The following is a 144,179-nucleotide window of genomic DNA, read 5'->3' on the forward strand; positions in this document are numbered from 1 at the left end:
AAAATAATATTTATAAAGCTCTTTGCAAATTTTACAGCATTATATAAATGCTAATATATTGTTGTTTTTATAATAGATAGTTATTTCTCTGCCTTTTGACCCATTCCTGAATCTTAATCTCTCTCCTTTTCTCCTTTTGTATCCCTTCATATGAATGCTTTCCCAAAGAGTTTAACTTCTGATTATTCAAATTTCAATTATAGATCAAAGGGGCAGAGATAAGAGAAAACTTCCAGGTTAATGAAGTAATTTCTTAGCATTACAATAGTGAATCCACTGCTAGACTAATTAAAGCCACTTATATGAAAAGTAATAGCATTTCTTAATCAACTAATGCCTAATTTTAAGGACCTCAAAGCAATTGGCTGTCATCATCTCATTACCTTAAAGGAAATCACTAAGAATAAGAAAGGTGATGATTTTTAGTCATAGTAGAATTCCCTTCTGACAAATGGATTCAGTGGGGCATATAGAATAGGTGACATAATGATATTTCTATCTTTGTGGCACCCTATGGAACCAAAGGCAACAACTATTAATTCACTCTGTAATCTTTTTTTTTTTTTTTTAAAGTTTTCTTTTTTTTATTTATAATTTTTTTCACAGTGTATATGCATGAGTATTTTTTTTTTATAATATTATCTCTTGTATTCATTTTTCCAAATTATCCCCTCCCTTCCTCTATTCCCTCCTCTGGATGACAGGCAATCCCATATATTTTACATATGTTACAATATAACTTAGATACAATATGTGTAAATATCATTTTCTTGTTGTACATTAAGTATTAGATTCCGAAGGTATAAGTAACCTGGGTAGATAGACAGTAGTGCTAACAATTTACATTCACTTCCCAGTGTTCCTTCTCTGGGTGTAGTTGTTTCTGTCCATCATTGATCAACTGGAAGTGAGTTGGACCTTCTTTATATATATTGAAGATATCCACTTCCATCAGAATACATCTTCATACAACATTGAAGTGTATAGCGATCTTCTGGTTCTATTCATTTCACTCAGCATCAGTTGATGTAAGTCTTTCCAAGCCTCTCTGTATTCATCCTGCTGGTCATTTCTTACAGAGCAATAATATTCCATAACCTTCATATACCATAATTTACCCAACCATTCTCCATTGATGGACATCCATTTATCTTCCAGTTTCTAGCCACTACGAAAAGAGCTGCCACAAACATTTTGGCACATACAGGTCCCTTTCCCCTCCTCAGTATTTCTTGGGGTTATAAGCCCAATAGCAGCAATGCTGGATCAAAGGGTATGCACAGTTTGATAACTTTTTGGGCATAGTTCCAAATTGCTCTCCAGAATGATTGGATTCCTTCGCACCTCCACCAACAATGTATTTCACTCTGTAATCTTGGACAAATTGCAATCTCCAAATTCCTATGCTGTGGTGTAAATTCCACTTTCTAAAGTGTCATGTTCATTTCAAAGATCATTTGTGAATCTTTCTTGGCAGCTAATTTAATTAGAAAACAAGTAAGATGATTGATGTTAATGATATTCTTATAAAAACTTCTTAGCCCCTTCTCATCAAAAGGAGTGGCAGGAAAACCTATGGAAAGTCCTTTAGATAATGGGGCTCTGAGAAGATGAGACACTATTTGTTATTTTTGTCATTTCCCTTTCTTCTAGGAGACAATTATAATAGGTCAAGTGACATTTTCAACCTGTTGAGATCAAAGAGTTTAAAAATAAATAATATGGCCTATTACCCTTATTTTTAACATGAGTCAGAAGGAACTTTGAAGAAGGTATGCCTTTTCATTAGATCATTGTATCATTTAAATCTAGGAGAAAACACACACACACACACACACACACACACACACACACACACACACACACGCTTACAACTTTGGAGAACTCAGAATCCAGGCATCAAAATTTTAACTCTGTAAGTTTTATTTCATATGATTCTTCTTCATGGATTAGCTATACTCGAGGCTGGTACTTTGGGGAAATGGATCTGGGGAGAATTTTAGGGGAATTTGAATGTGGTAGGATTGGAAAATAGAGAAGCACAGCTCAATCCAATTCTAGATATGTAAAGAAAATGGATGAATGGTTTTAGACCCATTACCACATAATCAGTGACAAACTAAATTATAAGCATGAGGAAAAATATGTTCCCAAGGGCTCTCCTTTCTATAAAGAAGACCTGCATGCTTATGTTCCTATAGGCTCTCAAGGCTTTTGAGAGAGTTACTAAAGAGAAATCCAAATTAGAAAAATTTAATCCTAGTCTAGGCAGCATAGTAAGTATTCTTACTTTTGGCCTATAGATCTCCAAGGGATCTGGGGAGACATTTAAGGATTCCATGAATTTGGAATGGAAAAACTACACAACTGTTTCAACTTAATTAGTTTGATTAAGAATCCTCGATAGTTTATCTGATACATTTGAAAACACTATTTTAAGAAACATTCCAGAGGCTTCACTGGGCAGTCCTAGATGATTATGACAAAAGACAAAGAATTCTAGTTTGTAAAGGAGAGAGCCAAAATTAACTTGAGCTTGGCAAGCTGCTTCATCTCTGTTTGTGTTAATTCATTGGAGAAAGAAATGGTAATTTACAGCAGTATCTTTGCCAAGAAAACTTCATGGACAATAGAGTCCATGGGTTCATGAAGAGTCAGACACAACTGAATTACTAAAAAACAACAAAAAAATTAACTTGCATTCATTTTATATATGTTTCTGTGAATACATCTTGTCTTTCCTAATAGAATGTTAGCAACTTGAGGAGAGTTTTCCTTCTTTGTTCCTCCCTCCCTTCTCCCTTAACTCCCTTTCCTCTCTGAAATCATCCTGCTGGTCATTTCTTAGAGAACAATAATATTCCATAATATTCATGTACCACAACTTATTCAGCCATTCATCAATTGATGGACATCCACTCAGTTTCCAGTTTCTGGCCACTACAAAGAGGGCTGTCACAAACATTCTTGCACACATACAGGTCCCTTTCCCTTCTTTAGTATTTCTTTGGATAAGCTCAGTAATAGCACTCCTGGATCAAAGGGTATGCACAGTTTGATAACTTTTTGAGCAGAGTTTCAAATTGCTCTCCAAAACGGCTGGATGTAACAAAGGTTTAATTTAGAGAACAATTCTGAAGATTCATAAGAAGGTCCATGTAGGAGAGAAATTCTATATACATGGTAAATGTGGACTAGATCATTGGGTGACATTGGGAGGGAAGAGAAAAGAGAAGGGAATGCATATTTATTAGACTCCTACCTATTATGTACCAAGCAGTGTGCTAAATCTGATATTATCTCTTACAAGCACCTCATGAGGTGGGTATTATTATTATTCTCATTTTACATTTGAGGAAATTGAGGCAAACAGAGGTTAAGTAACTTGCCTAGTCACACAGCTAAGTGACTGCAGTCAGATTTGAAAGCAGGGTTTCCTGACTTCAGACCCAATGTTCCATCTACTTATTACCTGGTTGATTTAGGCAAGTATCTTTTCTTCTCTGTGGTTCTCTCTCCTTTATGAAACGAAGAGGCTTGCCTCAATGATTTCTCATGTCCATTCCAGCCATAAATTGATGACTCAATCTGTCCTCCTGAATTATGATCCAGTACTTTCTTCCATGATGCCATACTGTCCATGACGCACAAAAACACCTGTAGAGAGGAATGCTTCTCTGTGTACAGATTTAAAGGGAATGGGAATGACAAGATTTCTTAGAAACTGCCAAAATTCTGCCACTCAAAATTCTGCTCTGAAACTTAGTTTTACAAAGGTCAATCAATCTTGATTCTCTTCTGTCTGAATTTAAATCTGAAAGATTGAGGAGTTGAATTTCATAGTTTTCAAATTTACTTATTAGTCAATCAACTTAGCAGTTCAGATGACAGTCACCTGCTATGGGTGGCCTTGTGCCAGAGATACAGGATCAGGAGACTTTGAGATAGGAGGATTTTAGTTCAAGTGTCTCATGTTACGGAAGAAAAGCAGGCTGAGCGGAGTGACTTGTCTGTCTAAGGTCACATAGGTATCACCTCTGACAGAACAAACTTACTTTTTAATGAGATAATTTGATAACTGTATTTCTTTGCAATTTTATGTATTTTATTTTATGCAATGAAGAATATTATTCTGAGAAGGGGTCCATAGGCTTCACTAAACTTCCAGAGAGTTCTGGACACAAAAAGTTAAGAACCTCTACTCTGTACCAGGGTGATTCTCCCAATAAGCATATAGTTTGTAAAAACCCCTGCCTTCAGGGAGACCCCAAAGTAGCTGATAAGAAAACAGTAGTAAACCAAGGCAGAGAAGAGGTAAAAATGATATGGTGGAAAATCATAATATATAAGGAGTTCAAAGAATACTACAGTCAGTGAGGAAGGGGTCTTGGGAAAATAGACAGCTAGGGAGCACAGTGGTTAGATTCGAGATCCTACAGTTAGGAAGAGTCATCTTCTTGCATTCAAATTAGACACTTCCTAGCTGGGTGACTCTGGACAAGTAACTCCACCCTGTTTGCCTTAGTTTCCTCATCTGTAAAATGAACTGGAGAAGCAAATGGCAAATCCCTCCAGGGTCAGGGCAAGTTGGACACAACCGAAATGATTGAATAACATTTGGAGAATGTCTCATTTAAGAGTTCTGTGCTCTCTTTGTCTGGTATATATGGCTTCTCATGGTGGCATGGTATAACAGATAAACCGTTGGATTTGGAGCGATCTGAACTCAAATTCTTCCACTGATACACTTCTCTGGCCAAATCACTTAATCTCTCCGTGTTTCAGTTCTGTCTTCTGTGTAAATGAAGATAATAATATTGTCTATCTCCTCAGATCTCTGTAAAGTTCAAATGAGATGTCATATGTAAGATGCTGGGGAGTCTCTGGGCCTTAGTTTCTTCATCTTTAGAATAGGAATTATAATAATATTGCCCATAGTATGTATCTCATGGGCTTCTGTGAGACTCCATGGAAAGAATATACACAAGGAGTTCTGCACCTTGTTTATTTTTTCTTTGCTATAAGTGTGTAGATGAATGAATCGTTTCAAGCTCAGAGCAGAGTCATGACTTAATTGATGCAGGCATCAGACTGCCATCCTGAATACAGAAGCCAATAATCAATTTCTGAACCAGGAGAACAATTGTACACAATAACACAATATTGTATGATGAAGAACTGTGAATGACCTAGCTATTCTCAGCAATGAAATGACAACTCTGAAGAATTTATGATAAAACATATCTGCCACCAGAAAAAAGAATTGATAAATTCTTTTATCTAGACTGAAGCTTGCTATTTTTTACTTTCATTTTTTAAAATTTTGAATCTTCTTGTATCAAATAACTATGTGGAAATGTTTTTACCTGATTACTTACCATCTCAGAGAAAGGGAAGGGGAGAGACAGAGGAAGGCATAGAATTTTTAAAAAGTTAAAAATTGATTTAATACTTAATTGGAGGAAATAAAATATATATTTTAAAAATCAATTTCTGGCACACAAACTCAACACTTTCAAAAATTGCTTTATTGAATAAAGATTGCTTTGTAAGACCTCTGGATGCATTGTCACAGTCTTTTATGCAATGAAGTATTAAGTATTAAGATTTCGGGTGTATGACTTAATAGCTAAATAGCTAAATTTTACCATGAATCACTAAATAGAGAGTTGGATATGAGGAAGTAGCAAAGAAGCAAGCTGATAGAAGATGTTGTTATCAGGAACCTGCAAGTCCAGGAAGTGTCATCATTGGAATGCATGGCCTAGTAGGGAGGTATGCTTAGAAAACACAGACTTTCTTTATAGAAGACACAGAAGATGTGAAATAATCCCTTCAAGAGAACCCATCTGGTTGAATCCTCTTTAAGATGTCATTAACTTTACCTCAAGCATCTGTGTTTTTTTCCCCTGATAAGGAAAATCCCTCCAATTAAGAAAACTGAAGCCTCGGTCATGGGTGGAATCTTGGCCTGAGTGCTGAATTTGGAACCTGGAAAAGTGGTATGCAATTCCTGACCAGACACTTATTAGCTGTGTGACTATGAGCAAGTCACTTAACTGCATTCTTCAGATTACTTTTCTGTAAAATGTGGATCTTAGCAGCACCAATCTCCTAGGGTTATGGTGAGGATTGAAAAAAATGGATGACATATGCAATATGCTTCTCAAACCTTAGAATATATGAATACTAGTTATTATTGTAACATAGTTAGAAAGGTTTTAAGTAATAGGACATAGTAAGTGGTCCCAGGTCCTTGTTAGTGGGTTAATGCTAATTAGTGGGTGTCAGAAAGGTTATAATGACTTGTCCCTAGTCAAATAGTTAGTGGGTGCCAGAGAGGTCTTAAGCCTATCATTACCCAGGAAGATAGCAGAAACATTTTAAATAACCTGTGTATAGTCACACATTGTCAGAGAGGTCTTACATGACTTGCTCATGTTCACACAGTGTCAGAGAAGTTCTCTGTGACTTGCCTATGATTGTGAAATGATTGTCCAAGGAATGATTTGACCCTTCATCCTGAGGAGTCCAAACTAGCTACCAAGTCATACACATGGCTTAAGATGTGTATTTGCCAGAGATTAGACTAATAACTAAGAAGCACCACCTCCAGATGCCCTTGGGCCCCAAAGAACAGAAAGAAGCCTAGCAGATATTTTTAATCTCTCTTCAGAAAGCTCTTGTTGTTCTAGTTCAGTTTTTGACTTGTCTAGACTTTGGGATCTAGAGAAGACATTTAATCTCTCAATGTTTTAAGTAATTCTCTAAAACTAGAAGATAATGACCAGCACTCATCTAGGAGTTCCCAATAAAAATAAAATCACACACCCAATCTTTATTAAAAGAGCTACTTGGGAGGTTGAGTGTGGAATATCTAATTTTATATTTTCATCTTCCTGTGTCATGGCCAAAAACAATTCTTGTGAAAGAACTTGTCTGACCAGCTTTGGTGTGGAGATAAATAAACAAGACCTGGATATGCAAAAGGGGAGTGGGTTGCTTGGTATCTGTGAAGTCCAATAGCTTAGTCTATCATTCTGGGCATTTATTAACTATTAGGACTCATGTGTATACAAAATGTTTGGCCAGAGAAATGTGATTTATTGAGACAACAACAAAGATGCTTCAGGTCATCTGGCAGATTTGGAGTCCAATGGATGAGCTGTCTTTGTTTCTGAGCTTTGACTCTTATGATGGATGCAATACCCTCCTTCTCCACTCCACCCCCTTTCCCTCAACTGGCTTTGCACATAGTTTGTGTTTATTGCCATTGCAGATGTGTTTTATAATCCAGAGACAGGAAATGACTTGTTTGAGAGCATACAGGTGGCAATTAACTGAGTTGGATGCACGACCACATCCTCTGACTCTAAATTCCATATTCTTTTATAACTACTACAGGTTTCTTCAAAGCAAAGACTTTAGGGCAGTTAGGCAATACAGTGGATAGACAGTAGTACTTGGAGTCAGTTCAAATCCTGCCTTAGACATGTAATATCTGTGTAATTCTGAGCATGTAGCTTACCCTCTATGTCTATCAGTTTCCTTATCTATAAAAAGGGCTTTAATAACAGCATCCACATCAGTTATTCAGTAAATACTAAGCATCTACTCTGTTGCAGGCATGCCATGCTAACATCATAGAACTGTGACTATTCAGTGAATAAATAAGTAAAACACCTTGTAAGCCTTAAAGTGCTTTATAAATAAGCTAGAGATATTATCATCATTATTATTGTTTTATTTTTGTCTTTGTACTTTCACACCTAGTACAATGTTTAGCATACAGTAGATGCTTAATAAATGCTCATTTAATTGAATCAAATTAAATTTATTGACTTTGGGCAGATAACAAGCTTTCTGGATCCCAGCCCCCTCTGAAAAATAACAATGTAGGACTAGATAACTTCTAAACTCTGATCTATGGATTTTATCTAAATCTAGGATATTATGAGTTTATATTGAAAAGTAGGAAAATCGGAAGTTTATAATGGAAGTACACTAAAGGAGTTAGATACTGAAAACCTTCAAGAGGACAGAGAAGTCAGTGTTTTTTAAATATTGTAAATGGGATATGTAGTATCATCTCATTCATTCAGCTGATGCCTTCTTTGTCTCCATTGACAAACTGGGCTCGGAAGCGAGGGATGAAACAAGGTTGTACATACTCTCGAGAAGAAATGACCTTCCCATCCTGGAATTCCTGGGTGAGGGTATAGATTCTGGCCAGGATCCCAGGGAGGGTTGAGTAGAAATTGCAAGGCTTAGCTCTTGCATTGCAAACTGAAGGTACACAAGGATTGCATGGCTTGCATGATATATCAACTGGGGTCATACATTCCAAGGTCTGGGATTTGCAGGGCATACAAAGTGAAGGTTTACATTCCATGGCACATGGATTGCAGGGAAGCCTAGAAAACAAAACAAAACAAAACAAAACAAAACAAAAAAACAATTTAAGGTAGGATTTATTGGGAAAGAATTGGTGATATTAAAAAAAATGTTAAAAGGAGGAGAATTATAACAACAACAGATTGTTTAGCATAATTTGGGCAAAATAATCACCTCCACAAGGTGATTAATCTTTTGTTCTCAACTTACCTGGAGAAAACAATTAAACAATTAAAATAAAGTTTCAGATAAACAGATTGAAGTTTTTGAAAAATAGTTTTCAGAGAGTTTTAAGAAGCATTATCTTATGAACTTGGCTCTATTAGATAAATTTCTCAAGAGCAGGAAATGTGTTTTATTTCATTGTTGTATCCCCAGTGCCTGCCATAATGTTTTGTATGCTTCTAGTAGACAATTAATAAATATTTCTGGAATTAAAATGAAATTAATTGAATTCTGGTCAATTCCTATTATTTGGCCTAGCTGGAAAATGGGGTCTTCAGGTTACTAAAAGATTCTGGTTAGTTGAGAGCCATTTTAACAACACAAAGCTATATTCTACAAATACTCCACCATTCTTTTTGATGTGGGGTCTAAGACTTGGGAAAGACCTTAAAAAGACCAGGGTCTCCTACTACACTCAGGGCCATCATTACTCATTTTAACTATGTCTTGTCATAGACTCCAGTGATTCTGGAGGAGAAAATGAGGCTGATAACTTTGCACAGCTCAGTTTCACTTAAATCCAGTTCACTTGTAAGCCAAGTGATGTGGATAGACCCTTCTGATGTCACTGGTCCTCTTTGAGAATAAGAGAAGAACCATAATGATGAGGGATTCTTTATCTTTGGACTCCAGAGTCCCTCTAAACTTTCTGCCTCAAAAGACTCAAAAGACTCATTCACATATCTATGAATTTGGAAAGGAAAAAAAATACATCTTTATTTTCACTAACCCCAAACTGAAATACTTAGCTTTTTCTTTAATTGTAGATTTTATAAGACTAATATAAAAACATTATTCTAAAAAAAGATCCACAGGTTTGATTAGACATCCAGTAGGATCCCTGATACATGGATCTATCATCTTGTTGTAGAACCTAGTAATATCTCAAATTTTAGCAGGTGGGCATAGATGGAATAATAATATTCAAAGAATTAATCTATCTTAAAGAATATGTCAAGAAAATATATCATTGACATATATTTAAAGAATATGGCAACAACAACAATAAGTATAAGGTTAATATAACACTTTAAAGTTTGCAAAGCTCCTTACAAATACCATCTTATCTCATCCTTACAACAGTCCTAGGAGGTAAGCATTATTTCTTCTCCCATTTTACAAGATAAGGAAACTGAGGCAGATAAAAGGTTAAATGACTTGTCCAGTACAACATGTCTAGTAAATGTCTGAAGCTTAGTTTGAACCCAGGTTTTCCTGACACCAAGTGTAGTGCTTTCTTTACTGAGGATGTCATTGGTATAGAACAAGGCTTCTTTTTTTCCACCTGTGACCCCTTTTTGCCCAAGAAATTTTTATGACACTGAGTACATAGCTATACAAAATATGTACAATATTTCTATTTATACACAATATATAAGTATACAAAATAAATATAAAATAGGTATACAAATTACACATTTTCTGATAATAAATTATAATTTTGTGACTCCCACATTTACTTCTGAGACTCCACATAGGGTTGCAACCAACAATTTAAGAAGTTTGTGTATAGAGAACTCCAAATGTAGAAACTTCTTTTATAGATTTATTATTATTTTTTATTATATATTTAGGTTGACAACTTATCAATAGTCTTAGAGAATTTCTTGGGGCAAGGAGGTGGCTGGCACAGGAGAGAGAGCACTGGGCTGGAAATCAGGAAGACATCTTTCTGAATTCAAATCTGATCTCAGATACTTACTAGCTATGTGATCCTGGGCAAGTCACTTAACTCTATTTGCCTCAGTTTTCTCATCTGTAAAATGATTTGGAGAAGGAAATAGCAAACTACTCTAGTATCTTTGCCAAGAAAAACCTCAAATGATTTTTACAGAGAGTTGGACATGGCTGAATAACTCAATGATAACAATTGTTTCTGCTGTATTTTGGAGGGTTCTTTTTATAGGGTTTATATGTGTTAATAGACTGTGTGAATTGTTAGGACATGATGGTTTATTTTTCATATGGGTCATTCAGTTCCTAATAGATCTGCCTTTGTTGAATAGCATTAATTTTCTCCCTGACTTCAGACTTTGTGACTATGTTCATTATGCCCAAATTATTCTTATTATATTTTTATGAATATCGGCCATTGGTTATCAGAGTAATTCTTTAAGATCTTATAGTTCACTTTGTTCAAACCTTTCTCCAGGACTAGAAAAGCCACCAAAGATATAGTTAGTTCAGAGCACCTACTCTATAATCCATTGGTTGAAGAAGTTATTCTAGTTTCACAAACCTGCACTCGGTATTCTCCAGAAGATGTCGATATCTGGCAATCTCACACTCCAACTTGGACTTCACATCCAGTAGGACCTGGTACTCTTGATTCTGCCTGTCCAGTGTACATCGGATTTCAGCCAGCTGGGATTCTACATTCTCAATCAAACACTGAAACTGGGCTAGCTGAATGGAATAGCGGCCCTCTGTTTCTGTCAGGATGCCTTCTTGAGAAGCTCTCTAAAGACAAAAAAAAAAAATGAAGTTAACAGTTGATTATGAAGAGTTGATCTTTAGAGTTCTTTTTGCCACTTAGTGATGTTATGTGGAATGCAGGCTAAACTCTATTCAAAATGACGAGTTATAGAAATATTTCTTTTAAGATCATAGAATTAGAGCTGGAATAAACCATACAGGACATCTTCTTTAATCTCATTTTACACATGGGTAAACTAAGGCTGATAGAGATTAAGGTTTTCTGCAATGTGATGTAAAAATTTTATGCAGCTTTTTCAATTTAAATCTTATGGTATGAATTGACTATTTAACAGAGGTTACTCTGAGGTTGGTATATTTACCTCACCCATGATACCGATGGCTTTAAATCTTATTTCCTATAGTAAAAGGTATCCAATACTCCTTTCATCTTTAAATACTTTTATTATCCATTTGTTTCTTATTTGGTAATTTTCACTTGTGTTCCACTGATTGATTCCTTTTAGTTTTTTTTTTTTTTGTTGTTGTTGTTTGTTTTGTTTTGTTTTTTAAAGATATTGGAGTTATTATCATTTCCTTCTCAGCTCATTTGACAGATGAGGAAACAATCTGACAAGGTCAAGTGACTTATTCGGAGTTATACAGCTAATAAGTGTCTGAAACAGGATTTGAACTCAGGTCATCCTCACTCCAAGCCTGACACTCTATCCACAGAGACCCAGTAGCCTTTCATTATTTACCAAATAGGCTGAAATCTGGGACACCATTGTGAATTGGGAAAGTTTATCTTCCTTTGACTTCTCTCTCTCCACTTTATATATCTTCTTTCCTTAGAATCATAAATTTGGAACTAAAATGTCCCATCAAAGTCATATAGTTGAACCCTTTTATTTGACACAAAAGGAAATTGAGGTCTAGGGAGCTTAAATCACTTGTCAAAAATGATAAAGATTTGAACCTGAGTGTTTTCAATCTAGGTCTAAAACTCTACTGCTTCTTCTTTCAGGGTCTCTTTACTTCCTTCTCCCTTCCTAGGTAGCCAGTGCTACCACATTGCAACACATTCAATTTAAAATATAAAGGCTTACTAACCTGGAATATTTGTATTTTAAAAGATGATGTAGAGAGAAAAGAAAACCCTAAAGGATTGCTAATGACAGTAATAATAAGACTAATAATAGCTAGCATTTATATAGGCTTTAAGTTTTGCAAGGTACTTAATAAAAATGAGCTCATTTGGTAGAATCCCAGGCCTTATTGGGTTAGATATTTGGGAAGAAAATGAGTTTGAAAAGGAAAGATAGATTCTCTGGAAAATGTATTGGAAATAAAACTGAATTTGGAGTTACAAGGCATGAGTTTGAATGCAATGGGACCATGGTCCAGTCACTTAATCAATGTCAACTTTTTCATTTGCCAAAAGAAGAAGATGAGCTTTTAGGTTCCTTCTAACTCTAAATTTACAGTACTATGAAATCATAGCTTCCAGATGACCACAGACTCTAACCTACATTAAGGGCCAGCCCTATGCTAAAGCTTTTGATCTTTTGCCATTTTGGCTTCAAGAGAATGCCAAGAGCTAGATATGGCAAAGGAAGCTCCTAAGTTAATTGAACTCACCTCCTACACTGAATCATGCCATATCTACAGAAGTCAATGCATAATAGTCTTTGCCAACTCCTATGGGCTACACACCAGGCTGTGCTGGGCCTGCAGCTCGATCTCCAGAGCACTGATGGTGCGTCTCAGATCACAAATCTCCTTCTGGAAACATTGCTGCTGTTCTGAGCTGGATATCACCTGCTGGCTCAGTTCCTGTAACTGGAAAACAGATAACATATTTTTAACTTTAAAAGTGACATTAAAAAGTGATGGAGGCTTTTCTAAGATCAAATGAGTGTGGATATATGTGCAAATATATATGTGGATATGTAAGTATACTTGTCTATTTCTAGGTGCCCACCTGAATATTGAACCATTCTTCAACATCTCTGCGGTTAGTCTCAACCAAAGACTCATATTTGCATCTCATTTTTTGCAGTGCCTCATTCAGATCCACAGAAGGGGCAGCATTCACTTCTATGTTGAGTCTGTCACCAAGTTGGCATTGTAATGAATTCACTTCCTAGAAAAAGAAGACTCGTTCAATGAATAGATTAATACCACATTTCACAGCACAATAAATAACCTGGAAATGGTCAGTTTCTTTCCAGCTTCTATTTAATATCAACATTTAGAGTTTTCCAATTTTTAAACTGTAATTCTGAATAAAGGCTTGGTTAGAAAAACTGAAACTAAGGTAAGGTGATGAGGGTTTTGCACTAGGGCATCGAATTACATGGAAAACATAGTAGAGTAACTACTCAGCAAGAATAATTAAAATAGAAAGGCACCATATAGTGGATTAGGATTAAGACCTCTCCCCTTATTCACTCTTCTCCACATCCCCCATAGATTGAATTTTAAGGATTTTAAAATATTTCTAAGCACAACCAATGGATAAAAACAGTATAGAGAACTAGAGTGAAAAGAAATATCTTATCTCAGTTTGCTAATTGAAAGTCAGGATTGCATAAACTCATAGATAGAAACTCTGTCTTTATGTCAGGTTAGAAAATTGTCACTTTCCCCGTATCATGGTAGAAGACAGAGGAATTGTCCATTTTCCAACCTAGGATCCTTTATACAACTTTAAATATTGTATCGCATTATACCTATATTGCTGAAATGAGAACAGATTGAGTAATATTGAAGTAGTCAAAATAATTCTTAAGGATGTAGAAATGAGAAAAAAAAAACATTTGATAGGGAAGGCTACTCTCTGAAGACTAGCTCAACAAAGTGGACAATTTCTGAGGCCTGGGGCACTTATAACTTTATTGAGATTTTGCTAACCTTTTCATGGTTGTGTTTGAGATCAAGGAGTTCCTCCTTCAGAGACTCAACTTGCCCCTCCAAGTCAGCCTTGCACAGGGTCAGCTTATTCAGAATTTGATGGAGGCTGTTGATGTCAGTTTCTACCAGTTGCCTCTGGGACACTTCAATTTCATATCTTTAAACCCAAGAAAGAGTAAGAGAGGAGTAAGGAAAGACTGGTTCAATAACAGAAGGTAACAAATGCAAGTAGCAGAAATCCTCTTTAAGTTTGTCTCTAGATCTCCAGCTTACTAACTTCCTATTATGAAGTGTTTTAGATGTGAACTCTAGTCTTTCAACCTACTCTTTAACACTCATTCTTAATTGACCCTGGACCATGAGTAGAGACAGTCGAGCACATTTCCCAGTATGACATCAAACTATAATTTCCCTGAAAGGAAGACTAATCATTTCCTAACTATGTTGAGAAGAAAGATTCCCTTTGAACCTTAATGAAGAGTCCAGGGGAATGACTAAAAAATGTGATAATTATTTAAGCATGGGAATTAATTTATTTGGATATCTATAGCTAATAATTAAATTTAGTTGGTTGTATTATATTCAATATTAAGATTTTAACAAAACATTTTTCAAAAAAAAAAAGAAAAAGAAAGGTCCTTGCTGGACCCCTGCAAGTATCCACATTGGGACATAGTTGGTCGCCAAGTGAATGTTAAATCTTGGACTGGCCTTGAACAAAACAACATATGAAAGGGGCCAAGTGAGCTTACTTTGCTCTGTAGTCATCAGCAGTCACTTTTGTGTTGTCTATTTGGGAGACCAGCCTGGAATTTTCAGCTTTGGTGCACAAGATCTAGGATTTAAGAGATTGTGCAAATGAATGAGACTTGAAAGCCAGAAACTTTTCCTAAGATGTTTTCCTTTTAAAGATAAAACCACTGTCTGTGGTTTAATCCATGTGGGGAACTTCCTATCAGTAAGTTATCATCTTAGAAACTTCCCTGAGAGATTAGGCAACTGTCCAGAATCATATTGCTGGCTTCCCAAGTTTTTCTGACTCAAAAGCTAGCTATCTCTAATGAAAAGTTAATGCTTTCAATAATCTCCATATTTTGGTTTATAATTTCAGCTTATTTTTATAATTTAGAAATTAAAAGCAAATTTTTCAAGGTTAATAGCTATATAATTCTAATAGCTAGAACTATATAGTGCTTTATACATATCTCATTTGATTTTTACACTTGATCTTGAAAAACTCTGGGAGGAGGTGATATTATTTTCTCATTTTTATAAAGAAAAATGAGAAAACTGAGGCAAATAGAGGTGAAGTGATTTAGCAGGAATTACTGTCTAGTAAGTGTCTGAGGTTATATTTGAACTCAGTTGTTACTGACTCTAAGTCATTTCTTAAAAAAATCATAGAATTTTATCTACTATATTACTTAATTATCCATAAAATTGTCAGCTATTACTACTTAGCACTGGGTCATCTAATTCAATAGTGGATGGCACCTCTGCAAAGATAAGGAAATATAAAAGTTTGGACATGACCTTTAAATAGCATTTTTTCATTCCTACTTCAAGAATTCCCTTTAGATATATCCATAAAATAACCTGAAAAGTTCTTTGCAAACCTTATACACGAATGCTAGTTCGTATTATTTCCAGAAATGTGAACTTCTAGCAAATACCATTATCTCAAAAATCCTTTACCTACAACTAGATTGAACAAAGACTTGAGAATCATTACCTTTTGCTGAAGCTCTTCTATGATCTTGAAATAAGAGAGGTAATCAGGACACACAATGGGAGTCTGTTTTTCATGCAGCTCCCGGATCTTGCACTCTAGGTTGACATTCTCCTGCTCCAGGTCTCTCACTTTTTCCAGGTAGTTAGCCAGGCGCTGATTTAACATCTGCAAAGTCTCTTTCTCATTGCTATTAAAGTTGCCCTCACCACAGCTGGATCGACAGGAAAATACCCTGAAGTTGTTCAGAAGATAGATAGGAGAGCGATAGGGAACTGGATGGCAGGCATTAGGTAGACAGACCTTAGCTTGGCACTGGCTGATTTGACGTCTACTTGATTGGCAACTGCTACAGGCAGAGAAGGCCCTGGAAATTGGAAGCCTAGAATGGCTTCTGAAAGGAACTAAGGAAGAGCATTTGGGAGGACCACAGTTGGATGCCATAATGTCAATGGCAGCTTCAGGTTCTTTTTGATGCCTTCCTTACCCTACCTCCATACTCCTCACTATCCAACCCCAAGCCAAAAGCCAGACTTCTTCCTTTTTCACACAATTATATAGCCTTCTATGAGGGGGCGTTACAACATGTAGGATGTTTTCCTTTCTAATGTTTCCATCAATTTCCATAGAAACATCTAATTAGTCTGCTTATTTACTTGCCTAAGAACTCCTCATCCCATAAAAAAAGGTGTAGTTTGAGTTGTTATTAAATTATTACCCATCTCATAACTATTATTTGCTACTGGGCCCAAGGCTTCACAGGATGGCTTCAAAAGGGACGCTCATACCAGCATCATTCAAATTATTAACCATCTGTCAGTGGATTAAAAAAGCAAGTCACTTAACTGCCTCCTCCATCTATCACTGATATTTGCCCAATAATGGGAAGTAGGGAGATGTAGTAGATAGAGAACTGGTACAGGAGTCAGGAAGATTTAAGTTCAATTTTTTTTGTCTGACACATACTGACTGTGTGACCATGGGCAAATGATATAACCTCTCAGTGACCCAGACAGTGTTCTGAGACTATAATTTGTAGAACAGGTACAGCTCTCCATCAGTAGAAGCAGTTTTCTCATGGAAAGTTCTCTATACCAAAGCTTCTTAAAATGTGACCCCATATGAGGTAATATAAATAAGTGTGAAAATTGTGAAAAATTTGACAATAGTAAAACATATCAAATATTCTTTCAAGATTTAATACTTTATATAAAAATAAAATAAATAAGCATACCTACATTAGCATACAAATTTGTTTTCATCTTTAATAAATGGTAAAATTATATTTATACCAAAGAATTATTTTAAAATAAGTTTATGATTTATTATCAACAAAGGTTTAATCTAAATATCTATTTTATATACCTGGGTCATATAATAATTTTCTTGGGTGAAAAGGGGTCATGAGTGGAAAAAGTTTAAGGAACTCTGCTCTGGATTTTGAAAGATTTCTTTGAGAAATTTTCCAAGAGACATTTAGATTGGTTGACAGACAGCCAAAGAGACGATGATCTACTCTTTTTAAGCTTTAGATTTGAGGCAAATGATATTTAATATTATCTATGAATATTATTCATGATATATTTTGTTCCATTTTCAATTTTAATTTGGTGTTTAGATATATTCTATTGGAAAGGATACCATGCTGCATCTACTCAATTGATCACCTGTACCTCCTTCCCAGGTATAATCTGGATTCTGCCCCTTGAGCCCCCAGTTCTGTTAGGTGAATTCTTGCTCAGTCCAACTCTCTAAGATACTTATAAGCTGTTCAGCCTAATATTTTTGTGTGTGTGTGTGTGTGTGTGTGAGAGAGAGAGAGAGAGAGAGAGAGAGAGACAAAGAGAGACAAAGACAGCGACAGAGACAGCGAGAGACATAGAAAGAGAAACAGACAGACAGAGACAAGAGTATGTGTGTACAAGACATTCATTAAACTCTTCTCACATTTCCATTAGTAAATGATGAGATCCATGGTCACTAGGTAGAAGTTGTCAGAGAAAGCCTGAAGTACTGTTAAGATTACTTCCTGAGCAAAGAAGGACACTGATGGGGATCAGTTCCACCCAACAGTTCCACTACCTGGGGAGGTCTTGGGTAACCCTATCTTCTTGGGTCCAGTTAGAAATCTAAGTTATGTCAAGCCCCTGAGGTTAAATTTCCCTTGTAATCTGTCTATGGCCCATGCCATCTTTGTTGAATTCTTTTTAAGGTTAGCTACCATGGACTCTGCCTCTTTCTCCTTTTCATAGCTAAATCCCTCTATGGATTTAGCTTGACAGTCATAGAATACTCCCACCTTATCGTATATTCTTTTAATGGATTCTTCCAACTCCTCATCAGTGAGGAGAGAATTTAACGAATAATTTGTACATGTAAATATCAAATAGTTTTAAACTGCGGACTTGAAAAGTAATGGGTTTGAAATTTTGTCCTTTTTTTTAAATGGAGTGAAAAAAGTAGCATCTTATGATTAGAAAATAAATTACAGGATTTTCCTCACATTCAGTGATGTTTTATTACTACACATCAATTTTCTCTCCATTTCTGGGGATGTAAAATCCTTTCTCTTTTCTGTGCATAGTTACTAGTATGGTAGGAGAGAGAGAGAGATTGTGAAAAAGGAACTGTTGGCCATGAAGACACTTGGCACAAAGTTATTTTCATGCTAAACAGTATTAAAGACAAACCTCTTTTGAAGCTAAATCACTTTATAGTGTGTATTATGAACTAGTGCAATTTGATTATAAGAGTTTGAATAAATTAAAACATGTGTGTTGATAAATATTTAACTTAAATCTCTCTCTCTAAATTTATATATATTATATATGGACAATATATATATATTATATGTGGACAATACATTTTAAAGTTTAATCTGCATTATTAATATTTTTCTTCATCACTTTTTCAAGTAAAAAAACCTAACAAAAATAAATTTTGATTTGTATGGCATCTGTTGATTTCTAAGATGTAAGTGCTCACATTGAAAATTTAACTATCAGATCTCAGAGTTTGTTTAAATTGGTTCCACCATACTGATAGGGTAAACAAGACCTCAGCAAAAGTCCATGTCCCTACTAGGTATCATGTGTCTAGGTGGCTCATAGGAAAGCTATTGACAGAAGAAGATTTCGTTGAATGTAAGTGAGCCTTTGTTGCAATGAGCAATTCCCACAGCTGCTTCCTGAGACAAGCAGGGCGAGACTGTTGAATTCTTTGTCAAATTCCTTACTTTGACAAAATTATCATGACTCCACAGTTACTGTATCCAAACAAAAGGTCAAGTTAAAATGTCAACCCCTAAGGCTATTTTTTCCTTATAAAAGAATCTATTGGGTAATTCCTCCATATCTTCTTTAGGAATTTAGTCTGTTTTATGGCATCATGTATTCATTAGGAACCAGGTGCCTTATGGCAATAAGTTCTTTAGGAATTTACTATACATAATGGTATCTCCTCCCTTATTATGGTATGGTTAATTGTAAGTTACACTATGGAACTGAGTACCCATCTTTCCCCTTGCTAATTGCTAAAAATCCCATATAGAAAATAGTTCCCTATTAACAGAATAATAAAACTTTGCCTTTTGATTTGGAGATAGTATAAGCCCACCAACCCCAAATCCCAATATATTTTTTGGGATTCAGAATTTCTGCACTGTCATACCCTATCTATACCCCTGATTGTAAGTAATCTACTCAGGAGTAGGAATAAGGTCTGGATTATGTGATTGAATTTAGTTAATTAGTGGGGAAAATTCTGAATTATACATTAGGATTTACTTTAAAATTTTCATCTACATTAGATTTTTGTAATGTTTTAGGAATTATGGACCCCTTTGGTAGTCTAGAGAAGTCTATATATCTCTTTTACCAGAATAATATTTTAACTCAAATAAAATTAAAATATATAAATTTTTGCATAAATATAAAATATTTGTAAATTTTTTAAAAAAAATTTCTACATAAAATAAATAAGAATAAAAAGGAAACCAAAGATTAATGAAATTAAAGATGTATTTTTACTTACCCATGCTTACTAGCTTGGTGAAATATAAGAGTATTGGGGACCCCAAACTATGCATTCTTGCTTTATATATTTTATATGCATAACTTCTTTTAAGTTGGCCTTAATATTTTGAGAAAAGAAAACAAGAATTAAAATTTACTTAGTGCTACTATTGAAACATCAATTCACATGTTGCTGTTCATTCTTCATTTTTGAAGAGGACTAGTGACATCACAGGAAGTTATCTTGACTTGCCTGTGAATTGGATTTAAGTGAGGCAGAGCTGTGCAGTCATCTGCTTCACTGTGTCTTCCAGAGTTATTGGAGTCTAGGGGTTAAGACTAAAGTCAAGATGACTGGTGATGGCCTGGATATTGTAGATTATTTTAGCATCTTGGATGTTTGCTTAAGCATTTTATAGCACCTGCTTCTGTTGCCTTAATGGCTGTTGGAACAAATTGCTCTCAGCCATCTATTCCACTATGGGACCTCTCTACATGCTTGGGATGGACATCCTCCTTACTCACTGATGGCTCTGTGACTTCTTGGTTATCCTTGACCTGGTTTAGCTTGTATTCTGGGACATTTACTGGAGTGTGGTTGCTGCATATGCTACATAGCTTCTTAGAACCACAGGGAGGAATTGGGTCCTTGCCTTTTGGACACAAAAAGTGGATGGGCAGCCCCAAAATGGATGAACAGCAGGTCTTGGCAAGCCCTGACACCAGAGGAGCTAGTTTTCCTTGAATACTTATACACTCTTAATTCATATGCATACTATATATATGTATTCTTTCATCCAATAAGAACTTATTAATCACATACTTTGGACCCAGCACTATGGTAGGGGTTGGAATATAAATATAAAGTAATGGTCCTCTCTTATTTGAATTTTTTTTTTCTGAAATAATTGGAGTTAAATGGCTTGCCTAGGGTCACACAGGTTGGAAGTATGAAATGTCTGAGACCAGATTTGGATATTGTTTTATTTAACAAAAGGGGCAGAGAAAGCTTACTTATGTGAAAAAAGAGAAAAAGCCACTGAGGGGAAACAGATGTTTCTGAGATGAACTGGAGGCAAAGGTATTGATTGATGGTATTGTTTCCCAACCTCTAATTTACATGCAATTGTTTTTAGAAATATGTTGCTTACATCTGGGAAATTTTGAATCAAAAATTTTTTCAAATATTTTGGGGAAATGTATATTGACTTTTCCTATTTTATGGAAATATGGATTTTGGATTTCTCATTCTAAGATTTATCTAAGCAAGGAAATCTTGCTTTCATCCAGGAAAGACACATGAAACTAGGAAATTAGAAGGAAGAAGTTGACATTATAATCTACCTACAGAAGTTAACTGAGCTTAAAAAGTTGACACTGGCAGAGCAGAGGGTGTAGTAGCAGCTCCTTTGATTTGAGACCAGCTGAGACCAGATTTTAATTGATACATGGAGTTGACCTTAAAGAAGTGGGATGGAGAAGCTTTAACATTAGATTGCTCTTTGTCCTTCATTCTTGAAGAAGACCATGACATCAGGAAAGTGATATGATGACAAGCAAGTGAATGGGATATAAATGAAGGAGAGCTGTGCAAAATTTCAACCCTCCTTTCTCCTACAGAGCCATCTGGGTCCAGTGGCAAGATGTAGCTCAGGAAGATTGGAGATGGCTTTGGATGCAGTGGAAGACCTTGCCCTTTTTAAGCTAAGGTCTTTAGCAAGTCTTAGTTTAACAGAGATAATCCCCAATCAGTGATTAAGACCAAGTAATAAAGAAGGAAGAAAAAGGTCTAGAATTAATTGGCAAAAATAGAAGTCTTTTCTGACTCTATAAAGGCTATTTTGCTCTCTAGCATCACCTACAGCTTGAGAAATGGAAAACACTTCAGAGATTTGTTTATGATGTCCTTTGTCCTCCCATTGAGGAGAATCTTTTCTACCCAAGATTATCAATTACTTTCTAATTTAAAGCCTTAGAGAATTCTTTGGGGAATAGAGAAATGGGAGTGGGAGGGATGTAATTTTGAAATTAAATTTCTGCCCAAAGCCAAACAATTAATATGTGTCAGGTATGAGATGTGAACCTAGCCATATATACACTATAATATTTCCACTCATGACTCCTTTTTTGTCTGAGAAAGGTTTACATGATCTTGAGTATATTGATATATAAATTAAATATACAAAAGCCTGGAGTATAGGCCCGGTAAATGAATGTATTTTTTTTCCCACAGAAAATTATCTTAAATTTGGTGAGATTTATTATGAGATTAGCTCTATGTTAATAATTTTATTGGCTATAGTGATTCTCAAAGACCATCTATAATTTAGAAAAATATACAATTTACTTTGATGGAAGGGATAACTAAAACTGTGGAATTACAGATCTCTGACTTATTTAAACTATTATAGAAAACTTAAAGGATTACAGAGTATTTTTGTTACAATTGTGAGAAATGGATGGGCATTTGGCTTCTACAGAGTTTTGAAAATTAAATTAGAAAAATGAAACTTAAATTAGAAAATTAAGAAAAAAAGGACATCAAAAAATAATCAGGAGTAGAGGTTTTAGCTTTGAACAGGAACTCTCTGAACTTTGCCTCCAAAATAATGCAAGCTCTTTGGGGGAGGGACTGGCTTTTGTAATCAGGGGTGGTGGCCTGAGATTTGGGGGAAAAAAAGCCTTTGTACTTTGCCTCCAGCACTCCTCAGTGATTTTCCCCCTTAAGAATGTAAGTTCCTAATTTGGAACTATAACCAAAGAATTATCAAACTGTATATACACTTTGATTCCCCAGTGTCTCTACTAGGTCTAATGGGTCTACTGGATATCCCAAAGAGATCACAAAAAGGAAAAAGGATCCACATGTACAAAAAATGCTTATAGCAGCCCTTTTTTCAGTGGCAAGATACTGAAAACTGAGTGGGTGCCCATCAGTTGGGGAATGGCTGAATAAATTATGGTATATGAATATTATGGAATATTATTGTTCTATAAGAAACGATCAGCAGGATGATTTCAGAAAGGCCTGGAGAGACTTGCATGAATTGATGCTAAATGAAGTGAACAGAATCAAGAGAATATTGTATACAGCAACAAGAAGATTATATGATGATCAGTTCTGATAGATGTAGCTCTTTTCATCCATGAGATGGTTCAGTTCAGTTTCAATAGATTTGTGAGGGAAAGAGCCATCTGTATTCAGAGAGGATTATAGTCATTGAATGTGGATCAAAATACAGTATTTTCACCTTTTGTTGTTGTAGTAGTTTGCTTGCCTTTAAAAAAATTTCTCATTTCTTTCCTTTTTGATCTCATTTTTCTTGTGCAGCATGATAAGTGTGGAGATATGTTTAGAAGAATTGCACATGTTTAATCTATATTGGATTACTTGCTGTTTAGGGGAGGCAGTGGGAGAAAAAATTAAGAACACAACATTTTGCAAGGATGAATGTTGAAAATTATCTTTGCATGTATTTTGAAAATATAAAGCTACTCTTAAAAGAATGTAAGCTCCTTGGGAAAATAGACTCTGGCTATGTAATGAAAGGTGGAGAGTCACATTCTTGTAATTTTTGTAATAACCAATAAATGGAAAATCAGGGGAGGGACTTCCTCTTCAGGACAGGAAATAAAATATTGCCTTTGCAGTTCCAAAAGTGTGTCTACTGACCTTGGCAGCCATTCTTGCAAGAATGTAAAATAAAACTTTCCTGCATTCATAAGTGAGTCACTTGAATTCTTGGTAAGACACTTTTGTTTCTTACACAATCCTATGAGATTATTTGTGGCACAAACCTTATTACTTTTCAGATCATGTGTCTATGACTGAGATCCCACTGCTAATTCAAGTCATCATACTGTAATTGAAAGTCCAGCTTTTAGAAAATGTAAGTCAATTCTTAGAAACATTAATATGAAATTTAAATAGCTGCTATGCTACTAAACATCGTGTGATTGTAATTTTCATAATATATCATATTATTCTCCCTACTTATTTCTCAATCCTACTCCCTCTCAGGAAATGGATTTATTTACCAAGAAGACTAAAGCCATCCAGAATAATTGTACTCAATTTCTTTGTTTTCTGCTTCAAAACATGTTTCATTGGTACTTTTTCAGGTAATCCAATAACTTTTAAATTCTCTTTCCTGCATCTATTTTCCAGGTCAGTTTTTTTTTTTTCCCAATGAGATATTTTATATTGACTTCTTCCCCCCCCCATTTTTTTGATTTAGTTTTATTGTTTAGTAATTTTTTCATAGAGTCATTAGCTTTTATTTGCTCAATTCTTTCTTTTAAAGAATTATTTTCTTCAGTGAGCTTTTGTACCTCCTTTTCAATTAGGTCAATTTTCCTTTTTTTTTTTTAGTTTTTCCTTAATAAATTTTTGTGTTCAATTTTCCTTTTGGCCAATGCTGCTTTTCAATGCATTCTTTTCACTTTTTGTACCTATTTTACCATTGAGTCTAGTCTGTTTTTTAAGATATTATTTTCTTCAGCATTTTGTGTGTGTGTGTTTCCTTTACAAATCTGTTGACTCTTTTTCTGATTTCCTAGCATCATTCATTTTTCTTCCCAAATTTTCCTCTACCTCTCTTCCTGATTTTCAAAATCCTTTTTTGATTCAGTAGTCTTCCATGGCCTGAGATCAATTCATAGTTTTGTTGGAGGCTTTGAATTTAGAATCTTCAACTTTGTTATCTTTTTCTGCATGTGTGCTTTGATCTTGTTAGCATAGAAACTTTTTAATAGTCAGGATTTTTTCCAGTGTTTTTGCTCATTTTTTCCAGTCTATTGCTTGACTTTTAATTCATTATTAAAGTGAGGCTCTTTTTCCAGAGTGGAGGGTACATTGTCCCAAGCTTCAGGGATTTTGTGCAGTTGTTTTCAGAGAAACTTCTAGGATCCTGTAAATTTTCAGTTCATTTAATCCAATGAGAGGTGTATTTATTACTCTTCTGGCCTGTGCTCTGGTCCTTAAGTGACTACAAGCACTTTTTTCTATCTTGCAACTATAGCAGGGGTCCCTGATTTCATGGTGGCTACAAGTTCTGGTGTGCTAGTATTTTTCTTTGCCTTTAAACTGCCCCGTAGGACTGTGATCCAGATCTGAGAATGGGCAAAGCAACAGAGTCCTCTTTCCTAACCCCCCACCCCAGCAAAACCCCTGTAATCTCCTGATCAATTGTTTGACCCCCTTCCTGTCTGAGGTTGAGAGTTCTGGAATCAGCTGTTACTGCTGCTAATTCAGTGACTCCCAAGACCTGTTCTAGGTTTGCTGGGTTAGGTTATATTTCCAAAAGTTGCACTGGACTGTGCTCCCCTCTCATAATGTGTGACAGACCTTTCCTACTGTCCTTCTATTTTGTCTTTGGGTGGAAAGTTATTTCACCCCATACTTTCGTGGGTTCTGCTGCTCCAAGAGTTGTTTTACGACCTTATTTAATGTGTCCAGAAAGGTTTGGGGGAAAGTTCAAGTGAATTACTGTCTTTTCTCCACCATCTTCACTCTGTCTTCTTTAAAGTTTTCTCTTAAGGGCCCTGGGCTCAGAGAGCTTGGTCTTTCTGTTTCTGTGGGAATGGTGATCTCCAGGAAAAGTCTGTTCCCTTGTCTATAACAGAAGCAAACTAGAGACATGATCTGGTCTGAGCAGGTCAAAACAGGATCCACCTTTCATGATATCTGACTCTCAGTGCTAGTGAAAAGGTGCATGTTAGCATTCCTTCATTCATAATTAAAGAGTGGGAGCTCACTCTCTGGAAGCTTGACTCACAGATTAAGAACTACCTGTGTGAACAGAGGGAAGTCACTTTATCCCTCTGAACCTCAGTTTTACTTCATCTGTAAAAGGAAGAGGTTGGACTAGAGGACCTTTAAAGTATCTTTTACCTCAAATTAAAGGTTCTACATGGTAACATGGAAAGGAGACTGCATTTGTAGTCAGAGCACTTGAGAATCTTCAGTCAGAGACTTTTCTTTCAGTTTGAGAGTCTTCAGGCAGAAACCTTTTCAGTTTGTGTGTGCTTCAGCTGATTCAGTGGCCCTTGCCAATTCAATTGTTCCTGGGAGGTAGGTGCTATTATTAGTGACATTTTATGGGTGGGTATAGGAGCCTTGGTCACAGTTTCAAGGCAGGGAAGAGTGCTTGTGATCACTCACAGACCAGACCACATAACACAAGAGATGTGATCATACTTTGGATCACGCCGTGATGGAAGAACTAAGGGCTTGCAGATCCCTAGAACTAGCTCTAGGAAAAAAAAATCAAAAAACTACCTAGAAAGAATGAAAGATAAGGCTGGAGATTTCTGTTCTGCTTCCATTGCAGCCACATTCAACTACAGCATCTTGCTTCATGTGGCCCCTCTCTCCACATGAGGTGTCATTTCTTGAGGTAGTTGCTCTGTCTGTAGGATATAAATTTTAGTTGCTTATATTTTGTAAGATATTTTGTGTTTGGAAGGATAGATTTGTTTTTAAAAGTTGGGAGGATTTGCCTTTTGTTTCATGCAGTTTTCATTTATGAGTCTTTAAAATATAGCTCTGAAAAAAGAGTTTTAAAAAATAATGGTTTTAAAGGATTCCATTGGTTCTCTGTACCAGCCCATTGTGTTTCATATGGAGTTAATTGACTAAGCCTTTAAACTCAAATTATTCTGGCTTTCATGGAATGATTATTAATTGCCCCAGCCAATGATGGGTTAGTATGACTGTAAGTAGTAAATATTTTCTGTTCTGGTCAGAAACTTTGAGAGCCTTCCTCTCCTATATTGACATTTTTGTGATGGCAAATTAGGCCATTTTTTGGTATTAATTCTTACCTAGTTTAGTCATTGAATATTCATTGCCTCAGACTAACTGATTCCTAAGAAAGACCTTAATTTAGGAAGGTTGAGATCATTCACTTCATTCCTAGCCATGGATAGTCTTCTTTACTTTTATTTTGTCACTGGACTTCAATGATTCTGGAGGAGAGAATAAGGTGGCTGATTTTGGGAAGATCTGTCTCACTTAAATTCAGTTCATGTACAAATCAAACATCACCCCGTAATATTGAAGGGGTATTCACCCCCCAAAAAAATCTAGTCTTTGGTAGGTAGGTGGGCCATAGAAAGTGCATTAATAGGAGAAGGCTTTTGTTGAATTTAAGTGAAGTTTAAGTGGATCTTTGTTGCACTAGGACATGGTTAAATTCCCCAAACTACTTTCTGAGACAACAAGGAGGAGCTTAGACAGAATTGGTTGCTGTCCTTTTTTGAATAGATCAATATGACATCATTTTGTTAGAGATAAGTTAGTTCATCTGATTGTGTCTGATCAGATCAATATGATCTTAGAATATTCTGCCATAGATTGGACACAGATAGTCCCTATGAACATTTGTGGTGGGTTCTCTAACTTTGCATATTTGGCATCTCTGCTTGCTCATAGAGGACGGCACCTTATCTCATAAAAACATGCCATGTTGCATGGTCCAGTGTCTCCCATGCCATACAATCAATTTTTAAATTATTAAGAGCAAACTTGGGAGGATGCTTCTTCTGACCACCTTGTGGGTGGTTGCTTTTTGTGAGTTCTCCATAAAATAGACCTTTTGGCAAGTGTACATTTGGCATTCAAACAATGTGGCCAGCCCAATGGAATTGGGCTCTTTGCAATAGAGTTTGAATGCTTAATAGTTTAGTTCAAGAAAGGATCACAGTGTCTGGTATCTTACCCTGACAAGTGATCTTCGGAATCTTCCAAAGACAATTCAAATGGAAGTGACTCCATTTCTTGGCATAGTACTGCTATACTCATCAGGTTTCACAGACATACAACAATGAGATCAGCACAATGGCTCTGTAGACCTTTAGTTTGGTAATCAGTCTAATACATCTCTTTTCCTATATTTTCCAAGCTTCCCAAACTCTGAGCTTCCTCTGGCAATGTGTATGTCACTTTCATTATCAGTGTGGACATCCCTGGAAAGTATATTGCCAAGGTAAGTGATCTTATTTATAGCATTCAAAAACTCTCCATTTGCCATAATCAGTGGTTGGTGTGGTGCTGGCTAATGAATTATCTGTGTTTTCTTGATGTTAATTGTTAAGCCAAAATTAGCACAAACTGCAGAGAATTGTTCCATATTTTGTTCATCTCAGTACTGGAGGCTAAACTGAGTGCATAGTCGCCTGCAAAGAAAAATTCATGCACCAATACTCCCTCCACTTTAGTTTTGGCTTGTAGGCTTTTAAAGCTCAATTTATCATTGATGTGGTAGCTAACTTTGATGCCATGTTTGTTCTCACTGAAGGCATTTGGCAAAATGACTGAAAAAATCATGCTAAAAAGAATGAGAGCAAGCACATAACCTTGTTTCAATCCATTGGTGACTGGGTTAGCCTAAAAGCTTTGTTCTTTGTCCAGAACCTGGGTAAGCATGCCATCATGAAATTAATGTGCTATACTGATGAACTTCTCTGAGCAAATTTTGACCTAATTTTCCATAATATCTTGTAATTAATAGTATCAAAAGTCTTCATCAGATCTACAGATGGTGTATACAGACCTCTATTCTGCTCCTGACATTATTCCTAGAATTGTTGGGAATCAAATACTATATCAATTGTTTTTTGGTCCTTTCTGAAGCCACAGTGGCTCTTAGGTAGATGATCATCTTCCAGGTATAGGATCAGCCTATTAAGGAGGACTTTGGCAAGAATTCTGTCAGGAGTGTATAAGAGAGAGATCTTCCTGTGATTGTCATAGGACAATCTATTCTTTTTACCTTTATAGAGATGGACAATGGAGACATCCTTGAACTTCGGGGACATAACCTCCTTTTGCCATATATTTGTTTGAGTAATAGACCCCTTACCTTTTAAATCTTAGCTGAAATAGAATCAGCACTAGGTGCTTTGCCACATGAAAGTAGTCTAATGGCATTCAAAACCTCTTCTTTACTTGCAACTTCAGCTAAGGAATGATTGATTTCAATCTGAAGTAAATGGTTAGTGGCTAAAGCTTTGATTGATGATAATCGTCTGTGGAGAAACTATAGATCATTTCCTTATCACTAGTCAAAGTAGCTCCATCAATACTGAGTAGTTGAGGTATATCATAGGTCTTTGGTCCATAAATAGCTTTCAGGGCATCATAAAAGTGCTTTGGATTGTTATCAGCATAAAATTGAATTTCATGTACCTTTTTACTGAGACAAGAATCCTGCATCTATCTAAGTTTTGATTATTTTTGATGGAATTGAATGCTACTTTCTTAGAGATGGATGAACTGTCTTTGTTGGTACACCCTGGAGTTCTCATTTTTTGTTTAGCAGCTTCTGAATTTTCCCATCATTTTCATCAAGCCAGTCTTAATGTTTGTAAGTATTCTGATCCAGGTGAGCAAATAAGGGCAACCAAGGGGTTCAGATTCTATGGTGACTGAAAGAATTATCTTGCCTTAGTGGGCCCCTTTGTTGTTTTGAAGTGGGCCTTTGTTGTGATGGAACTGTGTTGAATTCCTGGTAGAATTCCTTGCTTTGACAAAATTATTAGCCTACAATTACTGTATCTAATCAGAAAGCCAAGTTATAGATGTCAAACTCTGGTACCCCATTTCTTCACTAACTTCTTTTAAAATTAGCCATCATAATAGTTAACTCCTTTTTGTGAAGTTAGAGCACCAGTCAATGGTGTAATCCCCCACTTATTTCTTTCAGTAATTAGCCAGTTTATGAAGCAGTTACAAGAGCTAGTTCATTAGGAATTTAGTCTGCCTTAATGATGTTTCTCTTTTGTTAATGGTGAGTTCTTCTAGAAAATTCAGCTCAAGTCTTTCCCCTTGTTAATTGTTAAACTCCCTTTTGGAGTTTACCCTCCAGACAACGGTATAATAAAATCTTTGTCTCTTGAATTGGAGATGGTCTAAGTTTAGAAATTCTTTTGAGATACCTTGTGACAATGACTTAAAACCCCAATATATTTTTAGAATTTAACCATGTACCCCACCATTTGGTGGGCCCCAATGGGGAGAGTCCTGGAATCCAAACATATTTTGGGGGGTTCAGTGCTTCTGCACCCCTATACCACATCAAAATCATTAGTTCTCTTCAAAAACAAAGGAAGAGAAACAATAGCAGAATTTCTTAGTGGCATCAAGGAAAGAAGACAGTTCCCTGCAAATCAGTTATCTCATTCCCTTCTTATATCTTCAATCTTTCTCTCCCTCATCTCCTTTTTCTGTGCTATTATTTCTATTCTATTATTTAACAATAATGCCCAATAATGTTTCTGAAAGAAAACAAAAATATTTTCTCAAACTCAATATCCCTTCAAGCTTCTATCTTCCACTGCCAAATGTTTTAAAAGTTTATTCTTCCTTTCTAGACCTCATCACTACCACTCAGCCCTTGGATTTGGGTTTCTCCTCTGCTCCATTCCATTCTACTGAAACTGTTCTCTGGATGGTAACCAAAGAACTTTCAATCAATATTTTCCTTCATACTTTCTATGAATTTGACATTTGGCCAAGTCTTCCCTTTTAAAACTTATTCCTTGCTTGCCCTTTATATGTTTTCACCTGGTAATTATCTTTTTTCCCCTTTTAGTTTCTATGGGTTCTCTTCTTGCATTTGTCACAACAAACACTACCCTTCATCCCCACCTATGAGTTTCCAAGAATTTTGTCTTTAGCTGTCTTTTTTTCTCTTTTCTACACATTTTTCATTATCACAGATTTAAAACCTATAGAATCATAGATTTAAAGCTAGAAGAGACTTTCCAAGTTCCTAAATCCAATTGCCTCATTTTATGCAATCAAAAAGATTAAGTATCATCTCTATACAAGTAAGAATCTCTGCATTCAGCCATAATCTCTTTCAACTTCAGTCTTGAATTTGTATACTATCTGATTACTGGAAAATTCCATTTGGATACCCTATCTCTGTATTTAGCCATAATCTCTTTCCTAAGCTTTGGTCTTGAATTTGTATACTATCTGCTTACTAGAAAATTCCATTTGGATACCTCATCAATATTTTTGGATATCCTAACAACATGGGTCTACAGGAAAACTCATCTTCATTAGCTTCAGAAAGTTTGGATATGAGATTGGAGGTGTCCCAAATGTGACAGCTACAAAAATAGTTTCTTAGTCAGTTTCCCTTTTTAAAGGAAAAGCCCTATTTCTGGACCCTCTATTCTGGATATATTATCTCTAACATTGTTAAAGATGTTTTTACTTCTCAGATATTTCAACTCAGTGATTAGTAGGGAAATATCTTATATATTAAACTTTTCTTCTGGCTCTATGCTCTGGAATCTTCAGCCCAAACATTTGGTTGAAGGCAATGAGAAAATGGGCTTAAAATGGTTCCCAGTTTGCTCAAAATTATATAACAAAGGGAATATGGAGGGTCTTATCTATGATCCTAAGAAGATATAATAGAGCAACTGGGACCCAGCTGGATACATGAATTTAAGAAATTATACTTTGACAGAAAGAAGACTTTTTTGGTTGATTTTAAGGCAAAAATGAAACAAGAAGGAACTATATTTACATAGGTAGTAGAATAATGGCTAATTAATATGAGCATAAGGTTTCTTAAGCAGTTCTATCTTTATATTGACAGGCTGCTGATAGAAACTTGCCTAGAGTTGTTTACAGAGAGCAAAATTAATTAGAAACTATAATTCAACAATGTGCTGTTTATAGGAGACACACACAATTAAATAGTTAGAACAGAATCTAATGTGTTTGAACTGAAATAAAGAGGTAGCAATCATAAAGCCAGATAAAGTAAAAGCCAAAAACAGACCTAATTAAAAGGGATAATCAAGAGAAAGGTACCAGAGAAAATAAAGTAGAAAAGAAAATCAAAAAATTTTATAACAAGTTTCTCTGAGAAAGATTTCATTTTTCAAATATATAATGAATACAGAGCTGAGTAAAACTTATAAAAGTAAGAAGTATTTCCTAATTAACAAGTGGTCAAATAATATAAATAGGCAGTTTTCAGAAGAGGAAATCCAAGGTATCTATAGTTATATGAAAAAAAAAATGTTCTAAATTACTACTGATGAACTGCAAATCAAAATAACTTTGAGATACCTCTTTATACCTATCAGAAAAAAAAATGTTGGAGGGAATAAGGACTCAAGAGGTGCACTACTAAGCAATTGATGGAGTTGTGAATTGATCCAACCATTGTTGAAAACAATTTGGAACCATGTCCCTAGGATTATAGCACTACGCATACCACTAATAGATCCATTTGCCAAATATATCAAAGATATATATGCATACATTTTTTTAATAGAAGCTCTTTATGGATTGGCAAAGAATTTGAAATTGGGAGTTTATCATTTGAATGACTAAACAAGTTGTTGCATATAATTAATTGTAAGGGGGCAATATTGTGCTATAAAAAATGATGAGAATGGTTTCAGAAAAAACATGGCAAGACCTATATAAACTGCTGCAAAGGGAAGGAAATCATTATTCACAATAACAACATCAATGATGATCAGCTACGAAGGACTTGGCTACTCTGAACAAACCTCCAGAGAGAGGCCTGATGAACTTTGAGTGCAAATTGAAGGATAATTTTCTCACTTTATTTTTCTTCCTTATTTTTTGAAACATGATGAATATATAGACATATATTTTGCATGATGGTACATGTATAATTGATATAACATTGCTTGTCTTCTCAGTGAGTAGAGAAGAGCTAGGAAAGAAGAAAAGAATTTGAAATATTTTTCAAGAAAAGAATGTTTTTAAATAAATAAAAATACATTTTTAAAAAGAATATGTATTTTTATTATTAAAATTTATTTTATTCTGAATTTAAGAAATAAAGCAATAATTTCCATATAGTAGAATAGAAAAAAAAGATTACACATTAATGCAAATCTAATATATACAATTTGCTATTCTTAAAAAAAAATAATAAAGTTATCATGTAATTTTCTTTTTTTCCTTTTTATTCCCCCTAAGATAGCTACAATTAGACACAAGATGTGTTTGTGTGTGCACCTGTGTATGTAAAATCATTCTATATATACTTGTATTCATTAGTTCTTTCTCTGGATGCAGATAGCATCTTCCTTTATAGGTCCTTTGTATATGTAAATTTGGGTATTTTTTTTTTTTCTTTTTTTGCCTAGGCAATTGGGATTAAGTGACTTGCCCAGGGTCACACAGTAAGGAAATGTTAATTGTCTGATACTAGATTTGAACTCAGGTCCTTCTGACTTCAGGACTGGTCATATATCCACTGTGCCACCTAGTTGCCCAAATTTGGATATTTGTAATAGTTAAAGTGACTTAGTTGCTCAACATTATTTTTAAAACAATATTGCTCTTACTGTATACAATATTTTCTTGCTTCCACTCATTTCACTCTTTATAATTTTATTCAAGTTTATGTCTTCCTAAAATCATGGAGCTCATAATTTTTTATAGCATAATAGTGTTCCATCCTGATTACATACCATAATTTCTTCAGCCATTCTGCAATTGACTAGCATCCCTACAATTTTTAATTCGTCACCATGAAGAAAGCTTTTTTTAAATTTTAGAATATTTTAGAACATATGGATTCTTATATATTTGAGATATGTTATCTTTATCTGAGAAACTGTATAAATTTCCCCTTCTTAATAACTTTGGCTGCCTTTGTTTAATTTGTACAAAATCTTTGTAATTTAAGGTAATAGAAATTATTCATTTTACAGCTTACCTTGCTTTCTATATTTTATTTATTAATAAATTATTTTCTCATACATAAAAGAATATCAAAATAAATTCTTGCCATTGATTATAAACAAAAAATATAGCACACGTAGTTTAATGAATTCTTTATCTTGTGAACTCTGTTATCTCTTCTTTTCTCTACTTCAAAATATTTTTGTTTTTTCCTTGTCTCCAAAATCTTCAGAAGTAGCCCATTTCCTATCTAATAAAGTATAAATATTTCAGCCTAGCATTCAAGAGTTTTAGCAGTATGACCCATAACTAACTTTTTAGGATCATCTTCCATTATACCTATAGTTGTAGTCTACAATCACATATAACCTGGCTTAATAGGATTGTGATTTAGAGTTGGAAGGGACCTTTGATATAATCCACTCTAACTCTTTCATTTTATTTGGGGGGGAGGGTGGAGAGAGACAGAGAGAGAATGAGAGAGACAGAGAGACAGAGAGACAGAGAGACAGAGAGAGAATGAGAGAGAGAGAGAGAGAGAGAGAATGAGAGAGAGAGAGAGAGAAAGAGAGAGAGAGAGAGACAGAGAGAGAGAGAGAGAGAGAGAGAGAGAGAGAGAGAGAGAGAGAGAGAGAGAGAGAGAGAGAGAGAGAGAGAGAGAGAGAGAGAGAGAGAGAGAGAAAGAGAGAGAAAGAGGGCTGCAGGGAGGGAGGGAGGGAGAGTTAGACACTTATTATGTTCCAAGCACTGTGCTAAAACAAAAAAAATATTAGATGGTTCCTGTTCTCAAGGAGCTAACATTCTACTGGAGGAAGATTCATAAAGGGGAGGTAGAAAGAGGAATATGTGGGGTAAGGAAGGAAGTGGGTCACAGTAGGGACTTCTGATGACATGGCAGTTCTGGGTAAGGACTCATCAATCAATGAGTAGTGTTTATGATAAAGTCATTCTGGGTTGGGAAAGGGGAGGAAGCAAGGCTGCCTGTGATGAAGATAGAGACTGAGCTAGCCAGAGAGTGATCAGGGAGTAAAGGTGAGTAAATTGCAGCTTAGAAAAGAGAAGTGGTTTGATAGTGACTCAATGAATGTATCTTTACTTTTTCTATTTCTGGGTCTTTGCTCATGTCATTCATTACTCTTCAGTCTGTCTTTGTGGGAACGTTGTCCATCCTTCAAGGCCTATCTTGAGCTTGCATCCTCCATGAAGACTTCTTTCCAACATTCCTTCAGAAATATCTCCAAGTAACTCTGTCATTTTCTGAACTTTTATAGCACTTTTATCACCTAGAGACAGGGACTATATCAAGGATTTCATTGATTCAGGGAATTTCCAGGTGAGGAAACTCTATCAATGTGAATCAGTAGTACATTTTAGCAGTCTTAGACAGCTACTTCTAGCATTGAGAGACTGAGTGGCCCACCCAGAGTCACACAGCCAGTATGGTCCCAGGCAGACTCTTTATCCATTGTGCCACACATTCATATTTTTGTCATTTATTGCCATAACATATAATTATTAATGTACACATCTAATCTTCCTTACTAGACTGTAATTTCCTTGAGGGCAGTATTAATCTTATTTGTCTTTTTGAAAATTAATTTTGAATGTCTTAGTTATCTTTGTCTCTTCCATGTTTAGTGTTGTATCTCCAAAGCTTCTTTTCACTTCACGTATAGATACTTAATAAATGTATGCCAATTAAATAAATACATATTGAGAACATAAGTGAAAGAATTAACATTAGAATAGAACTAAAAGTATATCTGGAGCTGAGTCGTTCAGATTTTCTTTGCCTTTCTGGCAGAGCTCTATTTTTACCCTCCCCTCCCCCATCACTTGGGAGAGGAGAGGACCTGTGCAGCTTCTATGGAGCATCTTTTTTTTCTTGTTGTTATAAAAAAGTTATTTCTCCGTAAATACAAATCTAAATATAAACAAATAATATTCCAGTGGAAAAATAGTAGTCATTAACATTGAAAACTATATTTAATAAATAGAACTTTGGCATTCAGATTTCTAACTGCAAACCCTATTTAAAAAAAATATAATCCCCCCTCCCCAAAACACACACACACAATACCAAATACAATTCCTTTCCACAGGGATGATAGGCCTGAAGGAATAAGCTATCCAGGGGTTTCACTTGCTTTTTTTTTTTTTTTTTACATTGACTGCATTTCAATGGTCATGACAACTATATATACACATGAGGTATTCTGAATGGTTCAAATGGTTCAAAAATTGAACTAAAATCACCAGTCGTAGAGACTGATCTAATAATACACATTGCTGTGCTTTTATTGTAAATGTCTAGCATGTGGACAATTTTTCCAAGAATCCAAGGTGAGCATGTGGATCCTCTTTGTTTCTCCAGGCCTGACTGCAAGAAGCTTCATGTTCCAGAGAAACACACGAGAATTTGAAATCTTTCAAGGCCAGGACCTTTTTGCTTTTCTTTTAATCCTCAGCTCATACTTCAGTATCCTACTTAGTAATTGCTTGATAAATGCTTGTTGATTAAGACAGCATGGAGAGCATATGTGTGTCCTATAACCATGGCCGTTTAATTCTTAATTCTTTACCTTTCTCCCTGGTCGTCAGTAGTCACATCTGTTGTATCAATTCCCTAACCTTTCTGGTTGCCTGAATCTCCTTGGCTCCCTACCAACGGTCCCGTAGTTAGAGTCTAACCTTTGTTGCTCCATGTCCGATCTCTGTACCCAGGTTCTTTCTCATAAATAGACTACTTCCGAGTGCAGCTGCTGGTTCCCTTTCCTTTCCTGACCCTTGTTCCTGGAGCTCCCCCATCTGGGGCTTATTAGTATTTCATTGTCCCAGTTATGAATGACCAGTATTTAGTGTAACACCTTCTTCCAGGGACAAGAATTGGAACAAACACAGCAGTTCAATTTAATCAGGCAGTACTAGAATAGACCCAGAGTCATAGCGTCACAATTTGTTGCTTTTCAAAATACTATATGCTGGTGTATATTGGGACAGATCCCATGGGTACAATGAAGACACAAAGGAACTGACACTGTGGGTACTCAGGCATGTTCTGATTTCTCCCCTGCATTTTTTTTTTAAACCAATTTAGATGAGATCATCTTTCCACAAATAGCAATACTTCTTTCCCTCTCTCCTTTCCCCTTCCCTTCCTTCCTTCCTTCCTTCCTTCCTTCCTTCCTTCCTTCCTTCCTTCCTTCCTTCCTTCCTTCCTTCTTTCCTTCCTTCCTTCCTTCCTTCCTTCCTTCCTTCCTTCCTTCCTTCCTTCCTTCCTTCCTTCCTTCCTTCCTTCCTTCCTTCCTTCCTTCCTTCCTTCCTTCCTTCCTTCCTTCCTCTCTTCCTCCCTCCCTTCCTCTCTTCCTCCTTCCCAAAAACTAGAAGGAAAGAAGGGCACTGGGAAAATTATTTTGCAGTCAATTTCTTTGGGAAAGTCCTCTTTTCTTTTTTTTTAAAAAAAATTAAAATATTTTTATTTTTAAGTTATATATAAGGTAATATTTTACATTTGTTTTTAAAATGATAAATTTCAGATTTTCTCCCTTCCTTCCCATCCCCACACCCTTTAAGAAGGCACATGTGAAGTTACGCAAAATATTTCCATAAAAGTCATGTTGTGAAAGAAAACATGGATCCCTCCTCTTACCCCCCCCCCAAAAAAAAAGTTTAAAAAAAAATATGCTTTGATCTGTATTTAGACCAATCAGTTTTTTTCTCTGGGTATGGATAGTATTTTTCATCATGAGCCTTTCGTGGATCATTGCATTGCTGAGAAGAACAAAGTAATTCACAGCTGATTATTCTAGGACATTACTATTACTTTGTACATAGTATGTTTCACTTTGCTTGAGTTTATGGAAGACTTTTTAGATTTTTCTGAGAGTATCCTGCTCATCATGTCCTATGAAACAATAATATTCTATCATAATCACATACCACAATTTTTTTCAGTCATTTTCCAATTGATGGCATCTCCTGGGTTTCTAATTTTTTGCCCTGATAACACAGCTGTTATAAATATTTTTCTTCATATAGATCCTTTTCCTTTTTAAAAATCTCTTTGGGGATTCAGAAATGGTATTGTTAAATCAAAGAATATGCTTGATTTTATAGCCCTTTGGGTATAGTTCATATATTTTGATCATTTATCAATTGAGGAATGACTCAAAGTCCTCTTTTCTTGAACATATAGAAATCTGAGCAAATCTATATCTATTTATCTATGTCTATCTTTGTATAAAATAAGAACCATTCCCCAATTAAAAATTGATGAAAGGATATTAATCTACAATTTCTAGAAGAATAAATAAAAGAATAAAATAAATAAAGCTATCAATAGTCACATGTAAAAGTGGTCTAAATCACTATTAATTAAATAAATGAAAATTTGAAACAACAAATTAAAACACATCTATAAGACTGGCTAACATGACAGAAAAGGAAAATCACAAGCATGGAGTAGGGAATATGGTAAAATGGGGACACTAAAGCATATTGGTAGAGTTGTGAACTGGTCCAACTATTACAGGAAATACCCAAAGGTCAATAAAACTGTGTGTACCCTTGCATCCAACAATATCACTAAGAGGTCTGTGTCCTTTGGAAATCAAAGAGAAGAGAATCCAAGAAAAAAGTATCAAGTTCAACCTCTTTTCAGTGTTTATCTATTCACATAATATAATGTGTTGTTTCACTATCCAAACATTTCCTATAAATTTAATTTTGTTTCAACCATAAAGAGTACAGAGTTTAATTACAGTTATATATAAATGTAAAGTTTAGCAGAGAATTCGATTTTTATCTAAACATTATGAATTTTCCTAACTAATGACATGATGTGATTGTGGCTGAACCCATAACCTTGAAGTTAAAATAAACTTCCTAAAGCTGAAGGGCTTAAATGAACTAATCATTCTAATCTAATGTTATGCTATTTTGCCTTTTACAATAAAGATAGCAGGCAAAGTGGCTTAGTGGACTTTGAGTTAAGAAGAACTGTGTTTGAATAAGGCATTTACAAGCAGTTGCTTTGGAGTCTTTCAAATTTTAAAAATTTAATACATTTTTATAAAATAATTTTAAAGTTGCTGGTCATCTTTATACCTTGCCTACTTGCCTTTGACCAAGCATTAGCTCCTGCCGTGGGATCTTTTGCTCCTGATTAGTAGTTCTTCATAACTAGGCTGGCCCAGCCCCATCTCTTGCTCTCTAGCCATCTTTATTCCATGAAGCTTTCCCCTACCCCTCTCTAATCTCTTGGAACAGAAATCAATTCAATGCTACCATTCTTTGCTGTAACTTTACTTATCATTCCTGTGACATCATAGTCAAAACCAGCACTTAGAATGTGAGCTAATGTGAGCTCATTGAATACAAGACAACACCATTCCCCCAAATCTTCCCCTAATAAAATACAAATTTTTAAAGGATAGAGGCTTTTTTTTGTTTTTGTTTTTTTTGCCTTTTATATCTGTGAACCCAGTGCTTAGCATAGTGCCTGGTACTTAACAAATGTTTAGTAATTACTTTTTGTTCATGCATGCAAACATTCATCAATTCATTCATTCTACATTGTGACATTTTCAAGTTTTTCAAATAGCATAGTATTATTTCAAATCATAAAATCAGTATGATTGATAATGGTAATTGCCCCTCACCCCCAATTCATTTTAGCTTTAAGTACTAGAATCATTGATGGAGCACTTATTTTTTTAAAGGTTTTATTTCATTACTTAGCTCTCTAGGTGTGAAAAAAAGAATCCCAAATTCAAGGTTTAGTAATATTGTGCTAATAGAAAATTTACTTCTGGCAGTCAGGGAACGAGATGTTCAGACAGAGCACAAATTACTGGCAATGTAACACCAAACCCTTCCCCTGCAGTCTGGGATGGCTTCTAAGAGGGGAAGAATCATATTTTTTACTGTACCAAATTTCCAATATAGCCAATATCAGCAACTACAAGTTGCTTCTATCACTGAAATTTGTTCAGAAGATCAAAGGGAACAGGTTACTTTGAAGTCCATGGATCAAATCCAGTTTCTTATATCTGGATTGAACCAAACTATTTGCTTCCTTGATGAGACATGTTGGTACTGGATACTCAGACTTGGCATCCTTCAACTGTACAGATCAAGCAGGCTGTGCAGGGTTCACAGGTATTGTCAGAAGTAGACAATGAGGAACATGGATTGCAGGAAAGTCTGTAGACAAATGATTTTAAATTATATTTAAAGGGAAGGAGGTTAGTGGAAATTAGCATAAATGGAGGAAAAACATAAATGAAAAAGATAGTATTGAATTTTACATTAGAAATTTTAAACATAAAAAATACATTTAGAAAAAGAGATGGTTTGAAAAATATCCTTTGACTCGGCTACATCACTACTGAATTTACACTGGAGATAGTTCTAGGCCCTAAAATCAGAGGAAGCTGAATTCAAATCCAGCCTTAGACATTTACCAGTGATGTGATCCTGGGTAAATCACATTTTGCTTCAGTTTCCTCTGTAAAATGAGTTGGAGAAAGAACTGTCCAGTCACTCCAATATCTTTGCCAAGAAAACCCCAAATAGAGTCATGAAGCATCATGACAAATGATTCAACAGCAACAACAAAACTCAATGATAGCCACAAAACATCTACATATAAGAGCATATTCACAGTAGCATTATTTTTGATAATAGAAATCTAAGGCCAAATATATGCTCAGCAACTGGAAAAAAGTGAAACAAATTGTGACATGAGAATGTAGTATAATATTACTGTTTGATAAAAAAAAAAAAAAAGAATGTATATGGAGAATTCAGGGAAAAAAATTATGGGAAGACCTAAATGAAGTAATAAAAAGCAAAGCGAGAATAACATACAGCATTGTAAATGAAAACAACACAAAAAGGCAAAAACTTCAAATTAAATGTAGTGGATAATGTTGGTGTCATACCATCAAAGTTAAAGCACACATTCTTCCTACCTGTTAATTAATTACAAAAGTGGGATGTGACATTATAAAATTAATTACAATCACAACATTGGGGGTTTTATTTAACATTTTTTGGCTTATATGTGTACCCCTAGTTCTTGACATATAATGAGTGCCTAACAAATGCTTAATATATCTCCACTCTTCATTCTCCTTCTTTCTCTGTCTTTCTCCCTCCTTTCAGACAGAGATGCAGAGACAGAAAGTAAGAGACACTTTATATATCTCCATTCTTCATTCTCCTTTCTCTCTCTCTCTCCCTCTTCCTTCCCTCTCTCTCCCACTCTCTCACTCTCTCTCTCATTCTTTCTTTCTTGGATGTGGGTAGGTGGACAATTTTAGAATAAAGTTCTTTTGGCACAATTCATGCCTTTTCAATTCCATTGTAATTATTTAAAGACTGGCATCCTGCTGCTCTATTACACTTACTTGCTGTCTTCACTCTCTAACAGGCTTTGGTAGGTGGTGATCTCACACTCAAGCAGAGCCTTCATGTCCAAAAGGACCTGATATTCTTGATTTTGCCGCTCCAGATCACAGCGTATGTCAGCCAGCTGGGACTCCACATTATCAATCAGGCATTGCATCTGGGCCAGCTGTGTAGCATATTGTTCCTCTGTTTCTGCCTTAGTGCATTCCAGAGATTCTATCTGAATGGTGAAAAGGGGAACAGGAAAAGTGAGTTAGTTACCTGAAAGGCCTTATGTCCTGGAATTACTTTACCTCTTTGGACTTCAATTTCCTTTTCCATAAAATGTGGTGATTAGACTGAATGAATTCTATGGGAACTCCTGGCTCTATGAATACTGGACTTGTAAATTTATAATGGAAACTTTCTACATATATAGTCTTCTCCTTTAAAAACATGAAGTCTTTGAAAACAGGGACTATCTTACTTTGCTCTTTGTATTCATATATCCCAAATTTAGTGTAGTGTTGTATATAAAGCAGTTGCTTAATAAATGCTCTTTTCATTTATTCATTCATTCATCTATTCATTGATTCAAGAACCTTTATGTTCTATAATTTTTTGAAGTCTAAGCGAGTTTGCTGTTTAATATTAACTGATAATTATGCTACATTTTGAAGTTTGCAAAGCACTTTACATGCCTCATCTCATTTAAGTCTCATAAAAATCCTGTGGGGTAGCACATTTTTACAAAGGAAGAAATAGAGGTTTAGATAAGTGGCACATTCCCCCCATGACACCTGATGAGTGTCAGAGACAGTATTCAAACTTAAGTCTTCCTGATTCCATATCTAGTACTGTTTTAGTACTTTATCAGTACTTTCTTTGGGAGGAAGGCATAAGTACTATCTTTTTTTCTTTAAATTACACAACACTTCTGATTCTTTTTTTTTTTTTTTCTTCTTTGTTTATGGGAGAGACTAAATTTAAGTGGTAATCTGGAACATAAAGTTTCTTGGAAAACTTAGAGAATTTCAAGATTCAAATTCAATCTAACGATTGGACAAATATTTATAAACTCTACAAGGATAAAGCCCTTACCTTATTTATAATTTGTACTTTTCCTAGAGATTAGAACATTTGTAAGTCTTTGATTAATGTTTCTTGAATGAACAGATGAATGAATAAACAAATCACTTATTTGATGCAGACGCTGAGGAAGATACAAAATTTAGAAAAGACATGTTATCTACTCTAATGGAATTTAAAATCTAGTAAAATGAAAAAAAATTTAGAAATTCACTGATGGTGTCCTATCTCTGGAATACTTCTTTTCTTTATTTCCACATCTGAGCGATCCTGAATTTTTTAGTCTCTGTTTAAGTTGTACATTCTTCAAGAAGTCTTTGTAGATTCCTTTTAATATTAGCTGGGGCAGCTAGATAGTACAGTGGGTCTGGAGTAAGAAATATTAATTTTCCTGAAATCAAATACTGTTTCAGATACTAACTGTGTGACCCTCACAAAGTCAATTCTATTTGCCTCAGTTTCCTCATCTGTAAAATAAGCTGGAGAAGGAAATGGCAAACTGTTCTAATATGTTGTCAGGAAAACCCCAAATGGAGTCATGAAATATCAGATATGACTGAACAACAACTTGAGATCAGTGCTTTCCCCCCTGTTGGTTAAATCCAATTTAACCTGTATATTTGTATATTATTTGCATGTTATCTTTCTCATTAGACTGTAAGTTACTTGAAAGCAGGGACAACTTTTGTTTTTTTCTTTTGCATCTCAGTGTTTAGTACAATGTCTGGTACATAGTAGACACTGTTATATTAGGAATATGAATAAAATATTTAATCTGCCATAAGTCAGTCTTTGACATCATAATGAAGCTATAAGTTTGGGAATTAACTCCACTGGGTTCCTCAGCTCCTTTAATGACTATTTAATTTCAGGCTCAGATACCCATTCTGGAGAGTACCATCCACAGATGTGGAATAGAGTTGCCAGAACCTACACTGATTTAAGTCCTTTATTAATCCAAGAAATTCCATTGGCCTCATACATCCCTCCAACAGGTATCCATTTCTGCATGCCCCTTACCAAACCATGCTGTGCCTGGAGTTCAATGTCCAGTGCATTCGCTGTCCTCTTCAGTTCAAGAATCTCCGACTGGCAGCATTGGAGCTCCTCAGAGCTGGATAGCTGCTGCTGATTCAGTTCCTCTGTCTGAAATACAGGAATTATTTAAAGGAAAGGAGATGAAAATTAAAGCATGAGCTAAAATCGCTGGCTAGTTTCCAGCCTCAAGTTCTTTTTTTTTTTTCCCCACTCTTTTTTTTTTTTTTTTTTTTTTAATAGCTTTTTATTTACAAGATATGTGCATGGGTAATTTTTCAGCACTGAAAATTGCAAAACCTTCTGTTCCAATTTTTCCCCTCCTTCCCCTCCATCCCCTCCCCCAGATGGCAGATAGACCAATACATGTTAAATATGTTAAAGCATATGTTAAATACAATATATATACATATCCATACAGTTATTTTGCTGCACAAGAAGAATCCGGCCTCAAGTTCTAACCTGAAGGGTGAACCATTGCTCCACATCTCGGCGGTTATCAGCCACCACTGCTTCATACTGGCACCTCATGTCATCCAGGACCTTGTTCAGATCAACAGGCGGGCTAGTGTCCAGCTGTATACTGAGTCGGTCCCCAAGTTGTTCCCTCAATAAATTAACTTCCTGAAGAAAAGGAAATTAGAAAGGCAATGGTGTAGACAAGAGATCATTGGTTCAACAGCCACCCCATTACACCAGCACTTGTAATTAAAGTAGCTGCTGGTATTATGCTCACAACATTCAATTTCCCCTTCCATGTGTTCAGAAATATGTGATTTTCTCTCACAATGCATAATAGTAATAATTGCAGATTTCACTACCTTAATTTTATCAAGTAGATTGAGAAAAATAATTCTTTTATAATGATAATAATAACTCAAATTTAGAAAGCACTTTGAATTTTTTAAAGCACTCCTTAAATATAATCTCAGTTAATCTGAATGTAAACTCTGAAAGGTAGATAGTGTTATTATCCCCATTTTATAGATAAGGAAACTGAGACTTAGAATTAAGTGGCTTGCCCAGGGTTATAATTTGTCTGAAATAAGATTAGAATCTAGGTTTATTTGATTTTAAGTCCTGAGAAGAAGGTAAAGATTGGCCTTGAAGGAGTTCAAAACTTGCCTCTAATACTTGAATGACCAGACAAGCCATGAAATCTCTCTGAGCCTCAGTTTCCTCATCTACAAAATAGGAATAATAGTATCTGTCTCTCAGGATTGTTGTGAGAATCAACCAAGCTAATGTATGTAAAACCAGGGCAAATATGAGAATACTATGTAAATGCAAGCAGAGAAAAGTAGCTATAGCTGGTCCTGTATTGATTGTGTCACTATAGCTACAGAACTGGGATGGCAGAATTCAGCTGGACATTGAAAGTGCTTCCTCCATTTTATTCTTGATCAGATTTTTTTCTGCATATGCTCATCATACATTTTGTAATATTAAATCCTTCACTTTTATTTGGCTACTTATTCCACTTGGACTGCCCTCCTCTTCATGCCCCTTCCCCCATACCCCTCTTACTTCATCATGATTTTTCCTGAGACAGAGTAGATCCTCCTTCAAAGACTCCACTTGTGACTCTAGGTCACATTTGCATAAGGTCAAGTCATCTAAGATTTTTCGAAGACCATTGATGTCAACCTCTATGATCTGTCGAAGAGACAATTCAGTCTCATACCTTTAATTAAAAGAAGGAATCTTAATTTTATTCTGTTCTTATTTATTTTTATTCAATAGTATTCCCCACTCCCATCCCACCCCACCTCCCAGTTACATGTCTGTTCTTATTCTTCGTAATGGGACCTACTCAAACTCATATGATAAGGGGGAGAGATAGGACTAAAAAAACTCCAAATGTAGAATCAGGAAATGGGTAATTTAGTACATAAATACACAACTAACATATGTTAGAGATTGGATAAGTTCTCCTGAATCCAAGGTTGACTTTACATTAATACTGGTCCCCTATGCAGGCAGCTAGGTGGTATAGTGGATAAAGGTCTGGGACTAGACAATCTCAGACACTTCCTAGCTTCTTGACCCTGGGTAAGTTAATTAACAAAGACGTATAGACAAACAACCTCTGTTTGCCTCAGCTTCCTTAACTGTAAAATGAGAAAAACAACCCTACCTGGGAGGATTGGTTTGAGAATTAAATGAAATAATATTTATAAAGTACTTGGCATAGTGCCTAATACATAGTAGGTGCTATATACATGCTTATTCCCCTTCCATCCCTTTCCCTATCCCATATCACCAGACTTACTTTGATCTGAAGTCATCCGCTGCCAATTTGAAGTTGTCAATCTGAACAGCTAATCTAGAATTCTCTGCTTTGGTACACAAAATCTGAAAGACAGGAGATTAAATAGCATTAAGGATTTGAAATGATTCAAACATCCATTAATTTAAAAACTGAATCTATTTAGTGAGGATGGGGTGGGAAAGCAGGGGAGAGGTAGTGTCTCTTTGAGTACTTTCTGGCAAGTATTTTGTGCCAAAAAAAGAATCATTTAAATTATTAAAAAAAATTCACTTTTATTTCTCTCCAAAAACAAAGAACCAAGAACTTAGAGACCAACTAAGGAAGTGAAAAACATTTCAATTCCTTTAACTACTTCATTAACTATATTTATACCATCAAACCCATGGTCTGATAACCTAAGAGAAGTAAAATATTGGCATTTTCTTTCTAGAAAGGATTTTTAAAATTAATATCTCTACCATCCAAATCTTTCGGGAATGACAATTTACAATTTCCATGACTGTAAATTTCATACCTCAGAGAAGAAGAAATTCTGTTCATAGAATCCTAGATTTAAAGCAGGAATGCATCTTAAGAGGCTATTAAATTCAACCTTTTCATTTTACAGATGAGGAAACTGAGGCTTAGAGGGGTTAATTGATTTACTAGGGGTCACATAGCTAGTTAAGTGTCTGATGTGGGAAATTAACTCAGATTTTCCTGACTCTAAGATTCTAAGGAGCAGTAGCAACGGCAACAATAATAGTAGTATAACTTATGAAATGCTTTAAGGTTTGTAAAAAAAAAAAAATTTTTTACCTTGTAATTTCATTTTATATTCCATACGATAGGCTGATAATATTCCAGATTTCACTTTTAGAAAATATTTTAGAACTCTTTCTCCCCATCCTCATCTTGCTCTATTAATAAAGTAGTCCCATTCTCCTATGGCCAACATATCCAAACAATTAGGGGCAAGGGCAGGGAGGGGGGCAGAGAGGAAGAAGATTGGCCAACAGACCTTTTGTTGGAGGTTTTCAATCATGTTGAAGTAACACTGGTAGTCTGGACACACAAGCGGGATTTCTAGCTCACACTGCTCTCGAATTTTGCACTCCAGTGCTGCATTCTCCTGTTCCAGACCTCGGACCCTCTCCAAGTAACAGGCCAGGCGGTCATTCAAGAATTGCATGGTCTCTTTCTCATTGCTGTTGAAGGCTCCTTCCTCACCCCAACCACAGCTGCCCACAAAGTAAGGGATGTTACAGCTCCCAGGTATGTAGGAAGTTGCTAGGCGACTTGTGGGCCGGCAAGACCTGGAGAAGAAGGTTGGAGTTTGGCATCTGGATGCTACCCCAGTGCTGGGGGGGCAGGGAATCTCAGTAGAACAAGTTGAAACAGAGGGGCAGTCTGATGCCCCAGAACAAGACTCAGGAGTGTCACTTTTGGGGGCACATTCAGAAGTCATAGTATCCAAAGGGAATGGCAAAGACCGGCTGCTAGACTCCAGGTAGACAGACTTGATCCTTTCCTTCCTCAATGAGATTTTTATATAGCCTCTCTAGTGTTGTTGACAGAATGCTGAGGATGTTTGCTTAAGCCCTGTTTATACTAGTTTTCAAAAGAACATTTCATTAGTCTGTTGTCTATTTACAATGGAAGAGTTGCTTGCCTCATTAAAAAGGTCAATTCCATGTTGCTCAATTAGGACCTATCAGAGTGTCCATGTGCCAGTGGGACAATAAAAATGAGCTCTTGGGAATGTGGGGGGAAAGTATGAGATGTGTTTGTCATTGACATTTAGATTTGACCTACAAGATTTTGGAAGCAAAGCAGCAAAAAGTTCATTATTTTCCCTAGGATAAAATGCAAAATATTTATCTTGATATTTAAGGCCCTTCACAATCTTGCTCTAGTCCACTTTTCCAGACTTATTTGTGTATTTCTCCCTTTCATGTATTCTATACTCCATAAAAATTCGGCCAATTTGATGTTCTCCAAATGTGTCACTCCATCTACCATCACCATCACCATCTCAAATCATCATATTTTTGTGCATAGTGTCCCTTAAGCCTTGTGTGCCATCTCCATAAGACCTTTCCTAATTCTTTCCACCCTCAGTTGTCAGTAACCTCTTCTCTTTATATTAATTTTTATTTACTTTTCTATGTAAATATGTCTCTCTCCACTCCCCTTCCCTCTTCAATGTAATCTCTTTGAAGGGAAGGATTATTTTTATTTTTATCTTCCTATTGCTAGATCATGCTTGGCACATAATAGTCACTTAATAAATACTTGTTGATTGATTAATAAATGACCTAATGAATGACATGCTTGTTTTAGATAATCAATCTCAGAGAGCAGCACTTCAAAGATAGGGGAAAGGAAGAGAAACATCTTGCTCAATAAACAAGCAGGTATTCTGATTTTTTTTTTTTTTTTTTGCAAATAGGAAATGGAAGATGTATTTGTGTACTTTATAATTTGTGTCTGTCTTAAAAGACAATGTAAGGTTAAACATAAATGTTTTTTTTCTTTTTTTCTTCTATAATTATAATTTTTTTTGACAGTACATATGCATGAGTAATTTTTTTATAACATTATCCCTTGTAATCATTTTTCCAAATTATCCCCTCCCTCCCTCTACTCCCTCCCCTAAATGACAGGCAATCCCATACATTTTACATGTGTTACAGTATAACCTGGATACAATATATGTGTGTAAATCCAATTTTCTTGTTGCGTGTTAAGTATTAGATTCCGAAGTATAAGTAACCTGGGTAGATAGACAGTAGTGCTAACAATTTATATTCACTTCCCAGTGTTCCTTCTCTGGGTGTAGTTGTCTCTGTCTATCATTGATCAACTGGAAGTGAGTTGGATCTTCTCTATGTTGAAGATTTCCACTTCCATCAGAATACATCCTCATACAGTATTGTTGTTGAAGTGTATAATGATCTCCTGCTACTCGTTTCACTCAGCATCAGTTGATATAAGTCTCTCCAAGCCTCTCTGTATTCCTCCTGTTGGTCATTTCTTACAGAGCAATAATATTCCATAACATTCATATACCATAATTTACCCAACCATTCTCCAATTGAGGGACATCCATTCAACTTCCAGTTTCTAGCCACTACAAAAAGAGTTTCTTTGGGATATAAGCCCAATAACAGCAATGCTGGGTCAAAGGGTATGCACAGTTTGATAACTTTTTGGGCATAGTTCCAAATTGTTCTCCAGAATGGCTGGATCCATTCACAACTCCACCAACAATGTATTAGTGTCCCAGTTTTCCCACATCCCCTCCAACATTCATCATTATTTTTTCCTGTCTTCTTAGCCAATCTGACAGGTGTGTAGTGGTATGTCAGAGTGGTCTTAATTTGCATTTCTCTGATCAGTAGTGATTTGGAACACTCTTTCATATGAGCAGTAATAGTTTCAATTTCATCATCTGAGAATTGTCTGTTCATATCCGTTGACCATTTATCAATTGGAGAATGGTTTGATTTCTTATAAATTAGGGCCATAAACATAAATGTTGATGAAGATTTGCACTTTCCTGAGTGGCCACTCCTGGTCCCTATTTTATCTCTTCATTGTGTCTGTAACCTCTTCCACTAAACAAACCTACGTTTTAGACAAAGAGAACAGCCATTGTGGATTTATCACATGTTTATTTTGAACTAAGACTTGCTACCCTGACTTCATCATTATGATTTCATTTGTGAAGAGATGGGCCACCCCTCTTTCAGTACATTTATATCTGGACCAAGTTAACTATCTTCTTGTACCATCTCAAACAAATAGGCCTAAGTTCAAGAATTCCTGGTTATGGTTCTGAATAAAAACAAGTAAAGAAATAATTCAATGAACAATGCCAAAGTATACATTTTTAAAAATCAGATGATTAAAACCCAGGTGCATTATTTTGAAATCACAAAATTTAATTTAATTTTCAAATCACAAAAGCAAAGCTTCTTGAGGGCAGAAATTATCTTTCTGTTTATATTTGTATTTGCAGAGTTTTCACAATGTCTGGAATACAGTAAGCACTTAATAAATGCTTATCAAATTGATAGACATTCATACTTAAAATTATGTCTTGGCTATAAGTTTCCCTGAATAGGATCTTGTTGATTTTATAAAAACAATTCTTCATTCATGCTGACAATATTTTTAAAGAAAAATTATTCTAGAGTCAGAAGAAATAGGTTAAAATGCTACTTTTTGCTTCTTGTTATCTATATGATCTTTGGAAAAGTCACTTAATTTCTCTAAGCTTCTTTATAAAAAAAGTGATAGCCTTTTATTTTCAAAATATATACAAAGATAGTTTTCAATATTTATCCTTGCAAAACCTAGTATTTTAAAATTTTCTCTTTTTCCCCCATCCCTCCCCTAGGCAATAAGTACTCTAATATATATTAAACATGCATTTCTTCTAAACATATTTCCAGATTTATTTTGCTGCACAAGAAAAATCATATCAAAAAGGGAAAATGGGAAATAAAAAAGCAATCAAACAACAATAAAAGGTGAAAATATTATGTTGATATTCACATTCAGTCCCCATAGTTCTCTTTCTGGATGAGATGGCTCTCCCCATCACAATCTTTTGGAATTGGCCTGAATCATTTCATTTTTAAAGAGCTAAGTCCATCACAGTTGATCACCATGTAATCTTGTTGTTGCTGTGTATAATGTTCTCTAGGTTCTACTAACTTTGTTTAGCATCAGTTCATGTAAGTCTCTCAAAAATCATCCTGCCGATCATTTCTTATAAAACAATAATATTTCATAACATTTATATACTTTAATTTATTCAATTATTCCCCAACTGATGGGCATCCATTCAGCTTCTAGTTCTTTTGGGTTTCATTTTTCTTATTGTAAAATGAGGGATTCACAGGATTATTGATTTAGAGATTGAAGAGATCATCCCATTTTATGGGCAATCAAACTTAGTTACAAAAAGGGGCTAGCTTAGGGCAATAAAATTAATAAGTGTTTGAGGCAAGATTCAAATGCAGATCTTCTTGACTCTTTCCATTATAATTTATCCATTTCAGCAAGCAACCTCATTTGTATTTCATACCTCTTTGTTCTCTTCCACTTTAAAAATTAGTGTTACTTAGAAAAACTTAGAAAAAATGTTTTCCCTAGAAGGAATACAAAGAATATATCATTACCATTAAAAATAATAATTATTAACAATGCATATGTCTTTCCCTTGAGCTAATTTCTATTTGTAAGGTAGTAATTATTATATGTTCAGCACAATGTTTATATCCATATAGTTTATAGTGAGAATGTCAATATTGACATGCATCATGGAGTCATAGAGCTCAGTTTCTCTAGCAATGTCTCAAATCCATTGCAATTGGACAACCATCTCCCACTTAGCATACCATCAGTTAAATTATCATTAATACATAGTCCAAAACATGTGATCGTCAGCACCCTAAACTTCCCTGTTTACCATTCTGCCACCATCACTAATGATGTCAAAAGGGGATTGCAAGGAAATGGGGACCAATTTTTAATTCTTATGTTTCATGAGTTCAATTTAATTCAAAATAACATGGGATTATTAAGCACCTTTTACTTGACAGACAGATATATTCATATAATGGATACAGAGCCTGCCTCACAGTTAAGAAAACCTGCATTTAAATCCAGTCTCAGAAATTCACTAGCTATGTGACTCTTGGCAATGTCTCTAAATCTATGTTTACCCCAGTTTCCTGATCTGTAAAATAGTAATAATAATCTAAATTCTGACACCTTTCTACCTCCTTTAGCTCTTATTTGTGTGTCCTCTTTCCTTATTAGAATTTGAGGTCCTTGAGGGCAGGCATAGTGTTCTTGTTCCTTGTATATGTGTCCCTAGTGCTTAGCAGAGTGACTAGCATATAGCAAATACTTAATTGTTGCCTGCTTGCCTACCTCCCTGAGTTCCTCTGAAGATAAAATAAGACAATGTTTGTTAAAATTAGGAAAAAAAATCAAATGTTTTGCAAGCTGTAAAGCGCTACATTAATGATAGACATGATGATTATCTCATGTACATTGGCTGTGTGATCCTGGGGAGGACCCTTAAATTATTATCACTCTCACAAAGGTATTAAACTCCAATACTCCCAAGTATAGCCTTGACCAGATTAAAATTTAATTAAGAAACATTTTTTTTAATTGTAGTTTTTATTTACTAGATATATGCATGGGTAATTTTACAGCACTGACAATTGCCTTTTGTTCCAATTTTTTCCCTCCTTCCCCCCATCACCAGATGGCAGGTTGATCAATACATGTTAAATATGTTAAAGTATAAATTAAGTACAATATATGTATACTTGTCCAAACAGTTGTTTTGCTGTACAAAAAGAATAGGACTTTGAAACAGTGTACAATTAGCCTGTGAAGGAAATCCAAAATGCAGGCGGACAAAAATAGAGGGATTGGGAATTCTCTGTAGTGGCTCATAGTCATCTCCCAGAGTTCTTTCACTGGGTGTAGCTGGTTCAGTTCATTATTGCTCTATTGAAATTGATTTGGTTCATCTCATTGTTGAAGAGGGCCACGTCCATCAGAATTGATCGTCATATAGTATTGTTGTTGAAGTATATAATGATCTCCTGGTCCTGCTCATTTCACTCAGCGTCAGTTGATGTAAGTCTCTCCAGGCCTTTCTGAAATCATCCTGTGGGTCATTTCTTATAGAACAATAATATTCCATAATATTATTATATTATATATATATTATATATTAATATCATATACCACAATTTATTCAGCCATCCTCCAATTGAGGGGCATCCACTCAGTTTCCAGTTTCTGGCCACTACAACGAGGGCTGCCACAAACATTCTTGCACATACAGGTCCCTTTCCCTTCTTTAAAATCTCTTTGGTATATAAGCCCAGTAGTAACACTGCTGGGTCAAAGAGTATGCACAGTTTGACAACTTTTTGAGAATAGTTCCAGATTGCTCTCCAGAATAGCTGGTCACAATTCCACCAACAATGTATCACTGTCCCAGCTTTCCCACATCCCCTCCAACATTGTGCATTATCTTTCCCTGTCATTCTAGCCAATCTTACAGGTATGTAGTCGTATCTCAAGAGTTGTCTTAATTTGCATTTCTCTGATTAATAATGACTTGGAGCATCTTTTCATATGGCTAGAAATAGTTTCAATTTCTTCATCTGAGAATTGCCTGTTCATATCCTTTGACCATTTATCAATTGGAGAATGGCTTGATTTCTTATAAATTAGAGTCAATTCTCTATATATTTTGGAAATGAGGCCTTTATCAGAATCTTTGACTATAAAAATGTTTTTCCAGTTTATTGTTTCCCTTCTAATCTTATCTGCATTAGTTTTGTTTATACAAAAACTTCAATTTAATATAATCAAAGTTTTCTATTTTGTGATCAATAATGATCTCTAGTTCTTCTTTGGGCATAAATTCATTCCTCTTCCACAGGTCTGAGAGGTAAAATATCCTATGTTTCTCTAATTTATTCATAATCTCATTATTTATGCCTAGGTCCTGAACTCATTGTGACCTGATCTTGGTGTACGGTGTTAAGTGTGGGTCATAATTAAGAAACATTTAACAAAACTCTGTGAGAGAACTTAAAATTTAAGGTATCTCCTCAGGATCACGTAGCCAATGTAAATGAGATAATAATCATGTCTATCATTAATATAGTACTCTACAGATTGAAAAGTATTTGATTGAAATATATAGGAATATCTATAACTTCAATTTGATATCAATTCTCAAAGAATATACATTTCAGAGAAGGTGTCAACCTGCATTATTATAGGGAATTTCCTTACCTAGGAATTCTTTTTATCAATGAACTCACAAGTCCAGTTCTTATCTCCTCTTTCTATATGATGAACACTGTCCTAGGTACTGTGGTAACAAGACAGAAATACATCAAAGTTCTTGAAGGACTTTATGTTGTACCCAATTGGGTAGGTGACAATAGGTACAAGGGTAAGAAAATTCAAAATATGTAAAAATGAAGTACAATGTTGTTTAAGAAAGGCTGAGAAATAGCAATAACAGAGAGTACCCAGATAGGCTTTGTGTAGAAAGTGGCCCTTATGTTGGACTATGAATTCCAACAGGTGGTGATGAGGAAGGAGAACATTTCAAGCATGGGGATAGATAGTCTGTATACAAAAACATTGAGTAGGGATAGAAACATTATGTACAAAGCATAGCAAGTACATCTCACAGCCCAAGTTCAGGTCAAAATTAAATCAGTCAAAAAGAAACAATAGAACCAAATGATGAACGATTTTAAATATTAAACAAAGTGTTAAATATTGTATCTTTATATCTTAATCCTTGAAGTTATACGGAGCTCTTGAATCGTTTTGCCTGGGAAAAGTCAGATTTTTACCTTTTGAAGAATAGTTTGTTGCTGGAGATAAGTGAGATGGGTGCCAGTGATTAAAGAGAGGATTGTTGTTTATCTTTTGTTCTTGAAGAGAACCATATTTTAAGCAAGTGAATTGAATTTAAATGAAGGAGGACTATGCAAAGTCACTAGTCTCATGGTGACCTTTTTGAGCTTTTGACAGGTTTCAGTTTGTCTGAGGTAACACATTCAGTAATTAAGGTAAAAATGAAGCAAAAAATAGTTTCTTTTGCCTAGTCCAAAAAAAAAAAAAAAAAAACCAAAACCCAAACCTTCCACTATTTGATATATTGTTGTTACTCTTCAGTCATCAAATTTGTCTGACTATGTGACCCTATTTGGAATTTTCTTGGCAAAGATACTAGAGCAGTTTGCCATTTCCCTTTAAATAATAATCTTACACACTTAAAACCTTTTACAATTTGGCTCCAACCTACTCTTTTAGGCTTATTCGATATTATTCCTCTATACATTTTCTGGTCTAGATAGCTAATCAGGATGTTTTTTTACTCACTTTGATGCATCTCCCATCTTTTCCTTTGCAACTCCCAAAAGATACTTCCTTCATTTCTTCCTCATGGAAATCTTTTTTTTTTTTTTCTTTAAAGTTCAATTTCCAAAGGTCTTATATGAGACCTTTCCTAATTTCTTGGCTGTTAGTGACCCCAGTTTTGTTGCATTTATATTGTGTATATTTGGCATAATTGATAGACAAACAATGCTAAACCATCAAGACCAAGGTTCAAGTCTTGCCTTTGATACACATAGGCTTTGTGATCTTGGACAAGTCAATTATTTTCTCAGTAGTCTCAGCAACTTTTTAAGGCTATATAAGTTGAAGAAAAGATGCAGTAGTAAACTTGGTAGTTTTCTACATCAATGAAATCACAAACATAGCCATATTCCTATATTTTGAATATATTTAGATATTTGCATATTTTCTATCTTGATAGAATGTAAACTTTCTGAGGACAAGGCTGTTTTTTATTTCCTCAGTGCTGATAACAGCTATTGCTATGTAGGAGCATAATAAATGCTTATTTATTGGTTTCTACTCCTAAAAATTTAGAACCATTTTATAGTTTTAAAATGCTACTATTTGGAAGGCAGGAAATAAATACATACAGCAAGAGTACATAAATAATTTTTTTAAAAAATCATAGACATTTTTGCTATGCCAGAAGGGGAAAAAAGTTTATTATTAGTCTCTAGGAAGACACAAAAGACTGTAAATGGAACCCCCAAAATGTCCCAAATAAAGAATCATATATATCAGTCTAATAGAGCTGAATATCCTTGGAAGGACAAAGTGATATTCACCTCTCCATTTTCCAGACTACCAATGGGGGCTTCACAATTCCCTTTGCATTGATGCTGAAAATGGTTCTGCCACATCTGGCCCCCATCCCAACATCTGGTATAATTGGTGGCTACTGAAGCAGGTCAAACTAGGATAGGCATCTTGTAGATATTGTCAGGTTCTGGGCAGAGATAGCCACCGCTCAGCAGCATGGGGGGGCACAAGGCTCACAGGGGCAAGGGCAACGCTGGATGTGTGTGGTCAGGTCCAGGTTCTCCAGGCATGGTTTGGGCTGGTCACAATTGAGCAGGAAGCATGAGGGCACACAGGGCTGAGGGATGTGGCAGGGAGGTGGGCAGCAGTCACAGCAGGTGGGCTCCAGCAGCCAAGTGGTATGTGGGCAGGTGCTAGGGAGGCAGACTCCACATCGGCAGCACTTGTCGGAAGAGCAGATGGTGGTGGCGGGTCCAGTGGGGACACTGCAGCAGCAGTCGTGGTAGCAAGACATGATGTTGGGAGTTTGTTTTCCTGCTTAGTAGGAAAGGAAAATGAGTATTTTTTGATGGTTTGAATGTCTGCTGTCTTTGTGGGGCTCTTATATATCCTCCCCAGCAAGGATTGGACCAATCCCAAGGCTTCTTTCCTTATTTTTGTTTTGTTTTGTTTTTTTTTCCTGGATCTATTATTTTGATTTGACATTTACATGCCAACAAAGAGTCTTTATTCTTGATAATTACATTTTATTGGAGTTCATTACTAAGTCTTAACTGATTCCTCTTTGCATTTGTCACTGGGAATCAAGGTTTACGAGATACATCAAAGAATTTGTCATTAGAGCAATTTACACAACCATCCTCACGAGAAACATTGCAAATGACACATGCATAGGGCATCTCAAACCTTCCCTAAAGTGCTATTTGTATTTTTTTTTTCTCTTAACACTGGCTATTGAGTGATGGGGGAATGAATTTGTCCTGTTTTCATAGAATTTTCTTTTAAAAATTATCATTCTGAAATCAACAAACCTCAACAAACTTTTCCTGTTTTCTTAAGAGCAGGAATGATTCTTGGTGACTTTCTTTACTTATGGAAAAAAGCTTGATTATGGAAATCTCTTCTATCTAGATTGGATCTGTCCAATTGCTGCCCTCCAATGTATACACTAATGAAGAATATTAAAAGGAAAATTGGACTATATCAAAGGAGATGATGAAAATAAGAGCAGTTTTTTTTATTGTGTGTATCTTGGGGTGAGGGTTGTAGAAATTGGGGCAAAATAAGAATTTTAGGTCATGTTTATATATAGTCAATTCACAGAATCTGTGAGACCTTAGAGCTGTGCCTCTGCAGCTTCTTGACAAAGAGGAAATGTCTAAAGACTCAGTGTGTCCAAATAACAGCACAAATAAAGAACAAAATTAAATGAATGAAAATCTATGAAGCAACTCACCTCTCCAAAGACTCCATCTGTATTTAGGAAGTACTCACCATAGAGCCTTATACATAGTAAGGATTGGATAAATGTTTAGTGAATTAGATTTAATGAAGATGAATAGATAATGCCTAAATAAATAAGTCAAGTTCAGAAAGAAGTCAGATGTGTGCCTTGTTTTGAACAGTTTTTTTGAATAATGTGTTAATCTATAAAATACCTACTGTATGACAGGCACTGTGCTAATTATTGGAGATGCGAAGGCCAAAAAATAAATATGAAACTGTCCCTATCCTTAAGGAGCTTTGGTTTTGACCTATGATAACAGTAAGGGATAGCATGGACACAGATAAGTCAATATGATATAAATTCATATAAATATACAAAATAATTTCAGTAGTGGAGAAAACATGAACAGCTTGGGGATGAGTGGGAATCATGTGAAAGATGTGGCTTTTAAACTGATTTATGAACAGCTAATTAGGAATTCATAACTATGTTTCATGATATATACAAAGACTTGGAATTTTTCATTGCATTGTATACTAGAGCACTTCCCTCTTTCATATGTCTAAGTTTCTCTGCAATGCAACAAATGTATTTATCAGCATCTACTGTGCTGGCAATGTAGTTAGGTGGTCAAATCAATTTAAGTTCAACTGTTTCCCCATGCTGTTTTGAAGGAAAGCTTTAGCAATTAGATATGCTGACACCATAATGTCATGGCAGAAATAACATTATTTTCTTTTTGTAAAATGGCACATTATATTAAAGACAACTATGTCATGATAATGCAACTGTCCACATTTAAAATGTAGAGGAATTATGCTTATTATCACATGCTGTAGGCTTTAAGGCACAAACATAAAAAGGCAAATATATAATCATGGCTTTATATATCCCTATCAGTTTTCATTTAATTCCCTGGGAATGTTTTATAAATAATAATTAATTTTCACCATGATTGTTCTTTCGTGGAGTTGAGTATAACTTTTCTTATTTTATAAGACTGGGACCTCAAGAGGTTAAAAAAAAACCTTGCCTGGGGAGACCTAGTGATTCATAGGTTAAAAGCTAAGAATAGGATTCACAAGACCAAACTTCCCTCTGTTGTGGTCTGAAAGGCAAGCAAAAAGTCTGCATCACTGATGGGAAGCATGATTTATACATTTTTATAAATAAACAAACAAAAATCCTTCCACACTTTCTGCTTTCTCCTTCAATCCCATGTTTATTTGTATGACAGATCAATTTTGGACAAAGGGGTAAATTTTGGGCTTTGTCCAAAGGTTAGGTGACCTTAACCATCATTTTGGCCTTGTACAGTGATCATTAATTCTCTCATTCTATGGCCCTTGAAGTTCCAGAGATAATTGTGGCTTGGAAAGACACAGACAATTCCCAGGTATAGGAAGCAAAAATAAGAAGCTGACACCATTGCTAACAGTGGTGTTATCCTAATTTATGCACAAACACCATGCTGGCTCCCAAGTAGATATACCATTAAGGTGGATGAAATAAAGAATATATCACATGGACTTGGCTCTTTTCAATAATGTCATGATTCACGGCAATTCCAATACAGTTGAAGGAAATTCCAATAGACTCGGGATGGAAAATGCCATCCGCATTCAGAAAGAGAACTATGAAAACTGAATGTGGATTGAAGTATAATTTTTTTCCTTGCTTATTTTTAAAATCTCATAGCTTTTTCCTTTTTGATCCGAATTTTCTTGCACAACGTGACAAATAGAGAAATATCTTTTAAAGAATCACACATATTTAACCTATATCAGATTGCTTTCTGCCATGAGGAGAGGAAAGAAGGGAGGAAGGAAGAAAAATTTTAAACAAAAAATTTTACAGAAATGAATTTTGAAAACTAATTTACATATATTTGGAAAAATAAAATGCTATTGGTTGGTTTAAAATATATCACATCAGGTGATACATAGTGGGTATTTAGTAAATTCTTATTTCCTTTCTTTTCCAAGAGAAACAATTTTTATGCTTCTTGCATCATAGTGCCAGAAGGAAATTTGAAGGTCATAAGTCCTTCATCATAGATTCACATCTAGTTTAACTTTCTCTTATTATAGATGAGGAAACTGAGGCCCATGGAACTAAAGTTCTTTGCTCAAAATCATAGATAAGAAATGGCAAAGACAAAATTTGAACCAAGGGTCTCTGGCTACAGATCCATCATTTTTTTCCATAGCACCAATGACATCTAGTCCAATGCTCCTATTTTTCATGAAAAGAACTTAAGTGTGATGGTTTGCCCAAGATCACCCAGAAAGCAGAGCCAGTATTTGAACTCAGGCCCATCAAATTCAAACTCAGTGTCTTTGCTATAGTACTTTGCTGTCATTGATTGGCTTTTGGTAGATGGCACTCAACTTGAAGGAAATTAGGTGGCATAGTGGATTGAACACTGGAGTTGGAAAAAAGAAGACTCATTTTCATGAGTTCCAATCATATCTCAGACATTTACTATCTGGGTAAGCCAGGTCAAATCACTTAATCCTGTTTGCATCTGTCTCCTCATCTGTAAAGTGATCTGGAGAAGAAAATGGCAAACTACTCCATTATCTTTGTCAAGAAAACCTCAAATGGGATCACAAAGAATCAGATATGACTGAAATAGCTCAACAATAAGAACAATCCAACTTGAAGATGACATAGAACATAATTATTTGTGATCAGTCCTGGACATGCTTTCACAGCATCTCCATAGCTTTTCGTTTCTGTTTTATGTTGATTCATTATCAATTTAGTTCTAATGTCTTCTGGTTATGACTTTGTCCATGGCCTAAGACTTAGTTGAGTGGAATGTGCATGTAACATTGTCAGGGGAGGGCCTTTAGGCAGACCCACTTGGTAGCTGAAGCAAGTGTATGAGATAGTATGAGAGATGGAGAAAATTTTTTATGATGAAATGACACTGTTCTAGCAGTCAGAGTTTCATCTTCCATCTAACCCGCCTCTTGGGAGCCACTGGAGTTCTCTATGTTGTAGAGTAAAGTCCTTTCTCCTGAGTTGGGGTTCAAGGACAATAGTTCATCACAATTCTGTTGGATCACATGGTATCCCCAGAGACAGACCTTTTTTAGTTCTTTTTGTATATGCCCAATTGAGTTTTTAAATGAATTATTTTGCTCTATTGAATTTTTTTCCATTTCCCTAATTTTTTTAGAGAGTTATTTTCTTTTTCCAATTCAGAAATCCTACTTTCCTGTGATTTTTTAACCTTTTCTAATTCACAGATTTTGTTTCCCTGCATCTCCTGTGAATTCTTTACTTTTTCCAACTCAAATTTCAGAATGTTGTTATTCTCTATTACAGCTTCTCTTTCCTTTTCCCATTTTTCTTCAAACTCTCTTAACTTTTTAATAGTCTCTTCTAGGAGAGAGTTATGTGATGGGGGAAAGGTATCATTCCCCTTTAGAGTGTTATCTACTGACTTTCTGCTGTTAACTTCCTTGGGGTTGGATACCCGCTCTTTCTCTGTGTAGAAGGAATCAATCATTCTCTTCAGCTTTTTACTCATTGTTAAAAAATCTTTGGGGGTCTGCCCTTAGGGTAAGAAGTTTATTTACTTATTTACCAGCTTCCTCCCAGACTGGATGGATGCAGCAGCTCCTGTGCCTGAGCTAAGAGAGAGCTTTGGGAGAGAGTTTCCCTCCCCCTCCCCGGAAATGCCTCAGAAATGATACGGCTGAGCTGTGAGGGTTGCCCAGTGAAGGACCCCACTGTGTGTCCTAGTGACTTCCTTGAGGTTTAAGACTGAACAGTAAAAGCGACACAAAGCCCAGCCAATACGTCCCATGGGGCATGGATATCAGCAGCTGATGTGAAAAGCCCCTGCGCTCAGACTGGAAGTGTCTGCCCAGAAACCGTGGTCCCTACTTCAAAGGTTCTGCTTCTCTGGGAATTCCACTGGGCTGGTAAAGTTCCACAGCCTCAGGCTAAGCCTGGCACTATGTGGATTAGATGTTGCCTCAGGCTGTGTCCCTGCTGTTCAAGCCACAGACCTTTTTTTGGACTTCCTGTGGTTTAATTAAGATTTGTTCAGTAGTTTTTTAGTAATGTCTGACTCTTTGGAACTCCATTTGAAATGTTTTTGACAAAGATGCTAGAATGGTTTGCCATTTCCTAATCCAGTTCATTTTACAGATGAGGAAACTGAGGCAAATAGGTTTAAGTGTCTAAAGTCACATAGCTAGTGAGTCTCAAATTTGAATGCAGGTCTTCCTGACTCTAAGTTTGGCCCTCTGTCCACTGTTTGTTTATTTTAGTAGTCCCAAAGTCTTAGTAGATGCTTAATGAATATTGGCTGATAAATTATTTTAACCTATGCCACTCTGGTAATGGGAACCTATCTTGATTCCAATTCTTCTTTATAAAAAAACACAGAAAATTCTGAAATAAATACTTGAGAAATCAAGTTTATTTGGAAATTCATAAGGAAACCCTAGCCTTGACAAAAGTATTCAGGACAGGAAAGGCAACTTAAGGAACAAATTGACAAAAAAAAAAAAAAAAAAGCATAGTCTGAAGTCTCAAGAATTCCAATATTTTGGATACAACTAGCCAATGAAATAGCTTATCATTCATATTCCTCTAAATTGCCAAAAGAGACAATTTGTTTTCCTTTCCATCAATGATAAAAGTGTTCTTTGCCATATCTGCCCCCCATCCTAATATCTGGTGATATTTGTTGAGGCTATTGAAGCAGATCAAAATAGGATAGATATCACATAGCTCTTGTTAGGCTGGGCAGAGATAGCCACCGCTCAGCAGCATGGGGGGGCACAAGGCTCACAGGGGCAAGGGCAACGCTGGATGTGTGTGGTCAGGTCCAGGTTCTCCAGGCATGGTTTGGGCTGGTCACAATTGAGCAGGAAGCATGAGGGCACACAGGGTTGAGGGATGTGGCAGGGAGGTGGGCAGCAGTCACAGCAGGTGGGCTCCAGCAGCCAAGTGGTATGTGGGCAGGTGCTAGGGAGGCAGACTCCACATCGGCAGCACTTGTCGGAAGAGCAGATGGTGGTGGCGGGTCCAGTGGGGACACTGCAGCAGCAGTCGTGGTAGCAAGACATGATGTTGGGAGTTTGTTTTCCTGCTTAGTAGGAAAGGAAGATGAGTATTTTTTGATGATTTGAATGTCTTCTCTCTTATATACTCTTCCCCCAGTGGGTGTTGGCCCAGGACAAAGATTTCCTGCCCAATTTTCTGTCTATGTCACCTCCTTTCCATGAGTGTTTGGTATTTAGTTTGGTATTTAGTTATCCATGAAGATTTCTGAGTCCTATTAGGTTAATCATATTTACTTTGCAATAGTCAAATTCATTGTCCAGGAAATTTTCCTATAGAGTTCATCTTCAAAGGGACTTGTCATCATAGTCCTCATCACCAATGATTGGTCACTGGTTAAGGTTACAAATCAGCAAAATCTATGACATCAAATAATTTCTTTGTGTCTTTTCCTCTTGGTTCTAAATATGATCTGTGTCTGATGAGACCATAACCTTCAATAAAATTAAAGATCTGAGATGAATCATTCTCATGTGTTGCTTTTCCTTACTGAGAGATGTAACAACATCAGCAACAATAGTAGCTAGTGCTTATGAAGCACTTTAAAATTTTCAAAGTGAGTTATATGTATTTTCTCATCTCAATGCATCAAGGATGGGAAGAAGTTTCTAGAATCTTGCCTTTTAAAAATATATTCTTCCCTATTCTAGTAGACATATCTGACAACTGAATAAATTTCCTATAAATTAGGTTAAAGTTGATTGCTTTGGGAATCTCACCATTTGAGCTCTTCAAAAGGAAATGAGATACTGAGTCATAGTCTGACTCTATAACTACCCTCATTTCTGTTAGTTGAATTTTTAAATGATTTTGTTTGAAACCAGTTTTCCACGTCATTTCCCATCCACAACTACCAAACTGTCCCATCTGTACTCCCTCCACTATCCCCTTCAGACTACCACCACTAGATACCCTGCAACCACTCTGGGTTTCCATAGATGAGCTTTCACCTAATTTTACCTGGAATTAGAGTTCTTATATTCTGATCACTTTTTCCAAACATCTTTTCCAACTCCACCTTTATGTATTTTCTCTCTCCTACTAAAATGTACTGGGCAGTTAGGTGGTGCAGTGGATAGCATACTGGGTCTGGAATCATAAAGACTCATTTTACTTTGTTTAAATCTAACCTCAGACACTTACTAGTTATGTGACTCTGAGCAAGTCATTTAGCCCTGTTTGCCTCAGTTTCCTCATCTGTAAAATAGGCCAGAGAAGGAAATGGCATAGACATAACTTCCAAAAGGATTATAAAAACATGGACATGAGTGAAAAATGGCTGAGCAACAACAATAACAACAACAACAACAAAAATAACCCTGGAATGTAAACTTTTGAGGGCAGAGACAGTCTTGCTTCTTTTATTTGTATCACAATATTGGACATAACTACCCCTTACTATGCTGCTCCTTCTTTGTTCCTCTCTATCACTTTGTCTTTGTGTCTCTTTTTTCTTTTCTTTCTCCCGTAATGAATGATTACTTGTTGAGTATATTGCCAAAGGAGGTCTTTGCTCCCTACTGGCATGGGCTGATAAAATTTAAAAAAATGTCCCCCAAAAATCTTATGGGGACTGACCGGTTTTCTGCTCTTAAACTTTCTCTAGAACACAGTGAAGAGAATAGTTTTGATTTAGAGATAGAAGAAGCTTGAGAAGTCATCTAATCAAACCTTTCATTTCACAGATATAGAAATGAAGTGACTTGTCTAAGGTCACACAAAGAATAACTTACAGAGTCAAAGTTTGAAGCCACTCTAAATAAAATGCCCTTAATTTTTAAAAATCTGTTTTATTTAAAGTTTTGAGTTCCAAATTCTAGTCATCCATCCATCTCTCCCCTCTCTCCTTGATAAGTAAGCAATCAGATATAGATTATACATGTACAATTATGTAAAAATTTTCTGTATTGGTCATCTTGTACAAGAAGACTATAATAAAAGCAAAAAAGAGAAACAAAGTGAAAAATATCATGCTTCAATATGTTGAAAATAAATATTAGTTCTTTCTTTGGAGGTAGATAGTAAGGTTCATCATTAATCCTTTGGAGTTATTTCAAATTTCATTTGGAGCATATGTGTTTATTTTTAAATTTTATTATTTTATTAAAGCTTTTTATTTACAAAACAAATGCATGGGTAATTTTTCAAAACTGAACCTTGGAAAACCTTGTGTTTCAGATTTTCCCCTTCTTCCCCCTACCCCTTTCTCTAGATGGTAGGTAATCCAATACATGTTAAATATGTTGAAATATATTTTAAATCCAATATACATATACATATTTATGCAGTTATCTTGCTGCACAAGAAAAATCAGATCAAGAAGGGAAAAAGACTGAGAAAGAAAACAAAATGCAAGCAAACAACAACAGAAAAAGTGAAAATACTATGTCGTGGTCCACAATCAGTTCCCTCAGTCCTCTCTCTGGGTATAGATGGGTCTCTCAATCACAAGGTCATTGAAAATTATTTGAATCATCTCATTGTTGGAAAGAGCCATATCCATCAGAATTGATCATTGTATAATCTTGCTCTTGCCATATACAATGATCTCCTCGTTCTGCTCATTTCACTTAGCATCAATTCATGTACGTCTCCCCAGGCCTTTCTAAAATCATCCTGCTGATCTGTTCTTATGGAACAATAATGTTCCATAACATTCATAACATTATTCAGCCATTCTCCAACTGATGGGCATCCACTCATTTTCCAGTTTCTGGACACTACAAAAAGGGCTGCCATAAACATTTTTGCACATAGGGGTCCCTTTCCCTCCTTTAAGATCTCTTTTGGATATAAGCCCAGTAGAAACTGCAGGATCAAGGGGTATGCACAGTTTTATAGCTTTTTGAACATAGTTCCAAATTGCTCTCCAGAATGGTTGGTTGCATTCACAATTCCACCAGCAATGTATTTGTGTCCCAGTATTCCCACATCCCCTCCAACATTCATCATTCTCTTTTCCTGTCATCTTAGCCAATCTGAGAGGTATGTAGTGGTATCTCAGAGCTGTCTCAATTTACATTTCTCTGATCAATAGTGATTTAGAGGTACATATATGTTTAATATTGGTATGACTTCATTTTTATAGTATCTTTCAGAAGGATGTAGTTTCCTTCTTTAGCTTTTAATTAGATCTATTTTTTGCTTATGCTTTTTCTGAGATCAGTATTACTATTCCTGCTTTCTTTGATTCTGCTGAGGCATAATGTATTCTGCTCTATCCTCTTAACTTTACCCTGCGTATAAGTAACTTTTGTCCATTACAACTTACTTTTGACAACACTTTTCAAGCTTTTAACAGTGGTGATACTTTAAAAATATATACAGTTTACATAAAAGGAGAAAGACCTTCATTTACTGTGGTTTATTGGAGAGAAAGTGTTACTGGATTTCACTGAATGACTGCATGGTATTTTTTTCAGTCTTACTCTTTCCCATGGTAACTATTACTTCTTTGAGTTGAGTTTTACTCAGGCACTTATCAGATATGTTACCTTGGTAAAATTGGTTTCACTCCTTGCACTTCAGTTTCTTGATGATTTCTGAGATTCTATGAATATTAGGATAACAAGTCATTTATAAGAAAGCATCTAAAAACACTGGATCAAGGTATAAATGACAAGAATCGTGTTTACTATGACTTAAAACTATGGATTCCAGTTGGTACATGAAAAAGATGTGTCAGTGAGAAGTATTGTAAACTAGGGCATATTCCTCTTTGTGCCTCTACTATCCAGTGTCATTTGATAGTTTCAGGTATGCATCTCCCTTGTAACTATAGATTATAAATTCCTGGAGGATAAATTCATTTCTAAATGTCCTACAGTACTACTGTACACATGGAGATACTTCAATAAATATTGAGTGACTTTTTTGGTTAAAAAATCTATCATTTATATATTGTTTTGAGATTTACAAATATTTTTCCTTATTTGATCCTCACAACACTATGCAGGAGATGCTATAATTATGCCTGTTTTATAGATGGGGAAATTGAAACAGGCAGAAGTTAAATGACTTGCCCAGGATCACTCAGGTACCCTATATCCGGGGTCAGATTTGAATTGAAGTTTTCTGGATTCCAGGGTAGCACTTCATCTACTAAAACACAAGCTGCCTCCCAGATATTCCAAGGGTACTGACTGCTTGGTAGTAGTTTTATGAGAACATAAGGGAAATAAAATAATCTAACTTGATCACATGCAGATAGAAAGAGTGACTAAATTAATTTCAAAGAGATTTAATGTTCTTAACTTTAAAAATATTACCAATAAGCACAAGTAATTTTTATTTTAAGCATAATGTACATTGTTTGGTTGTTAAAGATTTAAATATCCCCATTTATTATTTCTTGAAATTTAAAAATGATTTTCTTTGAAATCAAAATTGAAGATTTATAAATAAAAATGGAAAATGTGTGATTCCCAAAAAATTTCTTAACTTTTTTTTCCTCTTTATTCTTCCCTCCCTTTTCCTTTCTTTTCTCCCCTTCCCTCCTCCTTTGTTGCATAGCAAGTTAGGGACAACCAATAAATAAACTTATTCCTTTGGAATTCCCATGATATCAAAAGAACTAAAAAAAGGGCTCCTAATATTGGTGGACTTATGGGGAAACACAGAAAAGAGATGCACAAGATTCAGTATTGGAGGGAGTGCCCACATTAATGAGATTATACATTCAATGGAATTTTAGATTGTTACAGATAATTCTTTTCCTCTGCCTTCTTTCCTAACAAAAGTACCATACTTTAAACAAAGTATTGGTAGGCAAAACAAGCCAAAAGTTGACAATGTATGGCTCATTCTGCACCTGTAATCCATCACTTCTTTGCCGAGGAGAAGAAAACATATTTCGCTTTTGTGCTCTGGAGTACATGAGACAATGATTTCTTCTTAAAATAATTTAGTTCACAGGGATCATCCTCCCTTTTTTTTCTTTTGAAAAGTTTTATTGATAAGAACAAAATAGCCCTTCCTCTGAGTAATAGAATGTTCTTCAGATTTTAAATGATATAAGTAACTTGGTTGTTGGAGATGGTAGAAAAAAAGTGAACATTAAATGCATAAATGTTGAATTTACAATTTTAAATAATTCTTAATTTTTGAAATAAACATTTTTAGGATTTTCAAATCTGAAGGAATTATGGTGTTGGTTTAAGGTGCAACATTTTTACTGATGTCGTCAGAAAATGTAGTTCTGCTGAGCATATTTATGGAAGTATGATGCCCAGGTTAATAGGCTTTGGATAATTATGGCTTAGAATGATGAGGCAACACATAGTTTGGAAGGCATGGGTGTTTATTTACTTTTTAAATATGGGAGACATTTTTAATTTTTAAATTTATTTTTTCAAGAAAGCATTTATCTTTTCTCCTTTGCACCTCTCCCAGATATCCCCACCCAAAAAAATCTTGTAATAACCATCAATAGTCATATTCTTAGAGATACTTTTCATTTCTCTTTTCAGATATTTTAAAGAATCTTCAGAAAATTTCATAAATGTTAATGTCCAAGTACTGAGCAGTTTTTTTTTTTTGAGGGGATTCAATTATTTGCTAAATTGCCCTCAACAGAAGTCAAGGGATTACAGAGTCATGTTGGCAGACTGATGAATGCCATAGTATTCCTTAAAAAAAGTCTATCTAGCAGCAAGATGGTTCACATTCACAGGGTTGAATGCATGTGGTCACTGAGATGCCACAGAGGTTGGGGGTTGGATGGCAGGAGTTCAACAGCCAGCATGTTGGCACATAAGAATCGGGCACACAGGGGGGCACACAGGAGGAAGGGCAGCAATCACAGCAGACAGGCTGGAGAAGGCTGATCTCATGGGGGCAGGTGCTGGGCAGGCAGACTCCACACCGGCAGCATTTGTCTGAAGAGCAGATGGTGGTGGCTGGACCTGTGGGGACACTGTAGCAGCAGCCCTGGAGACAACTTCCATTACAAGACATAGTATCTTCTTCTTAAGCAGCAAAGGAAAACTATGGCTAGGAAGTAAGATCAGCAAACTTGGACAGGTGCTCCTATGCTGAAGTGGCCTCTGAATCTTTTATATACCTTCCTTACCCTCTGAACTTTTCCTCAAAACTTAAGGATTCTTCCCTGTTGTTGTTTGTTTCTTTTCCCACGTGCATAACTTGTTAGTTTATTTTTTTTTCTGGGAGGCTTAAAAGCATGTTGCTACAAATAGGACTCAATACAATACTGTAAATGAGGCATGAGGTTTAAAAAATGGAATTACTTTACCTGATGGAATTAGCTTAGTGAATTTGGACCTTTTATTTTACTTTTCTGTCATCTGTAACATGTGGAGGGCAAACCCATTTTATAGAAGGGAAAACAAACCTTGAGAGGTTAAATGACTTGCTTTGGTCATAGAGGTATTTAAGCTGAGGTACATGAAACCCCTTGGTGTCTTTGGATAGATTTCAAGGGGTCCAAGAACTTGATAAGGAAAAAAAATACATCTTTTTGTTATATGCTTTTCTTTGCAATCCTATGTATTTTATACCTTTAGAAATTATTATTAAAAATTAGTAAAAGTTTACTTCCAGAAGGGTACATAACACCAAAAGATTAGGAAACCCTGGAACCCGATGATCTCTAAGATCCCTTTTAGCTCCAAGGTCTTATCAGGAGGGATGGTGAGCTTCAGTGTCAGTTTCCTCATTTAGAAATAGAGTTGGACAAAATAGTCCACAAAGACTCTTAGAACTCTAAAATCCTATAACTATAATATCTCCATGAAAAAAAAGATTTTTCTAATCTGAAAAAAAAGGATTGCTCAGATGAGCAAGCTTATAATTTTATTGGTATCTAGAACGTAGATATCTAGACTATTAGCCTAATGAATTATTGAAAAAAGCATTGAATAGGTGTTACCTACATGCTAAACACTGAAGTAAACCCTTGGGAAACAATGGGAAAAGTGGGAAATCTCTTCTCTCTAAGAGCTCTCACATTCTAACAATTAAGTTACAATTGAGTTTTAGGTTTAGTTTTAATTTTATTTAGGGAGATCTGAGTTTAAATCTGGCCTCAGACACTTATTAGCTATGTGACCCAGGCAAATCACTTCACCTCTTTGCCTCAGTTTCTTCATCTGTAAAATGACCTAGAGAAGAAAAAGGAAATTACTTCAGTATCTTTGCCAAGAAACTATAAATGGGGTCATCAAGAGTTAGATGTGATTGAAATAACTCAACAACCACAACAATAGCAATAGTTCTCTCTCACAACCTGAATTCTAGAGAGAGCATGTTAGAGGATTCCTCACTTTTTGCCCGGGCCCTGCCACTCATTTGTTCTGTGACTTTGGAAATGCCTCTTTATCTCTCTGGTTCTTAGTCTCTTCCAAGGGAGAATGAGAGGATTGGGAAATGATGTCATCTGATCACTGATAGTTTTGCATAGACAGAACAGGCAAGGCCCTAGGCCATTCTCTAAAACCTTAAGTTACAGAGGAGTTGTTGATATGCTTCAGTGGAGGAATGTGTGTACACGAGGGAGATCCCCCACGCTGATGAAATCATTGACCCAGACAAAAACAAAAATTGTTTTTATAATTCACCCTCATAAAACTACATAAAATGAAGAGGTAGGAGAATAACAAGTATTCTAGTTCATCTTGATAAAATGGAAGTTGGGAAAGAACTTTAGACTTCTTAAGTCCTCATAGTTCAATCATTATGCAACTTACTTTGGCATGAAAAGAAACATATTGATGTTATCTCTTTATAGCTTAATTAAATATGAAATATTTAAAATCTTTTTATAAAGAAAATGAATTTTGATGTTTCAGAAACTTCTGGGTTTTTTTCCTTTGAAACCTTTTTTGCCCATTGGATATACTGATGATGAATGTGTTAGTTTTTTTTTTTTTTTTTTTTTTAAACCAGATTCCTTTAAAATAATTTTTTTAAAAATATTATTTGTTTATAGGGGATGGATCTTTATGTAGAAAAGTGAAGATTAAAAGATGATATAAGAGCCAAAATTATTAATACAATTTAAAATTTAAAAAATAAAAATTTTACTTACATTTAATTTTTAAAGACTCATTCTAGTCCTTTAGTTAATATAAATAACTTGGCATTTAGAATCCTCAGCACTTATAGGACCAATCAATTAACTACATGTCCAGAATTGTCAATCCCCTGTAATTAACACAAAGACCACTTTTTTTCATAATTGAAGACAAAATAGAACCCTGTTTCATGAATTTATAGATTTCCCTTCCCTCTTCTCAAAATTTGTTTGGTCTTTAGCTAGAGCATGTAGTCTGAATGACTGAGAATGAATGTCAAGATTAAGATGAGGGCTTCTAGGTAAATACTAAGGATACAATGTGAAGGATATTAAGGAATGGTATTAAATAGTGTACTCCTTGAATAAGAAAGGAAATATATTGATGACATTTCTCCCTAACTGTGCCTTCTTTGCTTTGATAGTTAATATTATATTACCTTAGTTCTGGTATCCATGAGGCAACTAGGAAGCATAGAAGAGTGGCCAGATTAGAAATCAGGAAAAACTGACTGGGCTCGTATCCTAGCTATAGGGCCTTGGGGAATTCTTTTACTTCTCCAACCCTCAGTTTTCTCACCTATGAAAGGGGTACAATAATGGCACCTCTCTTCCAGGGTTGTTGTAGGATCAAAGGAAATATGATTTGTGAAGCATTTTTCAAATCTTAAAGTCTTATATAAATATTAGCCATTATTATTATCACAATAAACAATGATGATAGATTTTTAACTGATCATATTGTTTCTAATCACTACCTTTTCTACACATAGTTTTGACAAATTAATTTTCCCAAAGTGTGAGTCCAGTAACAGTAACTGACTTACTCACTTAATATATATTCCATGTGAGTCTCTTTGAAGGAGATACTATGGGAATTATTATTCCCTTTTTTTAGAAGAGGAAACCAAAGAAATTGTGATTTTCTTATAATTACACAGCTAATGGAGGCAGGTAGATGGCTCTGTGGGTCTAGAGTCAGGTAGACCTGAGTTCTAATCCAGCTTTAGATACTTGCTAGCCATGTGACCCTGGACAAGCCATTTAACTTCCATTTACTTCAGTTCACTGGAGAAGGAGATGGCAAACCACTCCAACATCTTTGCCAAGAAAACCTTATGGATAACATTGGTCCATTGTGTCATTAAGAGTTGGACACAACAAATGAACAATTTTCACATGAAGAAATTGAAACCATTTCTAGTTATATGAAAAGGTTCTCTAAATCACTATTGATTAGAGAAATGCAAATTAAGACAACTCTGAGATACCACTACCCACCTCTCAGATTGGCTAAGATGACAGAAAAAGATAATGACGAATGTTGGAGGGGATGTGGGAATACTGGGACACTAATACATTGTTGGTGGAATTATGAATTGATCTAACCATTCTAGAGAGCAGTTTGAAACTATGCCCAAAAAGCTATCAAACTGTGTATACCCTTTAACTCAGCAGTGTTTCTACTGTACCTACATCCTAAAGAGATCTTAAAGGAGGGAAAGGGTATCCACATGTGCAAGAATGTTTGTGGCAGCCCTTTTTGTAGTGGTAAGAAACTGGAAACTGAGTGGATGTCCATCAATTGGGGAATGGCTGAATAAATTATGCTATATGAATGTTATGGAATGTTATTGTTTTATAAGAAATGACCAGCAGGATGATTTTAGAGAAGCCTGGAGGGACTTATATGAACTGATGCTAAATGAAATGAGCAGAACCGTGAGATCATTGTAAACGGCAATAATATTATACAACGATTAATTCTGATGGACATGACTCTTTCCAATAATGAGATGATTGAGGCCAGTTCCAATGATCTTGTAATTACAAGAGCCATTTACACCCAGATAGAGGACTGTTGGGACTCAGTGTGGATTACAACATAACATTCTCACTCTTTTTGTTGTTGTTCGCTTGATCTGATTTTTCTTATACAGTAAGATAATTGTATAAATATGTTTACATATATTGCTTTTAACATATATTTTAACATGTATAACATATATTGGATTGCTTGCCATCTAGGGGAGGGGATGGGGAGAAGGAGGGGAAAATTTGGAACACAAAGCTATGAAAGGGTCAATGTTGAAAAATTATCCATGCATATGTTTTGAAAATAAAAGGCTTTAAGAAAAAAGAGTTGTATACAACTCAACAATGACAACAATACAACTAATAAATTCTAAGGGTGGGCTTCGAACAAATGTTTTCTGATTTTAAGTTTATTGTACTTACCTACCATACCATGATGCCTCTCTAATCATGGAACATAAAGATTGTATGGATCATTTCATCAAACTTTTTCCTTTCACAAAAGAAAGTATCAGAGAGATTAAGTTACTTGCCCTGAATTCAAATTCTAGCTTTGCTATTTACTCCCTGTATGGTAATGAAGACTTAACATGTCTGGGCTTCAATTTCCTTATTAATAAAATGAAAGTGTTGGACTAGATAACCTCTAAGATTCCTGATCTATTATCATGGGCCTTCAGTGTCCTGCAGGTTAAAATCTAAATTCTTCAATTTGACATTCAAGAATTTTATTGTCTGTCCCTCTTCTACTTTTCTATTTTTTATCCCATACTACTCCTCTTATATTCACTTATGATTCAACTGGATGAAATAACACACCTTACCCATTTCTTATTTCCTTCCCTTTCTTTAGAATATGTCTTTTGAACTGTCAAACATTAAAACTTGACTGCAGAAAGTACAACTCTAATAAGATGGCCAGGTTATTTAAATGCCAAAAGTGCATTTGCCTCAAAATATTATGTTATGAAGAACTCATACAAGGCAAGTGCTCATGTGAAAGTCAAAAGAAGTGGTACAAAGACATTTTCAAAGCCTCGCTGAAAAACTTTGTAATTGATTATGAGACATGGGAAACATTAGCACAGGACTGCCCAGTATCACACTCCCTTATCAAAGAAAATACTGTGCTCTATGAGAAAAGCTGAATTCTAATAGCTCAAAACAATCCTGAAATGCACAAAATTAGAGACATCTTACCTCCAAATGTTCATGTAGACTATTTGTGCCAGATCTGCGGTAGAGATTCTTGAGCTCATAATGGTCTGATCAGTTATAATCAGACACACTGTACCTTGACTCCACCATGGTGAATTCATTTTAGTCTTTTTCAAGATAGAAAGACAACAACCAACTAAACAAACAAACAAATATGCCTGCCATATTTGCCTGCCACAACCTTGGTGGAGATGTCATCATCTCATTCCTGGACTATTGCAATAGCTCACTGGTTGATCTCCTTGTCCTAAGTCTCTTTACACACCAGACAACACTAAACTCACTTAACCAATTGATCTTTTTAAAGCACAAGTCTGACCATGTCATCCTCCTATTTAGTAAACTCTGATTTCATTTCTTACAGAATCAAATATATAATCCTTGATTGGCTTTTAACAGCCTTTATAACCTGCTCCCTTCCTACATTTCCAGTCATTTTGCAAATTACGTATCTCCCCTACCCTAATACCACCATAGTATTCTGAGATTCAGAGACACTGGCCTTCCTGCTATTCCTCACAGATTCATATCTAGACTCTGGATGTTTTCACTGGTTCTCCTGTACCTTGGTTCACCCTCCTCCTGGTTTCCCCTAGCATCCTCAGGTTTCAACTAATGCTTATCTATTAAAATAATCCTTTTTCAGTCCTCCTTAATCTTAGTGCCTTTCTTCTAAGTTGTCTTCAACTTACTCTGTTTATATCTTACTTATATATGGTGATTTACACCTTTTCTCTCTCAGTATGAGGTAATATGAGCTCCCTCATAGTATGAGCTCCTTGAGTATGGGAACTGTCTTTTACCATCATCTAGTAAATAGTGGCACTTAATAAATGCTTTTTGACTCAACGGACAAATAGAATTTCATTAGCTCACAGTTTGCTTGGTGAAATTCAATTAATTCAACTTAGTTCAAGCAAATTTAACTGAATAATCTTTTATTATGTGCCTGGAACATTTAAACATGTGAAATTCAGGGGCTAAACTACACAATAATGAATTAACACCTGTGGAGGGCATGCAAAGAGTTGTCCAGCATCTGAGTTATATATTCTACTTTTTTTTAAGAAGAAACATTAAACTAAATGAAAAGTCACAACAGTTATATTTGCTAAGCCAGGAAGTTTAAGTTTATTAGCCCATGAACAGAAGAATTTTGTTCATATACCACCCCAAAGCAGTAAGATAGCATTAGAGAGAGACAGATCTCCCAACCTCCCTTGAATATGGAAGGATGGATAGATACTCTGTGGAGTGAAGAAATTGGACAGTTTCACAGAAATATTGTCCAAGGATTTGGAAGTTGATTCTTCACAAATCCTTTCACAGGAAGCAGGCAGAGGGTAACGTCAGAAGGCGGGGAATACTTTGGGGTCCAGACAACCTTGTCACTAGAGAGAGGAGTCTTAGATTAGCAGCATGGCTCGCACACTCGCTCCTGCTCACAGCCAGGCTGAGTGTAGGTGGTCAGGTTGATTCCACACAGTCCAGGTCTGGGATGGCAGGAGTTCAGCAGCCAGCAAGATGCCACATAGGGATCAGGCATGCAGCAAGGAGGGGGGCAGCAGTCACAGCAGATGGGCTGGAGAAGGCTGATCTCATGGGGGCAGGTGCTGGGCAGGCAGACTCCACATCGGCAGCATTTGTCTGAAGAGCAATGGTTGTGGCTGGACCAGTGGGGACGCTGCAGCAGCAGTCATGTAGGCAAGTTCCACAGCAAGACATGATGTGAGTAGCTTTAGCTTGTTTTTTTAGTGAATGTAGAAAGGAAGATTTTTCAAATCTGATGGTTTACCATCTCTCAGCCACCCTTATATACTCAGTCTAGTGGGTGTTGGCTCATGATAATTTGTCAATTTCCATTAAAAAAAACACCTCATTATTTAGATGATTATTTCGTAGGAAGTATTCCTCATCTCATAAAAAAAGTGATTGGCTTGTTTGGTTGCCAGATTAAGATTCTTTCCAAAAGCTCTTTGTCACTACAAAGAAGAACTCATTTTCATGTTCAAAGGCAAAAGTCATTATCTTCTAATCATCATCCATCATTAAAGATGACTTGGTATGCAGCCTTCATCATATGTTTTTGACGTATTGTTCCATTAGCAGCAAACATATCCCCTGTGGTCTGTTTTTTCTCCTTTTTTGTTAAATAAATGGTAGAATTTTAGATTAAGTTATTTGTGAGGGGGGAAAAGTTATATGGCCTTTGGAGAAGTGAATAATTTGATTTTCAGAATTATGGGAATAGGCTCTTAAGGAAAGGGCTAGACAATCTGTACCATAAAGAGGCATTACTGAAACCCTTTTTTAAAAAATTACAGAGAACAGAAACTTAGAAAGAAGTAAAGACAAGCAAAACAGCTTTGAAAACTATTCTTTCTACTATATAGAAATGCTGATTTTATTTAATCTTTGTTAAGTTCAGAATAAAAATAAATTTTTAAAAATAGTGAAAAGATCAAATAATTTAAAATAAACAAAAAACCCCCCAAACCCCACTAAATTTTCAGGAAATAGTAGGAGAAAAATCTATACTAGTAACTATAAGTAATCTATATTGGTGATTATAAGCAAGTTGCAGAAATCTATATCTAGGAGTAATAATAAGAAACAAGCAAGTTGCAAACTGGGTGGCGTTTTTCAGGATCCGGGATCCAAATTTAGAGTAATATAACTTTGGCTCATAGGGGAAAGCTAGTTTTCTGTATCTTCCCCACCTCCCTTAAGGAGTTAATTAGCAGATCATTTACTTGAGTGAAAGTATAAAAGACAGGAGATTGATAAGTGTGATGTTTCCTGAATATTTTTTAAAAAGAGGAAAATAGCCTGAGAAATCATTGCAAAATACCACATCTTTTCTATATGAGGAATCTCTGCTTTAGAGAGATTTTTTAAAAGCATGCATACTATTTCCTCTTTGTAATTGAAATATAATACAGGCATATATATGCATCCACATGTATGCACACATGCCTGCACACACACACACACACACACACACACACACACACACACGATTCCTTAGTTGGGAAAGGGGACTGAGGCTAAATGTATGTCAATGGATAAACTGACCAAAGCATTTTGAATTAAAGCAGTAAACTGCCAAGCATTCCAACTCTACCACAGAGAGCACAACTCCATTGGGTTGGCCACATTGTTCAACTGTCAAATGTATGCTTTTCAAAAAGTTTATTTTATGGAGAACTCACACATAGTAAACACTCGTAAGGTGGTCAGAAAAAAAAATGATACAAGGACACTTTAAAGGTCTCTTTTAACAACTTAAGAATTGATTGTATGACATGGGAGACACTTGGACAGGACTGCCCAACGTGACAGCCCCTCATCAGAGAAGGTGCTGTGTTCTATGAACAAAGTAGAATTGAAATAGCTCAGAAGATGTATACAATCAGATATCAGAGACCATTTATTCTAGTCTGCTCATTTTACAGATGAAGAGTCTGTGAACCAGGGACTTATCCAGGGTCAATCAAGTTGGAAGTATCAGAGTCAGGATTTAAAAACAGGTCCTCTTTGAAACTAGTGTTCTTTACACTATATATAAATATATATATATATATATATACACACACACACACACATATATATATATATATATATATATATATATATATATATATATATATATATATATATATATATATATATAATATGTCATGTTTCCTATCAGTTGATCAGCCAGACAATTAAATATTGTTGAGCACCTCCTATGTGTCTATGCTAGATATTGAGGCTATGAAGAGCAAAATGTCTCTATCCTTAAGAAGTTTACATTCTATCAGGAGAAATAATGTGTAGATCTATGTTATTGTTGATTGGTCATTCAATCATGTCCAACTCTTTGTGATCTTATATAGATTTTTCCTAGCAAAGAGTCCATTGGACTGCAGTGGTTTACCATTTCCTTCCCTAGTAGATTAAGGAAAACGAAGTTTAATGTCTTGTCCAGGATCACATAGCTAAAGAATGTCTTAGGCTGGTTTTGGACTTAGGTCTTCCTCCCTCCAGGTTGATCATTCTATCCACTGAGTTACATAGTTGCTTCCATATAGACACACACATACATACATCTATTTATCTATCTACCGATCTATCTACACATGTATAAGTATAACAAAAAATAAATATATCAAATATATGCAAAATATAGGTAATTTGGGAGGGGGGGAGAATAAAGTCCTTCCCTCTTCAGTCAGTCTTACATGAGATTATGTAGAATGTGCAAAGTGCTTTATAAATTTTGAAAAAAACATACTACAAATATTGTTTCTTATCATTGTTACCATTAACATTTTTTTTTTTCATTTTCTGGATTGGTTGCAATGCTTCCCTGTGAAATGTCACTTCTAGCTGAACATCTGATAATATTAACTTTTTTTTTTCAATAAAATTTCCTGCCCTACCAAACAATCAAAATTTGAATTGTACCAAGAATTACAGGGTATATTTCATAAAATTAAAAAAAAATTGATGCTCTTCTAGGTCAAGCTCTTATTTTATAGATACTATGAAGTTATGTGCAGTAAGAGCAAAAACTATTAAGGAATTATTAGTCACTTTTTAAAAAGATCCCTTTATGGCTTTACCAACCTTCTTCCCACATCAAAACTGGGAAGGCTGTCACGCAAAGGCTCATAAATTTACCCTGTGAGTCAGTGGTAGAGACAATATTGAACCATCTCCCCTTCAGTGTCATTCCTTGTTCTTAAATTTGAGACATCATTCCATCTCTCCCCAGAAGCAGGATGTAGGATACCTTCCTGTTTGTAACTATAATAAAAATGTCAGTAAGTAGAAACCATTGAGTTTATTTATTGAGTTGAGGGGATTGTGTTTTGTTTTGTTTTAAATTTTCAGTGAAGTTCTTAACATACTAGGCTGGGGGGAAATTTTGTGATGCCAGTGTTGTGACTGTGTGATCTGGGTCAAGTGGGTTAACCTCTTTGGTACTAGGATCTTCTCTGAAAAAGGAGGATGTAGAACTAGATAGAAACTATTTCTATGATCTTGTCATCAATTAATATTAATTTGTTCAAAAATTCTTTGTGGGTTCCATTTTAAAATATGAACTTCTCTTTTTCCTTTTGTTTCTCTCTCCCTTCTTCCCTCCCTACTTGAATAAGTAAAATCCCCAATGAAACATCCTTTCCTTCCTTCCTTCCTTCTTTCCTTCCTTCCTTCTTTCCTTCTTTTCTTCCTTCACTTCCTTCCTTCCTTTCCTTCCTTCTTTTCCTTCCTTGCTTCCTTCCTTCCTCCCTTCCTTCCTTTCTTCCTTCCTTCCTTCCTTCCTTCTTTCTTTCCCTTCCTTCCTTCTCCTCATCCTTTTTCTTCTCCTCCTCCTCCTTTTTCTTCATCTTCTTTCTCCTCTTCTTTCCCCTCTCCTCCTTGCATTAGAAATACTAGTAGCATAAGAGATAAACTAGAATAACCTTTATTGATTTGGAAACTTACTCTGAAAGTTACTCTAAAACTAGGAGTCTTTCTGACCCAATTTGGGTTGTGTAGTCATGTAAGGATGATTGTGTAGGACAAAAGATAGATGTTTTGAGTGGACAGAGAAATTTTATTCAAATATGTTTCTTATGTGATGTGTGCAATGTAGAGTATTAATACAAGAATATTTCAGACATCTGCATGATCTTTAGCTTCGTGACTAACTGATGGATGGGCAAGTGCTCATATATGGCCGATAACTAAGAAAAGAAATTAATGGCTCTCCCCATAGATGATCCCTGTAAAGATAATAGCATTGGTTCTTTTAAGTTTCAGTTAAAGCACCTACAAACAAACAACTCAAAATATGCCTTCCTTCTGGTTGTGTTGTACTTTGCCTGTGATCTCCTCACTTGTTTCTTAATCTTTTATATTCCCCAATAAGCTTTTTTACAAGTATGGCTCTGCTATGCTAATCCTGGTTCTCATTGATACAGATGCATCATGATATTTTTATTGAAGATTCTGTAAAGAATCATTTCAAAACACATATGTGAATATCTCATTTAACTCAGGATGTACTTACAATGTTCATCTAAGAAGGAAAATATTGTATCTATTTAAGGATCAATGACCATCAAAAGACTAAATGAGTATAACTATCTAAAACATTTAAAATTGTTACTTGAAAGATATTTATACTTGAGAACATTTAACTTTTAGTCCTCGTAAAGACCATGAAATAAAGTTACTGAAGGAAATAAATGATTCAATTGACACAGTGCTTAACATATGTGTCAATTTATTAGGAGCTTAATAAATGGTTTTTCATTCATTTAATTCCATCCCATCACCAAGTTTCTTGTCTAAACAAATACTACAATTGGAAAAAAAGTAAGAGAAGATTAAGCTGAGATTGGAAACATGATTTTAGTTTAAAAAAGCATGAAAATTTATTGGTTCAAGTTCTGAGTTTTAAACAGATTAATGCTTTCTTTCATCAAATGTAATTATAGTGAGAAAATATTTGTCAAATATAACAGAATCACACATCAGAAGGACAGCAATCTCATTCCTTTCTCCCATCACTTTGGTTTTGCTTCCTTATCTCAAATATAAGAAAGATACTAGAGAGCAGAGTGTATAACACTCTGCTCTATAGAGTAGGTGTTCTGAAGCCAACTCTTATAGGAGAGTTCATTGCTAAATTTTCAATATAGTTGTATGTTCTTTGGAAATCATCAAATGTTACAAATTGGGATTTGATTTAGTGTTTTGTTGATTTCTGAACTTGAGAAAGATAGAGGAAATGTACATTTCTTCTGTATAGATTTCTCTATATGTAGAAATGCAGATTAAAGTTAAATTCTGAATTTTAAATTTTAAATCCTTAAGTCCTAAATTTTAAATGCTGAATGAATCCTGAATTTCTATAAACCCTGTTGTTAAACATTTACTGTTTCAGGCCTATATCCCCATTGGTAGTTGGGAAATCTGTGGTCAGATCCCTTCTTATCATAATATTGTGAAAGTAAGTGATGCCCTATCTGAACTCATGGTTTCCTACTCCAGGCATGGCATTCTATTCACTGTGTCACTTAGGTGCCATGCATTAAGTAGCAATTGACAAATAAACTTCAATGGATGTGGTTTTCCTTCATAAAGAAAGAATCCTAAGGGAAAAAAAGGGAAAGGGGAGGGGAGGTGACAGATAATAAAGAGAAAAGATCACTGGAAATGCTAGAAATTGGATAGTTTTTAGAACTGTGTTTGGGGCAATTACCACTAACCATACAAGGGGCAAGACCACAAAGTTGAAAAGGAAAAAGCAGGAGAAAGAGACGTTGGAAATATAGTACAAAATTGTAACTGGAGTGTCCCCTTTGGGGGGAATAAAGGCTTATAGTATGTGGGCATCATAGATTCAAGTCTCTGGGGGATTTGGAAAATCACCCATTCCTTTATTTTTCACTTAAAGAAAATGAAACTCGATGTGATTTAATGACTTGTGCAGTATTGCACAAACAATACGTGATAGAGGCAGGACAGGAGTAGAGAGTATGATGGGGGGAGGGGGTAAAATTACTACAATCTTCCATTTGGTGGCTTTCTATTTTTACTAATAGAATGATGAACTGCATGTTTCCATTCTGCAGAAGAATTTCAATTGATAAATTTGGTGCTCTGGGGCAAAGTTCCAGTTGTCTTAACCTAGTTACCAGATAAGAAAAGATAACATGAGATCTATAAAGAGAAGTTAGAAAACAAGCCTAGGATAGGGCATAAATAAATATTTCTGGGGGTTTGGGGAAGGAAAGGTGGAGGAATTAAGAATAATTGGTCTCTACTACCCCAGGAGATTCAATATTTTTCCTTCAGGAGGAATTCACAGGAATCATGGACTTTCTCCCTTCCTGTTGCTACAGCATCTTCCTTCCCCATAAAAACTGTTGTTGTATAATAAGTGCATAGTTAGCTGCTACAAATGCAAAACCTTCTTTATAATGTATACAAACTTTATAGGCTGCAGTGGGTGAACTCATCTTAAGGAAGTTCAGTCAAATCAGAGGTTCAGTGTCTCCAATTATACTTTCTAACTTAGTCTTCTTCTAGGTCTGATGAAAGGTTTTTTCACTAGCTTTCTGATCACTTAAGGAAGTAAGATCCTTTTTGTCTGGCCCTTGATTCAAGATCAAGACTGACTTTTTTTTTTTTTTTTTTTTTTTTTTTTTACAGTTACCTAAACGCCTACTTGGAAGACACCTTTCTTGAGTTCAAATCTGACCTCAGACACTTATTAGCTTTATGAACCTGGGCAAATCACTTAACCCTGCTACTCTCAGTTTCCTCATCTGTAAAATGAACTGGAGAAGGAAATGGCAAACTACTCCTGTATCTTTGCCAAGAAAACTCTAACTGGTCACAAAGAGTCAGACATAGCTAAAATAACTGAACAACAATAACAACTCTATCCTTAATTAGGTGTTAGTACTTCTGGGTTCAAATCCAATTTCTGTTGAAATCTTAAACAAGTCATTTAAATTCTCTGGGTTTCAACATGGTACAATGGCTAGAGACCTAGATTTGGAGTCAGAAGGACTCAGATTCAAATCCCTCCTCTGACATTTCTGTGCCTCAATAACCCCAGAAAAGTCATAAATACCTCTCAGTGTTCCCAAGTAAATTTTCTAAGATTACAAGTTAGAGAACAGATACTGATTAGCATTGAAAGAGGGAATTTTCTTACTGGCAAGTCCCTATTTCAATGAAATCATAGATCTTTCCCTCATTAAAAAAAAAAAAAAAAAAAAAAAAAAAAAGCTAGAGAATTATACTATAGTAGAGGGCCTTTGAAATTCCTTTGAGCTCTAAAACTACAATCTTATGGTTCTTTTGTATTCTCATCTTGTATTCTGATGACACAGCACTGCCCCAATACCAGGGTGAATCATTAGAGTAGAATTCTGAATATGATATTTCTTTTAAAGAAAAAAGTGAATCAGCACTGGGTAACACAAAGAATCATTTGAGGTCAGGTTTTCACAGGCCCACAAAGATTATTAGATTCTTGGTTTTTCTCAGTTTTTCTTACCAGAAACTTTAGAGGGCCAGAATTGAATAAGTTCTTGTACAGGAAGAGCCCGGTCCAGGTATTACTTGAGACCTGCTCTTCCTGTACATGGACTTATTTCAATACTGGCCCTCTACAAGAAACTCATGTGAAGGTTCATTTCATAACCTCAGAATTTTTAGATGGGTGAAGATATTTGTCTCTTCCAAGTTTCAAAATGTTTCTTAGCATTTCAAAGTGTTATTTGAAAGATTAAATGGAATCAAAACTATATTTCCTAAGCTGGATATGTATTTGAGGAGTTAGATAGTAATTAGCAAAAGTATTTTCCTCTAGAAAATGAAAATGTAAATCTCTCGAAGGTAAGGACCACTTTTTAAAATCTCTATATTCCCCTGTGTTTTGTTCAGTGCCTTGTACCTAGTAGGTGCTTAATAAATGTTTATTGATTGACTGCTTCTCCATTATCATTGATTCTAAAAGAGCACCATGGAACTAGATGGAAAAAATGAAAAAACAACAACAAAAAAAAAAAAACAAGAAACAATTTGTACAAGAACTAAAAGATGAAGAACAACATACAGGGATTTTTGTTATCTGACACTGTTCTAATTATTGTTAGGGCTGGGGAATAACATTTCTGTGTCTATCAGCTCTGCAATCTGGGGAATAATTTTCCTCTGAATGGGCTATTTTTTAAAGTATTTATTTACTTTCCAAAAATATTTTATTTTTTTCCAAATACATGTAAAAATAATTTTCAGCATTCATTTTTGTAAAGCTTTGTCTTCCAAATTTCCTTCCTTTCCCTTTCCTCTCTCCAAGACAGCGAGCAATTTAATATAGGTTAAATATATGCAATCCTTTTAAACATATTCCAACATTTATCATGTTGTGCAAGAAAAATCAGATTAAAAGGGAAAAACCCATGAGAAAAAAAAGAAACCAAAAGGCAAAAATACTATGCTTCAATCCATATTCAATCTCCATAGTTCTCTCTCTCTCTCTCAATGCAATTGGCACTTTCCATCACAAGTCCATTGGAATTGCCTTTAATCACCTTATTGTTGAAAAGAGCCAAGTCCATCATAGTTGATCATCATATAATCTTGTTATTACTGTGTACAGTGTTATCCTAGCTCTCCTCTGAGTTGCCTCTTATGACTATACTATTCAGAGTAGTCTTAGACAGGACCCCAGAAAGTCTAGTTCACGTCTTACAAAAAAATAAATTAAGACTAATGGGTACTCAACATCACTTAGAGAGTGTCAGAGGCAAGAGTGGAACCCAGAGCCTCTGATTCTAAGCCAGGGGTCTTTCTATTCTACCATGAAGACTTATTTATTAATTGATGAGAGTAATGAAGAGGAGTAATGACAAATAAGGTAATTCGGATTTCAAAATAACTAGTCATGTGGAAAGTCATAATGCCAATCTAAATGAAAGCTTTCATTTATAATTGGCTCTGTTAGCACAGCTTGGGTAAACAACATTGTAAGATGGCAAATAACTGGATGGAGTGTTTAAAGCTGGGGCCAAGAGACCTGGGTTCTTTGTGATAAAAAACAAATTTTACCTCACATTTTCCTTTTCTCTATAATGGAAAGAATCTTAAAATATGGGATTGTTGAGAGAAAAAAAAAGATTTGCATACAATGAGGTGGTATATAAATTTATTATTATTATTATAAATATTGAGCTTCTTTCCGTACCTCTTTTTTTCAAACCTTTCTTGTTTTTTTTCTTGCTTTCTTTTTCTTTTCTTCTCAGTGGAGCTCTCCTTTTTCTGTATGTGTTACATTGTGTTTAATCTTGACTTTCCAATATTTTTCCTAAAAAAAATTCCAAAATGGGGTCATGGAGAATCAGCCATAACTGAAATGATTGAACAACAATCCAATCTTGCTTCCACTCATCATTTGTTCTACTGCCCTACTTACTTACTCTCTTCTTTGGTGATACTCTTCATTTCTATGCAATTCTTCAAACCCACCACAGACTTCTCTTCTTTCCTTTGGATGACTCATAATTTAGAATTAAGGATTCTTATCTTTCACAAATGCTTCTCAAAGGACAGATATCTCTCCTTCCTCTGAAGTTTTGGTACTTTTCTTTACAATCATTTGCAATTGAACCATGTGTTGGCCTTCCAATGATTGACATTGCTTAGCATTGTCTTTCTTGCCAATCGACTTGCTAACATGAGCTGTGTAAAAATATGCACAATACTACAGAATAATAAAACAAAGGATAGTAAATTTAGGACTGGAAAGGAACAACGAGGCCACTGAAACCAAATTCCTCCATCTCTTCTCCCCACCTTTCTCCTTTAACCAACCATGATATTGAATATATGTTTGTGTGTATAGTACCTTTTGTATTTATTTTTATTGTTAATAAAACTAGCATTTGTCACTTTTAAAGTTTTCAAAGCCCTTTACAAAATGATCTCATTTGATCTTGACAAACAGTCTTGTTGGCAGATGCTGTTACTATCCTTATTTTATAAAAGAGGAAACATGCCCACAGTCATATAAATGTCTGAATTTAGACTTGAACTCAGGTCTTTTGGACTAATTCCCTGCTTATAAGCTAATGAGAGAAGGAGGTCTTTCTGGATTTTTTGTGTTCTCATACTGAAAATAAATGAATTTGTGAAATAAATAATTCAGAATAAGAAAATAAAGCAGAACCAAATGAATAGAACATGTATCAAATAGCAATCATATGAAGAAAAGGGAATGAGAATAAATGAACAAAGAATGCTGTGGGAGATTTAGAGGCAAGGAGGGAAAAAATGATGTTAATGATACCTTGTGTTAAATATAAATAGTCATTATAACCAAGTTTTTTTTTAATGTTGATCCATATTTTATGTTTTATGTTTGGACAGCTAGGTATTGGAATGGTTCACATTTCCTTCTCCAGCTTATTTTATAGATGAAGAAACTAAGGCAAACAGGGTTAAGTGACTTGCCCAGGATTACACAGCTAGAATGTACCTGAGGCTGGATTTGAACCCAGATCTTTCTAACTCCAGACATTCATAACTCTGATCTAAAGCTATTAAGCTGGTAGGAGGTAAGATATACAAGGACTATGATGGGTGAAAACTGTCTAAATGGAGCAAATTGGGCATTGACAAAGTGACCATTTGTCTCATAAAACATTTTCATCTGAAACAATCTTCTTAAGGAAGGGGTATATATTGCCTTTCTTTTTGTATTATTATTAACATTATTATCTAGCACCAAATAACTAATAATTGTTTGAGGCAGGATTTGAACCCAAGGACTTTTGAAGTCCAAGTCCAGTGCTCCATTTACTACACTGTTTTGTCCTGGTTAAATTTGAAAAGAGTTGTCAGTTCAGCTTTATGGAAAGAAGAGCATCAAAATCCCCTCAGTCTACAGGGGGGTAAATCCACAGGGATATAGGTTTGCAAACAGTTTTTACTGGATGAGAAACTCTGAGATATTTTCCATAAGCCAAATGAATGAATCTCAGGACTCACAAGAGATCAGGTGCTTGATTCCATATATTTCCAGTCTTTTGCAAGCTCCAAAGCTCCTAAGCTAGTCACTTATTTGGGTAAATAGTTTAAATAAAGTTGTTTACATTTAACAGATGAAGAAACTGAGATTCTGAAACTTGAATGACTTGTTCAAGTTTATGTTGCTAGCAAATTATGGAGAAGGCATTCAAACCAAGTTCAGTAGTTTTCCTACAATACCATAATGCCAAGAAGTAATGATTTATTTAGGGAAGAGAGACAACAACTATATTTTATCAAATTTATGGAATTTATTAAACCATTAACAGAGGACACTATATCACAGATGTCATTGATAAGACAAAGAAGAAGAAAAAGATATTATATGTTAGGAAAATTTGGAACACACCAATAAAGTCATTGCTGTATGATGGAATAGTCATTTGAGAGTTTAACAAAACTGTTCAAGTAGATTCTCATCCATGGTACTTGACAAATCTCAGTTCCTCAGTTTCCATGGTTCATTTGATGTTTAGGACTATTCCTGAGAATCAGGGAACTCAATTGGTCAGTCAAGAAATAGGCAGAAATAAGGATGGTAACTTGTCACAAAATACAAATTTCACAAATTTGTTAGTGATCCAATGTCAATTCCACAAGAAGCATTTTGAGATGTGGTATCCTCTGCACACTGACAGGCAGCATCCTTGTCCTTAGCAGGTGGGCTCACAGCAGTGGCAGCAGCAAGCTGGACGGCAGCAAGACTGTCCACAGTAGGATGGACGGCAGCAAGAAGCCTGGGCATGATGCAGCTGGCAGCAAGATGGAGGAGTGCAGCTGACCACACAGCAAGGTGGCAGGCAAGTACCCTCAACTCTGCAGTCTGGGCGGCACCACCTGGTTCGGCAGCTCTCACATCCGCAGCATGGGGGTTGGTAACACCTGGTTGTGCAAGTGGTCTCACAAGGAGGTGCACAGCCAGCCCCAGAGCCACTCCCGGAGCCAATCCCACAGCCACCCTGTTGGCAGCAGCTGGTCCCACAGCTGTCTTGGCAGCAGCTAGATCCACAGTTTCCCTGCATAGAACAGCTGGGGAAGCCACAGAAGCTGGTGGAGCAGGAGTTGCAGCAGGCCATGGTGTTGGAATATGGATTTTGAGTTTAACTGCTAAGAGAAGTTACTGAAGTTTTGTTCTTACCTTCCTTGCTACAGCTTTTATATATTCTATGGCTAGCTACTGTTTACATGAAACCTGAAATCTCTTCCTTATTTTTATGTAAGCCAATTTCTCTTTGACCCTCTGATTGGCCTGTCACTGAGACACTCATGAAACAACATGAACAGTAATTCCAAAATTACTCTGCTTTTATCGTTCCATTAGAACCCATCATATCAATTCTTTGGCCCTTAGAACACTTCTGTGGTTTTTCAAGATCAAAGAGTTCTGGCATTTTAGTCCAAGCCGACACCCTTATTTTCCAACTGAAGGGGTGTCATGTGATCATCTGTTGGAGCCTCTTGAGGCTCAATCATGTTTTTCTCTTATTAATAACTACCATATTTCCTTCTTGGATGAGTAAGTCAAATTTAACTGGATTCACAAAGTATTTTTTCTTTGGTTTATACTAAAGTAAACTACTTCCTATTCTAACACTGTTAGCATAACATTGAAATTCAACAAACATTTGTTAAAAGCTTATTGTGTTCAAGGTACTGTCCTAGGTGCTAATAATAGTATCAATATAAGTCACTGTTTCCATCCTATCAATTAGTTCTAAATATATAAAAATGTATTCTGGTTAAAGACAAGAATCTCTCCTTGATGACTGAGTAAAAACTATGATTCACAATACTTGCCATTTTATATATGAGTAAATGCAACCTTAATTTGCAATATTTAACATTGTTATTTATATAGTGCCTGTGAAAAGTCTCCAACTAACAAAATAGGTCCTTCAGTGAATGGCTACTTTATGATCACCCCTCTAAAACCATATATTATTAGCCCCATTGATGCATTTATCTTGAAGAGTCAGTCAGAGTATTCAACTAGTACAAAACAAAATCATATAATGAAATGGAATTAGAATGAAGTAGTAACAACATATTTCTCCCATAAATACACATATAATACTGCTGGGAAACATAGATTCATGTGTTTTTTGGTGTGTTTTTGTTGTTGTTCAATCACTTCGCTCATGTGGGATACGATTGTCCTAAAGCTTGGAGTGAATTCCTTGTAAGCAATATTGGATAATGGAAAAGCTTTAAATTATATTTTTCTGATTCAGATCAGTATTTTTCAACTACTGTATTAAAATTAAATAAATGATAATAATTTTAATTGGTACTTGAACATTGTTTTAAGGTTGGCAAAGCCCTGCATGTATTTTATTTCATTTGATCCTCACAACTCTCCTGGGATGTAAATACTATACCTATGTGAATCCAAGTCTCTCCTGTCTCCAGCCATCATTCTTTCCACCTAAATTAGAATTTGGTTGTCTACCAAATCCATCAGTGTAAATGAATCAATAGCGTCAGCAATTAAATAGTTATTGGTGATAGACTTTTGCAAATTACTCAAAAATGTCACTTTATTATAGCATCTTTTTTGGTGATCAGCATAATGGTAAGCCCATTACAGACATTCAATAATATTTGTTGATCGATATGCAAAAAGTTAGATAATATATGTTATCCATTGACCATATATACCTTAAGGACAAACTGTATAAAATGTGGCTATATCAAAAATATAGCCAGAGGAAGATTTATAGTTGATTTCAAAATGGACATCCCATACTCATAGCAAACTCAACATGTCCAAATCAGAGCTTATCATCTTTCTTATCCCCAAATCATCTTGCCTTCTGAATTTCCCCCTTACCACCATCCTGCCAGTCATTCAGATGTACAATCATGGTTGTCATACTTGACTTTTCATCCTCATTCATCCAATATACATAAGCAATTGCCAAAGTTAATTATTTCTGTCTCTACAACATCTCGATCAGATTCCCCTTTCTCATGGAGCTATTATTCTCATTAAGCCATCAGTACCTTTACCTTGGACAGGCACTGAGGACAAACATGAGCTGAATGAGTCCAGAACTAAAGAAGGGAAATAACCTATATATCACCTCTCATCTGAATCTTTTCAATTCCCTTGTATTTGGTTTCTCTGACTCAGTTATTACCAATTCCAAATCCATCCTCCATATAGTTCCTTATTCTTGGAAACATACCTCTTTTAATATTGCCTAATACTACATTAACTTTCTTAGCTACCACACCACTATCTTTGACACTTTGACACAACATCAGTGCTGTTTTCAGTAAAGCTATTATCTAGCCCTATTTCTTCCATCTTATCCTTGTGAAATTGACTTTTTGAACCCAAATATGGCTTTATATTTTCCTGGGTGGTTATGGTACAATGAAAAGAATGTATGATTTGAAGTCAGAGGAACTAGTATTGAATATCAGCTCTATTCCTTACTGTCAGTGTGACTGTAAACTGTTATTCACCATCTCTAGAACTCAGTTTTTTTATCTGTAGAATGATATAATTAGATCAAATCAGATATGTAAGATCCCATCCATCTCTAAATATATGATTCTATGATCTCTAGTTAATTATTTTCTATTGGATTTAGCCTAATGTTCCATCTAGTCTATCATAATAGTTATTAAACACTTTATGTATGTAGGCACTTTAATAAGTGCTCAATCAATAAACATTTATTAAGTGCCTGCTATATAGAAGGAACTGTAAAACATTGGGAATTTGAAAACAAACAAAAGACAGGGTCACAGACAGTGAGGGAACTCTAGGAGAGGTAAAAGACCCTTCAGCCCAGAGAGAACCTGCTGACAATGAATGGTTCAGCTCTCATCTTCCCTTGGGGTGTCTCAGCCTTCCTGAGAAGTCATTGGGGGATGACAACCTGTGTGTTCTACTTGAAATGGAGATATTTGCAGTATAAGAGGCATTTACATATTAATAGCAGGGTGTTTATAGTTAGCACATGCTCAATGTGTTATAGTAATGTAATTGTACTAAGGTATTTAGAGGCTGAAAGGACTTGAAATAAATGGATTCCGTCTTTGACCATTCTTGTGAGTCCCTGCTTCATCACTCCTCTACTAAGACCAAGGACTCAGGCAGGTGCCGAGATCCTTCAGAGAGCTAGTCCAGATGGTATATTTTGGCACCCCAATATGGGGGCTCTAGAAAACACAGTACATTTTGGCACCCTAACTTGGGGGCTCTAGAAAGCACACTACAACAGTCTTCACTCCCAAGGAGCTTGCAATATGAGGAGGAAACAACATACAAATATATGCAAGCAAGCAATATACATATATATGTGTGTGTGTATATGCACACATGTATATATGAAATAGAATGTATACATATTTTATATATGATAAATAGAAAATAACTGGAATTAAGAGGGATTGAAAAAGTTTTTTGTAGCAGGTGGGATTTTAGTTGGATCTTAAAAAAAGCAAGGGAAATCTGTATAGTTGTAGCAAAGAAGGGATAAAGTTCCATTCTTCAAAGTCAACCAGAAAAAATGCCCTGAGACAAAGATGGAGCATCTTGCTTGTGGAACAGCCAGAAGCTCAGTGTCACTAGATCACAGAGTATGTGTCAGGGAGTGAGGTGTGAGAAGACTGGGAAAATAGGAGGAGGCTTTTTGCATTTGATACTGGAGGCAATTGGAAGCCATCTGAATTTATTTAGTAAAACAGAGATATGACTAGGCCTGAGTTTTAGGGAAATCACTTTTAGTGGCTGAATGGAGAATGGATCTGAATGGAGAGAGACTTAAGAAAGTCATACCCCCCAAACAGGCTATTGAAATAATCAAGGCTTGAGATTGATGAAGGCTTGCACTAGAATGGTAGCAGTATTACAATATCCCTAAAGGGTAGGAACTATTATTGTCCTCATTTTACAATTGAAAGAACTGAGGTAGAGAGAAATGAAATGACTTACCTACATAATCACACAACTAATAACTCTGAGGTAGCATTTGAATCAAATCTTCCTGACTCCAGGCCTGGCACTATATCTACTGATCCATCTAGCTGCCTAGAGATCATCAAGTCTAACACTTGCATTTTACCAGTGAGGAAACTGGGGCACCTAGCTGGTCATTGTATAAGGTAGTATTCAAACTTAGATCTTCCTGGCTTCAAGTCTAGCTCTCTATCCACTATTATACCTAACAACATGAGCTCCAAATATTTTTAAAAAGTAAAATAAAGACCATGGTCAAAGTTACTTTGCAGGCTAACAGAATTTATTTGAAATTAACAGAGAATACTCAAGAATAAATAAAATAGGAGAAAATTAAGGGGATAGAAAAATTGTCCAAATAAAGAGCAGTTGGACAATATTTTGTGTCATATGAGGTGTTTTCTGAAGATTAAGATGCTGTGGAAAATTTGATCTTCAGTTTATGGATTCTCTTAGCCTATGGAAGTCCTAGAAGAATGCATTTGAATTTTTTTTTAATGTATTTTCAAAGCTGGAAAGACTAAGGCAAGATATCAATTGTCTTTCAACCTCCTTCATAATCTTCATGATTCTACAGATGTTCCAATCAACTCAAATCAATTTCTTTTAAATATCAATTTATAGATCCTAGTTCTCAGCAGGTGGGCTCACAGCAGTAGCAGCAGCAGGCTGGACGGCAGCAAGACTGTCCACAGTAGGATGGGCGGCAGCAAGAAGCCTGGGCATGATGCAGCTGGCAGCAAGATGGGGGGATGCAGCTGACCACGCAGCAAGGTGGCAGGCAAGTACCCTCAACTCTGCAGTCTGGGCGGCACCACCTGGTTCGGCAGCTCACGCACCCGCAGCATGGGGGTTGATAGCACCTGGTTGTGCAAGTGGTCTCACAAGGAGGTGCACAGCCAGCCCCAGAGCCAAACCCAGAACCAAACCCAGAGCCAAACCCAGAGCCAAACCCACAGCCTCCCTGTTGGCAGCAACTGGACCCACAGCTGTCTTGGCAGCAGCTAGATCCACAGTTTCCCTGCATAGAACAGCTGGGGAAGCCACAGAAGCTGGTGGAGCAGGAGTTGCAGCAGGCCATGGTGTCTGAAAATCAGTTCCTTGTCTTCTAGTAAAGAGAAGTTTCTGAAATGTGATTGTCCTTTGTCCCACAAGCTCTTTATATATACCTCCACTAGCTGTATTTACCAAATATTTAGCATTTTTTACTTGTTGCCAGCAGCATAGTGAATCTCTGATTGGCTAATACCAAGGTATTATGAAAATCATAAATAGCATTTTTAAAAATCACCTTGGTTTAATTAAGTCTAATTAAATCTATTCTTTGTTCTGTGGGATAAGTTTGAAGTTTCCATCCACTGAGTCCTGTCATTAAAAGACTAATCTCAACCTCTTTGTGTGAATGAAGATATCTCATGATAGAATGACTGAATCACAATTTTTGAGCTCATATTATTGTCTTTTCATTTAAAAATTTTTTTTTCTTTTCCTTTCCTTTTCTCCTCTTCCCCCCATCCCCAGAGATAGCTCTATTGTTTTATTGGTGTCATTGACTCAAAAATTGGGAATCCTCTGTTGATCCAGATGAGCAACTTTACTATAACTTACTTTTTTATGTAAAACATTGCCATATTAGTCATTTTGTACAAGAATACTTGAATAAAAGAAAAAGAAAGAAAGTGATAAATAACATGCTTCAGTCTGTATTCAAACAATATCAGGTTTTTTTTTGTTTTGTTTTTTTTGTTTTTTTTTTTTTCCCTTTGGAGGCAGATGGAGGCATTATTATTTCTTAGATTGTCTTAGATCATTGTTATTGCAGAGACTAGCTATCATTCACAATTCTTCATTAAACAATATGGTTTCACTTTTTAATCAGGTCATGAAAGTTTTTCCAGGTTTTTCTGAAATCATTCTGCTTGTCATTTTTCATAACACAATAAATAATATTCTATTACCACATCTTGTTTAGACATTCTCCAGTTGATAGGTATTTCCAATTCTTAGAAACCACAAAAAAAAGAGCTGCTATAAATATTTTTGTACAAATAGGCTCTTTCCATGTCTTTGGGATATAGATATAGGTAGATATAGTAGTATCGCTGGATCAAAGGGCATGCACAGTTTTATAGCCCTTTGGGCATAGTATAACTTACATTTTTAAGAGAGTTGTCTAAGGGCACTCAAGTTAAGTCACTAACCAGTGATCATACTACTAGTATGTATTAATGAATGGCTGTAATTCCTGGGGCCACTGTGAGTCAATCAAATAATATTTATTAAATACTTACTTTATTATGGACAGACTTTAGCAGATAGTGGAAGAGAGAAAGATCTTTTTTTGCTATGGTCCAAGAGTAAGATATGAATGAAAGGCCAAGTAACAACTTACTATATTGCAAGCACCGTGCTAAGTGCTAGGGGTACAAAGCAAGAACAAAAACAGGCCATCATGCCAAGCTATTTTGAAGGAGACAATAAAGGATTTGAACTTTTAGCTCCTGGCTGCCTTTGAGGTGATTATTGAACTGAACTGAAACTAAGGCTGCCTCCAGAAGCTCCCCAAGAAACCTGCTCCCGGAGAACATTATACTTTAGAGAAGAACATTACAAAGGACCTTTTATGGTCTGTTCTGTGCAATGAATCCCTGTTACCTTCCCAAATCCCATCACTCAAGGACCTGTGACAATAATATTTCTCTTCTTGCCAAGGAGTTCATATTCTCTTGGGAGTTCATCTCCCTCAATGACCTTTATGCCTCTGTTGACCCAATGTGACCCACTCACCCATACTACAACTCATCTGAAATAAATTCTAGGTAGAATTTAAACTCAAAGTGAGTTTTCTATCTACCATCCAGTGCTTCTTGTCCTTTTTGGTCATATCTTATGATATTTTAAAAAATGTATATGGACATTTTCTATTTTTTTTTTGTTCTCCCCAGAAGAACTGTCTTTAGGACTGTACATATAGCTGAGAAAATGCAATCTTTTAAATTTAATTTAACTTACATTTTAAATTCTGAACTATCTTTCTCCTCTCCTGCACTAGAGAAGATCACCATTTAATATGTCTGTTTTTATATAAATACATATATATTATGCATACATATGTAAATGTTTATATTATATTAAATCATATTGTGCATACATCTTTATATCAGGCCTTTTTCTTGGAAGTGAAGAGTATCTTCCTTCATTGGGCCTTTGTAGTTGATTTGAATATTTATAATACTCAGAATATCTTAGTTGTTCAGTTATTCCTCAAACAATATTGCTGTTATTGTATACATCATTCTCTTGGTTCTACTCATGTAATTCTTCATTATTTCATACAAGATTTTTTCCAAAATCAACAAGCTCATTATTTCTTATAGCACAGTAGTAGTTCATTACAATCAGAAAAAAATGTATGTTGAGATTGAAATATGCAGTACATACTAGAGCACATAAAATTCCAGAAGTATATTTTTATTTCCTCTTAGCTTTATCAAGTTGTATGATTCTTAAGGCTCTCCTTGTGATTGTCCATCTGTACCTGATTTATGAATCAATTCAGTTTAATTTCATTAGAATATAGAAAATCTAATATGTACCAACCCTGTGTTCAGTGCTAGGGATTCAAACACAAAAATTAAATGATCTTCATCTTCATGAAATTTAGGATGGTTTGAGACTCCAAACATATTCCCAGATAAATAAAACAAGACATATGTAAGATGAATACAAAGCAATTTTATAAGATTTGGAGTGAGAACAACTGGGGAAATCAGAGGAAGATTTCTACAGAAGGAGGCGGTACTTGATCTGAGATTTAGATGAGACAAGATATATCTAGAGGACAAAATGAGAAGGGAGAACATTCTAGACTTGGGGAACACAGGTTGTCCAAATCATGGGAAGAGGAGATGTAATGTTGTGAATGAAGAATAGCAAGGCTGAAATAATATAAATTCTGAAAAGGGGCAGTTGGATCAAATTGTGGAAGAACATTAAAAGAGAAGCAAAGATGTTTGTATTTTATCCAAGAAGTAAGAACAAAGCTTTTTGAGTCAGGAAGTGATCTGTTTCTATGCTCTAGGGGAGATTGTCACTTAGGATGCTATGTAGAGGATGAGTTGAAGATGAATAAAAATAAGGAAATTAAAAAGAGGGATGATTTGGGGGGAGGGGAAATGAATAAATTTCATTTTGGACACATTGAATTTGAGACATCTTGGTGGAGAAATCCAATGATCCATTGGTAATGGGCAATTTCAACAAAACTTATGAGGGATAATGAGTATTTGAACCAGAATGGTAGCTATTGGAGGATCTCAAGATTAGGAAATGGATACCAAGGTAATACTGCAGTGGTAAGACTGCCAAGATTCAACAACACATTGACTATGAAGGGTGAGTGAGAATGAAGAGTTGAGAATGATTTAGAAGTTGGTAATCTGGGTGACAGATTTTTTTTAAGTAGTTAGAAATCATCTTCACTTGAAAATTTGACATTTTCAATCATAAAGTTTTCTTGAGTTTCACTTGCATACCATCAAATGCCTATTGGATGTCCCTACCTAAATGTCTTAAAGGCATCTGAAATTCAGTATATTCTAAAACAAAATTTACCATTTCCTCCCAAACCTAGCTCTTTTCATAACTTTATTTCCATTCTGTGCAACACAATCCTTCAAGTCAAGTTCTCAATCTCAGAATTATCTTTGAATTTTCTGTCTTTCTTACCTCATAGCTGTTGTCAAATCAAATAGCTTTTCCCTATTTAATAAGTCTTATCTATTCCCTTCTATTCCCTTCTCCCCACTCATGTGATCCTACCTTCACCTCACCACTTTAGTCAGTAAATATTTAACTATACTTAGCACTTGGAGGGGAGGAGGGGAAGGAGAGACAAGGTTCTTTCCTGGGTAAAAATCACACCATGGGATAGGAATGCAGTGACCACACCTTTATTATACCACTTTAGAAGCATTGAAAATTTATAGAACCCCAGACCTAGGTCTGAAAATATCAGCACAAAAACCTAAAACTTGTTAGAGTGTCTTTCTTTACCTTTAACATAAAATTCACTGTCAAAAAAAGGCTACAAAATGAGCAAATAATAGCAACAGCAGCTACAGCAAAAACTACAATAGCCAAGAAATTGACCATAAAAAGCTACTATGGTAACAGGAAAAATCAAGACACACACTCAGAATAAGATAACAATGTCAAAGTAGCTATAAGCAAAGCCTTGAAGGAAAAACAGTGTGAACTTGACATAAGTCCAATAAAAACTCCTGGAAAAATTAAAAAATATTTTTAAAAAAATTCAAATAAGAAAGCCAGAAGAATAATCGGGAATTACACTAGAGTGATGAAAGAAAATTATGAAAAGAGATTCAACAATTGGGTCAAAGAGGCACAAAAAAATAAAGAAAATGAAGCATTAAAAAGCAAAATTGCCCAAATGACAAAAGAAGTATAAAAATCCACTGAAAATAAGAATTCCTGATAGAGAATTGGTCTAATGGGGAAAAGTACAAAAATTCACTTAAGTAAATAAATCCTTAAAAATAGAATTGGGCAAGCTAATGACTTTATGGAACATCAAGAAACAATTAAAAAAGTTAAAAGAATAATAAATAAAAGAAAATGTGAAATATCTCATTGAAAATAAGTTGATCTAAAAAATAGATCAAGGAGAGATAAATGGGGGGAAACAGGATAGACAAATACACAAAGCAAGTAATTATAATTTTGAATGTGAATGGAATGAACTCACTCATAAAATGGGGACATAGCAGAATGGCTTAGAACCAGAATTCAGCAATAAATAGTTTATAAGAAACAAACTTGAAACAGACACACTGAGTAAATATAAGGAGCTGGAGCAGAATCTTTATGCTGCAGCTGAAATTAAAACAAAACAAAACAAAACAAAAAACAACAGGGGTAGCAACCATGATCTCAGATAAAGGAATGCAAAAATAGATCTAATTAAAAGAAACAAGCAGCATTTATCTTACTAAATGGTACCATAGACATATGAAGTAATATCAATAGTATTATTGAAGTATTATTTAAATTCTTTAAGAAAAAGTTAAATGAGGAAGAAACAGATAATAAAACTATGTTACTGGGAGATCTCAACTTCATCTGTCAGTATTAGATAAATCTAATCACAAAATAAATAAGAAAAAAGTTAAGAAGATGAATAGAATTTTAGAAAAGTTAAATATGACAAATTTCAGGAGAAAAATGAAAGGGAGCAGTAAAAAATATATCTTTTTCTCAGCTGTACAGCTCAAAAATTGATTATGAATTAGGTCACCAAAACCTCGTAAACAAAATCAAAGGATCCTTTTAAAATACATAATACAATAAATATGTTCAATAAAAGCCCAAGGAAATGTAGATAAAAATTAATTAGAAACTAATATACTAATACTAAAGCAAAAGTGAGAAAAGTGACGAAAAATAGAAAAACTAATTTAATTAAATAATGATAACAATGAGACACCATGTCAAAATTCATGGGGTGCAGCCAAAAAAGTACTGAAGAGGAAATTTATATCTCTAAATGCTTACACACATAAAATAGAGAAAGAGCAGATCAGTGAATTGGACATGAAATTAAAAACAACCCTAGAAAAAGATTATTTTAAAAATCTCTAGTGAAACATTAATTTAAAAGCCCTGAAAATTAAATGAGCGATTAAACAAAATTGGAAGTAAGAAAACCATTGAACTAAAAAATAAAAAAAAAATAAAAATAAGAACTACTTTTAGATAGGTAAACTATTGCTAATTGGATTTTAAATTTAATTTTTTTTTAATTTTTAAATTTAAATTTTATTTAATTTTTAATTTAAAATTTATTTTTAACTTTTAAAATTTAATTTAATTTAAATTTTTAAAAATTAAATTAAAATAAAATTTAAATTAAAAATTAAAAATTTAAATTTAAATTTAAAAAAGAAAGAAAAACTAACCATCATCAAAAATGAAAAAAAGATGAATACATCACCAATGAAAATGAAATTAGAACAATTATTAGCAGCTACTTTGCCAAATTATATGCCAATAAATTTGAAATCTAGATGAAATGAATGAATATTTACAAAAATATAAGTTGTCAATATTAGCAGAAGAAGAAATAGAATATTTAAATAACTATCTTGGAAAAATAAATTGAACAAACCATAACTGAACTACTTAAGAAAAAAATTCCCAGGACCAGATGATCATAAGTAAATTCTATGAAACACTTAAAAAAAACAATCCATTCCAATGCTATAGACTATATGAGAAAAAAAGACAAATAAGAAGCCCTAGAAAATTCCTTGTATGACCGAAATACACTGATATCTAAATCAGCAAGTGAAGATAAAGAAAAATATGGATGAGTTTTCCTAATGAATATTGACACAAAACTTTTTCCACCCATTCATTCATTTATTTATTTATTTATTTATTTATCCATCTATTTATTTATTTATTTATTCATTCATTTATTTATTTATTTATTTGTTTATTCATTCACTCTTTATTTATTTATTTATTTATTCATAGCTTTTTATTTTCAAAACATATGCATGGGTAATTTTTCCAACATTGATCCTTGCAAAACCTTCTGTTCCAAATTTTCCCCTTCTTCCCCTCACTCTCTCCTCTAGATGGCATGTAGTCCAATACATGTTAAATGTTAAAATATATGTACATATATTTATAAGTTTATCTCGCTGCACAAGAAAAATCAGATCAAGAAGAAAAAGAAAACAAAATGCAAGCAAACAACAATAGGAAAGAGTGAAAATGTTATGTTGTGGTCCACACTTAGTTCCCACAGTCCTCTCTTTGGGTGTAGATGGCTCTCTTCATCACTGAACAATTGGAACTGCTTTGAATCACTTCATTGTTGAAAAAGAGCCATGTCTATCAGAATTGATCATCGTTTAGTCTTCTTGTTGCCGTGTATAATGATCTGGTTCTGCTCATTTCACTTAGTATCAGTTCATGTAAGTCTCTCCAGGCCTTTCTAAAATCATCTTTCTGATTGTTTCTATAGAACAATTACATTCCATAACATTTATATACCATAACTTATGCAGCCATTCTCCAACTGATGGATGGACATCCATTCACTTTCTTGCCACTACAAAAAGGACTGCCACAAACATTTTTGCACTTAGGGGTTCCTTTCTCTCCTTTAAGATCTCTTTGGGATACAAGCCCCGTAGAAACAATGCTGGATCACAGAATATGCACAGTTTGATAACCTTTGCGCATAGTTCCAAATTGCTCTCCAGAATGGTTGATTCAGTTCATTATTCCACCAACAAAGTCTAAGTGTTCCAGTTTTCCCACATCCCCTCCAACATTTGTCATTATCTTTTCCTGTCATTTTAGCCAATTTGAGAGATATGTAGTAGTATCTCAGAGTTACCTCAACTTTCATTTCTCTGATCAATAGTGTTTTGGAGGACCTTTTCATATGACTAGAAATAGTTTCCATTTCTTCATCTGAAAATTGACACAAAACTTTCAAAGAGAATATTAGCAAGGAAATTTCATCAATATATCACACATATTCCAACATAGTTGGAAAGTCACAGTTATTAAAAAACCTCATACAAATCAGCATTCTATATGTTACCAACAAAGTTTAGCAGCAAGAGGTAGAAAGAAAAATTCCATTTCAAATAACTACAGACAATGTAAAATACTTGGGAGTGCACCTGCTAAGACAATCCCAGAAACTATATGAACACAATTACAAAACACTTTTTACGCTAATGAAGTCAAATCTCAACAACTAGAAAAAATATGAATTGCTCATGGGTAAGTCGAGTCAATTAACTAAAATTTCAATTCTGCTTGAATTAATTTATTTATTCAATACCATATCAATCAAACTTCCAAAAATTATTTTATAGTGCTAGAAAAAATAATCAAATTCATCTATAATAACAAAAAGTCAATAATATCAAGGAAATCAATTTTTTAAAATGTAAAAGAAGGTGACCTAGCAGTATCAGATTTCTTTCTCTCTTTTTTTAGAGTATTATTATGTATTCTGTATTCAAACTTGATCAGTTCCTTCTCTGGGTACCAATAGGATTTTTCGTCATAAGGTCTTCAGAGCAGATATAGATGATTGTACAACACGAAGGTGATTGAAAATAATAAAGTCATTTATAACTAGTAACCTGAGAACATTACTGTTATTTTGTATATAGTACATTTCACTTTGTTCATGGAGTACTTTCCATGTTTTTTTTTTTTTTTTTTTTTTTTTTTTTTTTTTTGTTTATTTTTTTCCTGAAAGCACCCTGCTTATCATTTTCCAGAAAACAATAATGTTCCACCAGAGAAACTTGATTTGAAAATTTTATTTTTTACAATTACTATTACTAATTGTATTTATCCCCCATTTATTCTCTCTCTCTCCTTTCACTCTATCTCTTCTCAAAAGTGTTTTGCTACTTACCACTCCTTTCCCCAATATGCCCTCTCTTTTATCACCCCTCTCTTCTTCCCATATCCTATTCCCTTTCTATTTTCCTGCAGAGTAAGATAGATTTCTATACTCCTATTGAGTATGCATGTTATTTCTTATTTGAGCCAATTATGATGAGAGTAAGGTTCACTTACTCAACCTCTCTTCCTTTTCTTCCTCTTCACTGTAAAAGCTTTTTTTGCTTCTTTTTTATGGAAGATAATTTGCACTATTCTACTTCTCCCTTTCCCTTTTTCTCAGTACACTCCTCTTCACCCCTTAATTTCATCAATTTTTTTTAAAGATATAATTCCTTCACATTCAACTCTTATCTGTGCCCTCTGTTTATATATACTCCTGTATTTATTTTCCAGATCAGTTGTTTTTCCAAAGAGATATTTCACATTTTTTCTATTTTTTCATTTTTTTGGTTGTGTTTTATTGTATTTTGATTTCTCATAAAGTCATTAGCTTCCATTTGTTCAATTCTATTTTTTAAGGAATTATTTTCCTCCGTGAGCTTCTTTCTTAATTGTCCAATTTTGCTTTTTAAGGCATTCCTTTCCTCATTAGTTTTTTATGTTTTCCTTTTGAACTTCTCTCAATTCTTCCTCCATTTTTTTCTCTATCTCTCTTGATTTCAAAGTCCCTTTTGAGCTCTTCTGTAGCTTGAATCCAATTTGTATTTTTCTTGGAGGCTTTGGATTTAGGAGTTTTGACTTTGTTATCATCTTCTTAATGTGTGTTTTGATCTTCCTTACCACCATAATAACTTTCAGTGGTCAGAAACTTTTTTGTTGTGTGCTCATTTTCCTAGCCTATTACTTGGCTTTTAACTCTTTGTTAAAATAGGGCTCTGTTTCCAGAATGGAGGGTACACTGTCCCAAATTTCAGGGGTTTTGTGCAGCTGTTTTCAGAGATCCTTCTAGGAATCTGACCACAATCACTCTATTCTGCCCTGGAATTATTGTAGCTGTAACATCTAGTGTGCTGGCCAAGGCTGGACTTGGCTGACTTCTTACTATCCTGGGTCTGTACAACAAATTCCTACTCCATTGCCACAGACCCTCTCCATTGACCTTTCCAATCCACTTTAATGTCTCTGGGCTAAGAAGTCCAGAAGCTTCCAGCATTGCTGCTGATTCAGAGGTTCCACCTTGCTGATACTGGGATTTGGGTTGGAGCTGGGGCTAGGGCTGGGCCAGCACTGGAATTGTGTACTGGGGTCCTACTCTGGTTCTATAGAGCTTTTCTGATGATCTCTCAGGTCCTCTTTGGTGTCTCTGGGCTAAGAGGTCTGGGATCTCCAGTACTGCTGCTGATTCAGAGGTCCAGCCAGGCCAGATTGGATTGGGGCTGTGTAGACACTCCTACCCTGGTGTCACAGACCTTTTCTGCTGAGCTTCTAAGTTGTCTTTCATTGGAAAATACTCTATTCCATCTTTTTGGATGTTCTATTGCTCTATTTTTTTTTTAGAATCATTATTTAAAAGAATTTAGAGCACTTTAGGGGAGAGGTTGAGCAAGTTTCTGCCTTTCTCCATCATCTTGGCTCCAGCTCTCAGATTTCTTTCCTTTAAAAAAATAAATTTATTTTATTTTGAACTTAGATACAAAATGAAAAAAGAAAAGGGGGGAAAAACATCGCCATGTGTGAAGCAGACTGTAAGAGGTTTCTATGTATAGCAATAAATTTGCATTTCAAGCAAATCTATACAATAAATATGACATATTGTTTGGTTTTCTTTTATTATTTGCTGTGTACTTTTTACTTTAATTTTTCCCTTTCCATCCTAAAAAGGGCTATAATTAAGCATGGCTTATGCATATACATAGATAATTATAAACATACACACACACATATATATATTCATACATGTATATGTAAGATCATACTATTTTTATTTATACCTGTCATCTGTTTCTCAGAAGGTAGACAGGATCTTCCATCATAGGTTCAAATCTTTCTATGTTAATATAAATCAACTAGTTCATCAGTTTTTATGCTACTACTGTATTCCAACCCACTTACATCCTATCTAACAGATTGTCTATGAAAGTTCTCTCCCAATTTTCTGCATTCCTTCTATTCTTGCTATTCTTTATACAAAAAATTAATTTAAAATAATCATTATTATGCTTTTTATACACTTCAGCAATTCTCTCTTTTATAATATAGTTTAAGGCCTGATACTACTGAATCTACTTCTTTTACTTCTTTTCCCCTGATTTCTGTGAAGTTCCTGAACTTTTGCTCTTCCAATTTGTTATTATTATTTTTTAAACTCAGTCAAATAATTTTTAGTAATTTAATTGGGATGACCTTAAATAAATACATTTGAAAAATAATATTGCCATTTTAAAAATTATATTGGCTTTACCTATCCATGAACAATAAATGGTATGTCAGTTATTTAGATCTGAGTTTATTTGTATGAAACATGTTTTGAATTAATGTATATATACTTTCTGTGTTTGTTTTTGGTAGATAGGTACTAGCTAAGACAAAGTCTTTCAGTCTTCTCTTACTTAGCCTTCAGACCTCCATGCTATCTGCAAAATAAAAGTTTCTAAGACTGCGGCTGCCTCTCAACCCAGCTGCACTTGGGCTTGTTGTTTGTTGATTGTACAGAATCAGCCTGGAGTTGTTTGCACTTTACTCAGACCTAACATCTGCCCCTGAATATTGGGTTTTTCATGAGATCTTCTTAAATTGTCTTAATTACTTTGTCCTGTGTTATGTCTTTTTTTAAAAAAAATTTTCATTTTTAATTTATCTTTTTAATTTTTTTTTTTGCTTTTATCTTTTTATTGTTTTAAAATTTTTGTTTATTGAACAAAATAAGAAACAAATAGAATAGAACAAAGAAAGATAGAAAATAAAAATTAAAACAAATAAACAAAACATTGCCATGTGATCATCAAAATATTAGGAAAGATTAGAAATATAACAATAAATTTCCATTTCAAAAAAGCATATATAATAATAGAAGATATTTTATTCATCAGTGTCCCTCTTTGCTTCCTTATAGGTTATCCTTTTGTTCTTTGCTGCACAATCTGTTATTTTATAAGATGTTTCACATTCTGTTCTATTTTTTCATTCTTTATATTCTCTTTATACTATAGTCTCTTCCATTTTCATTGGCTTCCTTTTACCCAATTCTAATCTTCAAAGAATTATTTTTTTCTTTAAGAGTCTGCATCCTGTATCTCCTTTTCTAATTGGTAATTTTTTTCATAATCTTGCTTTTGTTGGATTTTTTTTTTAGTTTTTCCTCAATCTGTCTCATTTGATTTTTATCCTTTTTTGAGTTCTTTTATAAATTCTTTCTAGGGAGGGAGCCTTTTACCATCACTCTTTGGGATAGAAGAAGCTTTTTACTTCAGTGTCCTCCTCCTTAGAGGAATACTGATGCTCCTTGTTTCTATATTAAGTTTCTATGGTTGGGGGTGGGGGGCAACTAGGTGGCATAGTCGGAGGACCTGAGTTCAAATGTGACCTCAGACATTTGACACCTCCTAGCTTTGTAATCCTGGGCAAATCATTTAACCCCAATTGGCTCAGGGGAAAAAAAAGTTTCTATGGTTGGGTTCTTCTTTGTCAATTCACTTTTTAAAAATGTGAAGTATTAATATAAGTACTTCTAATTATGAGGTGGGAGGATGGTGTCTCTAGCTCCACTTCAGCTCTCACTTTGACCTGTAACCCCAAACCAAAAACTCCCCACCTACTGCAAGTGCCTGCAGCCGGCAGTGTCTCTGCCCCACAAGCTTTGTACATACCCAGTATACTAGTTTCTTCTATCTGAGGCTGGGCCTGGTGTTCCTAATCAGCTGAAGTTCCCTCAGATTTCTAGCATTTAGATGCCCAAATCCCAATACTGTCCCAGAGGTGAAAATTCCTGTAGTCCCAGCTGAGGCTAGAGCTAGAGCTCCCCAGTAGCTGTTTCTGTGGAGCTTAGCTAGAATGTTTGCACTTCACACTATTTTTATATTGTCCCAGGAAGAACACGCCTGTTCTGCTTCAGGTCTTCTTTGTCTTTAACCATTCTGTGTTATCTTGAGGCACAAATTTGTTCTGTTTTGGATGAAATCCGAAGAGCTTGAAATTTACTCATTATTCCATCAACTTCCCAGAATCTTCTTGACCCTATGTTATTTCTGCAGCTATAAGAAAAATTCTATCTTTTTTTTTTTTTTTTTGGAAGAAATTTGAAGATCTGAGAATTTTCTTATCTAGTTCATCATCTTCCCAGAATCCTCTAAGTATCCTCCTTTCAAACTGTATTACAAATAAGTAATCTTTAAAATGTTCTGGTAGTGGCTAGGAAATTGAGTAGTAGATTAATGTAATAGATTAAATACACAATGCACAGTATTAAATAATTATAATAATCTAATTTCTGAGAAAGCCAAAGTTCTAAGCTTTTAGGACAAGAACTCACTATTTGTCAAAAACTGGAAAATAGTTTGGCAGAAACTAGGTATAAGCCAACATCTCACACTGTGTTAAAAAATAAGGTCAAAATGGGTATATGTTTTAGACATAAAGGATGATACCATAAGTAAATTAGGAAAGCATAAAATACTTTACTTGTAACATCTATGAATAAGGAAAGAATTTATGACCCAAAGATAGGTTTTATGAGATGTAAAATGATTAGTTTTAATTATATTAAATCAAAAAGGCTTTGCACAAACAAAACCAATGCAACCAAGTTAGAAGGAAAGTAGAAAATTGGGAAACACTTTATAGCAAATTTCTCTGATAAAGTTCTAATTTCTCAAATATATAGAGAACTGAATCAAATTTATAAAAATGAGTCATTCCTCAATTGATAAGTGGTCAAAAGATATATATATATAGATTTTATATATAAAGATATGCAAATACAATGAAGAAAATCAAAGCTATCCTTTCAAATAAAAAATGCCCTAAGTCACTATTGATTAGAGAAATGAAAATTAAAATAACTCTGAAGTAGAGAAATGAAAATTAAAATAACTCTGAAGTACCATCTCACCCTTATCAAATTGGCTAATATAACTGAATAGGAAAATAAAAAATGTTGGAGAGAATGTGGGAAAATTGGAATACTTATGGATTGTTGATAAGAGTTGTGAACCGATCTATTCTGGGGAACAATTTGGAACTATGTACAAAATGCTATAAAATTGTGCATAATCTTTGACCCAGAAATAGCACTGCTAAATATGTATCTCAAAGAGATTTTTAAAAAAGTAAAAGGACCCACATGTACAAAAATTTTGGAAATTGAAGAGTTACTTATCAATTGAGGAATAACTGAACAAGTTGAAGTATGTGATTGTGATGGGATACTATTTTATATTAAGATATGATGCAAAAGATGTTTTGAGAAAAATCTGGAAAGACTTATATGAACTGATGCAAAGTTAAGTGAGCAGAACCAGGAGAATGTTGTATACAGTAGCAACAACATTGTATGATGACTAACTGTGAATGAATTAGCTATTTTCACCAATACAATGATCTAAGATAATTCCAAACCCAAGATAATTCTGATGAAAAATGTTATATACCTCCAAAGAAAGAACTGATGGAATCTGAATGCACATTGAAAAAAAATTAACTTTATTGTTCTTGAGGGGTTGTTTTTTTCTATATAGATAATATGGAAATGTTTTACATGTATAATTAATACAATATTTCTTGCTATCGCAATGTATAAGGAAAGTGTTAGGAGGAAGGGAAAAATTTAGAGCTCAATTTTTTAAAAAAATGAATTTAAAAAATTAATTCATTTTTTAAAGACAATGTAATTTTTTTAAGAGAAATGAACATCCTGATCCCCAAAGAATCATTGAGAGAGAGAGAGGGAGGGATTAAGGGAGAGAGAGAGAGTAAAAGAGAGAGAGAGAGAGAGAGAGAGAGAGAGAGAGAGAGAGAGAGAGAGAGAGAGAGAGAGAGAACAGAGACAGATAAAGAGATGGAGAGAGATAAAGACAGAGAAAGAGGAAAACACAGAAAGAGAATAGAACAGATTGGTAAAATAAAATAAATTTCCATTATCAACCAAGTCATCCCTAATTTCTCACCTCTGGAAAAAAGGGAGAGATATATATTTTCTCTTCTGTTCATTTCACCACAACTTGATACTTAACTAAAAATTAACAAAACTTCAGAAATTTCTACATCTTGGAGCTAAGAAACTAAACACAAGTAGTAAGTAAAGGTAGGATTCAAACCCAAGTGCTGTTTCCTCTTCAAGCATTTAGTTTTATATTATTGTTGCCATTTGTTGTTTTCATTTGCATTGCTGAAGTCATTACATTCAGGATGTTCCAAAAATCTTAGTGCAGTTTTAAACTTTAGAAGCACATTGTATGTTGTCTTCCTGGTTCTATTTACTTCAATTTGCACCAATATATAACTTTCTGTACTTCTCTAAATAATTTGTATCCATTGTTTCTTATGGCCCATGAATCTATTTCATTAGATTAATGTACTACAATTTATTTTGACTATTCTTTATCAATGGACATTTACTTTATTTCTAATTCTTTAAACTGCAAAAAAAATGCTGCTATAAATATTTTATTTTATATGGAAACTTTCTATTTCTTACTCTTTGTTGTTGTTTGTCCTTTGTCCTTGAAGAGAACCATGGCATCAGGGAGGTAATGCAAGTGAGTAGGATTTAAATGGGGAAGGGGGCTGTGCAAGGTCACCTGAATAATTTTTCCTTCCAGAGTCATCTGTGTCCAATGGCAAAATATATAGATCAAGATGACTGGAGATGGTTCTGGAGTCCCTTTTTAGCATGTTCATTTTTTGATATTCTAACAAGGGAATACACTAGAAAATTAGTTTATGTTTGCTTTTCTTTGAGAGGAAATTGTAGCATAGAAGATAGAGAATTGACTTTTGAAATTCCAAGACTTGGGTTCAGGCCTTGCACTAGGCTGTGTGATGCTAAATAAGTCATTTGACCTCTTAATGCTGTAGACAGCTCTTCAATAATTTAAATTGAAGAGAAGGTGCTGATTACTTTTGATAGAAATGTCCATATCTGATCTGCTATTGATAGAAACTGTTTCTTCTTCTACAAGTTCTCTCTACTCATTAAATCACAAGTCTAGTTCCTATTCTTTTATCTCTTTAAAGAAAATGTATGGGGAGTGTTATTTATTTTTTGGGAAAAAACCCTAGTAAAATAAAAATAGATAACATTTCTCTAGTAGCTTAAGGTTTGCAAAGTTTTTTGAATGATCTCATTTAATCCTAACAATAATACTGTGAGATAAATGCTACCAGCATCCTTATCCCAATGAGGAAACTAAGGCCAATAGCTATTAAATGTTTGAACTCAGGTCTTTATTGCTAGTAGGGAGCTAGATGGGACTGTGGATAGAGTGGCTGGCCTGGAGTCAGCAAGACAAATGTACTTGAATTTAGATCTATGCTCAGACACTTACTAGCCATTTGATTCTGGGAAAGTCACTCAATCCTATTTGCCTCAGTTTTCTCATTCGTAAAATGATCTGGAGAAGGAAATGGCAAACCACTCCAGTATCTTTGTCATGAAAACTGCAAATGGGGTCCTGAGATGTTGAAAAATAACTATACAACTACATCTCTCTTTTCATTTTATTCTATAGATTACCTGTGTACCTATTTTATCTCCACTTGACTATAAGCTTCATAGGTTCAGGGATTAGTCTTATTTCATTTAAGTATCCTTAGCCTATATTAGCTATATAGAATAGTTTTACATTATTAATTTACTGATATTCTATAATGGTGTTCATTCAGAGAGTTTAGAATAGGTCATAGTTAAAAAACTAATTCTGACAGTGGATAGAGAACTGACCTTGGAGCCAGGAAGTCTTGGGTTAGTCACCCATAGCTTGTGTGTATACAATAAATGTCTAAGAAATATGTGTTAGATTGAATCTGGATTTTCATGAAATCTGTTTCTAATGTCCATTGAATAATGAGAAAAAAGAGTAAAAAAACTATCAGAAATTATATAATTTATTTTGGTTGCATTATCTTCTCTTCTTTTCAGGGTGAAGTGAGATTTGATAATCTAGAGAAAGAATTCAGATGGAAAAGAGATTTTCTCTGAAAAGAGGAAATTGGCTGTGAGATCCTCAGCAAGGGGACCTTGGTGAGTAGTAAAGAGTTTTTCTTAAAAGATTGTAGGCTCATGTAACTGGAGCAAGAGGTGGACAGGAACTCTGAGACAATACCATTTCACTTATAGATCAGGAAATTGAGGCTCAGAGAAAAAAAATCAATAATACAGGCACTTAGAGACTGAGGCAAGATTTAAACCTAGATTGTCAGGTTCCAGTAGCAATCTTCATACTCTTGTATCACACACAGACCTTCTTTTTCTATGGCCTGGACCATATCCATTTTTCCCCCTGGGAAATAGAAGCTGAGTTGGAATAAGATTGAACAAAGATATATTCTTGGGAACCCTGGGATAAGGAGTCAAAAGTTGCAGTATTGTCCAATGCTGTAATTCAAAGACATGTTGTCCTTTATGAGTTAGGGGGTTGATGTCCTGGTTTTTAACAGGCAGGTTCTCAGCAGGTGGGCTCACAGCAGTGGCAGCAGCAGGCTGGACGGCAGCAAGACTGTCCACAGTAGGATGGGCGGCAGCAAGAAGCCTGGGCATGATGCAGCTGGCAACAAGATGGAGGAGTGCAGCTGACCACACAGCAAGGTGGCAGGCAAGTACCCTCAACTCTGCAGTCTGGGCGGCACCACCTGGTTCGGCAGCTCTCACATCCGCAGCATGGGGGTTGGTAACACCTGGTTGTGCAAGTGGTCTCACAAGGAGGTGCACAGCCAGCCCCAGAGCCACTCCCGGAGCCAATCCCACAGCCACCCTGTTGGCAGCAGCTGGTCCCACAGCTGGTTCCACAACCTCCCTGTTGGCAGCAACTGGTCCCACAGCTGTCTTGGCAACAGCTAGACCCACAATTCCCCCCAGTAGAGCAACTGGGGAAGCCACAGAAGCTGGTGGAGCAGGAGTTGCAGCAGGCCATGGTATCTGGAAGTTTTTTGGCAAAGTGAAGTTTTTCAAATTCAAGTGTCCTCTTGTTTGATGTACCTTTTATATGCTTTTCTCAGCTGTTGTTTATAGTGTTTAATAGCTTTTCCTTATTTTGGTTTTAAACAATTTCCTTCTAAGACACTGATTGAACTATTAATAAAACTGTTCTGAAAACTTTGTAAGTTGATTGAATTTGTTTTATAATTAGGATTCAGCAGCAACATCCTCCTTTACATCAGCATCTTCTTCATCATCATCATCATCATCATCATCATCATCATCATCATCAATGCCTATTATTGTTCACTAGAGGCTCTGTCCCAGAGAAAGCAGGATCTAGCCTCTGCTCATGGAGTAGGGGTAGGGTACTATTTTACTTTCAAAAGTGGGTATTATTATTCAACATTAACCCTTTCAAATTTACTATGATTATATCCACTATGTTTGATAGATATATCTGAATGCACTAGTACAACCAGTGTCCTCTTTGCTAAAGGCACATCTTATTTCAGGCAATGAGGATTATGAGAAAAAGTCCTGGGAATGGATGGTGAGGTGGTAATGTCTTGAGGTTGTAAATTGTCATTGGTACTTAGAAGCCCAGGAATAGGCTTTTACGGGATAGTGTAGCAGAAAGCAAGGCCACCTTGGAATCAGGAAAACTTGGGTTAAAGCCTTATGACCAATACACAGTCTGTTTCCTCATCTGTTAAATAGGGATAATAATAGCATCTTCACACAGGGCTGTTGTGAGGATCTAATGAGATATTTACTGGAGAAGGGAAATGGCAAACTACTCCAGAATCTTTACCAGGAAAACCTCATGGACAATATTGGCAAGCAATGGTTCATGGAGTCACTAAGAGTCTGACACGACTGAATGACTGGAAAACAACATAATAATAGGATTTTATTTATTTATTTATTTATCTATTCATTTATTTATTTATTTATTTTTTTTGCTGAGGCAATTGGGGTTAAGTGACTTGCTCAGAATCACACAACTAGGCAGTATTAAATGTATGAAGCTGAATTAGAACTCAGGTCCTCCTGACTTCAGGACTGGTGCTCTATCCACTGTGCTATCTAGATGCCCCAATAAAGGGATTTTTAAAATGCTTCACAAACTTTAAGGTAATATAGAAATGATGATTATATGACATTACATTTTATAATATACCATATCAAGCTATGATAATATATATTATATTATACTATACTATAGATATATTATATTATTTATTATAGTATTATAATATATTATAGATAGGTCGTACAGTAAGTAGAGTACTGGACCTGCAATCAGCAAGAACCAAGTTCAAATCTGATCTTAGACTCTCACTAGCTGTGTGACCTTAGGCAAATAACTTAACCTCTGCTTGCCTCAGTTTCCTCATCTCTAAAATGAAAATAATAATTGCAACTACTTCCCAAAGTTGTTGTAAGGATTAATGAGACAATGTTGTAAAATGTTTCACAAACCTTGAAGCACTATATAAGTGCTACTTTAATTATTATTTTTATTATTATCATTACTTAACCTTTCATTTCCCTTAGAAAACTCTACAAAGAGTAAACAGAAACTAACAGGAATTGAAGATCTGCATCTATGAAAGAAGATGCCAAAAGGGCACTCCACACACTGATGATTCCACTCCCTTCCTCTCTGAAAACTATAATTCCAAAAGAAACATATTAGTATGACAAATATTCTCTATATCTGCTTTTTTCTTTCTTTCTTTTTTTTTTTTTTTTTGTGGTGAGCAGAGAACTTATTGGACATCATTGTGTGTGTTGTGTGTGTGTGTGTGTGTGTGTGTGTGTGTGCCATATCTATAATGCTATTCATATAGGGCAGTGGTCCTCAAACTTTTTAAAAAGGAGCCAGTTCACTGTCTCTCAGACTGTGGGAGGGCAGGACTATAGTAAAAACAAAAGCTCACTCTCTGTCTCCACCCCTCAGCCCATAACCGGCAGGCCACATAAACGTCCTCAGAGGGCGGCATTTGGCCCTCGGGCAATACTTTGAGAACCCCTGGTATAGGGAGTCATAGGTGGGAGACTTTTTCTACCAAAGAAGATCGGAAACTTGGAGTTTTGGCTGGATGCCAGGGACCCTGTTTGGTAAATTAACTATTTTGGAAGCTAGCAGAAGAAAAGTTAATTTTATAAAAGCTCAATAAAAGCTTAAATGATCTGTTGGGACTTGTTAATCTTTTGTTTTAAGAGCCTTTACCCAGAAGAGCAAGGAGGCATACACCTGGAGAGATGACACATTAAGAACTACTGGAACATAATTTTGTATCTTACACTAAAATCTTTGTGTAAGATCCAAAATCCTAGACTTCACAAATTTAAGGAAATTATCAGCCAATTCAATAAGAACAAAGATTTATTAAGTTCTCACTATGTGCAAAGTAACATACAAATTGCTTAGTTCTGGGAAGTACATAGACAAAAATGAAACAATCCTTGATGAACTTACATTTCTAATGCCAAAAGGAAATAATTCATGAGTCGAAGAAGGCTTGGATGATCTCTGTGGTCCCCTCATATATATTTTTTTAACATCCTAAGGTTCAGTGCTTGAAAACTGAGGGATATGGAGAAAAATTTAGTCTGAGAGAAGTCAAATTTTTTTTATATATTTTATTTTGTTTTTTATTAATTTTTATAATTATTTATTATAAACATTTTCTTTGACAGTACATATGCATAGGTAATTTTTTTTTTTAAACAACATTATCCCTTGTACTCCCTTCTGTTCCCCTCCTTCCCTCTACCCCCTCCCCTAGATGGCAGGCATTCCCATACATTTTAAATATCTTATAGTATATCCTAGGTACAATATATAGTTCAGAACCGAATTTTGTTGTTGTTGTTGTTGCAAAGGAAGGATTATATTCGCAAGGTAAAAATAATCTGGGAAGAGAAACAAAACAAAAAAACAATGCTCACAGTTTACACTCATTTCCCAGTGTTCCTTTTCTGGATGTAGCTGATTCTGTCCTTCAATGATCAATTGGAATTGGATTAGCTCTTCTGAGAGAGGTCAAATTATGACTATTGCACATGTGTGATCAACTTTGTTTTGGAAAGATAAATGCTAGGATGTGATTTATCAGAACAAAATAGTTTTGTTTTTTAATGATGGATTCTTATTCTTGATATTAAGTCCATTTTTTCAAATCATTCATTTAATTGGATCAAAAAGGTACAATGCATAGAGATTTTCCTTCTTCTTGGGTTAAATTAGGGCAATAATTTAGCCTTTATTTATTTAATTCCTGGCATGTATGAGTGTCATAGGAAGCTGATGTCTGGATGTCATAGATTGATTAACAGCTTCAGTCTTTAAAGTAGGGGCTCAGATGTCATGCAAGACTATTGCCTGACGGAATTGGGTCTGTGACAAGATTCTAAGGAATATGTCATGAGCTAAACAGGATGGGAATATAGTTTGTATTTTATCCTCTCTGCCACCTCCAAATTTAGAATCCATAAATACAATCACACTTCTGCTTATCTCTCAAGATCCCCCTACTTTTCATTTTCCCTTTTCTGTGAAAGCTACCCCCTTCCAAACTGGGCTTTAGCTTTTCAGAGCAATGATAATCAAACTCCTATCCAGGGACCTATATTTAGTAGTAGCTGCACAGGTGCCATTAGGTAAATCTCTCTCCTATCTCCTTCCATCATACCTCTCTTTTATTCCTCCAGATCACCTTATGACTGGATGCTGTGAAATCTCCACAGAGGGCTAATTCTTTGCTTCTGTGTAGTGACAGAGAAGAGACACTTCTCTCTTCAATTTGAGTCAGAAAGCAGCAAGCTGCAACAGATACTGGATCTCATTCCAATGCCTTTTCCCCAAAACCCACACTTTTTGTAGACTTTTCAATCAGTACAATCTTTTCAATGATCCGGATTATCATTTTTAGTATCATTTTGGGTATAACCTTTTTCTCATTTGTCCCTCACTCTCTCTCCCTCTAAATAGCCAATTAGTTATCAGATCTTGTTGTTTTTACTTGCAATCTTTCCTATAATATCTTTTTCTCCCCTCCCACATTTGTTCTCCACAATTCATTGAGGTCCCTATCACCTTTTCCCTGGGCAATCGCTATGATCTCCTACTTGATCTTTCTTCACTCTAATACATGCTCCACACAGTTGTCAAAATAATTTTATTTCAGTTGCTGACTTGATTATGGCACTCTTCGATTCAATAAACTCTATTGACTCCAGTTGACCCTGGGATCAAATAGTTATCATCTTTATCTCCTCTTTTTAAAATTTCTATTTTTGTGCAAGTTTAATAATGTACATAATTATTAGTACAGAAATACAAACACTTAATTTATGAACAAGTAAAAGTACACATACTGGGAGTTCATGCTAAAAATATTTACTGATAAGCTTATGAAATCAAATATATGTGTGTGTATGCACATTCAAAGTGATGGAGAAAGGGCCATTCACAACTAGAGAAATCCAGAAAGACCTCATGAAGGATGTGGTAATATAGATGAATCTTGAAGGGGGCTAAGATTTTTAGGAGTTAGAGATAAGGAAAGAGAAAACTATAAGCATTAAAGGAAATATTTGGAGACATATGGAGTCAGAAGATGGAATATCATAACATGAATAACAGTAAGTATGTCATTTTGAACAGATGATGTAAAAGAAAAGAAGATGTAATCAGTCTGGAAAGAGAGACTGATGATTAAGATGGGATTTAATGACAAATAGAAGAATATCTATTTTAACCTCAAGATAAGATGGTGTCACTGAAGTTTTTTGATCAGAGGAGTTCCATTTTCTTACTTGAGCAACATATACATTTATATTTTCATGCTTGTTCTTAAGGAAAGAAGCTAGATTCAAGGAGACTACTTAGGAGGCTCTTCCAATAGTCTAGGTAAAAGATGATAAGAGCCTGGGCTACATGATTCTATTGGGACTAGAGAAGACTCTAGATATAAAAGATGCTAAAGAAAGGGAACTATCAAATTTTGGCAACTGATTGAATCAGGCAAAGTGATGGTGGCTGAATGATGATTGAGAATGCTTTTTAGGGGGAAATGAGGTGATGCAGTGGATAGAGCACCAACCCCAAAGTCAAGAGGACTTGAGTTTAAATCTGATCTCAGATACTTAACACTTCCTAGTTGTGTGATCCTGGGCAAGTCACTTAACCCCAATTGACCAGAAAAAAAATATTCTTAGGCTTTGAAGCTCAACTAACTTAAGGAATGGTCATTTCCCCTTTCCTTACTTTGCTAAACCTCTTTGGAGAGAGGTTGCAGATTAAAGGTACTGAATAAAATTTACCTTTTCAAATATAGCCATTGTGTGAATTTATTTTGCTAACTATAACATTACAAGGAAGGATTTCAAAAGAAAAAAGGAAGAAAAAGAAACACTGAAAATATACACAGGAGCACAAAAAGTTCTGAAGTGAATACAATCAAACAGGGAATATAGGCATTATCATGTTAATGGTTCAATTTAATGTATATGTTAAAAATTCAAAGTATCTAATATGGAAATTTACAGTTTCACATAAAAATCATTGTTTTTTTCCTTTTTATATAGAATTTCCCTGCTTATTGAAGTTAAAGTTCAAAATTTTTTAAAATAAAGTTTAAAATTGGTGGGATTCTTGATAAAGATAGGGATGGATATTGTTCTACTCACCACAGCTGGATCTTCCAAATTTTTTTTTTAAATTTCCTTAAAACTCCCCCTCTCCCACTGCCTCAAATGAAAACTTTGTCTTATATTTTACTAAAAAACACGGAGGGTATTTGCCAAGAGCTCTATCTTCTCCTCCTCCTCTTATACCACCTACATCCTTTCTGTAATTATGTCTTCCCTTGCCTCTTTCTCATATGGAGTGGCAACTCTTTTCTTTAAGTATGATTTAAGAAATCATGAAACAAAAAATGACTGAGCAAGGAAAATTTAAAGTTTATTTTTGAATTAAAGAAAAGGAGATATTCTAATGAGTTGTTGAGATATTTTATTTCTCTTTTTGTCTGGGGATTCCCAAGTATCTCAGTATATCTAAGGATTCCAAGTTTGGGCTTTTAAAACATTTTCAGTAGCAGGAAGTCAGCGGAAGGTTGCAGGTTAGAAAATTGATAGACTTGAAATTTCTTTGGAATCCAAGAGTTTGTGAGTACTTAGTCAATTTCAAAATCATATCTCAGCCATAAAATTTGTAAATTGGTCTTCAGCAGGTGGGCTTACAACAATAACAGCAGCAGGCTGGACGGCAGCAAGACTGACCACAGTAGGATGGGCGGCAGCAAGAAGCCTGGGCATGATGCAGCTGGCAGCAAGATGGGGGAGTGCAGCTAACCACACAACAAGGTGGCAGGCAAGTTCTTTCAACTCTGCAGTCTGGGCGGCACCACCTGGTGCGGCAGCTCTCACATCCGCAGCATGGGGGTTGATAACACCTGGTTGTGCAAGTGGTCTCACAGGTGGGTCCACAGCCAGCCCCAGAGCTGATCCCAGAACCACCCTGTTGGCAGCAGGTGGTTCCACAGCTACCACCACAGCTGGTTCCACAGCCACCCTGTTGGCAGCAGCCAGTCCGACAGCTGTCCTGACAGCATCTAGATCCACAATTCCCTCCAGTAGAACAACTGGGAAAACCACAGAAGCTGGTGGAGCAGGTGTTGCAGCAAGACATGGTATCAATAGGTCTGTTTCTGTTTTACTTATGAAATGATGTTTTTTCAAATTTGCTTGACCTTGGACATTCAGCCTTTTATAAACCTCTTGAGTGAATGTTTATGTGACAGTCAGCACTTCCATTTTATTATTGTCAAGCTTGTCCCCGCTGATCACAGCTCATGAGCTATTTTAAAAATATTACCAAAGCAATAAAATTGGATTTGCTTTGTTGCTCAGTGAATACTCATTGAATCTTTATAACTAGAAAATGATGAGGCAGTGTCTCATCTCTCAAAGATTCTGTCATTAACATACAAACTTTAGACTTTATTTTTCATGTGTCAATTCTTCACTTGAAAGTTTAACTGATAAATACAAGCTACTATTTTTTTTTATGTTCCCAAGGGAGAGATAATAAACACACTTAAGGATAGAATCAAGATCTCAAAAGTTTGAAGTTTAGACTACTTGGTTGAAGGGGGAGAAACTTAACTTAATAGAAATAAATGTAAATTATTACACTTAGGTTCAAAAAATCAATTTCAGAAGTACCATGTTGGGAGAGGGATAACTAAGCAGAAGTAATCTTAGAGATATATCTGGATGTTGTAATGGACTACAAGTTTAGTATATATCAATAAGTGTGACTTAGCAGCCAAAAAGTTTAATGAAATCTTGGGATGGGATGAGAAATAGAGTTTCAGTAAGTCATCATAAGTCAATAACAATAGGTAATAATCCTGCTCTGTCCTGGTTCTACTGCTCATAGATTTATACTGTTTAATTCTGGGTGTGTAATTTTGAGAAGAATATTGATAAGCTGGAGAGTTTCCATATGAGGACAACTGCAGCAATGGATGCTTTCCATATAAGGATTGGTCAAAAGAATTGGAATATATATGTAGGGAAGAGAAGATTCATGGTAAGATAAGGGGGGGAAAGGAAGAACTAATAATGGTTTTCAAATGTCCAAAGGATGATTATACGAAAATGACATTCAAATTATTGTGCCATAAGAAGTAACAAAAAGGACAGTTTTTAGAGAAATTGTAAAGACCACAATAAACTAATGCAGAGTAAAGCATTCACAGAACTTGGAAAACAATTTATACAATGATAATGACATTTGAAAGAAAAAATATGAAAAACTTTAAAATGCTGATCAATGCAACAACAAACCACTAAACCAAAAAAATGAGATGAAACATGCCATTGACTTCTTGACAGAGAGGTGATGAACTTAAAATACAAAGAGATAACATTTTTAGACATGGCCAATGGACCATAGAAAATGTTTATTTTGTCAGACTATGTTGCTATGGATAGAGGAATTTCTTTTTTTTCTTACTTAATAGAAGCAGGAGTAATTGGAAAGATAGAATAATAGGGGGAAAAGTATATTTATTTTGTAACCCAACACATTTATTTCAATATAATCTACTGCTCTGCAGTGCTGCTGCTGCTCTGAATTAAAACTCAGTTACTGAACCACACTGTAAAAAAAGAAATGGTGAAAATACATTATCTTGTCTTACTACTTTAGGAAAAAAAAAAAAGTATTTCAATGCATAGCCTTAATGGAGTAAGACTGCCATTGATTTATTGTTCCCAGAAATGAGTACTGGGGAGTACTTATAGAAAAAATAAACAATGTAAGTGTGCAGGATTTAATGTAGACACTGTGAAATTTGAAAATCATAACATTTCAAAGACATATGTTACATAATTTTTAAAAATGTATAGAAAAGAGAAAAGGAAGTTCAGATGGGAATACAAAAAAGAAAGATATTAGGATATACTGTAGCACATTTGGTATGTATGGGGTTGCTTGTCATTTGGGGGAGAGATTTGAGGGAGGGAGGGGAAAATTAGGAAAGGTGAATGCAGGGGATAATGTTGAAAAAAAATTTGCCCATGCATATGCACTGTCAAAGAAAAGATTATAATTATAAAATTAATAAAAAAAAGAAAGATATGGTTGCTACTTCCATGTTAAATAATGTATACTTAAAAACAGCCTATGTATGTAGATTCAAAAACTCATATCTTAATTTTCTCTCCTTCATATATTGAAATATTCATATCTGTGAGGACTGTCATATTCATGATAAAAAGAAATAATATATATTTTAAAAAGAAAAGACATCCAGTGTGGGGTTTTTTTTTTTGACCCTATAAGGTAGAAGTTGGAACAAAGGGTAGTCATTTCAAAGAAGGAAATTCAAGCTTGATGTGAGGGAAAGTATCTTAACAATAAAGGTTATCTTAAATTAGAATGGCTTGTACTGGGAGGAATGAGATTTCTCTCACTGGAGGTATTAAAAAAAAAAAAAAAAGATTAAATGGCCTCCTGTAAGACGTGTTATAAAGGTTACTGAAAGCCATTCTAATTGTGAAATTCTCTGATTCTGTAATTGGTGTAGTATATTTTTCCCTGATGAAGTGAAAGAATTGGATTAACTTTCATTGTGATATTTCCATCTTTCTCTGCTTAGTCCCGAGATGGAAGGGTTCATGTTTTCTTTAGTTATCTAGATAGGTAGCTCAAAAAATACCCAATACTAATTATATAGATCTCGAAATTCTGTTAATGTTTATCCTGTATAAAGACCTCTTCCATCTTTATTTGATAATCTTGCTTTGGGAATAATTTTCCAATTAGTAGAACTTGAAATCATTATCTTATTTAGTAGAATGATTATAGAAAAAATAAAAATTTCAGGCAATGGATGACATGATGGATTAAATAGCTTGCAGAATTATACTGTGAGGAGGTTGTGGGGAAGGCGGCTTGGAGAAGGAAAATAGATGCTTAAAGAATTAGAGTCAAGCATCTTATTTTTCACAGGCATTCAGACATATGACTCTCTCAACTTAGAGTGCTTTAGACATACGAAGATAGTGGGTTGGACATACAGAGACACATGTACCGTAATTAAGACTCCAGCTATTCGAGTTTCTACCCTTAAATCTAATGGCAGATACCCAAAGATTAGGAGTGGGGTAGATGTTAGGCTTAATCAAGTAATAAAGTGGTCTCGACTATGACAACCACCCATCCCCACTCCAACCATATCAATCACAAAGACATTGACTATTTACTAACTTTACATACATGCATTAGATGAAGTCTGCTAGGCTGATAGTTTCCTGATCTTGTGTTCTTAAATCTAAACACAGTTGACCAAACTGATTGTACATAGGTGGTTGAATCAGTGGTCAAACATGGCATTACTTCTGTGAGCTGGGACATAGCAATAGGTTAATCCTCATTTATAACAAAAAGGATTTGTGCACAAGAAATGGCAAATTGTTACTAAATGACATGCATTGATCATGAATGTGTTCAACTTGAAGAGTAGCTTACATAATGTTTCAATACTGTAACAACATTCACAAACTCTTAGAAGATCCAGAAAAAGGCTTCCAGTGTACTGAGTACACACTCCTTGGAAGACTTACAAAGGATATGCAGAAGAATTATGTTGATGACAAAGTATAAATGAGTTGGAATTCACACTGATTGAAGTTCACATTGCTGAGATCAAAATGGGCAGAATTGCAAATTCATATTCCATAAATGAAGACCAAGAATTGCCTAGTGTATTAGAAAGTTCGCTTTAAAGGGACTGATTTTTGTTTGCAAATCAAGGCTGATATAATGACAATAGTGAAGCTCACTAAATAGTTGATATTTATATAATATTTTATGATTGCAGATTGGGATGCTTACATCATCTTTAGAGGTGGGTAAATAGCACTCTAATGTTCAGGCTAACTTTCTGGAGGTCCTTTAGACAGGCCTTGGTCTCAGCAGGATAGACACCATGAGAATGGTCAAGAATAGAATTTAGAGTCTTTATTCTGGCCCAGTCTTGATCTTAGTGCAGGAGGCATGAGAGCCACTACAAAACTGGTCAAAGATAGAATGTCTCTCTTCCAGTCCTTGTTAGCCCCTATATACCTTATAGTAATGACATCATTACAGCATATTGATTACTTGTGAACTTAGAGAACCATTACATCACCATACTAAGTACTAAGTATATATGTGAACTAGAGAACAATCATCTCATCAATTCCACTGAGTTAACACTTTGTTTCAAGCATACTTCTCCAGAGTTCCGGCTCTCTACATAGCACCATATTTAGAATACTGGAGCTGGAGTCAGGATGATCTGAATTCAAATACAGTCTTAGACATGTCCTATCTCTGTGATCCTGAGTAAGTCACTTAATATCCATTTACTTCAATTTCCTCATCTATAAAATGAGAATACTAATTGTACTTATCTCTCAGAGTTGCTGTAAGATTAAAATTAGGAATATTTATAAAATGATTCCTGAACCTTAAAATCCTATATAAATGTAAATAAATTCATTATTGTTGTTATCTCTTTTGACCCTCAAAACAGCATTGGTAGGGTAGATGGTGGTGGTAGATGATGGAATTCATTATCATTCAAAGTAGATATGATCAGAACTATTTGATATTGACTAAAACATAAAAAAGTTTATAAGTTGGACATTTATATAATAAACAAATTCCAGAAGCAATCAAAGATACAAGTGTATTATTTAATAAACTCAAGGACACCAAAATGCTAACTTATGTGACTTATGATCTCCCTATTTGACAAAGTCTTCTAGAAAAACTGGAAAGTAATCTCTCATAAATAGGTCTTAGACCAACTACTCACACTATATATCACAGGCTGAAAATAAGGAAGAAAGCATCTTTTACATTTTGGTATGGTGAGAATTCCTGAAAAAATAAGAAAGGTGTTCACAAGAAATACAATGGACAACTTTGGTTACATAAAATTTAAGATCTTTTGCACAATAAAATCAGTGGAGATAAAATTAGAAAGGAACTAGTTAATTGAGGAGAAAATCTTGGCAACAACTTTTTTTGATAAAAGACTGACATCCAAGATATATAGAAAATTGATACAAGTATGAAAGATTAAGACTATTCCCCATGAGATGAATGGTAAAGAATATAAATAGGTAATTTTCAAAAGAAGCAAGCAAGTTTGCATTGTATTGTGTGTGTGTGTCTATGTGTCTGTGTGTTTGTGAGAGAGAGAGAGAGAGACAGAGAGAGAGAGAGAGAGAGAGAGAGAGAGAGAGAGAGAGAGAGAGAGAGCAAACAAAGAAGTGGCAATAGGTAGATATTCATTGATTGGAGAATTGAAAAATAAATTATAGTACATGAATATTGTATAATACAATGCATAATAAAAATGATTACTTAGGTGGCTGAAAAAACTTAAATGAACAAAGTAAAATAAGCAGAGCAAAGAAAATATTACCCCAAATGACTGAAACAATGTAAATGGAAAGCACAACTACCACAAAACAATAAGATATTAATATAATCAAATTACAAATATTAAGCTTGACCCCAGAGAAGAGTTATGAGGAGACACTTTCTCCCATTCATTTGCAGAGATGGAAGGAATAGAGTACACAGATGAGGAGTATTATGTCTAGTGCCATATTTGTTAATATTTGATTGCTTTTGCTAACTATTTTTCTTTTTTCTTTTAAACAGTCTTTAATATATGACTTTCTACAAGAGAGAAGGGAATGGATAGAGAAGGAAATCCAAATGATGAAAAAATAAAAAATACCAATAAAGTCTATGGAAAGACTAAGACGTACAAGTCATGAAAAATGTATGAAAACTCTCCAAATCTCTATTAAAAAGAGAAATGAAAAATTAAACAACACTAAGTTTTGACTTAGCATCCTTCAGATTGGCAAAGATCCCCCCAAATAATTCAAAAATAGGCATTATTGAAGGAGCTCTTAATCAATCAGAAAAGAATGGCAAACAAAATGGCCATCCATTAGTTGGGAACTAAGTGAGTAAACAAATTATGGTATATGAATGCCATAGAGCATTTTTTTCTCTAAAAAATAACAAAAGGGATTGATTCAGAGAAAATAGGGGTGACATACATGCTGAGGTTGACTGAAGTAAATAGAACAAGGAAAATAATTTGTGTAATTGCAATGATTAGGTAAATAAATTCATGAAAGACTTATAAACTTTGATCAATGCAATGATCACAACTTCAAAAGCCTGATAATGAAACATGCTTTCCACCTCTTGGCAGAAATAATGGACAAGACACAATTTCAGACATAACTAATGTATATGTTTATTTTGATTAACTATATTTATTTATTACGTAAAAGAACTTCTATACATTGTGATAACATAGGTAGGGATAGTGATGCAAAAACAAAAACAAAAATAAAGAAAGAGAAAATATCCAAAATAGAGAAGTTCAGAAAAAAGCAAAAAGCAGGGCAGTTATGGTTACAATCATGTTAAGTTTAATATACATTTAAAAATAAACTGTCCATAATAATTTACAGTTTTATATGTATTCCTCTGTCTCTGTCCTTTATAAATAATGAAATTTTTATATTTAGATTTGTTAAGTTAAAAATAAATAGATAAATAAATATTATATATGACAAGTATACATACATATATATATATATAGTATATATGACAAAGAGTTACATAAAAAATCCTTGGAAAGATTACCTGGATTTACATTATGAAGAGCTTAAATGCCAAACTGAGTGAATTGTCTTTGATATGAGAGCTAATAGGAGAGGAGCCATTAGAGCTTTTTGGGCAGAGAGAGTTATTATAAGACTTATTCTTTAGAAATATCAATTTGTTTGCTATCTAGAGAAGAATTGGAGAGGGGGTAAAACTGAGGCAAAATGACAATTGGTAGATCATTGTCCTGGCAAGTAGTAATGAAGCTTGAATTAAAGTGATAGTCTATATATAGGTGGAGAGAAGAGAGAATATAAGGGAGTTGTGGAAGCAGAATCAGCAAGATTTGGCAACTGATTGGATACAAGAGGTGAGACAGAGTGAAAAGTCAATAATAATTCTAATGTTGTGAATCTGGAAGGACAGGGATAATTAGATCCTAGGAAAAATTCACTCAGAATGAGAACAAGGAGAACCAAGAGAAAGCAGGGTCACCAAAACTTGGAGGGGAGAAAATATCTAAAAAGAAAAGAACGGCAGCAATGTCCAATGTTATCGAAAGGTCAAGATGAATAAAAACTGAGAAAGGGTCGTTGGATTCTTTTTCCAAGGCAATTGAGGTTAAGCTACTTTCCTAGGTTCACACAGCTAGAAAGTGATTTGTTTGTTTGTTTTAATTAGTAAGTATTAAGTATCGGAGATCAAATTTGAATTCAGGTCTCCTGACTTCAGGGTGGGTACTCTACTCACTGCATCAGGTAGCTGCCCTTGGGGCATTAGATTTTAATAATCAAGGGATTGTTGATAACTTTAGAAAGAGCTGTTAAAGTTTAGAAGTGGGGTCTGAAGGGATTGAAAAAAATAAGAGGAAGTGAAAACATTGAGTGTTGATTTTTTTTTTTCTTTCTTTTTTAGGAATTTGACCATAAAAGAAAGGAGTTTTAGGATGACAGTTTTGTGGCTGATGAGATCAAGTGTTTATTGTTATTATTGTTTTTAATAGGAGAGATTTGGGCAGGTTTGTGGATAACAAAGATATATCTGGAAGATTGGAAAACTCAAGATTGAAGACCAGAGAGAAGGAATATTTTCAGGCACAATATGCTGAAGCATATAGTCTATAAGTAAAAGGGTTGGCCTTTGTTAAGAGACCAACTTTTTAATTACGGAATAGAAGAATGAACAGATGATGATGAAAAGGGCTGAAGAGACAACTTATAGGGAAATGATCTCGATTTTCAAAATAAATATAAATGGCAGGTTCTTTTCTAAATGTGGTATGCTAAAAGACAATTTGTTGTTCAGTCATTTTTAATCATGTCCAACTTTTCATGAACCCATTTGGGATATTCTTGGCAAAGATACTGAAATGGTTTGCCATTCCTTCTTCAGCTCATTTTACAAATGAAGAACTGAGACAGACAGGGTTAAGTGAATTGCCCCGGGTCACATAGCTAGTACATGTTTGCTGCCAAATTTCCATTACCAATTCTCAAAATGTGTCCCAGAGAATCCTGAGTGTGTATGAAAGTCTTTCAGAGGGTCTAAAAATTCAAAATTAGTTTTTTTTCTAATATGGTAAATATCTATAAATACAAACCATACAAATAAACTCTTTGGATAGCTCTTCAATAATTTTTAATAGTATAAAGAGTTACTTACTGTGAACAAAAGTTTGAGAACCACTGCCCTAATCTACTTTGTTGCCCTGGAGAGTTAACTAGGGAGAACTAAAAATATTGTCTGTCCTGATCTAATTTGATGCCCCTAAAGCAAGATCAGGATTAGTACAAATCTCAAATTAAACATTACACTTGTGAAAGGATTTAAATTCCAAGGAATTTATGTTAAATTGTAGGAAATAGCAAGACTGGGAGTTCTTAGTTTAGGCAGGGTAGTGATTGAGTTAGTATTAATCAGAATACATATTAGTATATAATTAGCATGTAGGAAAGATCCTTCTACCAAAGTTCTTTTCAAAAGCCTCATCAATATAAGAAAGTGAATGTGGGTTCTTAAAGACTGACAATGCAGATAATTCCAGCATGTTCTACCAAGCTAGAAAGCTCAGGTTCATCAATGAGCTCAAATTTTTATTACTACCATTGATTTGATAGGATCAATGTGTTTTTTTCTCCTGTGCCTTCCCCGCCCCCCCCCCCCCCAATTCATTAAATCACCAGTTTGGGCTTGAAGGAAGCCCAGTAAGGATTCATTCAGAGATTTCTTCTTTAGATAACATAAATACATTTTGAAATAATTATAGTAAAAAAGTGTTTTCAGCTGCTGGATGGACAGGGTAGGAAAAGGGAATGTTATTAAAGAGTTGCCAACTGACCTGGGTTCTGAAGCAAAGTATTAATAGGGATGATAGGAATTGATAAGGCAAAAGGGGAGAAATCTCCTAAAATTTAATTTATTTATTCACTCATTTTGTTATGCTTATATAATATAATTCTTATAATTAAGTTAAAATGATTAGAGATAAGGATAGAGACAATAGAGTAGTAAATTGATCTATTGATATCATAGAACTAATTTAATTAGTTGCCATATTTTATATCTCAATGCTAGTACTTGGCTATAGTCAGGACTTAATAAATGCTAGTTGACTAACTGACATTAATTATACCAAAATTAGTTTAAATTCAGTTGATTGGTATTTGATCAGCTGAATTCCCATTGATGGGAATATATAAAATGGTAAAATGATACAAATCAAGTGGTTTTCTTGTCTTAAAAAAAATCAAGTTTATTAGAATGTAAACAGATCATGGGAACATGAAATTTTTCATTGGCAGAATATATTTCTTTAACAGGGACATAAACATTCCAAAATTTGATGTGCAGAAAAGACCTGGGTAGGTTGGACACTGCCCAAGGGGAAGAATGTATTGATGAATATTAGCACCTCACGAGACAATATTTTCAATCTGACTTGGATATCTTGAAGGATTATATATGCTCAGCAATAGGAGGATCAGCAAGTGGGGCAGCTATAGCAGGTGGTGCGGCAGGGAGCTGGCTGGCAGCAGGGGGGTCTGCAGCAAGGGGATTGCACAGAAATGGGCTGGCAGCAGGTGGAAGCCCAGCAGCAGGGTCTGCAGACAACAGCTGTGCAGGAGGTGGGGCAGCAGGAGATAGGGCAGCAGCAGCCGTCCTGTCCACAGCAAGGGGGACAGCAGCGGCGGGGGCAACAGGTATCACAGATGGGGCGGCTGCACCTGGGCACACAGCTCACTGGGCGGCACACAGTGGTTTGGCAGGAGACTGGCAGGCAACAGCGAGGTGGGCAGCAGGGCTGGCAGCAGCAGGACTGACTACAGCAGGGCTGACAGCAGCTGGACTGGCAGCAACTAGGCTGACAACAGCCAGAGGAGACAGAGCCACAGCAGGAGCTGACCATGATGTTGGTTGATTTTGGTTTGGTTTGAGTGGAAGGAGTTGGTTTTTCAGATCTGAATGCTCTGACCTGTTCTGAGCCCTTTATATATCCTAGTCAGGTACTGCTGGACTTCCCAGAAGACAAAAACATTTCCATGTTAATGGTTTTTGCCAATTAAGTGAGAATTTTTGTTTGAGTAATGATGACATGCAATACCCAATGTCATTAAGAAAAAATTTTGCTTCCTGAATTTGAACTCATCCAATTTGAATTTTGACACCAAAGTCAGAGTTTCCTAGCCTATTTTCAAAAAAATTCACTCAACATATCATGTCCTCTATTATATCATATTTCTCTTGCTATGCAGTGTTATTTTGGTAGTAAACTACTTTGAGGTGAATATTAAAGAATATATCTTTTGTCATACCATTGTGATTCAGTGATATAGATGACAACCCACCTTCTGGTGTAACTCATCCATGTTTTCTCATAAATTCACCATGGGATAGGGTAACTCTAAGTATCCTTTCTCTAGACATCAAGTAAATACCAAAGAAGAATGTAGGTATTTGGTTGTCTCTCATTCTTACTATATGACTAGACCAACTTTTTATGGCCATACATTTCTTTGATGACATCGAAGAAACACTAATTTTTTCTGCCTACTTCCTCATTTGCCATGTGTAGTAAAAAGAATTCCAGTTGAGTAATCTCTTTTTAGAAACTTTTCTAAAATAGCAACCTTTCTTTAAAGAAACAAGGAAACAGGTAAACTCCATAAAATGATACTCATTCTGCTTAAACCACAGTTCTCAATCTCAAAAGGGGCATTATGATGACTGGGCAGTCAGTTAATATGATGAATAAAATGCTGGGCTGAGGTCAAGAAGGTTCATTTTCCTAAGTTGAAATCTGGAGACCTAGTTTCCTCATTTGTAAAATGAGCTGAAGAAGGTAATGTCAAATCACTCTAGTGTCTTTGCCAAAGAAATTGCAAATAAGTCATGAAAATTCAGACATGTCTGAAAAAGCTGAGTGACAATAAATTATAATGACTATTCCTTCTACTATAGACATCATTATTAAAAATATACTCTTGTATGTTTATTTGGGAAAGATGAATTTACTACATGAACACTGTATGCACTAAATATGGTTAAGATATAATTCATAAGATTTACTAGTAGAACAAGAATTTATTTCCCCATTTAGAAATTTTTTATTATTCAATTTATTTACAATATAATAAAATATAGGGTTTTTCTTTTGTAATTTGTTTTATCTCAGTTGAGAAGGTGTAGAGATCCCACAAATTCCCATAATAAGAAAAAAAATGTTGTAAACCACTAGGAAATAGCAAAACTCACTATATCGGTATTCAGATCTCAAGGTTCCCTTTTTCCTTGCCTACATTAGCTCAGAGTTTGACCACTATGGGTTTTAAACTATTCTATACTGGCATTTGAATAGCATGAAATGACATTATGGGAGATTCTCTTGCACACGTGTCAGAGAGAGTCAGACAAGATTCCTTGGATGTTGTTTTGAATAGAGCACCATTTGGTAGATAATTTGAACATTACATCCTGCTCAGTAATTGATATTGTGACACATTGCTTTTCTCTCAGCTTAAGTTAGATAGCACTTTGTAATAGTATTGGAAAGTGGCATAAACATTTATACAGATGTCATGCTGCAGTAAAAGAAATCATTTGGGGATCATTTAACTCTTGGAATATAAAATAGCAAGGCTCCAAACTCTCCAAAAATTACTATTATATTATGGTGTAATGTTGTGTGGTATTCTATAAGGTAGAATCACAAAATCTCTCTAACTGGAGGTTTTCCAACAAAAATTACATGTCAAGAATATTTTAGAAAGAATTTCAGTACAAGTGCAGGTTGGACTATGTGGTTTCTGGGGACTCCTCTGACTCAAAGATTGTGTAACTCATTTGCATGATTAATTTAGCTCACCATCATGATATGCCTGGCATTCACAAACACAAATCTACATGAGGAGAAATTAGAGTATGCATTTTCTTATGTCAAAAGGTTCTTATGTCAGCATTATGGGCAGTGTTTAATGCTCTTTAAAAGACATGTTTCTTAGTAAGTTCTGAGTGAGATCTTAAAAGAATGTACTAAATAGAAATTGCCTTAAAATAAATTAGATAAACTCATTGTTCTGATTGATCTAACTTTGCATAAGAGAGATTTTAAAGTTAAAAATAAGACCATTAACATTTTTTTTTAATACAAAAGGGGAGTCTTATTTACCCAAATATACACATAATAATCCCCATTCCTGCTGGATATTTGGTACTAATGATCTAATTTGGTACTAATGTCATGTCTAAATATCTAGATATGTATACTGATGAATTAACTCTGTTATGATTGTTGTACATCGCAATAGAGGTATTCTTTGTTGTCAATCATTTCAGTCATGTCTGAATTTTTTGTGACCCCATTTGGAGACTGCTTGTCAAAGATACTGGAATGGTTTACCATTTTCTTCTCCAGATCACATATGAGGAAATTGAGGCAAATAGCATTGTGACTTGCCCAGAATCACACAACTAGTAAGTATCTGAGGTAATATTTGAATTCAGAAAAATGAGTCAAGGACTCTCTATGCACTATTGTATCACCTGGAGTTGCATAATGAATGAAACTTTTAAAACATTAAGTCCTATTTTAAAGATTTGCTCACTAAAAGAAATTCATGATTATTGCTTGCCTAAAGAAAGGAATAATTTTATAGCAATTTTGTAGCAACTATTACAAAAGATCTGAATTACTGAATTTGTTTAGTTACTGAAGAAAATTGTCTTATGGGCTTATTCAAACTGACCATGCCTAAAGAGCATGCCTCAGAGTAGATCTGTATATTGTTCCATCTAGTTTTTATGTACCAGAAAAGTGTATGTTCAGTTCTACAGTGGTTTGTAGAGCTTATATATGTATATATATATATATATATATATATATATATATATATATATATATATATATATATATATATATATATATATATAATTTCTGTAGCATGGAAATTAAATGGACTTTTTATTAAATCGGGCCATATTTACCTGATAGTTTTGAAATTTTAGTAAATTGTAGCCATATATGATAGTATCTACATGCAAAGTGACAAAAGTAACTCAATTTCTGTGCATTTTTGTGCCTTATAAAATTGAATTGTTACTTGTCCCTTGTATAGTTATTTCATGAAAATGGAAGATGGGTTTTCTATAGATATTAAAGTTTTATATGTGATTCTTTTGTAAATGAGTTTGTTGATTGAATTAAAACAAAGATTGTACCATTTCTTTGATAAGATTCACAAATACTTAAAATAATCAACAGGAAAAAAAAACAAAAACAAGTAGCTAAAGAAATACTTAGTGCTTAGTCCAAATTATTTTGAAGTATAGCTCAATGTAATTAGTCAATTGGTACACATAACTTAAACAGAAGAATAAATGAAAAAAAAGGATTTATTAAATTCTTGCTATGTGTCATGCACTCCAGGCTAAGCACTGGAGATAAAATGAGAAAAGTGAGAGTCTTTGATCTTTCAAGGGGAGGAGGAGATAACACTTCTTAAAAAGAGATCCATAAATGAATATTATTGCTCTGTAAGAAATGACCAGCAGGAGGAATACAGAGAGGCTTGGAGAGACTTTCATCAACTGATGCTGAGTGAAATGAACAGAACCAGAAGATCGCTGTACACTTCAATGCTGTATGAAGATGTATTCTGATGGAAGTGGATATCTTCAACATAAAGAAGATCCAACTCACTTCCAGTTGATCAATGATGGACAGAAATAACTACACCCAGAGAAGGAACACTGGGAAGTGAATGTAAATCGTTAGCACTACTGTCTATCTACCCAGGTTACTTATACCTTCGGAAGCTAATAATTAATGTGCAACAAGAAAATGGTATTTACACACATATATTGTATCTGGGTTATACTGTAACATACGTAAAATGTATGGGATTGCCTGTCATCAGGGGGAGGGTGTGGAGGGAGGGGGGGATAATTTGGAAAAATGAATACAAGGGATAATATTATAAAAAAAATACTCATGCATATATACTGTGGGAAAAAAAAATTCTAAATAAAAAAAAAAAAGAAAAGAGATCCATAAATGAAGGTTAGTTGCAGTTAGTAACAGGAAAAAAGGTAAGATTCAGTGGTTCATAATACACCGTGGCAAGGAAGATGGTAAGATTTGGTGGTCTACTATCTTCTCAGGATTGCTCTTGGTGACTAGTGAGAGTGACCAGCCCTGAAGTCAGGAGGACCTGAGTTCAAATATGAATTCAGACAATTAACACTTCCTGGCTATGGACCCTGGGCAAGTCACTTAACCACAATTGCCTCAGGAAAAAAAATGATAATAATAACAGAAAATAAAAAAAATTAAGGAATTTAAATGAGAAATGGTTATTATTATTATATTAGTAGTAGTAGTAGCATTTTTATGGCACTTTAATGTTTCAAAGAATTTTAACATGTTATTATATTTGATCCTCTCAAAACCCTGTGAGATACATTCTACTATTGCCCCCATTTTACAGATAACAAAAATGAAGCTGGAAGAGATTAAATGACTTGTCCAATGTCCTGGACAGTTTGTAAATGCCTGAGGCAGTATTAACATTTCATAGCTATCACTCTTTATATTCATCTATGAGGCCCCACTGAAATGAAAAGAACAAGAACTATATTGTTTTTATGCTGGAAAAGACAAGTTTATTGGAGAAGAGAGAGACAGCACAATCTAAGACACAAGCTGTTATGAGGATACATGAGACAGGTCAGTGGGCTAGAGCATTATTTGATGAAGTGATTGAATATATTAGGGTAAAGTAGAGATCTTCATTCTTATTAAAAAGTTTGGTTTCCTATTCAGCATCAATAAACCTCTTGAAAAACATTAGTGATTTCTGTGACAATTTTCCCAACCAGGTCTCGAGTTGGCAGCCATCTGTTACATTTGGGGGTGGAAGGAAATAAGTATTTCATCTATAGTTGGATTAGTTCTTGTAAGATGGTCAATAGATGAGCCGCTTTTCAAGAAACCACAAAAAAAAAACCTCTAGTAGAGGTCAGTGGAATTTGTAATAGGTAGAGAGTGACATGGTAGAAGGTAGAGGGATTTGTTGAAAAAAGTAATGCTGCCTTCTGTTAGTAGCTAGTGAGGCTCAGCAGCAGGAGGAGCAGCAAGTGGGGTAGCTGTGGCAGGTGGTGCGGCAGGGGGCTGGCTGGCAGCAGGGGGGTCTGCAGCAAGGGGATTGCACAGAAATGGGCTGGCAGCAGGTGGAAGCCCAGCAGCAGGGTCTGCAGACAACAGCTGTGCAGGAGGTGGGGCAGCAGGAGATGGGGCAGCAGCAGCCGTCCTGTCCACAGCAAGGGGGACAGCAGCGGCGGGGGCAACAGGTATCACAGATGGGGCGGCTGCATCTGGGCACACAGCTCACTGGGCGGCACACAGTGGTTTGGCAGGAGACTGGCAGGCAGCACCTGGGTGGGCAGCAGCAGCTGGACTGGCCACAGCAGGGCTGGCAGCAGCTGGACTGACCGCAGCAAGGCTGGCAGCAGCTGGACTGGCAGCAGCTGGGTTGGCAGCAGCCAGAGGAGACAGAACCACAGCAGGAGCTGACCATGGTAGTGGTTGGTTTTGGTTTTGTTTAGGTGGTAAGGAGGAGTTAGTTTTTAAGTCTGAATGCTCTGTCCTGTTCTGAGCCTTTTATATATCCTGGCTATGTACTGTTCATTCCACAGAACCCAGGAACTTTTCCTTGTTTTTGTTTATGTTTTCTGGAATGGTTGGTTGTCTTTTAGTTTCCTTTGAAGTCTTCTTACTCAAGAAAGATTATTTAATTAGGCCGCATTCCATTCTACTACTTACTTCTAAAATCAGAACTTAATGTCTTGACTTCAAAGACTCTAATTATTCTTTATTACTTAAGTACTATTTTAGTCAGGTGATAAACTGATAGCCAGGTAAGGCCAGATAGAACTCAAGGACATTTTATGACTAAGGATGGAAGTATTTTCCCAAGATGATCTGGTATTCTTCTATTTCAAAATGGAAAGAAGCCTCATTGGACATCGGTCCTTTCTATTCCTGAAGAGTCTTAGGCAAAAGGAGTAGATACCATCACTATTCTCTTAGTGACTTGGGCTTGGATTTAAAGTCACCATTGACTCTTCCCTTTCTCTACTATTTATCCCTCAGCTGCCATATCCCTCTGATTCTATTTCCAAAATATCTCACATTTGTTCCCTCCTTTATACTCAAAGAATCACTACCAAGATTAGGTCCTATGTCTGGAACTACTGCTTGGTAGAAAGTTGTTCTCCTGACTCTTACTTTTTCCTCTTTCTTATTTACCTTTATCTTATGCACTGTTTGATGTTTTGAATGCATGCCCATTATCTTTTCCCCTGCCCTCTAAATTTCAACTACCTTTTAATGTATGGCAAAAGATCTTTTCCATGGTTTCCTAACACTCCTCCCCTTCACATATCTATTGTTACAGCTAAATCAAACTATTCACTATTGTCTGGCTTTGTCCTTTTCTTTTCTATCTCCATGTACTCCTTTGCTAAAATTGTTTTTGCTTAGAATGGGCAATTCACATCTCTATCCTATGAAATATTTCCCTTCTTTTCTGGTCAGATTTAGGAGCCACTTTTTCTGGGGAATCTTTCTTCTACACACTGGCAATCACCCCTTTCAAATTTCTCATAACAATTTGCTCACACTTCTCTTTTGCATTAATTTCATTTTTGTTCATGCCATTTAGAGTCATGTTACAGTCACATTTTAGTCCAGACCCTACTATAGCACTATAAATGTTAAAGGCACTTAATAAATGTTTTTTTTTTGCTATATTATGTCCATTAAACATGCATAGGAAATGTATATTGATTTCCAAAGACCAGAAAAGGACTTCAACATTCCTGATCATTGTTCCTTTCTTCGTTTCTGTGACAAAATACCAGAAAATGATCTCTGCATTGCAGATTTAGGGCAGAATATGGGTGAATGGCATGCAGCAAAACTAGGATATGTTAAAATAGTCTATTGACATTCACAATAAAACACAGGATAGGAGAGCATAGAAAGATGAACATAAATTTAGTCTGAGTAAAGTCATATGTGGCTTTTTTTGCTCTCCGTTATCCCAAGAGGCAGCATTCTGTGGTACTGTTATCTCAGTTCCTCTAGTTAAAGACCTCAAGCTGCTGGATACCTGGCTTCTATTGCTTTTCATATATTGAAGCTTTGAAAAGAAGTTTGGTAAAAATGAATTTTATAACATCTTACAACTATACACCAAACTTAGATCAAAATGACTATATGACTTGAATATAAAATGTTATGTTATTTTTAAAATGTGAAGAAAATGGGAGGAAATACTTTTGACAACCATGATTATGAGAAAAATTCTTAACCAAAGACAGAGGAGATTAAAAAAGACATTGACATTTTTTGTTTCATATACTTGAAATTTCATCATAAACAAAATCAATGAAATGAACCAAGAACATTATAGAAAGGAAAAATAGTTGCATGAAGTACTGTATAATGAATGAAAGTATGATTTCTAGATAGAAGATAAAAGACATCCAACCTAGAAGGACCATAAAAGGCCATTTAGTCCAATTCCCTTATCTTATAAATTGAGGAAACTGAGGCCCCAAAAATGAAATGACTTTTTTGAGGTCACACAGCTAATAAAAGGTTTAGACTCTAAACATAGCTTCTTTAGAACCTAATTGAAAATTCTGTCTATTCTCCAGTAGACAAAGTATTGCAGTAGATAAAATATTTTTAAAAGAATTACAAACGATATGTGACTGTTTGAAAACATACTCTAAATTCCTTATAATAGGATAAATACAAATTAAGGTCACTGAGGTATACATGACATCCTGGAAATTGACAAAGATGACAGAAAGTTGGAGTAATCAACGTGGGAGGAGTTATAGGAAAATATGCACGCTATTGTTTTGTTGCTAGAGCTCTGAACTTGTTTATTTCTTAAAGATATCAATTAGCAATTACGTAAGAAAAGTAACTAAACCTCTCCAATTGATAAATGGTCAAAGGATATGAACAGACAATTCTCAGATGATGAAATTGAAACTATATCCACTCATATGAAAGAGTGTTCCAAATCACTACTGATCAGAGAAATGCAACTTAAGACAACTCTGAGATACCACTACACACCTGTCAGATTGGCTAAGATGACAGGAACAAATAATGATGAATGTTGGAGGGGATGTGGGAAAACTGGGACACTGATGCATTGTTGGTGGAGTTGTGAAAGAATCCAACCATTCTGGAGAACAATCTGGAATTATGCCCAAAAAGTTATCAAACTCTGCATACCCTTTGATCCAGCCATACTACTACTGCGCTTATATCCCAAAGAAATACTGAGGAGGGGAAAAGGACCTGTATGTGCCAAAATGTTTGTGGCAGCTCTTTTTGTAGTGGCCAGAAACTGGAAAATGAATGGAGATGTCCATCAATTGGAGAATGGTTGGGTAAATTATGGTATATGAAGGTTATGGAATAGTATTGTTCTGTAAGAAATGACCAGCAGGAGGAATACAGAGAGGCCTGGAGAGACTTACATCAACTGATGCTGAGTGAAATGAACAGAACCAGAAGATCGCTGTACACTTCAATGCTGTATGAAGATGTATTCTGATGGAAGTGGATATCTTCAACATAAAGAAGATCCAACTCACTTCCAGCTGATCAATGATGGACAGAGGTAGCTACACCCAGAGAAGGAACACTGGGAAATGAATGTAAATTGTTAGCACTACTGTCTATCTACCCAGGTTACTTATACCTTTGGAATCTAATACTTAATGTTCAACAAGAAAATTGGATTTACACACATATATTGTATCTAGGTTATACTGTAACACATGTAAAATGTATGGGATTGCCTGCCATCTAGGGGAGGGAGTAGAGGGAGGAAGGGGATAATTTGGAAAAATGAATACAAGGGATAATGTTATTAAAAAAATTACTCATGCATATAAATACTGTCAAAAAATTTATAATTATAAAATAAAAAAAGAAAAGAAAAGAAAAATAACTAAACCAATCACACCTTTTGACCTGGCAATCCTATTATCATGCCCTAAGAAAGTCAAAAGACTATAATAAAATTTGTATATGTGCGTCTGTCTGTCTGTCTGTCTATCTATCTATCTATCCATCTATCTATCTATCATTGGTTGGTTGTTGTCCTTTGTTCTCAGAGTACCAAAATGACATGTTAGAGTCAAGTTAATGTGTTTAACTGTGACTGATTAGACTAATATGAGCTCAGAATGCTCTGCCACAGGTTGGACACAAAATAGTCCCTATGAAAATTGGGAATAGATTCTCTACTTTCATTAGATGTAGCTCTTTCTGAGCTACTTCAATTCTGCTTTGTTTATAGAGCACAGAACCTTCTCTGATGAAGGCATGCTATACTGGGTGATCCTGTGCCAGTGTCTACCAAAAACCCTGTGAATATAAATATGTGAGTGTTTTTAAATATGTGTATTTACATATGTATATATATACATATATATATATATGGTGTATATGCATATAGAGAAATATATATGTATATAAGAATGTATATATGAATGTATGTAGGTAGTGCAATAGAGTGATTGGAGTCAGAAAAACTCATCTTTGTGAATCATTTACTAACTCTACAACACTGGCAAGTCACTTAACTCTGTTACCTCAGTTCCCTCATCTGTCAAAGGAGCTGGAGAAGGAAACAATAAATCATCCCAGAATCTTTGACAAAACAACAACTAACAAAACAAAACTCAAATGAGTCCCTGAAGAGCAAGACATGACTGAAGGAAAAGAACAACAAAATAACTCTCTCTATATATATGTGTGTGTGTGTGTGTATGCATGTACAGATATATGTATATATATATGTATATACATACATATTTATACATCTGTTTTATCTATGTCAACATATTCATAACAACACTTTTTATAATAGTAAAGAATTAGAAACTAGTAAATAAACTGAATATTCTTTGTAGTAGCAAAGAACCAGAAACAATTTGAGTTTTCTAATTGGAAATGAGGAAGTCAAAGAAACATACAAAGAGTTGAATAAACATGAAAACCTAAAAAAGCAGTATACTAAATGACCTCTGAAATGTAATTTTAAAATATCACTAAGCTTCTGGCTAATATGAATGTCTACTAGAGCAGGACTTCTTAAATTTTTTCCATTTACAACCCCTTTTTGTGCAAGAAATTTTTACGTGACCCTGGATATTTACATATATGAAATAAGTATACAAATAAAACATTTACTGCAATTAAATCACAATTTTGTGACCCCCACATTCAGTTACAAGAACCCATATTAGATCACAGTCCACAGTTGAAGAAGCTGGGTACTAAAGGAATCAAGATACCCCTTTGTACTCCTTCTTCCTTGTTCTGACTAGTTAAAGCTCTGAAAAGATACACAAACTGAATAATAATTCCAAAAATTAAAAAGAAATGGCTATAAATGCACCCAACCTGTCCAGCACTGTCTAAAAGAATCATTCAAGTTTGTGGGTCCTAAAAGAAGACAAGAAAAGGTAAGTGGAAGGCACACCAAACAATGTGCCAGGAGTTCATGGAAGAAACAGACCCAAACATATAAACAAGCTGCACAGAACTTAGGCAGCAGTAAGCAGTCAAACCAAAGAAAGAGGTATGGCCAAACTAGCCTCTTGGTGGTACAGTGGGCTGGAAGCCTCACCCTGAGCTATAACAGAAGATGGCAGGAAACTCGGGCCAGGTAATATAGAGACACAGGGGACATGGCCTAATCAGGCAGCCTTCTCTTGAATCATAGTAAAAGACAGATGCAGGTTAGAACTAGCAGTTCAGCAGCACCCAGGCAGCCCATAACTGAACAATATCAGGAGCCACAATAGGAGAGAAAACCAACATAGTAATTTTTGCAGAAAAACACTTGGCTTCATGCGAGAAGCCTTCTAGAAATATATAAAATCTGGTTGGTATCTGTGAGGGTCACAGGAAGGTACACAGCCAACTCCTAGTTCAAGAATGTATAAGAAGAAAGGGAGAGAGAAGGTTTGCTAAAGCCAAACTTAAGCTGAGATACTAGGTGACAGAATCAAAACGTTAAAAATTCTTGCAGAGGCTGGGAGATCTTAGCCATAACATTGAGGAAAAAATAGTATTTGTACATGTATGAAAATGTGAAATTCCAATTCAGAAACTAGTGATGTGGCAGGGTAGTAATTCATTGCTCCAAATGATGAGATTGATGGAAGTATCAAATATTGGGATTTGATCATGTGCAGAATTCACAATGGCCATTCTCTTTGACAAAAAATAGATTTACTTAAAAGACGTTGTGAATAAAATGAAAAAATAAAATAAGTACACCAGGAATGGTAAATATGTAACAAAGTTGGGAGCACATATAGCTAGCAAGGAAAATGATTTTAGCAATTAAGCAAAGAAAAAGACAAGTTTGCTAGTGGAACAATTAACCAGGAGAAAGGGAATATAACATGCTCTTAACTGACAAACTAAATCTATAGAGGGATTTAGCACCCTAAAAACCTTATTTAACTATAAGAAGGAAAGGACACTATGAGGCAGAGTACCATGGCAGGTTATAACCCCAAAAGGGATTCAGCAAAGATGATATGAACCATGGGCAGATGTATAGGAGAAATTAACCTCAAGGGTTTGACATAGTGAGGTTACCCTTCACCTCCATAGAGGATGGGACTATAATATTAAACTGATCCCCATCAGTGCCCTTTCTTGCTTGCCTTAGGGAGTAATTTTATCAATACTTCAGATTCTCTCAGTCAAACCCATCTAGTTACTGAGGGTCTTATCATTAGGCTGTAAAAAGAGAAAACTGGAGAAAAACACCAAAAAATTAAGAAATGCCTTGGATTGAAAGAGATTGAAGAGGTAAATAAGAAAGGAAAGAAGGAAGGTTGGGAAAGAGGAAAAATTTATGAAGGCCTACTTTAAAGCAGATGTTATAGTAAATGATATACAAATATTATTTCATTATTTCCTTTTAATAGCACTAGAAATAGGAGGAAAAAAAAGGGTAATAGCATAACAAATCTAATTAATGCCTCAGTAAAAAGAATGACTGAGCCACAAGGACTACATGAATAAATGAATTAAAAAGTCACTTCTTTATTTAATTTATTTTTTATTAAATTTGTTTATTTTCCAACACAAGCATAGATAGTTTTCAATGTTCAGCTTTGCAAAACCATCTGTTCCAAATTTTTTTCCTTCCATTCCCTATATCACCATATCTAGGTGGCAAGTAATCCAATAAGTTAAACATGTGTAATTCTTCTGTACATATTTCCACAATTATCATGGTACACAAGAAAAATTAGATCAAAAAGAAAAAAATTGAAAAAAAAACAAAATGCAAGGAAACATCCATAAAAAAGGTGAAAATACTATAATGTGCTATATTCAGTCTCCATAGTCCTCTCTCTGGGTGCTGATGGCTCTCTTATCACAAGAACATTGGAATTGGCCTGAATCACTTTACTGTTGATGCCACAGGCATCAGAATTGATCACTGTATAATCGTGCTGTTTCTGTGTACAACATTCTCCTGGTTCTACTCAGTTCATTTAGCATCAGTTCATGTAAGTCTCTCCAGGCCTTTCTGAAATCATCCTTCTGATTGTTTCTTATAGAACAATAATATTATATAACATTTATATACCATAACTTATTTAGCCATTCTCCAATTAATGGGCGTCCACTCAGTTCCCAGTTCCTTTATATTACAAAGATAGCTGCTACAAACATTTTTGCACATGTGGATCCTTTTCCCTTTTTCATGATCTCTTTGGGATATAGGCCCAGTAGAGACACTGCTGGATCAAAGGACATCCTTTGGACATAGTTTCAAATTGCTCTCTAGAGTGATTGAATCAATTCACAATTTCACCAACAATGTATTAGTGTCCCACTTTTCCCATCCCTTGCTACATTCATTATTATCTTTTTCTGTCATCTTAGCTGATCTGAGATGTATGTAATGGTACCTCAGAGTTGTCTTAATTTGTATTTCTCTAATCAATAATGATTTAGAACATTTTTATATGATTATAAACTGTTTAAATTTTTTCATCTGAAAATTGTCTGTTTTTATCCTTTGATCATTTATCAATTGGAGAATGGCTTGAATTCTTATAAATTTGAGTCAATTATCCATATATTTTAGAAATGAGACCTTTTTCAGAACCCTTGGATCTAAATTTTTTCCAGTTTATTGCTTGTCTGCATTAGTTTGTTTGTACAAAAACTTTTAAAGTTAATATAATCAAAATTATCCATTTTGCTTTCTATAATATACTCTAGTTCTTCTTTGGCCACAAAATCCTTCCTTATCCACAGATCTGACAGATACACTATACCTTGTTTTTCTAATTTACTATAATATCACTCTTTATGTCTAAATCATGAACCCATTTTGACCTTATCTTTCTATAGGTTAAGGCCTATAGGTGTGGGTCAATGCCTAGTTTCTGCCATACTAATTTCCAATTTTTTTTTTAACAACTTTTGTCAAATAGTGAGTTCTTATCCAAAAGTTGGGGTCTTTGGGTTTGTTAAACACTAGATTATTATAATCATTGACTTTTGTGTCTTGTGAACCTAACCTATTCCACTGATCAACTACTCTATCTCTTAGCCAGTTCCAAATGATTTTGATGACTGCCGCTTTATAACATAGTTTTAGGGCTGGTACCTTCAAAAAATATCACTGCAAATAAAATTGAAACCTAGAAGTAGTTACCATCATCATCATTATTGCTAAGGCCAAAAGAGTTTTGGACAATGGCAGTGAAACAAAAATCAGATTGGCATGGTCAGATTAGCTTAGAGACATTTACAAGTGAGCCTAGAAGACAATTGTTATAAGTTTGGTGTTTTTCCTGATATTCTGAGTTTTACTCTAAAGATGAAGTTCACTTATGAAATGTTTATTGAAACATTTACTTGGATGGATGAGAATTGTACTGATATGGATATAGTTTAAAAATATGGTGGGACAACAGATTAAGTTCATTTTTTTTTAACAAGCATTTTTTTTTTTAATTAAAGCTTTTTATTCACAAAGCATATGCATGGGTAATTTTTCCAACACTGACTCTTACATAACCTCCTGCTGCAGATTTTCCCCTTCTTCCCCCTATCCCCTCCCCCACCCAGCAGGCAGTCCAATATATGCCAAATATGCCTAAATATATGTCCCCCCATATTGGGTGCCAAAACATAATGTTCTGTTTTAGTTTTCTGGAAGTCTCTGGGGCAGCATTCTTTTCAGCCAATTAATCACCATAAGAATAGCCAGGTGTTAAAGTCCAAAAGTTTTTATTGTCTCCTTCACCTGGTACTCAACTAGCTTTCTTGTGGCCTTCAGAGGGGACTTGGTTTCAGTGGAGACGTGCAGGAGGCCAGGCCAGCCACCACAAGGCTGATGAAGATGGAATTGAATCTCTCTCTCCTTGGCTCCAAGAGCTTGAGCTTCTGCCTCCAGTCCTCTTGTCTTCTCTGGATCTATCTCCCAGCCTCTCAGTCCCCCAGGAGAGCCACCAGGAACCTGACTAAGGTGGAATGAATCTCCTATAAGTCCTTTCTGGCTGTTATATATTCCATTAGGTGTGAATCTTGTAGAACTATATTAAGTACTAAATACATGTACTGAACTAGAGAACTATTAAGCACTATGCTAAACTAGATAACCATTTTCTTTATTAATTTCGCTGACTTAACACCTTGTAAGAATCCTTATTTCAAGTTCAGAGTTCTGGCCCATAACACATGCCAGATCCAATATGTGTATACATATTCACACAGCCATCTGATTGCACAAACAAAATCAGATCAAGAAAGAAGAAAAAGGAAAACTGAGAAAAAAGAAACAAAATTCAAGCAAATAATAACAGAAATAGTAAGAATGCTATGCTGTGTTCCATCCTTTGTTCACATGGTTCTCTCTCTAAGTGTAGATCAGGGGTTCTGAAACTACAGCCCGCAGGCCAAATGTGGCCCACTGAGGACGTTTATATGGCCTGCTGGGTTATGGCAAATGGGCTGAGGGGCTGAGACAGAGTGTGAGCTTTTGTTTTGACTATAGTCCGGCCCTCCCACAGTCTGAGGGACAGTGAACTGGCCTCTTATTTAAAAAGTCTGATGACCACTGAACTGTAGATGGCTCTCTTCATCACTGCACAAGTGGAACTGGTTTGAATCATCTCAGTGGTGAAAAAAGGCACGTCCATCAGAATTGATCATGTAGTATTGTTGTTGAAGTGTATAATGATCTCCTAGTTCTGCTCATTATACTTTGCATCAGTTCAAGTAAGTCTCTCCAAGCCTCTCTGAAATCATCCTGCTGGTCATTTATTACAGAACAATAGTATTCCATAGCATTCCATACAATTTATTCAGCCATTCTCCAATTGATGGGCATCCACTCAGTTTCCAGTTTCTAACCACTATGAAAAGGGCTGCCACAAACATTTAAACATTTTTGCACATGTGGGTCCCTTTTCCTCTTTTAAGATCTCTTTGGGATATAATCCCACTAGAAACACTTCTAGATCAAAGAGTATGCACAGTTTGATCACTTTTTGAGTATAGTTCCAAATTGGTTTGGATGGGTAGTTGGATCCATTCAAAACTCCAGCAGCAATGCATCAGTATCCCAGTTTTCCCATATCCCCTCCAACATTCATCATGATCTTTACCTAGCATCTTAGCTAATCTGACAGGTATCTCAGAGTTGTCTTGATTTGCATTTCTTTTTTTTAATTAATTTTATAATTATAACATTTTTTTGATAGTACATATGCATAGGTATTTTTTTTTACAACATTATCCCTTGTACTCCCTTCTGTTCTGAATTTTCCCCCTCCTTCCCTCCACCCCCTCCCCTAGATGCATAATTCCAGATTGCTCTCCGAAATGGTGGGATTCTTTCACAATTCCACCAACAATGCATCAGTGTCCCAGTTTTCCCACAGTCCCTCCAACATTCAGTATTATTTGTTACTCTCATCTTAGCCAATCTGACAGGTGTGTAGTGGTATCTCAGAGTTGTCTTAATTTGCATTTCTCTGATCAATAGTGATTTGGAACATTCTTTCATATGAGTGGAAATAGTTTTAATTTCATCATCTGAAAATTGTCTGTTCATATCCTTTGACCATTTATCAATTGGAGAATGTCTTGATTTCTTATAAATTAAAGTCAATTCTCTGTATATTTTGGAGATGAGGCCTTTATCAGAACCTTTAACTGTAAAAATGTTTTCCCAATTTGTTACTTCCCTTCTAATCTTGTTTGCATTAGTTTTGTTTGTGCAAAGACTTTTTAATTAATTCAAAATTTTCTATTTTGTGATCAATAATGATCTCTAGTTCTCCTTTGGCCACAAATTCCTTCCTCCTCCACAAGTCTGAGAGGTAAGCTATCCTATGTTCCTCTAATTTATTTATGATCTCATTCTTTATGCCTAAATCTTGGACCCATTTTGATCTTATCTTTGTATGTGGTGTTAAATGTGGGTCCATGCCTGGTTTCTGCCATACTAATTTCCAGTTTTCCCAGCAGTTTTTGTCAAATAATGAATTCTTATCCCAAAAGTTGGGATCTTTGGGTTTATCAAACACTAGATTGCTATTTTTATTCACTATCTTACCCTGTGAACCTAACCTATTCCTCTGATCAACTAGTCTATTTCTTAGCCAATACCAAATGGTTTTGGTGACTGTTGCTTTATAATATAGTTCTAGATCAGGTACAGCTAGACCACCTTCATTTAATTTTTTTTTCATTACTTCCCTTGAAATTCTTGACCTTTTGTTTTTCCATATGAATTCTGTTGTTATTTTTTCTAGGTCATTAAAATAGTTTCTTGGGACTCTGATTGGTATAGCACTGAATAAATAGATTAGTTTAGGGAGTATTGTCATCTTGATTATATTTGCTGGGCCTATCCAAGAGCACTCAATATCTTTCCAATTATTTAAATCTGACTTTATTTTTGTGGCAAGTGTTTTGTAATTTTGCTCATATAATTCCTGACTTTCCTTTGGTAGATATATTCCCAAATATTTTATACTATTGACAGTTATTTTGAATGGAATTTCTCTTTGTATCTCTTGCTGTTGGATTGTGTTGGTAATGTATAAAAATGCTGAGGATTTATGTGGATTTATTTTGTATCCTGCCACTTTTTTAAAGTTCTGAATTATTTCTAATAGCTTTTTAGGAGAGTCTTTGGGGTTCTCTAAGTATACCATCATGTCATCTGCAAAGAGTGATAGTTTGGTTTCCTCATTACCTACTCTAATTCCTTGAATCTCTTTCTCGGCTCTTATTGCCGAGGGTAGTGATTCTAGTACAATATTATTATTATTTTTTGTTTTGTTTTGTTTTTTTTTAATTAATTTTAAAATTATAACTTTTTTTTGACAGTACATATGCATAGGTAATTTTTTTTTACAACATTATCCCTTGTACTCCCTTCTATTCCAAATTTTTCTCCTCCTTCCCTCTACCCCCTCCCCTAGATGGCAGGCATTCCCATACATATTAAATATCTTATAGTATATCCTAGGTACAATATATATGTGCAGAACCGAATTTTGTTGTTGTTGTTGTTGCAAAGGAAGGGTTGTATTTGGAAGGTAAAAATAATCTGGGAAGAAAAAAAAATGCTCACAGTTTACACCCATTTCCCAGTGTTCCTTTTCTGGGTGTAGCTAATTCTGTCCATCATTGATCAATTGGAATTGGATTAGCTCTTCTCTATGATGAAGATATCCACTTCCATCAGAATACACCCTCATACAGTATCATTGTTGAAGTGTATAATGATCTCCTAGTTCTGCTCGTTTCACTCAGCATCAGTTGATGTAAGTCTCTCCAAGCCTCTCTGTATTCCTCCTGTTGGTCATTTCTTACAAAACAACAATATTCCATAACATTCATATACCATAATTTACCCAACCATTCTCCAATTGTTGGACATCCATTCATTTTCCATTTTCTAGCCACTACAAAATGGGTTGCTACAAACATTTTGGCACATACAGGTCCCTATCCCTTCTTTAGTATTTCCTTGGGATATAAGCCCAGTAGTAGCACTGCTGGGTCAAAGGGTATGCACATTTTGATAACTTTTTGGGCATAATTCCAGATTGCTCTCCAGAATGGTGGGATTCTTTCACCACTCCACCAACAATGCATCAGTGTCCCAGTTTTGCCACAGTCCCTCCATCATTCAGTATTATTTGTTCCTGTCATCTTAGCCAATCTGACAGGTGTGTAGTGGTATCTCAGAATTGTCTTAATTTGCATTTCTCTGATCAATAGTGATTTGGAACATTCTTTCATATGAGTGGAAATAGTTTTAATTTCATCATCTGAGAATTGTCTGTTCATATCCTTTGACCATTTTTCAATTGGAGAATGGCTTGATTTCTTATAAATTAAAGTCAATTCTCTGTATATTTTAGAAATGAGACCTTTATCAGAACCTTTAACTGTGAAAATGTTTTCCCAATTTGTTACTTCCTTTCTACTCTTGTTTGCATTAGTTTTGTTTGTGCAAAGACTTTTTAATTAAATCAAAATTTTCTATTTTGTGATCAATAATGGTCTCTAGTTCTCCTTTGGACACAAATTCCTTCCTCCTCCACAAGTCTGAGAGGTAAACTATCCTATGTTCCTCTAATTTATCTATGATCTCGTTCTTTATGCCTAAATCTTGGACCCATTTTGATCTTATCTTAGTATGTGGTGTTAAATGTGGGTCCATGCCTAGTTTCTGCCATTCTAGTACAAAATTAAATAGTAATGGTGATAGTGGTCAATCTTGTT

The 144,179-nt window shown here is 35.1% G+C and overlaps 8 protein-coding genes and 1 long non-coding RNA gene across 11 annotated transcripts; 1 reads left to right on the forward strand and 8 right to left on the reverse strand.

Annotated features, from left to right (window-relative positions):
• Positions 1-7,555: 7,555 nt before the first annotated feature.
• KRT39 (keratin 39) lies at positions 7,556-16,144 on the reverse strand. Its single transcript, XM_074265484.1, has 7 exons — positions 15,683-16,144; positions 14,703-14,785; positions 13,951-14,107; positions 13,019-13,180; positions 12,751-12,876; positions 10,859-11,079; positions 7,556-8,414 (listed from the first exon to the last, which is right to left on the reverse strand). The coding sequence occupies exons 1-7, from the start codon at positions 16,121-16,123 to the stop codon at positions 8,099-8,101; spliced, it is 1,506 nt and encodes a 501-aa protein (XP_074121585.1). The 5' UTR covers positions 16,124-16,144; the 3' UTR covers positions 7,556-8,098.
• Positions 16,145-25,886: 9,742 nt separating this feature from the next.
• LOC141539154 (uncharacterized) lies at positions 25,887-81,371 on the forward strand. Of its 3 annotated transcripts, none has more exons than XR_012481210.1 (3): positions 25,887-26,090; positions 27,597-27,680; positions 80,681-81,371. It is a non-coding gene; the product is annotated as an uncharacterized LOC141539154 (long non-coding RNA). The 3 variants fall into 3 exon arrangements; XR_012481211.1 differs by lacking the exon at positions 80,681-81,371 and adding an exon at positions 47,499-47,816; XR_012481209.1 differs by lacking the exon at positions 80,681-81,371 and adding an exon at positions 43,326-43,451.
• On the reverse strand, positions 39,493-46,623 carry KRT40 (keratin 40). The gene is made up of 7 exons (XM_074261479.1): positions 46,177-46,623; positions 45,177-45,259; positions 44,432-44,588; positions 43,367-43,528; positions 42,890-43,015; positions 40,801-41,021; positions 39,493-39,592 (listed from the first exon to the last, which is right to left on the reverse strand). The coding sequence occupies exons 1-7, from the start codon at positions 46,621-46,623 to the stop codon at positions 39,493-39,495; spliced, it is 1,296 nt and encodes a 431-aa protein (XP_074117580.1).
• Positions 55,090-55,404, reverse strand: LOC141541347 (keratin-associated protein 3-3-like). Its single transcript, XM_074265485.1, has one exon. The coding sequence runs from the start codon at positions 55,402-55,404 to the stop codon at positions 55,099-55,101; it is 306 nt and encodes a 101-aa protein (XP_074121586.1). The 3' UTR covers positions 55,090-55,098.
• LOC141541348 (keratin-associated protein 3-1-like) lies at positions 73,590-74,270 on the reverse strand. Its single transcript, XM_074265487.1, is given in 2 exon segments — positions 73,590-74,146; positions 74,149-74,270. Coding segments are annotated over 2 exon segments (312 nt in total). The 5' UTR covers positions 74,213-74,270; the 3' UTR covers positions 73,590-73,898.
• A 4,351-nt stretch (positions 81,372-85,722) lies between the features above and the next one.
• Positions 85,723-86,145, reverse strand: LOC141539152 (keratin, high-sulfur matrix protein, B2C-like). Its single transcript, XM_074261478.1, has one exon. It carries the CDS (start codon positions 86,143-86,145, stop codon positions 85,723-85,725), a length of 423 nt encoding a protein of 140 aa, XP_074117579.1.
• Positions 86,146-90,675: 4,530 nt separating this feature from the next.
• LOC141539151 (keratin-associated protein 9-3-like) lies at positions 90,676-91,122 on the reverse strand. Its single transcript, XM_074261476.1, has one exon. It carries the CDS (start codon positions 91,120-91,122, stop codon positions 90,676-90,678), a length of 447 nt encoding a protein of 148 aa, XP_074117577.1.
• Positions 91,123-108,106: 16,984 nt separating this feature from the next.
• LOC141539150 (keratin, high-sulfur matrix protein, B2C-like) lies at positions 108,107-108,571 on the reverse strand. Its single transcript, XM_074261475.1, has one exon. The coding sequence runs from the start codon at positions 108,569-108,571 to the stop codon at positions 108,107-108,109; it is 465 nt and encodes a 154-aa protein (XP_074117576.1).
• A 6,246-nt stretch (positions 108,572-114,817) lies between these two features.
• LOC141541349 (keratin-associated protein 9-3-like) lies at positions 114,818-115,282 on the reverse strand. The gene has a single exon (XM_074265488.1). It carries the CDS (start codon positions 115,280-115,282, stop codon positions 114,818-114,820), a length of 465 nt encoding a protein of 154 aa, XP_074121589.1.
• Positions 115,283-144,179: the final 28,897 nt, after the last annotated feature.

Source organism: Sminthopsis crassicaudata, chromosome 4 (genome assembly GCF_048593235.1).
Source record: "Sminthopsis crassicaudata isolate SCR6 chromosome 4, ASM4859323v1, whole genome shotgun sequence".
NCBI classification, from domain to species: domain Eukaryota; kingdom Metazoa; phylum Chordata; class Mammalia; order Dasyuromorphia; family Dasyuridae; genus Sminthopsis; species Sminthopsis crassicaudata.

What these genes read in the sequence shown, in the direction of transcription:
- LOC141541347 (XM_074265485.1), bottom strand. Translation starts at nt 55,404, where the DNA reads ATGTCTTGCTACCACGACTGCTGCTGCAGTGTCCCCACTGGACCCGCC.
- LOC141539151 (XM_074261476.1), bottom strand. Translation starts at nt 91,122, where the DNA reads ATGGCCTGCTGCAACTCCTGCTCCACCAGCTTCTGTGGCTTCCCCAGC.
- LOC141539150 (XM_074261475.1), bottom strand. Translation starts at nt 108,571, where the DNA reads ATGGCCTGCTGCAACTCCTGCTCCACCAGCTTCTGTGGCTTCCCCAGT.
- LOC141541349 (XM_074265488.1), bottom strand. Translation starts at nt 115,282, where the DNA reads ATGTCTTGCTGCAACACCTGCTCCACCAGCTTCTGTGGTTTTCCCAGT.
- LOC141539152 (XM_074261478.1), bottom strand. Translation starts at nt 86,145, where the DNA reads ATGGCCTGCTGCAACTCCTGCTCCACCAGCTTCTGTGGCTTCCCCAGC.
- KRT39 (XM_074265484.1), bottom strand. Translation starts at nt 16,123, where the DNA reads ATGGCATCCAACTGTGGTCCTCCCAAATGCTCTTCCTTAGTTCCTTTC. An exon ending in TAGAAGAGCTTCAGCAAAAG is followed by an intron (nt 14,786 to 15,682) that starts GTAATGATTCTC and finishes CTTAAATCCTAG; the next exon opens with ATCTTGTGCACCAAAGCTGA. An exon ending in GCTGATGACTACAGAGCAAA is followed by an intron (nt 14,108 to 14,702) that starts GTAAGCTCACTT and finishes TTGGGTTTAAAG; the next exon opens with ATATGAAATTGAAGTGTCCC.
- KRT40 (XM_074261479.1), bottom strand. Translation starts at nt 46,623, where the DNA reads ATGACTTCTGAATGTGCCCCCAAAAGTGACACTCCTGAGTCTTGTTCT. An exon ending in TTGAAAACCTCCAACAAAAG is followed by an intron (nt 45,260 to 46,176) that starts GTCTGTTGGCCA and finishes CCTGTCTTTCAG; the next exon opens with ATTTTGTGTACCAAAGCAGA. An exon ending in AGCAATGGTTCACCCTTCAG is followed by an intron (nt 43,016 to 43,366) that starts GTTAGAACTTGA and finishes CCTGTATTTCAG; the next exon opens with ACAGAGGAACTGAATCAGCA.